This window comes from Chiloscyllium punctatum, chromosome 40 (genome assembly GCF_047496795.1).
Source record: "Chiloscyllium punctatum isolate Juve2018m chromosome 40, sChiPun1.3, whole genome shotgun sequence".
Lineage (NCBI taxonomy): Eukaryota > Metazoa > Chordata > Chondrichthyes > Orectolobiformes > Hemiscylliidae > Chiloscyllium > Chiloscyllium punctatum.
In genome coordinates, this window is record NC_092778.1 from 56,557,454 (window position 1) to 56,701,632 (window position 144,179).

The window sequence follows — 144,179 nt, forward strand, 5'->3', positions numbered from 1 at the left end:
TTGGTGGCCAGCATGATTTATTGCACACTTGGGTAGGGGTGAGTTTTGCAAGTCTATTTATCCTATCCATGCCTCTCAAATTTTGTAAACCTCTATAAGGTCACCCCTCGGCCTGCAACACGCCCAGGAAAACAGCCCCAGCCTATTCAGCCTCTCCCTATAGCTCAAAACCTCCAACCTTGGCAACATCCTTGTAAATCTTTTCTGAACCCTTTCATGTTTCACAACATCTGATATGGAGGAGACCGGAATCGCACACTATATTCCAACAGTGGCCTAACATGTCCTGTACAGCCACAACATGACCTCCCAACTCCTGTACTCAATACTCTGATCAATAAAAGGAAAGCATACCAAATGCCTTCTTTACTATCTTATCTACCTGTGACTCCACTTTCAAGGTCTCTTTGTTTAGCAACACTCCCAAAGTGTACAAGTCCTGCTAAGATTTACTTTTCCAAAATGCAGCACCTCACATTTATTGGAATTAAACTCTATTTGCCACTTCTCAGCCCATTGGCCCATCTGGTCAAGATTCTGTTGTAATCAGAGGTAACCTTCACTGCCCACTAAACCTCCAATTTTGGTGTAATCTGCAAATTTACTAATTGTACCTCTTATGCTCACATCCAAAATTGTTTATATAAATGACAAAGTAGTGGACCCAGCACCGATCCTGCGGCACTCCACTGGTCACAGGCCTCCAGTCTGAACATACCATACTATGTTCCAATACCATCTGTAATACATGATATCATGACAATCTAGACCCAGCACTGTGGCATTAATTTCCCAACTCACCAAGTGGAGTTCAGATTTACTAACAGCATGTACTCCTACAGTGTTGCCATGGAATCCCCACTAGATCCAGTTCGCTTTGTTCCTTGAATATTGCCAAGATGTTTTGAATCTACAACTTGGATTAGACTAATCCGACCCTCTGTAAAGTAACCCACCCAGACCCAATTCCCTCTAATGCACCTAACACTATAGGTAAACTGGCCATGCTAAATTGCCCAATCTGTACATCTTTGGACTGTGGGAGGGAACTGGAGTACCCAGAGAAAACCCATGGGGAATGTCTGTGTGGGGTTTGCACAGTTGCCCAAGGGTGGAATTGAATCCAGGTCCTTGGTGCTGTGAGGCAGCAGTGCTGACCACTGAGCCACCGTGCTGCCCCACACGTGAATTTTCTCCATGTTGAATTCACCTCCAAAATTTTAAACTCAACCAAGTTCCTTTGCATTGATCAGCCTGGTTCATATGTCCATATGTGGCATGGTGGCTCAGTGGTTAACATTGATGTCTCTCAGGGCCATTTGATTCCCGCCACACGTGACTGTCTGTGTGGAGTTTGTACATTCTCCCTGTGTCTGCGTGGGTTTCCTCCCACAATCCAAAGATGTGCAGGTCAAGTGAATTAGCCATGCTAAATTGCCCATAGTGGTATGTGCATTAGGAAAGGTTAAGTAGAAGGCAGTATTCCATTGTGGAAGGCTTTCGAATTCTCTTGTTGTGCACACAATGGAGATTACAGCATTCTAGATGAGACTTGAATTTGGGCATTCAACGCAGGAGATACAGATAAACAGGTAGAGCTATAAAAGTACATTTGCAACTGAGATTTTGTGAAAGTATTGCACATTTTGGCATTACCATCTAAAATAGGGCAGTAATCTCAAATAAAGGTAATCAAACTGATATAACATCCTTTCACAACCTCAGGGCATTTCAAAGTGCTTTACAGTGAATGCAGTATTTTTGTTCTAATTTATCAGTTGACATTTATATTAGCCGGGTAACTGTCCCCTCCTGTATATATTGCCTGGCAATTGGTATGGAATTTGCTTGCATTGCCTTAGGGCTGAGCACAAAGTGTGATGCAAAATCAACTCTTTCAAACATTAGGTTTTCAAATCTTGGTTTAGTAGTTACGGTCAGATCAATACATCGAGAAATAAAATGTCAAACAGCTTATATCCAAATCTCAGGGGAATATATGAAGTAACAGTAAAGCTGAACAGCAACAATGTATTACTGTCGCATTTAAAAAAAGCATGCATTAACTTCATAGTTGATGAATCATTTGCTGAGAATGTACTACAGAAATACCTTTCTTGCAGAGTTTGAGGCAGTGAATATATTGAAATCAAAAACAGGAAACACTCCTCCAACTCTGTATATATCCACTGTGCTGCTGACATGTTATGATCCCAGCTGATGACTATGCTTCACTTCAGAAAGAAACCTGGCTTGACAGACCCCAAGTTGAATTATTTTTGCATTCTGGTTAGTGTGGTGGTCACTCAACGTATTGCCATTAGGCTGTCAATGTATTTTTAGTAGAAAAACCATAAAGTTGTTACATAAAACTGACATGAGTTTGGAAATATCTGGTCATAAACAGCAAAATAAAAACTCAGCACATTTTTAGCCGAGCAATATCCTTTACAGCCAGTCAACCCCAGTGCAATATCATTGCTTTCTTTGCTCTTCAATTTCTTAGTCAACTAACAAGATCCTATTTCCTTTAGGTGAGTTTCTGTACAACATCCACATGCGTTTCTCTCAGTTTTTCTATCAGAAATATTAAATCATTGACTTTTTCCTGATATTGACTAGATTAGATTAGATTCCCTAGTGTTGAAACAGACCCTTTAGCCCAACCAGTCCACATCACCCCTCCGAAGAGTAACCCACCCAGACCCATTCCCCTCTGACTAATGCACCTAACACTATGGACAATTTAGCACAGCCAATTACTACTTTGTGACTGATCAGCAAAGTTGAAGGTGTGGATTTTTTCTTCTGAACTGAACTGGCTTTCAGCCTCTCTCTCGAAGTACAGAAAGTTCAACTCCGTGAACACTTCAGCAATTATCTCAACGGGTAGCTCGTCTACTTAGTCAGCTGTTCTTATTCTTTTTTTTAAACAAAAAGTTTGACCCTAAATCAAAAACAAGTTGCTTTCACAGAACTGAAAACAAAAATCCATTTACCTCTAATTTATAACTGAAGTTCCCACATGAAGATATTCTTATAAACCTTCACAGATCAAAATGTGGGTCAGAGTATTTTGATCTATTTCTGTTCTTCCATTCAAAGAAATATCTACATAATTTAGTAAAATATCGGGTATTGATGGATGAGGAAGAAACATTTTGAAGGCAATAATTACATGATAAGTGTTAGTACAGAAATCTGCTGTATCCTCTTTTGTGAGGATTTCTGGAGGCATTACAAATCTGATAAATGAACAATTGGAAAATTAATATAGTTGCAAAGCAGACAACTGGTATAACAGCAAGAGCAAGTATGCAAGCACTTGGCAAATAAAAAAAAAAGGGCATGTCTGCACAATTAGAACCAGAGACAAACAGCACAGAAACAGACCCTTCAGACCAATTCACCCAGGCCGACCAGATACCCTCAATAAATCTAGTTCCATTTGCCAGCACTTGGCCCGTGTCCCTCTAAATCCTTCCTATTCACATGTAATTACATCACTTAAAAGGCATCTGAACAGGTACTAGCCTCCACTACTTCCTGTGGAAGCTCATTCCATACACTCACCATGCATGAAAAAGTTGCCCTTTAGGTCCCCTTTTATATCTCTCCCCTCGCACCTTAAACCTACGCCTTCTAGTTCTGGACTCCCCCACCCCAGGGAAAAGACCTTGTCTATTTACCCCAACCATGCTCATGATTTTATAATCCTCTATAAGGTCACCCCTCAGCCTCCGACAGTACAGGGAAAACAGCCCGAGCCTCCACGTCAAATCTCCCACCCTGGCAACAACCTTGCAAATCTCCTCTGAACTACAAATTCAATTTGTTTATGCAGCTGATCATGTCAGTGCACTTTTGGGTTCACAAAGGTAACTGAAAGCAATGGTTTTCTCAGCATAAATGCACTTGACAAGTCTATACTGATTATGCATTTAAACAGTTACAGCCAGTAAGTACAAGCACAGTATTACAAGTATGCTACCAAGTGGCCAAACGCTGCGTAGCATGGGGATCAGTCAAAAAAAAAGAGTTGGAGAAAAATAAGCTGTAAAAGGAATGCAAAAAGATAAGACCAGGAGAGATAACTAGGGTTTGTACAAATAAAAAGGTAATTTGGTCATTATCCTGCTGCACCATAGATCTGCACTCTCAACAGAGAGATTACTGGCAGCAGTTTAACTTGAGGATCACCTGTGCCTCAGGCAAGGGGAGAGATTGAGGAGAAGCTTTCATGGTGTGTAATTTTAAACATGATAACCTCAGTTAGTGTAGGAATTTAACCCACGCTGTCAGCATCACAAACTGGCCATCCAGCTAACTGAGATAACTGACCACTTTCTGTAAGGGGATAGACAAAGGGACAATTGAAATGGAAATGATTAAGGTCATCCTGAGCTCTATAGGAATGACAAATGTATTTCCAAGTAATAATTGCTAATGAGCAAGTTACACAATAATAGTTGATTAATCTTAGTCATCAATTTAACACATTAAAAAACATCTCATACTCCATTTCACCTTAACACTGAAGAATTACACTTAATGGACGTTGCAACCTACTGGCTTAATATTAGTCCCAGATATTTGTGCCTAAGGAATGTAATGCTGGCATATAACAATTAGTTGTAATGAATGACTACTGGATTCTTCAATGGTATGAAATCCACACCCAGTTAACTAATGGGAGACAAAGCAAGTATTGCCATACTACATTTGATATAACATCCTTTTGGAAGCAACTTCGCACTACTAACTATTATTCATCTATATTGTCTATTTCAAAAGGTGGTGTGACAACTACTTAACCACTCCATTTATTTCCGGTATTAACAGCTGTGCTCAAGGATTCCTAAGGTTCATAATCCAGAGTGGGAAAAAAATCTCTTTGAATCTAAGTGGCATCCCTCTTATTTTAGAGATTGTGCCTCCTATCTTACTATCCACAACCAGGGGAAACATCTGACTTGTGCCTATCCTATCGATCCTTTTAATCATTTGTTAAATTTCAATGAGATTACTTAGAATCCCTAGTGCAGAGAGGGGCCAACCAGTCCAGCAGGTCTGAACTGACACTCTAAAGAGCATCCAATCCAGATCCCCAGCATCCACCACTACTCTCACTGCCCACCCCCCAAAAACATACTCCTGTAATCCCACATTTAGCATCACCAATTCACCTAACCTGCACATCCTTGGGCTGACAAAAGAAATGGGATCACCCAGAAGAAACCAAGCGAAGAGATGGGAACATGCAAACTCCACAGTTACCCAAAGCTGGAATTGAACCAGAGTCCTTGGTGCTGTGAGCCAGCAGTGGTAACCACTGAGCCACCATAGCATCCCTACTTTCATTTTTTTCAAAACACAGAATTGAGATTCAGCTTGCCCAATTTCTCCTCTTAGGACTGGGCTGCAATCTCAGGAATGAATCTGGTGAACCTTCCTTGTACTCAATTTATGCCAATAACACCTTTCCTTTTTGAGGATGTAACTCTGAAGATGGACGAGGGAGATCCAGTAAATGTAGTGTACCTGGACTTTCAGAAAGCTTTTGATAAAGTCCCACATATGAGGTTAGTGAGCAAAATTAGGGTGCATGGTATTAGGGGCAAAGTACTAACTTGGATTGAAAGTTGTTGGCTGACAGGAAAACAGTAGTGATAAACGGGCTCATTTTGGAATGGCAGTGACCAGTGGGGTACCGCAGGGATCAGTGCTGGGACCACAACTTTTTACTATATAGATGGTATTAGTAATAACATTAGCAAACTTGCTGATGATACTAAGCTGGGTGGCAGGGTGAAATGTGAGGAGGATGTTAGGAGATTACAGGGTGACCTGGGCAGGTTAGGTGAGTGGTCAGATGCAGTTTAATGTGGATAAACGTATGGTTATCCACTTTGGTGGCAAGAACAGGAAGGCAGATTACTACCTAAATTGAATCAATTTAGGTAAAGGGGCAGTACAAAGAGATCTGGGTGTTCTTGTACACCAGTCAATGAAGGTAAGCATGCAGGTACAGCAGGTAGTGAAGAAGGCTAATAGCATGCTGGCCCTCATAACAAGAGGGATTGAGTATAAAAGCAAAGAGGTTCTTCTGCAGCTGTACAGGGCTCTGGTGAGACCACACCTGGAGTAGTGTGCAGTTCTGGTCTCCAAATTTGAGGAAAGACATCCTGGCTATTGAGGGAGTGCAGCGTAGGTTCACGAGGTCAATTCCTGGAATGGCAGGACTACCTTACACTGAAAGACTGGAGCGACTGGGCTTGTATACCCTTGAGTTTAGAAGACTGAGAGGGGATCTGATTGAGACATAAGACTATTAAAGGATTGGACACTCTGGCAGCAGGAAATATGTTTCCGCTGATGGGTGAGGGCCGAACCAGAGGACACAGCTTAAAAATACAGGGTAGACCATTTAGGACAGAGATGAGGAGAAACTTCTTCACCCAGAGAGTGGTGGCTGTGTGGAATGCTCTGCCCCAGAGGGCAGTGGAGGCCCAGTCTCTGGATTCATTTAAGAAAGAGTTGGATAGAGCTCTCAAGGATAGTGGAATCAAGGGTTATGGAGATAAGGCTGGAACAGGATACTCTTTGAGGATGATCAGCCATGATCATATTGAATGGTGGTGCAGGCTCGAAGGGTAGAATAGCCTACTCCTGCACTTATTATCTATTGTCCGGATATAAGAGAGACTAAAACTGCACAGTACTCCATTTGTTGTCTAGCCAACCTCCTATATAATTGAAGCAAGACTTCACTACTACTCTTGTAATTAACGTTAATTTTCCATTAGCCTTGTGGCTTGCTCCACTTAGCTTTCAGTGACTTATTGACAAAAGGCACCCAAGCCCCTTTGCACATTCATTTGCCAAGCTTTCAGCACCTAATTTTTTTTTCCACACTCTCCCAAAGTGGATAACCTCTCAGGTGGTCCACAAGCACCTGAGGAAGGAGCAGCGCTCCAAAAGCTAGCGCTTCCACATAAACCTGTTGGACTACAACCTGGCGTTGTGATTTTTAAACTTCGTACACCCCAGCCCAACACTGGCACTTCCGAATCATGACCCATTTTCCTACATCATATTCTTCTACCCATGTTTTTGCCAAATCATTAAACCTATCCAATCATCCAGAAGCCACTTTATATCTTCCTCACAACGCACATTCCCACTTACCTTTGCATCTTCTGAGAATTTGGAAATGACATTGGGTCCCCACTTCTAAATTATTGATATAGCTGGTGAACAGCTGGGACCCAAGTACTGGTGCTTGCAGTACACCACTAGTCCCAGCCTGCCAAGGTGACAATGACCCATTCAATCCTTCACTAAACTTTGTCAGCCAATCCTTTATCCTACTCTGTATCTTTCCTCCTATCCTTTGCTTCAGTCTCAGGGAACCTTAAAAACATTCCGAAAACCAACTGTACTATGATCAATTTCACTTTAATCAACTTTGTTAGTAACATCTGCAAAAAACTCAATAGGTTTGTCAATTTTCCATTCACAAATCCATTCAATGTCAAATCAGATCACCCAAATCGGCACTTCCCAAGCCAGCTTTTCCTTGGTCTTTCTCAATTTCATTCTCTACGTGACCAATCTTCTGCAACATCATAACCCCATTGCAATGCTCAATAACCTTACATTGTCTCTCCCTTTAATAGTTATGTCTGTCTATCCAACTCTACACTGAAAACAGAACTTAAGCACCTTAATTTGACATTTTAAATCTAGCACTCTAAACCGCCAAACTTCTCCACTTCTGAAAATTAATTGAAACACATTCGTTAACAACTTTTGAACTGCCTTTTGTTAGTTTTCTTCACCCATGCCCAATCGCAACATATACTATGGCCTTTCCAGTTATAGGTGCTACACGAATAGACGTTGTTGGCTTCCCTGCAAGATGAGAGCTCCCAAATTCCTGAAGTCTGCCTTGGTGCCACTCAACGTTCAACATTGCTCAGCCTAGACAAAAAAACAAATCAGCTACCTTGCACACCTTTGCCCTCTGGTTTTACAGTTGAAACATTCCAGACAAATCTCAAGCCCAAGCTATCAAGATCAGTTGAGCTTCAAGGAATAGCAACAATAACTTGCGCCCAGCTGTGATAATCTATAATGCACTACTTCCACTTTAATAAATAAAAAGGGCTTTTTAAAAACAAAATCTGAATTATCTAGGCAAGACCAACTAGTTTGTTTGGCGAGTTCAAGACAGTTGTTGAGTTTCATACTGAAACAGCATTTTGAAATTTTGATCCTGGATTTTAAATACTCCTTTAACTTCCCAGTATTTCAAAAAGGTCCAAAGATGAAGCGCACAGTTTGAAAATTAGCCAAGACTAAATACCTACACATTCCTTTACTCCAGAGTGTTCCAACTTGTAGTACTTCCAAACGTTGTGTTTTTGCAGTTCATCCCCTTTGTCACTGCCCCAACGAAATTATATTTCTGAGAAAGACAATAAAATGAAACAACAGCCTTCCAGCAGTTTGAAATATGATTCACATCATATGAAACCGAAGCATCTCTTGCTGGAAAGAACACATACAATAAAGTCAATTTTGAAGCCACAGAATCATTAAATTTGTTGGAGGCTTGCTGGTCTGTTAGCCTAAGTAGGTCTTGATCCAAAATGTCAATGGCAGGCAAATTAATTTACAGATTTTGTCTTCTGAAAATCTGTATCATACACTAGGTAAAACCTTTTTTTTGTGCACAATGACAGAATATTTCTGCTGACAGAATATTTAGCAGGAAAAACAACAGGCAGTCCTCAAATTGCAAATGGGTTCCATTCCTCAGTACAGGAAGTGTTTCTAAGTTGATAACTAAAATTACACCTGTTTGGGATAGTCTTCGTAAGTACAGGTAATTCTAAGTCAGATGTTTGTAAATCAGGGACCCCCTGCACAGAATCAACATTATATTGTGATTCTGAGTAACAGTAAATGAATATCAAAATAATTCCTTTTAGTCCTCTGCAGTGTTTTCTACAAAGTGAAAACCTTTCAATGTATGGATGCACTGCATGAGAGAGATTTGTCAAGTTATCCACTTTTTCATTCATCTAGTGTTAAAAGCCTGCTGATCCATTGTAATCACTGTCAAATTGTGACCATCCTGTTCATCATACACGTCACAAAGAATTTACAGTTGACACTTGAAAATGGTTGAAATCAAAACAAATGCACTTTCAATGGAGCACATTGCACCATGTGGTGACAAGTAAACACATCTCAAATTAGTGAAGTCTTTGCCAGCTATCTCCTGCGAGAAGTATGGTTGAGCTTTACAATTTTTGAACTTTGAAATCATAACATGGGGACATAGAGAAATTAGATTGGCAAAACTCAAGAGCAAGGAATGTGCAGGTGAAAGATAAATCAACTATTCATGATTGGTTCCCAATCTGAACAGGATTGCCAGAGAGAGTGGACAGATGTTACAAACTCAAAATTTAAACTAGATGCTTGAAAATGGAATCGATACAATGAAATGTGCAAGAAAGTACATGCTAGATAAGCAGTACAGAACATAAAGACTTCTAAAACAATGAACAAACAGTACAGGATACGAAAAAAGGTCCTTTAGTACATTCTGTGCTGACCATGTGTTATTAGGGGCGGCACAATGGCCAGCACTGCTGCCTCTCAGCATCAGGGTCCCAGGTTCGATTCCAGCCTCGGGTGACTGTGTGTGGAGCTTGCACATTCTCCGAGTGTCTACATGGGTTTCCTCCCACAGTCCAAAGATGTGCAGGTCAGGTGAATTGGCTATGCTAAATTGTCCATAGTGCTAGGTGCATTAGTCACAGGGGAATGGGTCTGGGTGGGTTGCTCTTCGGAGGGTCGGTGCGGACTGGTTGCGAAGGGCCTTTCCACACTGTAGGGAATCTAATCTAAACTAACCCCATCTGCTTGCACACGGCCCACTTCCCTTAGTAATGAGTAAAGAAACTGCCTTTGATATCTATCACGCCTCAATATAAAGTTATGACTCCTCATGCTAGCCATCAGCAGAGGAAAAAGGCTCACTTTCTACCCCATCTAATTCTCTAATGATCTTGTGTGTTATCGAAGTCACTCCTCAACCTTCTCTCTAACAGCCTCAAGTGTCTCAGCCTTTCCTCACAAGACCTTCCCTTCATACCAGGCAACGTCCTGGTAAATCTTCTCTGCACCTTTTCCAATGTTTCCACATCCTTCCTATAATGTGGCAACCAGAACTGTATGCAATACTCCAAGTGTAGCTACACTAGTTTCGTACAGCTGCAACATGACCTCATAGCTCTGAAATGCAATCCCTCTACTGATAAAAGCTAACACGCTGTACATCTTGACAACCCTATCAATTTGGGTGGCAACTTTCACAGGTCTATGCACATGGATACAGATCTCACTGTTCATCTACACTACCAAGAACCTTACCATTAGGCCAGTAGTCTATATTCCTATTACTTCTTCCAAAATTATTAACCTCACACTTTTCTGCATTTAACTCCACTTGCTATCTCTGCAGCTTATCTATGTCTCTCTGTAACCTGCAACATCCTTCAGCACTATCTACAATTTCATGGACCTTGGTGTCATCCGCAAATTTACTAACTCATCCTTCTACAGGTCTTTTATAAAAAAAAAAGTGACAAACAGCAGTGGGCCAAAACAGATCCTTGTGGTACACCACTAGTGACTGAACTCTGGGATGGACATTTACCATCAACCACCACCCTCTAGCTTCTTGGAACTTGCCAATTTCTGATCCCAACTGCTAAGTCACCCTCAATCCCACACCATCGTTTTTGTGCAATTGCCTACAGTGGGGAACCTTATCAAACACCTTACTGAAATCCATATACACACCAACGGCTTTACCTTCAGCCACCAGTTTGGTCACCATCTCAAAGAACTAAATAAGGTTTGTGAGGCACGAGCTACCTTTCACCAAGCTATGTTAACTATTCCTAATCAAATTATATCCTCTCCTATAATATTTTCCAAAACTTTACCCACAAAGTAAGGCTCACCACTCTATAATAACCAAGGTAGTCTCTACTCCCCTTCTTGAACAAGGGGACAGTTGCTATCCTCCAGTCTTCTGACACTACTCCTGTAGACAACGATCAAAGTCAAAGGCCTTGCAATCTCCTCCCTAGCTTCCCTGATAATCCCAAAGATAAATCCCATCCAGTTTAGGGCATTTATCTATTTTCACACTTTCCAGAATTATGAACACCCTTGCGTTTGCCTGAAACGTTGATTTTCCAGCTCCTCGAATTCTGCCTACTTTTCCAGCACCACTCTAATCTAGGCCCTAATCTTACTTCAGTCATTCTTTTATTTCTGACATACCTATAGATAGCTTTAGGGTTTTCCTTGATCTTACCTGCCAAAGACTTCTGAGGTCTCCTCCTAGCTCTTCTTAGCTTTCTCTTTAGGTCTTTCCTGGCTAACTTGTAACTCTCAAGTGCCCTGAGCCTTTGCTTCTCATCTTTACCTAAGCCTCCTCCTTCCTCCTGACAAGAGATTCAACTTCTTCAGTAAACCACGGTTCCTTCGCTCAGTCACTTCCTCCCTGACAGATATACTTACTAAGGACATGCAGTAGCTGTTCCTTGAACAAGCTCCACGATTCAATTGTACTGATCCCGCTGCAGTCTCCCTCCCCATCCTAAATCGCATCACAATCGCCTTTCCCCCAGCTATAACTCCCGCCCTGCAGCATACATCTATCCATTGGTGAAGTAAACATAACCAAAGGGCTCACCTACCTCCAAATTCAACACCTGAGTTTATTGGACAAAAAGGGACCCATCTAAAGTACTTTAACTACAACCGTATCTCTTCTCCTACCCCAGCATCACATTCTGGGTAAGGAACTTGCCTCACTATCTTTAAACTTTTCCACCACCTCTCACCTTAAAATTATGCTCCTTGTATTTGACATCTCCACCTTGAGAAAAATACTGACTATACACACCTCAATTTGATGTAGTATTAGATCACCCCTTAAGCCTCCAATCCTTCATAAACAATGCAAATTTGTTCAACCTTTCCTCATTAGTTAATATACTTCAATCCAGGCACCACTCTGGTAAAACTCTTGCACCTTCTGCAAAGTCTCTTACAGTGTGGCAACCAGAACTGCACACAATACTCAAAGTTGAAGTCAAAGCTTTTTATGCTGAATTCATCAGGACTGAAATTTAAGAAATCCAACTTTAGAAAATACAAGTTATACAACATGAGAATAGTTGCTGATTGCTAACCCAAAGTCCAACCATCGATATTTAGCAGAAATTGTTAACTGCCTTAGCTGATAAAACCCAAATCAAACAAGTTGGATCAATGGCGAGGGTGTTGCCACAGGATGGAGCAGGGACTGGTTGTTTTCACTTCTGCTCTTGTAGGCTTGTTTTTGTCAAAGACAAAGGCTGGGAGAGTGAGAAATGCAGCTTCCAGCACATATGAATCAATCATACTGTGAACCTGACCGATAGAGTTATGGCAACACCCCAAGGAAGCAACATCGTAGTGATCTTGCCACTAGACTGAATCAAGATACCCAGATAATACTCTAGAAACCCAGGTTCAATTCTTACGGCAGATGGTGGAAGTTAATTTTATATACATCCTTCTGAAAAGGGACTGGTCATTTCTACATTGGCCTTCTGTGCGCACATGTGGTTGACTTGTAATTAGCTTAGCAAGGCACACAATTGTATCAAATCAATAATAAAGTCTCCAAGGAAGGAAACCAGACAGAAGATGAGGCATTAACCTGCCAGATAACAACAGCAAACAACCCCAACCACCTGTAAAGTTCTCATTAATAGCTCATGGCTAGTACTAAAATATGGACATCTGTCTAGTCAAGCAACAGCCTGGAGTCATATTCTTATTTTACAACGCCCCAAACACTATCACCATCCCTGGGCACACCTTGCTCCAACTGCAGGACAGACCCAAATGAAACATAGGCAGGAAGTTTTGCCAGAGAAGTAGTCAACATCGACTGAAAACCCATTGAAGTCTCATTGCATCTGGTCAAACATGGGCATGGAAATCTTGTCCGGTTGAGTATCACAGCTCTCCTCATCTTGGCTGATGAATCAGTATCCTGCCACTGAGGAAGTACAGATGTTGGGGAGGAAACAGACTGTACTGTGTGGTGTCTTGAACATGCATCACCAAGTGGTTTACCAGCACCACCACTGAGCTGGTTGAGTATGAAAGACTTAGCTGCTCGACTGAGTCTGTGGCAAGTAGTGACGTCAGCAACAAAACGGAAAGATTTCAAATTGACTGAAGATGCACTTGTCCATGTCAGAATCAGTATGAGTGACAATCACATGGTCCTTGGATTCTTACCTTCACATTGTGTGCGCCTTACATTTGCAGGCATTAGCTCACTGCCTGGGCAGTGAGGCACCCCAACAGAACTGCACCCCAAACACAAACTGCAAACTCAGATGCTACCATTTTCCCACTCTACCATTAAACAACAAAATAGGATAAATTCTACTTCAAATCAATAGTACAGATGAGGTATCAACTCAGGGAAGCGACAGGACTAATTGTGAACCAATTGCATAAGCAGCAAATGATAAGTCTTGCCTAAGTAATCCTACAACCAATGGATCAGAGCAAAGCTCTGCAATCCTGTCATACCCAGTCACAGATGGTGGTTGGACAAATACCTTAGAGTAGGATCCACAAGTACCCCCATCCACAACAGAGGAGCGGAGTACAAATAAGTCAGAAGCATTTGTAACCACCTCCAGCCAGAAGTGACAAGTTACTTTTTTATTTGAGAGGTCTCCAGAATCACAGAAGTGATCCTCCAGCCAATTTGATTCACGCCAGATGATCGCAAAAAAATGGCTGAAGGCATTGGACAGGTTACACTGTCAACAGTGCCTGTAATTGTATTCAAGATCTATGCACCTGGACTAGCTACAAGCCTAAGCAAGCACCAAATTGGAAACTTGCCCAAGTCAGCCCTTGTCCACAAAAGACAAACCAAATCAAACCAGGGCAAATACCACTATTTGCTTATTCATGATCAAAATGGAGTGTGTCATGGACAGTGCTACCAAAATACCACAAGCTTAGCAATAGCTTGTTCAGGGATGCTGTTTGGGTTCCACCAGGTTTACTCATCACCTTAGCTTTAAACATGGACAAGCAAAGAGCTCACCTTGAGGGAAACTGCCCTTGACATTAAAAGTAGCATACATCCAAGTGTGGAATCACTAAATACTGAAGTCAATGGAAACTAGGAGAAACCTTCTACTGGTTGGAATCATACCTAATGCATCGAAAAAATATTGCGGTTGAAGGTCAGTCATCTCAGCTCCAAGGCATCTCTGGAGAAGTTCCTTCTAGTTGTGTTCTCCACCCATTTCAACAATGTCTCCCTTCACCACAAGTTCAGGAGACAAATATTTTTGGCAATAACTGCATAATATTCAGCACTTTGATAACTGATCCTAAAATAGTCCATTGCCAAACTTAAAACTTGGGGGACTGACTAACGAGAAAATCTTGTGACAAAAGTATCACCTGAATTCCATTGCTTTCAAAATCCTTGAGGTTACCATTGATCAGAATATAATATTTATATGGCTCGCCCAAGTGAGTAATTCTCCTCCAGCTGCAAATTACAAGTAGAAATTGTGATGAAATATTCTGGATCTGCCTGGACGAGTGCAGCCTTAAGACCAGAACACTGACAGCATCCAGGAGAAAGCAGTTAGCTTGATTGGCACCACATCCACTCCATACTGACGCACAGTAGGAAGACACACTTTTCAAGTTCCTTAGACAGCACTTTCTAAATCCATCTCTGCTGCCATTGCGAGGGACAAAAGCAGATACATAAAAACAACGCTCTGCAAATTCCTCTCCAAGTCACTCATCCTGACTTGGAAGTCCATCACCATTCCTTCACTGTTGTTGCGTCAAAAATAGAACTTGTTCCCCTCAGCACTATAGTCTACGACAGTCATGAGACTTACAGCACAGAAACAGACCCTTTGGTCCAACTTGCCCATGCCGACCAGATATCCCAACACAATCTCACCCCACCTCCAGCACCTGGCCCATATTCATTCAAACCTTTCCTATTCATATACCCACCCAGATGCCTTTTAAATGTTACAACTGTACCAGCCTCCACCACTTCCTCTGGTAACCCATTCCAAAAACACACCACCCTCTGCATGAAAACTGTGCCCCTTAGGTTTTTTTTAAAAAATCTTTCCCCTCTCACACTAAATCTATGCCCTCTAGTTCTGACATAAATGGGAGCAGTTCAAAAATGTAGCTTCCAACCACCTCAAAGACAATTGGAGATGAGCAATTAATACCGGCCCAGCCAACTGGGTTCACATGCTCTAAATAGAACACTCAGAGTTAACTTGCCTGGTCTGAATTTTACTCAGTTAACTAAAACAACAAGCAGTTTCTGCTGCATTGCCAGATACCATCTGCAGTCCAACTTACCAGCAACCTCTCCCCACACAGCTGAAATTGCTCTTTCCTTTCTGAAGTTGATTTTCCCATGTTTCAGTCATTATGCGTTCTAGATAAAAAACTTTGACTCAATTTTTTTTTTAAAAAGCAGCAATGCTCAAGTTCAGTAAATAGAATCATCAAGAATGCGGAGTTTGGCCAGTAATGAGGAGCCAAAATGTGTAGAGAAAACAATTTAAGCATTGTGTGAGACAGTAACATCTATGATACTGTGCAATGAGAAACATAATTGGAGAAATAAAATGCTACTAGAGTCCATATTTTGGTCTAAATCTACTTTATAATGTTCAGCATTACAAAAAATCTGCAAATCTATCTGAACACACTTTTTCCAGATTGAAATGCTTAACCAAAAACAAAACCAACCAAAACCTTTGTGGATACACAAAGCAAATAAATACAACACAATTTTTATAGAAAATTTTATTCAACATACAACATTTTTCCAGCAAAAAGGCAATATACAGGAAAGATTTCATACACTGCTACGTGAATTAAAAAGATAGGAAGGAAGAGGAAAAAAAAAGTTGTGAATTGCAGATTCTATTTCACTGCACTGAACTAGACACGCTGCTGCAATTAGCTTAAAAAAAAACAAAACAGTCTGAAATAAAACTACACGCAATGAATATCAACATCAGTGACTTTACCTGCAGACTCCGCCATGGGAATTTATTCCTTCGAGTGTTAAATTGTACATGTTCATCATTAAATATACAATTTTTTTTGTATTTTTTAAAATTTTTACAAAGTCAACAGCTTACTACTTACGTTATTGAGCATGCCCTCTGTGCTAAAGGCTGTGTTTGTCATGTTATAATTTTCACATCTCACCATGACAAAAGAGAACACATTCAGATTTTTCAACTTTGCCCTTTCCAGCCACCATTGTGTTTCAGAACTGTTTCCCACCGGCAGCACAGTAAACCCCACCTACTCCAGCCAGTTACCATTAGAAAGTACTAATGGCCATAGCATCAAAATAAAACAAGCATAGCCAGACCTACAAACTCGCACCAGGCAGGATACAATGAGTACTGATTTATTATTATTATTGCCAAGGTGTTCTACAAAGAGTATGGGATGAACAAAAACCCAGATCATGTTTAAAAAAAACAAATCAAAGACCACATTCAGCTGGGAGAAAAAAATGCATCTCCTTAATATTAAGTGCCAACAACGTGCAAGATGTAGTACAGACACCATTTATTAATGCTGTGAAAGTTGGTGGTGTTTACAAATTCACAAAAATTTTGAATTCATCCAAACTACCTAAATAAAGAAAAACTATCCAAATGACTGTAAACATGAACATGCTAGCTGCTTCCAGTGTCGCAAAGTTTCACAACACCTTTAATGAGCAGCCAGCCAGAGATGTGAATCCTATGCCATCTGCTGTGGGTTATTCTAAAGGCATGGAACCATTTAGCAAATGACTAGCTGTTTCCTTACTACTTAGCTCCTTCGCTATGCTGCCACATTCCGGCCACAACATCTTTTTAACTTTAAATCAAGCAAGAATTCACATCCAACTGCATTGCTCTTTCAGAAGGTAAAATCATTTCATCTTTCCATCTGGAAAATAGGCAGTCAATAGATAGAGAAGCCAAACTGAACAGCCTCAACAAAATAAAATTAGCATCAGCAGCAAATCCTGTCGCTGAAGACTTCTGACGAGGTGCATGTGTACCAAAGTTCATTTTTACTGTTGAATGGGTGCACACACTGTCTTTTTAATTATTAACTTTTTTAAAGACACAATCCTGACTAGTCAGGTACTGATGTCAGTTGTGAATTTTGATCGCTTTTTCCAGGTATGCATAGCGACTTCTCTTTGGAGCTTTATTGAAGTGATCAAGCCCCAACCATGGCCTTGGCTGGGACATATTACCTATGAACAGAAATAGAAAAAGGTTATAGATATTGTTTCAGTAATTAATACTGTTAAGTATAACACTAATTTTAAAAAGGCATTGTAAGTTAAACTGCATTTCATTCTTGATGTGCAATTTAAGTGACAATATCTACAATATTTCTAGTCAACACATCCAAATCATTTCTATAAGTGACAAAAGGCAGTGAACCCAGCATTGATCCTTGTGGTCACAGGCCTCCCAGTCTGAAATGCAACCTTCTACCTTTGAGCCAGTTCTGTATCCAAATCCCTGTATTCCATGAGATCTAACCTTGCTAACCCATCTCTCATCGGGAACCTTCTCAAATGCCTTACTAAAAGTCCATATAGATGATGTCTACCACGCTGTCCTCAAAAGGATTCAGAAAAGAATTACAAGGATATTGTCAGGGTTGGAGGGCTTGAGCTATAGGGAGAGGCTGAATAGGCTGGGGCTGTTTTCCCTAGAGTGTTGGAGGCAGAGGGGTGATCTTAAAGAGGTCTGTAAAATCATGAGGGGCACGGATAGGGTAAATAGACCAGGTCTTTTCCCTGGGGTGGGCAAGTCCAGAACTAGTGGGCATAGGTTTAGGGTGAGAGGAGAAAAGATAAAAGGGACCTCAAGAGCAACATTTTCACAGAGTGGTGCATGTATGGAATGAGCGGTCAGAGGAAGTGGAGGAAAGTGGTACAATTACAGCATTTAAAGGGCATCTGGATGGGTATATGAATAAGAAGAGTTTAGATTAGATTAGATCACTTAGTGTGGAAACAGGCCCTTCGGCCCAACAAGTTCACACCGACCTGCCGAAGCGCAACCCATCCAGACGCATTCCCCTACATTTATCCCTTCACCTAACACTACGGGGAATTTAGCATGGCCAATTCACCTAACCTGCACATTTTTGGACTGTGGGAGGAAACCAGAGCACCCGGAGGAAACCCACACAGACACGCACCCATGCAGTTTAGAAGAACATGAGCCAAGTGCTAGCAAACGAGACTACATTAGGTTAGGAAAACTGGTCAGCATGGAAGAGTTGGACCAAAGGGTCTGTTTCTACGCTGTTTATCTCTATAGCTCTATGACCTTTATTGCACCCCCTACTAATTAGGGTATCAAAGTTCTTTGAACCACTAAAACCACTGGTGTGGAACCCTGTACATAATTAATAACACACCCAGACAGCTTCACATAGGGCTGGTATGCAAATTTCTCAGTCTGTAGTTTCTGCTTCAGTAGCTGAACAAACATTTGCAATACTTTCATGATGCACATTCCAGTTATGCACTTTTGCATGCTTCTTAAAAAAAGTTACTTCTTGGCTATTTTTCAAATAGGTAATTTGTACATTTCTCTTCCAGCTGTCAAAATTTGTTGAGGAACAATAGATATCAACAAAACCAATCAAAGCAGCTAATCATTCATACCATTTACTAGCAGGTCCTGGGACGACCTCCAAACTAAAATGCATCCAGCGGATATCCATTGAACTGAATGTTCTGCAAATACTTCCAATGCACACTGCTATATGCAAAAACTTGTAGTGATTTCAAACCAAACAGATGTGCAATGAACTAACAAAAGTTTCTCATCTATTCAGCAATTTGCAGCAGTTAGGTTAAAGCAAAGTGTTTGAATTGCAACGCTGTAGTGAAGGCAGTACAAATTTGGACGAATAATTATGGCAGTGGTATGCATCAGAACTATCAAATATGCTCTATTTTTAAAAAAAACAGCTGTCATTTCATACTAGTATAAATTGGTAGCCAAAATACAGCCTTTGTACTTTGTTACTACAATTTCCCACTCTGCAAGGGTGGCCGAGTATGAACCCAAAATTTCAGCAGTGCTCCTGTATAAAGTTGGGGCTCTTCAAACTGTAAACAAAAACGATATTTGCAGGTTACTCACCAGTTTGGTTGGGAAACTCCAAACATGGTATGAGTTTCTGGGTCAAGTCTCCTTGCTGATCAATTTAAAAATACTAATTTCATGATATCTGCTCTAAGAAACTTTTCAAAGTTGAATCAATATACTTTTCCAACATGCCACACAATTCAGTCTCATGGTACCTTTCTGTAATAGTCTCCCAAGCTTGAATTCAGTTTGTTACCTGTAGCTAATGTCAACTTGTGATGTGGTCAGAACTTAACACTGAAATAATGTCAGCATTCTTGGGAGTACAGTTCAGCATTTAATTTGGACATTACTTGATTCATAGATGGAATGTTTATTCAGTTCAATCAATTATTCATCTTGACTCAAGTAAATATGCTACTCTATTTCACTAAAGGCATCATATTTAGTTTCAAAGTGAGATTTGAACAGTCTCTATTAGCACCGTCCATTGTAAATTTCTATCACCACATTCATAATGGAAAGCATGCGCTATAATTATACTGTCCCATCAATGGTGGTGTTGTAGCAAAAATAAAATTTAAACTAGTTTTGCTTTATGTTCCAGCCAACATTCATTGACAATGAATCACCAGAATTTTGACTTAAAACTCCAACTGTTAATCCTGCGGACTGTCAACAGATCAGCACGGCCCACTTCTGCTCTATATCATGCCTCAAAATATCTACTCAAGGACAAGGCTTACTCAAATGTATTGTGGATAACTGCATCAATATCCCAGCCTTACCAGAAAGCTGGGTGGACAAATGATGATACCTTTCCATTTAATGATGCCTCCCATGTGGCTAAGCATTTCAGCACTTGCCCTGGGGTAGCAATACAACATGACGACTGGATCATACTTGGCGGCAACACTTAATCCTGACATTTTTGATGAAGGGCTTATGGCTGAAATGTTGACTCTCCTGCTCCTTGGATGCTGCCTGACCAGTTGTGCTTTTCTAGCGTCACACTTCAACTCTCAATACCTAATCTTCTCGATAAAAGAACTGTGGATGCTGGATATCTGAAACAAAGAAACAGTTGGCAGAACTCTGCAGGTCTGGCAACATTTGTGGAGAGAAAATCAGAGTTAACATTTCCGGTTCGGTGACTCATCAGAACCGAACTGTTCAGTTCTACCACTGAACTTGTTACATTAAGTCTGCTTTCTCCTCTCAGATGCTGCAGGACCTGCTGAGTTCCACCAATAATTTCTTTTTTCTGGTACTTACTCCTCCTGTCTTTTTCTCACCTGGTTCTGCTCCTTTTACAAAATCGTAATCCTCTACCACACTTCATCTCTCATGATCTTCCTTGTTCTATTTCAATGTAATTGATCTTTCATTACTTTGATCAGAACACCATCCACATATGCTCTCCATGCCTTAGCCCTGCCAACCTTTTTTATTAAAATATCAGCCCTTGGGCAAAGTGTCTCGCAATTCATTTACAATCCATCACTAACAAAAATGTCTGAACCTCAACTTCCTTAAGGTATTCAAGAACAAGCTTTTGATCAAATCTTTGGTCACCGGATCTAATGTCATGAGGAGTAACATTATATTTTAGATTAGATTTCCTACAGAACGGAAACAGGCCCTTCGGCGCAACAAGTCCACAGCAACCCTCCGAAGAGCAACCTACCCAGACTCATTCCCCTACATTTACCCCTGACTAATGTACTTAACACAATGGGCAATTTAGCATGGCCAATTCACCTACCTTGCACATCTTTTGGACTGTGGGAGGAAACCAGAGCACTCTGAGGAAACCCATGCAGACACGGGAAGAATGTCTGTGTGGAGTTTGCACAGTCGCCCAAGGTGGGAATTGAACCCGGGTCCCTGGTGCTGTGAGGCAGCAGTGCTAACCACTGAGCCACCAGGCCACCCCATTTTGCTTAGTGATACTGTGAAACACCAAGGTACAGAAATGTTAAAGGTGGTACAGAAATAGTGTTGCTTTAACATACAATGTGTTTCATTACAAAGTTAATCAGACAAAACAGGACATCAAGCCACTTAAGAGTTAGGACAGGGGACCAAAAGCTTCGTGAAAGTAGGCTTTTACAAGGAACCAGAGAGTTGAGACCCCCTATAAATTCAGAAGCAATATACTGAACTAGCAGCCATGAAATTCTATAATTATTTTCAAAGTTGCACGAGTGCAGAAAAGAGAATTCATAGCAATTTTCTTTATTGTAAGTACGGTCAGATTGATCTGATCTTGTGTTGATCAGTTTTGGCATTGACAATCCATGCCTAATTGCAAAATAGTGACCCCTCCTGGAAATTGTAGTTTTGTTTTAAATTGTTCATTTTCATTATCCCTTGAACAATCTGACATTAATAGTATCTTGCATTATGTCGGATCACATGTATACCCAGGGAAGGCATTAGCCAAACTGCAAATCTATATGCAGCATAACACTGCATAAGACACAAGGGTTTTGATATAAAAAAAAAGAGGAAAAAGTAACCTTGGTCTAAGCTCTTACATTATCTTATAGGATTTTATTCTTATCACATGGGTTACAGCTTACCCAAAATATCCTATGCCCAGACACCTGCCCCCATTTCTTTTTAAACGAATCACAAAAGAGAAACTGTTTCCTACAGTAAACAGCTCTATATGGTTTGCACAGCAAACAATTTACATATCAAACATCTTTAGAAGAAAACTTGCTTTACAGTAAAACATTCCAATTTCACAGAATAGGTATTACAGTACATGAGGCCAATCAGCTTAATGTGTCTGCACCATCTTGTTAAATGATTACCCAGTGCCAATCTCCTACTTTTTCCACATAACCTTGCCTATTATTTCTATACATATAATCAACCAATGCCCTTCTCAATGGTTCAATTGAACCTGCCTCCACCACACTTCCAGGTAGTGCATTCCAAAGTTTAACTACCTGCTGAATGCAAGTAGTTTCTCACTTCAGCCCTTGTTTCTTTTGCTGATCACTTCAAACCGGTCATATTGTTTGTTAATGGCAATGCCTAAAATTCTGAAACATACTGAGCAATTGGGTTTGTAATAGATCTTCATGATGAAGAGTCATCTCTAAAGTAATTTGCATTTTAGAGTCCCATGAAAATATCAGACCAAATGACTGGAACCATTACATTATTAAAATCTGATATCAGCAGTGTCCTGGCCCAGGATCACTTGACAGACTCAAAATTAGAGCATTTAATTTGAGTAGACACTCATGCACTCAGGTCACATGTTCACACGTACAAATGCAATTTCAATGAGCTTCGGTCTCACAAGAGCTTACCCGTTAACTGTAGAGAATCTGGAACTGGCCAGTCTTCTGCAAAAAAAGTTACGTATATAAAACTCCCACAAAAACGTAACCCTCACTGCTGTCTAGACTTTAAAATAAAAAAAACTTATATCCCCATAGGTTACTTTTGTAAACAAAAACTGAAATTTATTCATGAGCACAGTCAAAACAATTCCATCGGAATCAGCATTATGTAAACAAATTTGCAAATTATTTTCCTACTTACTGGGCTGTGGCTCAAAATCCTTCAGGTTGATTTCATATTCATCCTCATTTATGTACTGGTGCCGACCCATCATCACAATGGCAAATTTAAACTTGGAAAGAGAAATAAAGCTTCAACATCGAAGGTTTCCAAACACGACGAGTGAACGCCATACCAGAAGAATTCACAAACTAGCATTTACTATTTTTGCTCAATATTAACTTCCTGGGTTTTTACAATGGACTGATCATGAGCTAACTACAATGGATATTTTAGTGCATACTCAGCTCATTGAAAGCAATCTAATTCAAGCAAAAATGCTCTCAAAAATGGCCAAAATTAGTTGTTTTTACCTTTTCAAATTCCTTCTCTTGAACTTCCAGCATGGCCTGAATTCGTTTCATAATTTCCCTGAAGGGTTCGCTCTAATAATTTAGAGAACATAGTACATGAACGCTGATCAACCGCATGAACAAAAAACAAACAAAATACAAACATTCTCAAATCTTCCTGAACAACATAGGGTAGCTAATGTAATGCCTCTATTTAAAAAGGGAAGCAGAGAGAAAACTAGGAATTATACACCAGTCAGCTTGACGTAGTTAGTGGGAAAATTGCTACAGTCCATTATAAAAGATTTAATAGCTCAGCCCTTGGAAAACAGTGGTAGGATCAGACACAATCAGCATGGATTAATAACAGGGTAATCTTGCTTAACAAATCTACTAGAATTCTTTGAGGATGTAATGCACAGAGTTGATGGGCAGCCAGTTAGCGCTGTTTACTTTGACATTTCAGAAGTTTGTGGAAGTCCTACACAAAAGATTAGTATATAAAATTAAAAGCACACGAGATTGGGGGTTATGCATTTGGAATGGATAGAAAACTGGTTTGCAGTGACTACAGAGTGCATCAGTTATTCACAATATATTTATGATTTACATAAGGGAATAACATGTAACATGTCCAAATTTACAGGTGAGACAAAGCTGAATACGAAGATGAACTATGAACAGGATGCAGCGATGTTTTAAATGTGATCGGGACAAGCGCATTTTCCCTTGGGGAGTCAGATGAGGCATATTTTCTGGCTGCCCTTGTAAGCTAGCCACTGAAGGTAACCATGCAGGAGCAGCAGAGAGTCAAACAATTGGAATGTTGGTCTTCATAACAAGAGGGTAAGAGTACAGGAGCAGTAATACCTTGCTGCAGTTGTACAGGGTCTTGGCAAAACCATACCTACACTATTGTGTGCAGTTTTGGTTTCCTTATTTGAGAAAGGATATTCTTGTCACTGAAGTGCAACAACCCATTGAGTCCTGGGTTGGCAGGACTGACATGAGCAGCATTTGAAGCAGTGAGGACGAGAACTGCTGCGACATCAGGAATGAGTGGTGAGTTTTTCCGGGGAGGGGGGATGGGGGATGGGGAAGGAAAAAAAAAAGAGGAGAGTCCTCTCAGAAACCTATGAAATTCTGACAGGTTCAGACTGAATAGATGCAGGATGGATGTCCTTAACAGCAGGGGAATCCAGAACTAGGTGTCACAGTTTAAGGATATGAGGTGAATTATTTCAGACTGAGGAGGAAAAAAAAAAGTGATTTCTTCACCCAGAAAAGTGGAGAGCCTGTGGAATTCGCTACAAAAGAAAGCAGTCGGGACCAAAAACAATGGAAGGTTTCAACAAGGAAGTGGATATAACACTTGCAGCTAAAGGGAACAAAGAATACAGGTGGAAAAGCAGGAACAGGTTATACTGAGTTAGATGACCAATGATAAAAATGGTGGAGCAGGATCAAAGGGCTGAATGGCCTATTCCTCCCTTTGTCTAAGTTTCTGCACTTCAAATCTTGAATTAGGAGACTCCTAAAAACCAAATATTATGCAGAGAGTATAGAATTTAACACTTCACCTGGCATATTCGCAGCAAGAATGGAATTCCAAAAGTGCCAAAAACTTCTTTGTGAAAATGTGCCACTGGGATCAGCAATTCATTCTCTTTGTCCAGATCAACTTGATCTAATGGGACCTCCTAAAAATATTCGATACATGAAATTCCAGTTGGAAATTGATTGAAAAAGCATGGACTCACACGGAATAGTTGGTTATTTAACTTATGACATACCTCTATCCTAAATGTACGGCTTGTTGCTGGAGATAAACATTCTAACAGTTCATCTTCCTGATGGACTCCAATTATTTTGTAGCTTACAATTTCCAGTAGTCTAAAAACAAATGTATGCACGTTCAGAGTTTAAATTCTGAAACACAGTCAAGTTGTTAACATTTAATCCAAGCTACCTCTACATTCTAAAAAGACCACTCAGATGCAAGAGCCCATGATGCCCTATTTGCCAACCAACTGAAATAGGTTGCCAGATATCCAAGCTCCCATTTTAATCCCATGCACCAGAAATTTTCACATATGAAATCAAATTCAATTGGGTAGCAATTTAAGTACAAATCTACGCTTAATTCAAATACTTGCACTGCTCATTCCCCGACGTAATTACACTTCTCAGGAAATATCTTAAAAATTCTTAGTATCACCTCGATTTCTCTAAAGATGCCGATGTTATTCCTCAACCAGCCTGTACTTAATTTGTAGGATTGGTGATTGAAAAATCCCTTGATATACATAAAGGATAACAGTACATACCATTACAAAAAGCTTAACTCAAATGTAAAGCCTTTTTGTCGACCCGGACACAATATACGGTGGGTTTTTGCTGACAAGATTGTACTGGAGGAAACTTTAATAACTTTAAATTTAAAGTGTATGCAATCCTGAAGTACACGTTGGAATAAGCTTGCACACTACCACACATCTGCAAAACCTGCATTAACAGTGGAGTCATTCCAACAAAGCAGGCTCTGTAGAATAACTCAATACATGTTTTGTTACCTTAGTTTACTGGATCCTTTTTCTGACAATTCTACAGCTTTCTTACATTCTTCCAGCAAGTCACGCACACAGCCATGCTTATCTGGATATAGTGTTATTTCCTGTAATACAATAACTTGTCAAGTTAACTGAAAACATCTTACAATTTCATATCCAATTAGTGAACAAGTGGAGAATGATTTGAACTAGTTCCTCAGCACAACAATCAGATGTTCATCACTTAGTTACCAAAGTGAAAATAAAATAGTTCACTAGCTACTCTTTTGGGGCTTCACTTTGGTTGTCACCAAAAACTTTATTTAGAATATGGAAAAATGATTAAAAAGGAAACAAGCACAAAATGCTCACATTTCTAGGTTTGAAGTGAGGGTTTCCTCTACATGTGAAGATGATGCCTTGAGCTGTGTGTACACATGCTGCATAGTGTTCTGGTAAACAGGGGATACATTATGTACAGTCTCCGGTAAGGATCAGGAGCTGCTGGAGTATACAAGGTGCACTTGTGCATGTTGTTGATGGTCTGGGTAATGTAGATCTGGTCACTTGCATTTATAGTAATAAGTTGATACAGAAGACAAGCAGAGTCATGGAACCCAATAATCATAACATACATTTGTGATCGGTGCACTTAGCTGTCTCCTAAGCTATTATTCTACCTAACTTTTTACATATGATTTTTGCACTGTGACTTAGTGGCAACATGCTTGGAACAGAGATCAAAGGTAGAGCTTGTACAAAGCAAATGAAACATCTATATATTGCACTCATGCTTAAAATGACAAAAGAGCAAATTCTATATTGTTAAAACTGGCATATGTATATGCAGTGCTTAAATAGATGAGCAGAGACAGGAAACATCTCTCTCAAACCCTAATCCAATGATTTTCCTTCTGCTTTTATTACTGGTTGGTAGCAGCTACTATCCAGAGGACACTCAGGTCTGTTTTACCACGGTGGTCAAGAGACAGCATTATAAGCAGCATTTGTTTTCTGAACGGAGCACCGAGTGAGAGGCAACAGGTATGTTAAAATAAAAGGAGTGGGAAGTGGCATCATTTCAAACCCAGCACAGAGGCTACGCTTGAGATCCTCAGAGTTTTGGTAGTGTTTTTGGTGTGGCAATCTGAGGGGTAACCCAAATTTAAGTTGGTAAGAACGAACTGTGAGGGAGACTAGAAGACAGTATAAACAAAGGCAAACATATAATGCACCTTGAATGTATGCAGCATTCACAAGACAATCAAAATGAACACCGAGAGATAAATAGTTACGATATTCAAAGTTTGAGAGAAGATTTGTAGCTCGGGTGCTCGTTGTGGTTCTGTTCGCCGAGCTGGGAATTTGTGTTGCAGACGTTTCGTCCCTATCTAGGTGACATCCTCAGTGCTTGGAAGCCTCCTGTGAAGCGCTTCTGTGATCTTTCCTCCGACATTTGTAGTGGTTTGAATCTGCCACTCCCAGTTGTCAGTTCCAGCTGTCCGCTGCAGTGGTCGGTATATTGGGTCCAGGTCGATGTGCTTATTGATTTGAATCTGTGGATGAGTGCCATGCCTCTAGGAATTCCCTGGCTGTTCTGTTTGGCTTGTCCTATAATGGTAGTGTTGCCCCAGTCGAATTCATGTTGCTTGTCATTGGAGTGTGTGGCTACTAAGGATAGCTGGTTGTGTTGTTTCGTGGCTAGTTGGTGTTCATGGATGCGGATCGTTAGCTGTCTTCCTGTTTGTCCTATGTAGTGTTTTGTGCAGTCCTTGCATGGGATTTTGTACACTACATTGGTTTTGCTCATGTTGGGTATCAGGTCCTTTCGTTCTGGTGAGTTGTTGTCTGAGAGTGGCTGTTGGTTTGTGTGCTGTTATGAGTCCTAGTGGTCACAGTAGTCTGGCTGTCAGTTTGGAAATGCTCCTGATGTATGGTAGTGCGGCTAGTCCTTTGGGTTGCGGCATGTCCTCATTCCGTTGTCTTTCCCTTAGGCATCTGGTGATGAAATTGCGCGGGTATCCGCTTTGGCAAATACATTGTATAGGTGTTCTTCTTCCTCTTTTTGCAGTTCTGGTGTACTGCAGTGTGTTGTAGCCCTTTTGAACAAAGTCTTGATGCAACTTCTTTTGTGTGTGTTGGGGTGGTTGCTTTCATAGTTCAGGACTTGGTCTGTGTGTGGTTTTCCTGTGTACCTTTGTGGTGAATTCTCCATTCGGTGTTCTCTGTACCATCACGTCTAGGAATGGGAGTTGGTTGCCCTTTTCTTCCTCTCTAGTGAATCGGATTCCTGTGAGAGTGTGGCATTGATGATCCGGTGTGTGTTCTCTATTTGTGTTTTTAATGATTACAAAGGTGTCATCCACATATCTGACCCAGAGTTTGGGCTGAATTTGCGATAAGACTGGACTCATAGCAGAAGCAGTAATGCGAAGATTAGAACAAACAGTCTTATCGCAAATTCAACCCAAACTCTGGATCAGATAGGTTGATGACACCTTTGTAATCATTAAAAACACAGAAATAGAGAACACACACCGGATCATCAACGCCACACTCTAGGGAATTCCTAGAGGAATGGCACTCATCCACAGATTCAAATCAATAAGCACATCGACCTGGACCCAATATACCAACCACTGCAACAGACAGCTGGAACTGACAACTGGAAGCGGCAGAGACAAACCACTATAAATGCTGGAGGAAACAGCACAGAAGCGCTTCACGGGAGGCTCCCAAGCACTGAGGATGTCACCTAGACAGGGGATGAAACGTCTGCAACACAAATTCCCAGCTCGGTGAACAGAACCACAACAATAGTTAGGATATAACTGCCATTACAGAAACATGGTTACAGGACAACCAAAACTGAACATTCAAGGATACTCGACATTTACGAAGGATAGACAAGAAGAAAAAGGATGCGCACCTGCAAGGGTAATGAGAGATGGATTCAGTACAATAGTAAGAGGGGATTGCAAATCAGAAAAAACTTTGTGGAATCTGTTTGGATGGAACTACAAAATAGCCAGGGGTATCGGATACTGGTTGTAGTTACTTTTAGGCCAAATAATAGTAGTAGTGTGGGGCACAATATATATCAGGAGATGAGAGAAGCTTGTACCATACACAATGAAGTAATCATTGGTAACTTCAATCTGTATATAGACTTAATAAACCAAAGCAGCAGCAAAGCTAAGACGACTGTGCCTGGAATGCCTTAGACATAGTTTTCACATTTGGATCTTATTTAGTCATGAAAAAGGAATAACTAATAATCTTTCTGTAATAGAATCTTTATGGATGAGTGACTACAATCTTAGAATTTTACATTATCTTCGAAAATGAGTCATGCAATCTGAAGCAGTGGTCTTAAGTTTGAATAAGGGAAATAGTGAAACGTGAGCAAACTTGCTGAGCTGGATTAGACAAAGGCATGCCATAGGCAATGGAGAGTCTTTAAAAGGTCAGTTAACTATAGTTGACAAAGAAAGTTAAATATTGCATAACATGAAAGAAGAGCCCTATTAAGTTGCCAGAATTAAGATATGAAAGGATTGGGAAGTTTTTAGAATGCAAAGAAATTTTCCATAATTAGAAATCCAAGTGACTATGGAGATTGAGCAGATGAAGAAAGTTAGTATTAACAAAAAGTAGCAATAGATGCTGAAACATCGATTCTCCTGGTCCTTGAGTGCTGCCTGACCTGCTGTGCTTTTCCAGCACCACACTCTTGATTGATCTACAGTCTTCACTTTCTCCACAAAAGCATGAGTACAGGAGTAGTGAAGTCTTCCTTCAATTGTATAGAAACTTGGTTAGACAGTGTCTGGCACACCATGTAATGCTGCGGTCTCCTTACCTCAATAAGGATATTACGAGCATAGGAGTGCAAAGGTTTACCAGACTTGTTACCACGATGGTGAGATTGTCTCATGGAGACAGATTGGGCAAACTGGATCTGTATTCTCTGGAGTTCCAAAGACTGAAAAGTGGCCTAACTGCCTAATTCAGAGGGTGGCGAATCTTTGGCATTATGCCCCAAATGGTTGTGAAAGCTCACGTAGCCCATTATGCCATGGATAATTTACTTCAAACGTAATCTATGGGGATACAGTTGTTAAAAGACATACAAGTGTTCAATCATTAAATGGCAGAGCAGGATCTATTGCCTGAAAGGGGAGATGGTGAGGTCTGCAGATGCTGAAGATCACAGTTGACAGTGAGTTGCTGAAAAAAGCACAGCAGGTCAGGCAGCATCCAACAAACAGGAAAGTCAACGTTTCGGGCCAGAGTGAATAAAGGGCTCCAGCCCGAAACGTCCATTTTGCTGCTCCTCGGATGCTGCCTGACCTGCTGTGCTTTTCCAGCAGCACACACTCAACCCTCTTGTCCGAATGGCCCACTTCTGTTTCTATTTTCCTAATGACATTCACAGATGCATACGTCCAAGAGTTGACAAAAAAAACTTGTATTTATGTAACACCTTTAACAACAAAATATCCCAAAGACCTGTACTGTAGCAGGAGAAAAAGTGCAACAAAGCTACACAAGAAGGTACAGTAGATAGCCAAAAAACTTTGATCAAAGTTTAAGATGGGTCTTAAGAAAGAAAAGAATGGACAAAGGTGGAGAGATGCAGCTTGGAGTCTAAGCACGACCAGCAAAAATCAGGAATAATTTAAGGTCAGATCTAGAGGAACGCAGATATCAGGGCTGGAATAAATCAGAGCTTGAGGGACTTGAAAACAAGGGCAAGAACTTTAAAAATCAAATATCTATTTTAAATTCATTGCTTGATAGGCAAGCTGAGCAATGGAACTAATAGAGCCAGAAGCTCATTTAGGATTAAATGTGACACCAAGGTTGCAAATTGACTGGTTTAATTTTAGACACTGATTTGCAGCAGGGACAAAAATAACCTCTGCAGTTTTTCTGATATTTAATTCTATCCTATCAATTTATGAGAACTTCTTCCCTGGTCAACTGATTCTAACTATAGTTATTTAAGAATCACCCTATATTTTCTTTGAAAACAATGATAACTTCAAACATATTTAAGGGATTTGGACCGGAGTGTCTGCAGACACTTGTGAATGATCAATTATTTGGATTTTCAATCTGTTGGTGGAATGGAGTAGGGAAAGGGTAGCTAGACTTCCACAGGAGGGACCTTGTCAAAATGCTACTCCCCCAGTACTACAAGATCTAAATATCTTTATATGCACGCGCACAAAAGCAAAAGGATGGTATGAGGAATTGCAAATACAGGGGAAAAAATATTTTCATCTTCAGCTAAGCAGAGGATATTTATTTAAATAGCACACTCATTCTATCAAATTGTGAAAGTGAAAATAATTTATTTTAACATGAAAATGGATATTCACCTCTTCCCTATAATTGCTGTTGAGCCATATACACTTGAAACTTCGTCTATTTTCAAAGTCTGTGATCTTCATTTTCAGCTACACAAAATAAGTTTAGAAATGGTAAACAAGATTTTGTTTCATTGGCCTTTGCAGTGTAAAGTATATGGTACATCATACTTTAAAATTACCTTACAAAGAACATCTGTCACAGAAACTGACCATTCAACCTACCCAGTCAATCCAGCATTTGCGTTCCACTACAGCTTGCTCTATTAGATAGTCCTGCATTCCCTGCTGCCTCATTTGATTACCCAGCCTCCAAGTATTGATATTCTTCCTTACAACTGGTTACAGCAGAGCCAAACAGCTAATAAGTTTTTTAAAACCTTTTCTGAACACTTAAGATAGCCAAATTAAAAACAATACAAGAAACTGAGGTGCAACTTTAAACAATTGGAGTTTTTGCTCCCATTCTTTCCAGAGAGCACAAACCCCAAATATCTTAATTTAGGGTCTCTATAAGGTTTTAAATACAATTCTACATTTTCTGGGGTGGAGTCAGGAGTCAGTATTGAAAAAGTTGGCAATTTCATTGACTCATGTCAAGAATTGCAAACAAGACACTTAAGTATTGTTACAATCAGTTAACTCTGGAGAACTTAAGTAGTTTTAAAACTTTTAAACGGCAGAACAGCTTTTCTTCCTAGCTGATTGGGACAATTTAGGACAGCGTAATGGCTGAGTGGTGAGCACTGCAGCCTCTCAGTGCCAGGGATCCAGATTTGATTCCAGCCTTTAGCGATTGTTTGCGTGGAGTTTGTGCATTCTTCTTGTGTCTGTATGCGTTTCTTCCCAAAGATATGCAGGCTAAGAGGATTAGCCAATGAAAATGTAGAGGCCCAATGATAAGATAGGGGATTTGGTCAGAGTGGAATGCTCTTCAGATAGTCAGTGTGGACTCGATGGCTCAATGGCTTACTTCAACACAAAAGGATTTTATATGATTTAAGAAAGCAGATTCCTTTTGTTAACAGTTTCAATAAGAGGTCTGCAATTTGATGGTCAGGTCCTTAAAACTTTGAACCTACTTAAAACTAAATCTCAGCCCATTCTTATCAATGATGCTTGCAAACACAGCTTTTAATAGTGCATACCATTTCCTGATGACTGCCCTAAATCAAATTCCAATAAATGGTTACCAACACTTTTTGTAACTACAAAGAGAAGGCAAAATTGCTATTAACTCCAGAAACTTGAAGATTTAATTGTTCCATAAATTGACAGTTTTTTTAAACGGAAAAGAAAATGCAAAATTCTATCAAAAGCTCTAAAAACTGAAATTTAGATTATAACATGTTAATTCCAGAATTGGTACAAGTAAACATATTTAGATTTGTAAATTACAAGGCTCAGTCATTGTAGATTTATCTTCTGATCTTTACACTTGTAATAAAGGGTCAAGTATAAACATACTTACTTGCTGATAATAGAGTTTCTTTGGTTGCCTTGGCTTGAAAAACTGTAGCAAATCTCTAAGTGTGCCTTCATAATTATGCCTGAGAGGATTACCAGGCCCATCCCTGTAACTTTTAACAATAAATTTCTTTAATTTTAGGCATTCTTATTTGCACTCAATTTAATATCAATGATTTCTTTAAAAAATATTTCAGATTGCAATACCACTGGACAGAAGTTGGCATCAAGCATTCCAGATTAAATTTACCAAAAATACATCTGAATACAGCTCCTCCTCCTGTCCAATGATCTGTTTGACCACCACCTTTGGCAACTGTCCACAACTTTCCATTTCAGACATTATCTGGATTTAATCATTGATCCTTGGGTGTACAGGACAATTTCAAAATTTGCAACTGAAAACTGGGAAGCAAAGTAAATAAGGATGACAGTTTCGAATTTCAGAAGGATATGGAGAAGTTGATTAACATTGGAGAAGATGCAGAGGTGATTTGAGAGATTGGTTCCAGGTTTAAGAAATTCCAGTTCAAAAGATACATTAGAGAAGGGCTATTTTCCTTACAATAGGAAAGGCGGAGAGGAAAACCGACTGAAATATTGTAAAATCATGAAGGGTTCAGACAAGAGTAGAATAAAGAGAAAAAAATGCTCTTACTCTTGAAAAGGGTTTGAGAATAGGTCATATGAATTCAACTTTTTTTTTAACAGAATGAATCTTTACACATCAACTGAAAGATCTTAACAGTTGGGCTATAATCAACTTTGACTGAACTAAGTCAAATTTACTTGTTTAGTGGATAGTCTCATGTATGAAGTCTGAACATGAATGCTTTGGTGACACTGGTGAAACTGAAAAACAGATTTAAATTATACAAACTGCACAGATTTGATGTTATTTGTGTGCGCAAGATTTTATTTTCATTTAGTTCTATATTATGCCACTCAAATACACTGATAACACAAAGCCTTTATTTGAAATTACCAGAAAACAGTTGATTTCAAACAAAGGATTTTTATTATCCTATCAGGTGCTATTGCTAACAATGTGAAAATAATTATTTTTATTTTTCCACTGCTGTCAGTAATGATATATATTATATAATATATATTCATTGACAAAAGCTAAGAAATTTAAGCTCGACAGTTACGTAGTCTTACCCTTGAGACTTGAAGAACTGAAGCAACATTGGGTCAGTATTTAGTCGTTGTGCTACAGTCTTGGCAACCTATCAACAACAACAAAAAAATCAGTATTACAAGCCGCCTGCTTATGGTGGGGTTTATATTTAAAAAATTCAACTCAGTGCTCCAGAAAAGACACATGCATCATGGAACACAATTAATATTCAACTTCAAATCACTTGGTACTAACTTTTGTTTTGTACTACACAAATTTAATAACCTGTTAAAAACAAACAGGGAAAATTAATGAAATTATCTAAATGAAATGTCGTTGCTGCTTCAGGGTTACAAAATAAAATCACAATTTAAACAAGCCTAAAATCATACAGAAAACATTCATGATCAGACTCTCTTCAAAAACAAAGCCTTTGCAAGAACATTTGATTGGAAGAGTTTTGGATTTTTCTTTCACCGTCAACTGACCAAACTACATCAATACATACATTCAGCTTCACACAAAATATTAAAATTACTGATAGAATACCATATATTTGAGCTGAGTTGCCATAACAGGATTATCAATCCCCACTACTTTCTCAGCTATGGTCAGGCTGTGAAAGAATGATCATAACTTTGGAATTTGTTTGACCCAGAGATGAGCTTCAAATTCTTTAATCCACTCCATCACCAAGGTCATCAACTTTCACTTCCATATCACCAGCTATGTTGCTGCCTATATAAAAAAAAGTCAACCTATAATTTTATAAGTAAGTTTGACTATTCCGAAGCGACCATAGTGTCTCCCAACTTTCAACCTCTAATTTGACCATGTCCAAAGAAAGATTTTCCCCATGTCCCAACTTTCAGCAAGTCCCATTCAGTCACTGCTGACTTGTTTGCATGCAGCTCAAGAATAGAGATTTTAAAAACCTCATCCTCCTTAAATCCCCAACAGATTTGTCTCAGCTTTGCAACCTCATCAGCTCTACACACAACGCCACAATCTTTGATCAGAAGTTGTAATAACAGGAGTGATTTAAAAATTCTGGAACTTTCAGCAAATAAAAACCAAAAGAAAGAAAAGGGGTCTCTCCAGACTGAAATTAATTTCTAATTAAATAGGCATCACTTCACTTTCTAGTACTGGTTCAATATGCCCAAAAATCAATCAAATCAGGCAGTTCAGTAATCCAATTCTCAAATACACCAATAGTTTAAAATTTCATACCTGAAAGTAGTTCATTCTATTAGACAGAGTGACCACAAATCCCGGATCATTAGGAATAGTTTTATCACAGAAGATGACATCAACTCGATGGTAGAGATCTCTGAAATAATCTTTTGCTGTTGGTAACTCGCTTGAGTCATTTTCTGGGTCATCCCTGAAAATCAGACAATATTAGTGATTTCAAGTGCCCGAAAGATTTTGTCATTTCGAGACTGCACTTACGTTTTTCAGAGCAAAGTTTTGCAGCTGTGCCACACACCCAAAGATGTGCATTTTTTGATTACCTTAGATTAAAAGCATGGTAGACACTTTACATTGTTACTATTAAGAGCACTGCATTTGGATAGCAATTAGAGAGAACAAAAAAATATCGGTCATTACATTCAGATACTGTTCAAATGCAACGTGAAACATCAGAATTATTTTAAACAAATAATATGAAATTTGTGGTCCCTCTTAGACCCACCCAACCACGACATGGAAACAAGCTCCTTTATACAGAGCATCAATTTCAGTAACTGTAATTCTACACTTATCACTGGTTAAAATTTATTTCTGCACATTACACAGGTATCTTTGATAGGAAATAAAAGCTTGATAGTGCATTCTTAATACAAACATATATGCCCATTTAATACTTCAATTATTTCAGCCATTGAAAGGATTGATCAATACATTTAATTAAATAGATTGTCAAGACAAGAAGTAGATGTGCAGCTACTGTATGAAAATTAGAGCTAGTAAACTGGTTGTACTTGCAAGATGTTTATCCCTTGCATTACAGACTTTTAGTTTGTATTTATAGAATCTCTTATAAACAAGAACAGGAGCAGGAATAGGCCATTTGGGCTTTGAGCCCACTCCACCATGATGTCACAATCATAGCTAACCTATGTCCATACTCCACATATCTGCCTTTGGTCCATATCTAGTGATAGCTTATTGTTAAGCAAAGTTGTCAGAGTTTTAGATGAACAATTGATTCAGTGTCCACAGCTGTTGGCAGAAGACAGTTCCAAAGATATAGTGGGCGGCACAGTGGTTAGCACTGCTGCCTCACAGTGCCAGAGGCCCGGGTTTAATTCCCACCTTGGCCAAATGTCTGTGTGGAGTTTGCACATTCTCCCTGTGTCTGCATGGGTTTCCTCCAGGTGCTCTGGTTTCCTCCCACAATCCAAAAATGTGCAGGTTAGGTGAATTGGCCATGAGAAGTCCTTAGTTGGTAGGAGTAGGGAAAACCCAAAGGCTTTCTATAGGTATGTCAGGAATAAAAGAATGACTAAGGTAGAAATAGGTCCAGTCAAGGATAGTAGTGGGAAGTTGCGTGTGGAGGCTGAAGAGTTTGGGGAGATACTGAATGAATACTTTTCGTCAGTATTCACTCAGGAACAGGACATTGTTGCCGATGTGAATACTGAGTCACAAGTAATTAGAATGGACGGCTTTGAGGTATGTAGGGAAGAGGTGTTGGAAATTCTGGAAAGGGTGAAAATAGATAAGTCCCCTGGGCCTGATGGCATTTATCCTAGGATTCTCTGGGAAGCAAGGGAGGAGATTGCAGAGCCATTGGCCTTGATTTTTATGTCCTCGTTGTCTACAGGAACAGTGCCAGAAGACTGGAGGATAGCAAATGTGGTTCCCTTGTTCAAGAAGGGGAGTAGGGATAACCCTAGTAACTATAGGCCGGTGAGTCTCACTTCTGTTGTGGGCAAAGTCTTAGAGAGAATTGTAAGGGATAGGATTTATGAACATCTGGATAGGAATAATGTGATCAAGGATAGCCAGCATGGTTTTGTGAAGGGCAGATCGTGCCTCACAAACCTTACTGAATTCTTTGAGAAGGTGACTAAGGAGGTCGACGAGGGTAAAGCGGTAGATGTGGTGTATATGGATTTTAGTAAGGTGTTTGATAAGGTTCCCCATGGTAGGCTACTGCAAAAAATACGGAGGTATGGCATTGAGGGTGAGTTGGAGGTTTGGATTAGGAATTGGCTGGCTGGAAGAAAACAGAGGGTAGTAGTTGATGGTAAAGGTTCATCTTGGAGTGCAGTTACTAGCAGTGTTCCACAAGGATCTGTTTTGGGACCATTGCCATTTGGGACCGTTTGTCATTTTTCTAAATGACCTGGAGGAGTGGCTAGAAGGTTGGGTGAGCAAGTTTGCGGATGATACGAAAGTCGGTGGAGTTGTTGACAGTGAGGAAGGATGTGTCAGGTTACAGCAAGATATAGATAAGCCGCAGAGCTGGGCAGAAAGGTAGCAAATGGAGTTCAATGTGGGTAAGTGTGAAGTGATTCACTTTGGTATGAGTAACAAGAAGATGGGGTACTGGGCTAATGGTCGGATACTTGGTAGTGTGGACGAGCAGAGGGATCTTGGTGTCCATGTACACAGATCTTTGAAAGTTGCCACCCAGGTAAATAGTGCTGTGAAAGCGGCATATGGCGTACTGGCTTTTATTGGTAGAGGAATTGAGTTCCGGAGTCCTGAGGTCATGCTGCAGTTGTATAAGACTCTGGTGCGGCCGCATCTGGAGTATTGTGCGCAGTTTTGGTCGCCATACTATAGGAAGGATGTGGAGGCACTGGAACGGGTGCAGAGGAGGTTTACCAGGGTGTTGCCTGGTATGGTAGGAAGATCGTCTGAGGAAAGGCTGAGGCACTTGGGGCTGTTTTCATTGGAGAAAAGGAGGTTTAGGGGGTGACTTGATAGAGGTGTACAAGATGATTAGGGGTTTAGATAGGGTTGACCATGAGAACATTTTTCCACGTATGGAGTCAGCTATTATGAAGAGGCACAGCTTTAAATTAAGGGGTGGTAGGTATAGGACAGATGTTAGGGGTAGATTCTTTACTCAGTGAGTCGTGAGTTCGTGGAATGCCCTGCCAGTAGCAGTGGTGGACTCTCCCTCTTTATGGGCATTTAAACGGGCATTGGATAGGCATATGGAGGATAGTAGGCTAGTGTAGGTTAGGTGGGCTTGGATCGGCGCAACATCGAGGGCCAAAGGGCCTGTACTGCGCTGTATTTTTCTATGTTGTATGTTAAATTGCCCGTAGTGTTAAGTGAAGGGGTAAAACGTAGGGGAATGGGTCTGGGTGGGTTGCGCTTCGGCGGGTCGGTATGGACTTGTTGGGCCGAAGGGCCTGTTGCCATGCTAAGTAACCTAAATCTAATCGAAATATACTACCCTGCTTGTGCAGAACTGCTTCCAAACATCACTCCAGAATGGTTTTGTCCAATTCTCAGATTACTTCTAGAATCACCAACAAGTAGAAAAAGTTTATCGACCCTGTCTTTTTCTGTTAATATTGTGAAGACTTATAGACAGGGAGACATACTTGTGATACCAAATTAAGTGACATTAGCAAGTACCTGGAAAATTAGACTTTCTTTCAGTAATGTCACCGTGTAGCTGATGCCTATGAGAAATGGCATAGTGCGCAAGGAAACCAGAATAAGTTGTTCAGAACACCTGAACAAACAATGAGAACACAGGCAGGGAGGTTATTCCAGGTAATTTGCAGGCCCGGACTAATTAGCTAAAAATGAAACTGTATGAGTGCAGTCCCACTCAGCAAAGACCGGCGGAAAAGAATAATGTGGTCAAGTGTGCTAATGCCTACGGGCTGGTTAAAAAAAGGGGGGGAAAAAAACAAACTTAACTTGGGTACCATGGCAAGGAGCAGTTATTGGATGAGGAGGATTGCAATCTGTAGTCTGGGTAAGTTGGCAGCATTTGGAAGGCAAAAAAAAAAACACAGCTAAGACATAAGAAACAAAAAAGACAGTTGAAGCAAGGTATTAGTTTACAATGGTTAAAATAAAACAACATGATAGAATTCTGAAATTAAAAACAGAAAGCGCTGGATAAACCCAACAGGTCAGGCAACATCTGCAGACAGCCATGCAATCAACACAATCTGAAGTGAAAATGAAGCACAAACAGGACAAAATGCTACTATGCTGCATCAGGAGAGATGGTCAAATAGGGGTTCTAATTTGGACCAACAGGATATCATCACCAGCATAAGTAAAGTGTGGTGCCCAACATGGGGAGTTGCAAGTTGGCAATCACCACCTAGAACACAAGCCAAGAGTCACTCACTACATTCACCAAAAAAAGGATGACGTGCAATAATGAAGAAATAAAATATGACCCACATATAGGAAAATATATTTAAGACTGAAAGATGTATCTCATTACCCAAGTAACTGCACCACATATACAGGAGTTGCACATTAACCACAAAGAAATAATCTGAAAAGATGTTGATGATTTGGCAAACACAATACTGCCAAAATTATCTACTGATCTTTGGTATGTAGTCATGCATTCAGACCATTGAATGCTATTGACAGGTATCTCAAAGTTGTGGATGCTCCACTGAGCATATTAAAGACTGAGACTTCTAGCTCAGGAAACTGTGACATGGGAAATGGGCAAAGAAGTAAAGTTGGGATGGAAGATTAGTGATCTGTACTGAAAAGCACAGTGGGCTCAGTGGTCAAATGAACTTATCAAATTTCTTATGTCTGTATAAGCATGCAAGACTTGAACAAGATCCAACATTGAAATTCACATGAATCAAATTTCAAATTCAATACTGCACTATTGATTGCAAAGTGAAAATTTAAACCAGTTAGATAATAATTAAGACAGCACTGGATAGCACGATAGCCAATTGAATCTCTACGCAACAAATATACTTGATTTAGATAAACTAGCTCATTTTTGGGGTTTCATTTGTCCCTCCAACACTGAATAGCACATATTGCCAATTGTAAGGAGAAACATGCAAAGGCTAGGCAATTTCATTACCCAATGTGGAAGCAAGCTGTGGTCTGGAGCCTGTCACAAATGAGCAGTAACTCACACTGATGTTTTGTGCGTCTGCTGGATGGATTACATTTTGAGCTGGGGTAGCAATTTTGACACCTGCAAAATACTGGAAAAATAAGGTGGAATATGCTTTCAGCCACCAGATTGGCAAGAAATCAAATAGCTACAAGCATCCAGTGTCACTTTCTACAGTCGAATTTTCAATTTCTTGAAAATGCCCACTAGAAAGAAAACCAAACTGCAAGTAGTATCACTGCAAACTTCAACTTAAACTTTTTAAAAAATTGCATTTGTTGCAGATTTTGAGATGCTTCCCCCAGCTCAAACCATTACGCTGACCCATGGCAAAATAAATAGCAGTGACAACAGTAAATTAAGATGATTAGAGGGACTGGTTGAATTCTTGTCCACACCCAAGTTAACCGATGACTGTAGGACAGGGATTGGGCACTACAATTAACATCAAGGACCAGGAGTTTATGTAAGAAAGAAAGGAGGAACCCCATACCGAACACTATCTAATAACTTTGGCAAAGTGCACTTTGTCAGACTTGGATCAAGGACAATGTGTACCTTAGGTGAGATGCCTTCCACTGCTGAATAACCTTCCCAAGCAGTGGGCTATTTGGGCAACACACACCAAAATTAAGACTATTGGAACCAGTGGCATCTTACCCTGGCAAGTGACACTATCCTCCTCTGAATGGAAAAGGAAACTGGCAAGATAAAGGTCTCATGAAAATACTATTTACAACATAAAATTGTGAGTTGCTGTTCAACACTAAGTAGAATTAGAGATACAGACATTAATTCTGTTGCTCCAGTGGCAACATGCTTTCTGTATTCAAAAGTTCTTTCGAGGTTTTATTTAGGTCTTTCAGAATTAGAGTGACAATAAATAATAAATTACTGTGTGTACTGTGGGCCATTTGTATAATTGAAGGGTTTTAGCTCCCTAGAAAATAACAAAATGAGGGGATCGGAAGATTTCCCAGATCTGTTTCAAAAAGGAAAAAAAAAGCCAATTAAAACTTTCCAGGAAGAAATGCCTCTTTCAGAGGGCCTGTTTCCTTATCGTAGAAATTGTTCTGCAAGAACCTCTGCAACATCTCTAAAAGATTGATAATTCACTTGATTTAGTTGATCTGTCTGAACATTTTCAAAAAAATCGTTTAAATGTTACAATACAAAAAGTACACTCTCCTGGAACTTTACAATTACTTCTTCCCTAATGCAGACTAGAAAAGGTACAGGTCAGGATACCAAAATGATACACTGCTAAGATGAGATCCATTAATTTTCCAGTAAATCTTTACTTACTTTTGAAATACTATGATGTCGCCATCCATGAGCTCATCAAGTGCTTTATCAAGGGACACTTCATAATCCTGAATTCTCTCAGTTAAATTGGGTTTTACTTCCTAAAAGAAAATAATTTAACAGTTTTATAAAATTAAAATCACAAACCAATGGCACACGGTTGCTGCAGTGACTAGAAAAGCAAACAAAACCATTGTAGCTCGATACAAATGTAATTGATTACTCAAAATTTGAATTTTACAATAACTTCCATAGATGGAAACTGCAAATAACATTCCTGACCTTTTCAATACCAAGTGTGCTCTTCAGTGTTTTTACTTTCAATTCTGTCCAGCCCAACTATGTTGTGTTCAAGACTAAATAGCAATGGTGATCGTGTGGGTGTGGAGAATTTAAAATGTATCTTTCCTACACATGCAAGACTTTGGATACAAATGGAATCTACATCACCTCTGCAAGGTAAATGATTGTTCTTGTAGCATTTCAATAAGTTTGACCCATTATTTTATGAACGAGGGGTTGCATAAGCAACCCCAAATTTTCATGATTTGGATGTTTATAACGTTTTAAGTTCAGTTTTGGAAAGCTGTTCGAAACCCCGTCAAATCAACAACTTTTTTGTTGATTTCTCCAAAAAGAAACTCTTTGATATTAAATTTAAAACAGGTGTTGTATTTTAATGAAACTATATTACTGATATTTTGCAAAATACATCTGGATATCATGTTTTCATACCTCATAGAGGATAAGGCTAGTTCCTTGCGGAAACCCTGCTCTCTCACACATGATTGGCAGTAAATCACCTGTGCAGAATAAATGTAACAGTTAATTATTCCTGAATAATCTCAAATTTTTGTTTCCCCAAACATTCAGTTCTCAACTTACGTATTTTACACGATATAGGGGTGTAGATATGTCCACAGTAATTCAAGCTCCGTGTTTTTGGATCATACATCTTTAAAAATAACATTACATCATCTGAAGAAAAAGACAAAGCATTAATATACTGTACACGTGCAATCAATTTTCTTTATTATTAGGGTGCAGTAATGGAGCATTTTCATCTCATCCTTTAAAGCTATGTCCTCAAGCAAACAGGTACAAAAGAAATTAAAAACTGAAATAAACACTGCACAATGACACTGCAGTATACTTTTACAGAGACTTACGATCTTTATCAAATTTGGGCAGCGTTGCTCCACTTGCAGCTAACTCTGGATCGACCGTTTCTAGAAATATTGTCCATGGGTTATCATTATCACTCAATTCAATCATCTATGAGATAAAACAGATTTTAGGTTGTTAAATTGCAGTGATTTCAAGAGTTCAGTTAATGTTGTAAGAACATGATATTTGCTGACAACATTTCTGTATTAATATGTCCCTGAACATCCACAGATGGCTCACTGGTTCATTATTATAGTATTGCAGGGACTAATACAGCTAGATGCAGAAGTAAGACTGATCTCTTATGTTGCTTTGTCTGCTTATCCTCTGACAATTTTTAGCACAATTATTTCTAATTGGCATTATGGCGTTGCAAAGGAACAATTTTCTGCCTTAAGCATCTAAGCATTAAAATATGAAATCTGGCAAATCTAATCCTCAACTATACGGTGCAGATAAGCTTTGATTAACATCATTCAAACAAGCACACTAAGGCCAGAGTAAAATGAGCAAAGTTTGTTAGTATAAGTTAAACTATTTGTTCAACTATGATTCACTTTTATTATGAGTCAATCATATGAATATGACAGATTGTGGTACAACCCTAATTCATGAAATATACAAATGTTGTGACAGAGTAAATTTCCTATCCTTGCTTGCAATGTTACGTGATTACCATTCTGCAGAATAAAATATCAATTTCTCAAATGTAGAATTTGACTGCTAGTTCTCAGGTGATGTATTACCAAATGAAGACGAAGTTTGAGTGCAACTTCACATGATACTTGTCTAAATGTAGACTTTTCAAAAATGACCTGTCCTTTTGCTGCAAATTGCACAAAACTGTTACATAACAGCAAAATTGCTCAAAATGAGGAAGCATATTTGTCACGGTCTTTAAATAGCTTGGTTATGTTGTTGATATTTTGTTAGAAATGTCAAACAAATTTGAAATATGAATTATCTCGAAAAGGATGGTCCATCGAAAAGAGCCAGTTTCCTCATTCCTTTTAGAATTATAGCAATGGTGTTTTTAGTGCCTTCGATAAGAATGGTTTACCCCTAAACCTCATTGGAGAAGGCTCATTTAAGAGAACCATTCAACACCAGATCCATTCTTCTCTGCTTTGTCAAGTTGTGCAGAAGGCAGCCCGTGACACCACATTTGGCAGACAGCCTTGAGGATCTCAGTTGGATGGCTGCCTCAGCAGGTCCAAACAAATGAGTCATCATAAGACCAACTGCCTACTCAATGGTTGCCCATCTAGTTACATACTGTTGACATGCATATCCTAAGCCTCAATGTTGGCTACTCACACAAGTGAGAAACTCCAAAACTTATGGGAATATTCAGCGTAACCAGAGATCCACCCACAAAAGTGGTCTTATGAAATGAAAACTGAATTATCTAGGTTTAACTCCAAATCGAACTAACCTTGGAATTCAGTGCACTTTTGAAGGTTCTACACTGAAGAAGTGAAACCTTTCCTGTTGAAAGAACACAGCTAGTCCACCAAAATGGATTCAGTCTGTGATCCACAGACCTGGGAAAATCCAAACCATAGTATTGAAGCAGATGGTCTACTTGTCCAGCCCAATTATCTATTGGGCTGGAATCTTGTTACAAAGGAAGGGGAGTACACAAGTTACCCAACAAACCTGACGCAATGAAGTGGTAAAATCCTATATATAATCTTAGCCTATCCCCAAAACAGCCATGTTGTCAAGGCTAAGCATCACAGCCACAGGCAATATGTGCACAGCATATCCCGAAAACCTTAAACCCACCTACAGCATGACATCTAGGTCAGCAATTGTTTGCCTGAATAAGCACTGTCTTTAGAAACATCAGTGCTCCAAAATACCCCAAGAAGCTGTGGGATTCTCATGTGATGCCTCATTTTACTCTAATCTTGGTTAAAAGCAGCAAATTTCTGTATAGAATATCCATCCCTCTAAACTTCAACATCCTTTTCCTTGCAACATCCAACAAAGCCTCGTATTCTGTTTACTCCAGGAAAAACCACAACACTATTACAAAATCTACCCAAGGATTTAACCGGTTATTCACACACTTACAGTTTTGTTGCTGTCTGCTTCGAAGTCCAACATGGCCGGTCTCTTCGTCCCATTACTCCGGGCCTGCATTGGCCACAAGCGTATCTGTTCCTGTGGATAGCCCTATATTGAAGCAAAATCCATACATTAGACTGAAACACATAAAAGCATCATGTTACCTTAACTGAAGACCTGAGTACAGCATTTGAATTTCATAACAAATGTAAACAAACAGAAAGCTTGTCTTTAGTACTCAACATTTAGATGTGATTTGGAGATGCCTGTGTTGGACTGGGGTGTACAAAGTTACAGATCACAACAACAGGTTTATTTGGAAGCACTAGCTTTCAAAGCGCTGTTCCTTGATCAGGTGGTTACGAACCATCTGAAGGAGCAGCACTCTGAAAGCCAGCGCTTCCGAAGAAACCTGTTGAACTATAACCTGGTGTTCTGTGATTTGTAACATTTAAAAGAAAATTGAACATTAAATTTAGCAAAATGCACCATTTTATCTCAATATTTCAGAAAGTGAGGTGCAGGCCATGCGTGGTTCGTCACCACACTACATAAATAGCTTCAGGACAAAGCCATGGTAGTGCACTCAACAAGGGGATCATTTTTGGACTTTTCAAATTGGCCTTCTCTGGATTGGAGTAGGAGGAAGAAATGGCCATGGTTTCTAGTTGTGACCCCATTTAAAAAAATAGCAGAATTAGGCTATTTGGCTCATCAAGTCTGCTCTGCCATTTGATCATGGCTGATAACATTTCTTAACCCCATTGCCCTTCCACCTATCATTGATGTCATCTATAAAAGGGAGGCACAGTGGCTTAGTGGTTAGCACTGCTGCCTCATAGCACCAGGGACCCGGGTTAGATTCCAGCCTTGTGTGACCGTGTGTATGTATCCTGTGTGCACAATGGTTTCTACGCACAGTCCAAAGATGTGCAAGTTAGGTTAATTAGCAGTGCTAAATTGCCCAGACTGTTCAGAGACGTGTAGGTGCATGGCCTCTGTGGAAATCTAAGAGTCACCAGCTCCCACGCTGATAAACACTTCCCCCACTCTCTGCCTTCTGTCAGTCATCTGAATCCTCTATCCATGCCAACACTATCTAAAATGATGGGCTCTTATTGAGCAGTCTCCCACATGGCACCTTGTCTAAGGCTTACTGGAAAACCAAACCGATCATACCCAATGGCTTTTGTCTAACTTGGTCCTACCTTCTCAAAAGAATGCTAACATTTTTGAGGCATGACGTCACCTTGCCAAACCATGCTGACACAGCCTTATTTTATCACGCAATTCCAAGTACTCCGTGCACTCATCTGTAATCACAGACTAAAATCTTACCAATGGACAATTAGCCTACAACTTCCCATCTTCTGCATCCCTAATTTCTAATTTCAGAAAAGGTGTTAACATTAGCCATTTTCCAGTCTTCTGGATCCTCCCTGACTCCAGTGATCCAAAGTCTCCACAATGTCCTCAGCCATCTCCTTCAGACCCTGGGGTGCAGTCCATCTGGTCTGAGTGATTTATCCTGTCAGCTTCCTCAGCACCTTTTTAGTGATGGCCACTCCATCTACCTTTGCCCCTTGATGCAAGTAGTTCTGGTATGCTACTGGTATCTTTTACTGCAAAGACTGATGCAAGATACCTAATCAGTTTCTCCGACATTTCTAAGTTCCCTATTACAACTCCTCCAAGTGCATTCTGCAGCCCCCAATGACTTGCCCCGCTCACTTTTTGCATAGCTAAAGCACCTCTTGCAAGTCTTGTATATTACTAGTTAGCTTATCCTCATTTCATTTCTCCCCCTTTACTGTTTTCAGAGTTGCCCTCTGCTGGATTTTGAAATCTTACCAATCCTCTGGCTTCCCGCTAATTGTCACCACATTTCAGGCTTTAATGTTGTCCCCGATTTCCCTTATCGGACAGCCTGATCATCCCAACTGAAGCCATAAAGTGCTCTTAAATGAGAATTGAACAAAAGGTATCTAGGTTGGCTGTGATTCTTCCCAGTTCATAACATCAGCTAAAACTGGACATATGTACAGCAACTGGACATTAACATTCTTCATTCATGTCAAAATCAATAACTCATCTCCACAACAGGGTAGGCATCATTTTGGTTCCATGCCTTTTTACTCATTCTTTTGCAGTATCACTGACTAGGCCAGCATTTATTAACCATCCTAGAGAAGAGGGCAGTTATGTTTGGTGACTTTGGGATAGATTTGGAAAGCACGGCCCCACACTCCATACCATTTAAAAGGCACCAGTAGTCAATGACCAAGTATCATGCTTGCGATCATCATTTGGGTTTAAGGTAAAGGAAAAATACATTTCATTTCTGCATGCGCAGCTTGCTTCTTTTAATGAACGTTTAGTAAGTTTTGAACAGCATGTTCAAACAATTTCCAAGAAAGCAAGCAAGCAACTTAAGCCAAATAGTTAAGTTTCCTGGCCAGTTAGTTAATAAGATTCTTAGAGTAAAGACAGACCAAGGGCCAGAATCTACTTTCAGCTTTAGTTTAAGGAGACAGGGCTTTCCTTAAAATTCAGCTGGGAAAGTCAATTAAGTAGCTAGTGTCTGTCTCTCCAGGAAAAACGGAGAAAATCACATCTGGTGAACACTATCAAAAATCAATGAAAGAAACAATTGCAAAGTCATCAACTAAGTAAAAATTTAAAAAGAATTAAGATAGGACTGATACTTAACTGGAGTTGAAAGCTTTTGAAAGATATTGCTGGGAAGAGGACACATTTTTGGTGCTGATATGAAGATCTGAACCATCTAATCTATACACAGTTCCCCCATTTATGCAATGAAAGTTATTTTGTTAAAATGGACATGGGCAAACTTGTGCAGTTGTGTTTAGTGCCTATCTACCATTGCAACCAAACTGAAAATGAAACATGTGATTTATCAAGCAAGGATTAAGAATTCCAACTTGCTCAGTTTTACCGAAAGCTGTGATCATAACATTACTGTCATGCAGTGAAAAACTAATTTAGATTTCAAGTCTGAAGTGGACAATGAACACTACCTCAGACTCAAGAATGTTATTGCTGATCCAAGTCTGATGTCTCCAATGAAATAGGCTTACTTTCAATTATTTGTTTTCAATTGAGCAATACTGCTACTGGATGAATATTTCAGTTTGTTTTTAATTATACCACAATACCCAGTACCTTCAGTTGTAAACCTGCGAGTGATCCAAAATGAATTCAAGATCACCTTTCTGCTCTTCCACAGCCATTCTAATGATGTAGTCACTCGACAACATAATAGCCTTCCTCTGCAGCAATATCCTTCAAGTTGCGTAATGTCAAACATTGCACACTGAAATACTCACCATTGTTTGTGACAGATTTTGAACAAACTCTGCAAGTGTAGAGTTTTTCAGGACTTTGAACACTGTGTATTTCACTTTTTCTTCATCATACATGTCATTACCCTGATGTCCACAGAACTGGTCTTCTGTTACTATCTAAAGTAAACAAAGTGCAGAAATCAGCTGCCAAGTTTTACTTTTAAAACAAAAAGTTAACAATATTGAAATACAACTGTTGTGCTTTGTTTCTCAACCGCTTAAAGCTGCTCTAAGAGATTCATCTCACCCAAGAAAGCTATGAATCAAATTGTAAATTGGTGGCGGGGGGGACATATAATTAACAGTTGAAAACAAGCTCCTGATTTATTTAGTTCATTTATCAACCTTACCTATAGTCTCCAGTGTGCTTAGGGGCACCAATTGTGATCTTGCAATACAGTTTACTAGTCAAAAGCCTTCACAACTATTGAGCCCTTTTCAACAGATTCCCAATCAATTCAGTCTTGCTGCATTATCCCTCGATCCCCTTAAGTTCCTCAGTTAAATCTCTGACTAGTATGTAGTTGATGACCGAGTATCATCTTGCACTCTGAAGCAAACAACACACCCAATGATTCATAATTTGAGGGAATAAACTTTGTATCTAAGGTCATTCTAGCTTAAAAGTGAACTAAAATATCATGTGTAGCAAAACATCAAGCAATGCCACAGATGTGCTATGTTATGCTAAATTATCGATTAAGACAACTTCCCTCAACCTTTCAAATGAGGATGCAGTTTAAGAGCCTCCAAGGCATCAATAAACTTAATAAAACATGTTCAACTAAGGATTCACTCAGACATTCTAGTTTTCAAGTGGGCTATCCAGCTCCTAAACCCACAACAGGCAGCAAATTACATACAAATAAAGTTGACAGGCAACTACTGCAAGTCTGATTTAACAGAGTGCTGCAGTACCTGCACTTGCATGTAGAGGTGTGCTTCTTGTCTTTCCTTTCTTTTCTGAGCTTCCACCCTCTTCTCTTCTTGCAGGCGCTCCACCAGTTGCTGTGGAATGTTGTGGTCTGTAACAGCTTGTAAGACCTCACCTTTAAAAAGATTATTCAAATAGATTTATGTTCACTTAAAACTGCCCAACATACAAATCTAAAATAGAGGTATCATCGCAAAACTAGGGAAAATGAAGTCACCTTCATGTCCATAGGATGACATGAAGTACTTCAGATTAACTAATCTACATACGTCCTTTCTTTTATTGGCAAATGTGAAAATTTATAAAGAGGATTTTGCAAGTCACAGAAAAATAAGTTATCCTGTTTCATCAATCTTCAGGAAGGAACAGTGGCCAGGATACCTTAAGAAATTACTGGCCTTCAAAATCGCGCTGTGATCACTTCACATTAACTTGGTGAGGATCAACCTTAACAGATCAACATTTTTAAGAAAGAAGTGGTGCACATACATGTCAACGTATCAAGTTTGCTTTTGACAAGAAAATTCATTATTTTGGTTGGTTTATTAAATTTGTGGCAATGTGCATTTTTAGACAAATTTAAGGCAGACCTACAGTGTACAAAATGGAAGAAAATTACATAAACCCAATGACGTAGTTTCCATTAACCAATGCCCGACCAACATGCTCAGATTGACTTGGTTACTTGTTCTAGTTCTGCAATCACTCAAATACCACTACATATATTGAAGCAACTGTGTCTAATCTGACAATGGCTTATGAAGTCCTACGATAAATGAGAACCCCCTTATCAATGGTTAACCATCTTTCAAAAGATTGTATTAATAGGATAAAGGTACAGAAAAATCTTCAGTGGGCACAGAGCTCCCTATTCAGCATCGAAAACTTACTTAGTTTTGATTCTCTGACGTACACCATCATGTACGCATTCGTGCAGTGTCGCACAGATAAATCATCATCATGACCTCCATAGTTGTGTTCAATTGCCTCTTCTTTTGTACATCTTGATACAACGTCATCATCAAATTTACACCACTTGAACAGAGGAAATAAAATAGAATTAAGTCCTTCACTGCATCCCAAATATTTTGTATCAAACACAAAAAGCAAAGCAAACCAAATCTGGTTAGAAATATCATAACTATTTTGTTAAACTCAATTAACTGAAATGCTCGACAAAGTAGATGCCATGCTTCACAGAGTGGCACTAATAATGATCCAAAAACAAAATAACCCAACACCTTGAACTATCGAAAAACTTAAGATTGTTTTGCCATTAAGGTGTACTATTACACCAAATGTCTACATATCAACTTAAGCAACTACTCAGTGCTGCATATTGTTGGGACTTTAAAAGACATTTTTTTAAAAAAAGGAATAAAACACTAAGTGCAATTCAGAGGAACAATCCAAAGCACCACCCTTCTCATTAGAAAAGGGAATGAGTACACAACACAACTTTTTATCATAGTAAAAAGCATTAACTTGAGACATTCTAACTGTTGTAAAGTATGCTGGCCTCTAGTTAAAAGCAATTATGAAAAGTTACATCATTTTGCACTTCTAACTTAAAAACAAAACATTAGCTTTGTGGTAGGGTTTGAGTAGATGCAAAGTATTTGTTCAACTCTTACTGATATCAAGAACTTTTGTGCCACAAAATAAAGTGTACAGATAAGAAATATCCTATGCCAACATAAGATGGCATACACAAATTAAGTTGAAGAATCCCAGTATCAAAACATTCCTTGATTCTCCTCTCCTAGGCAGCAACCCTTGGACTTCACAAGTTGCTGTCAAGCTCCAGTTACTCTCCCAGAATGGTTATATTCCACCCAAATAGCTTTAAATTAAGGGGGGGTAGATATAGGACTGATGTTAGGGGTAGGTTCTTCACTCAGCGAGTCGTAAGTTCATGGAATGCCCTGCCAGTAGCAGTAGTGGACTCTCCCTCTTTATGGGTATTTAAGCGGGCATTGGATAGGTATATGGAGGATAGTGGGTTAGTGTAGGTTAGGTGGGCTTTGATCGGCGCAACATCGAGGGCTGAAGGGCCTGTACTGCACTGTATTCTTCTATGTTCTATGTTCTATGTTCTAAAGTCACTGCCACTAAGGAAGCATGGCTTAAAAAAAAAAGATATTCTTCTGGTTGTTGTACTTCAGTATCACGCAAGACAACTCCACGTAAACAGCAATGTGTAGTTACATTAAAAAATGCCAATCAAACCACTCTGGATCATTAGTTGCATTGTGTTAAGTCAGTATATTTATTCCACTGGCAAATCTGCCACTTGTATCTTATCAAAAATTATCTTGATGTTCTGTAATACATGCATTGGAAAAAAGGTAAAGAAAACAACTGAGCAAAATTTCACTGCTGCCTCGGAAGATATTTGTTAGACACATCAGTTTATCATTTCCTCTTAAATTTGGTTATTTTTAATTTGACAATGTAGAGTTTCAGTTGGCACAAAGACTGAAGTTACAGGTGCAATACAGTCTTTGGATTACAACAGGCGAGGTTACAATTTTTTAATCAATCATACACTGTAAAATGTTAACGGGGGATAGGGAAGGTTGTCTAAGACAAAAGCTTGTTGACCATTAAACATTCACACATTTGTTAAACAGGTAGTCAATAGATTACAACAGAACATTTTCTATCATGACGGTGTAGGATGCTGGAAAAGCACAGCTCAGGCAGCAGCAGTCAAGGATCAGGAGAGTCAACATTTTGGGCAAAAGCCCTTCATTGGGAATGAGGCTGTGAGCCAAGGGGGTGGTGAGATAAATGGGAGTGAGTAGGGCTGAAGGGAACCTTCCCCCAGCCCCATCCCCCCCTCCCATTTATCTCACCACCCTGTCTGCTCATAGCCTCATTCCTAATGAAGGGCTTTTGCCTGAAATGTCAATTCTCCTGCTCCTCGGATGCTGCCGAACTTGCTGTGCTATTACAGCACCCCACACACTAATGTCTAGCACCTGCAATCCTCACTTTCTCTCATTTTCTATCATAAGCCACTCATTGTTAAGCACCTGGTTAAGAAAGCGACATCAACTGCAAGCGTGAACAGCAACCTAAACTCTAGCTTAGGAGCAATCTTTTCCAGCAAGGATGTTTGTCACTTCTGCATAGTAGCCAAAAACTGAGTGTTCAAAAGGAACCTTGAATAACAAGCAGTACTCAAACATCTTGCTCTAGATACGACAAGCTCATGTCACGTTTTTACAAGGCCAGTTTTAAAAAGATTAAAAAATGCAAATTCATGTCTCTAAGTCTGAAAAGACAATTACTGAACTTTTGCTAAATTTAAATGTCAACAGAAAAACCACATCCTGACAATTCCATATTGAATATTTACTTCTTGAAAAGTTTTTCAAAATTATCCTTAAAGTTCAATTAAGCTAGACAATAAATAGATATTTTCCTTTGAATCAAGAACTTTCTCCAGCTGCAGAATTAGTAAAGCAAAAACTCAGACCCTGATCACAGACGTATTTATTATGTAGTTTTAAAATTGTTCCCAGCTGTAAAGTGAATAACTACACCATCTGAAAAATTAACTTTTTGCATAGAAGAAAAGGTAAGTGATTAACATCCCCTGCTCACTGCACTTGTTCCTGGAATTATTCAGTGAATCAACATATAAAAAAAACAAGTTACTTCTTTTCAAGGGGACAGTCTGAAATACAAAATATCCCAAGGTGTCCCTCCCACCCTTGTGTTTAAAAAAAACTGTGGTGCTTGTAAAATGGTCAGGAGTAAACTGTACTGGGCCAAAATGCTGCCAATCACCTGAAAGTTGATCTTCAATTGCCACACAAACTCAATGTTTTACTCAAGAACCGAATAGTAACTTTGTCTTGATCATTAATAACACGCACATCAAGTGTAACTACTTCACCAGTGGTTGATATACTCACTTTACCATCACCCTTAGGATTTAGGTAGACTACGTAATGTCCACCATGGTTATCTCCACTGTGCACCAACACTGCATGTAGTATGTAATTAGCAGAATCCTTGGGATCGGGTTTCTGCAGAAACTCGTCTAGGGGCAAATGCTCAGGAAATTCAAACCTTAAAAAATAAAATTAAATTTCCCTTAGAAAATACTCAAATGGGAGAAAACTGTACATTTTATTTCAGCAAAGTCTATGGGGGGGGGGGGGGGGTCAAATATTGGTTGTAATAATTTGGGTGCAATACCTAATGCTAGAACTTCAGTTTTACTGCATTGAGCACATTAACAGAAAATAGCTTGAAAATGTATGAACAAAAACAATTTTACTCGAGTACAAACCATGCAAAACCTCAACTGATTATTTTGAAGAGTTGATGTAAGTAAAGCTGACAAAAACAGTGGTCTTCATAATAAAAGTCTAGATCAAGGAGACTATGATTTGTACAAATGTTTGTGATTACCTATACTCATGTGTCTAAGATTCCTGAACATGAAATATGCAGAATATTTTGTACTCTCAGTTTCTTGGAGCCAGTCATAGTAACAGAACTGAGAAGAATTCTCCTCTATCGTGACTGACCGTAATGCTGCATTCCCAAAGATTTAGAATTTACATCAGCTATTTTAAACACACCATAAATAAAGCAAATAAATTGATATTTAGAACCTAGTCTGAAGAAGAAAAAAAATGACTGGTTCAGACAGTGGGTGAGGTTTGAAAAACTGGATAAACAGTACAGAAATCTGCTATTATCGATTAGAACGTATTATAGGAAACACTTCCTATTTCTAAACAGAGGATTACAAAAGGAAGAAACTGACTTTGTTTAAACATTTTACATTTAAAACAAAAGAGGAATAATGATTGAAGTCTACTTTGCATCTAACATTTTAGCAAATCGTACAGCAAGTTCACCAAGGTAATGCTTTCCAACTATTGGGTTGGTTTTCAAATTTAAGTAGTAACATGTCCAGTATAATGATCGATTTCCATTTTAAAATCAAATTTGCAACTCGTTTAAACATCTTTAAGCCAGATGCTTTATAAAGACTGTGTATGGAACATATGAGGGGAATCAAGTGAACGGAAATGGCAAATGAGAGTCAAACCTCTAAAATGTCTTAAATCGGTTGAAGATGAATTGTGCAGTGTGTACATCTTGCTTAGTATATGTTCTGTTCAGAATAAATTGTGCTTTGTCCAAATCATGTTTTGCTCATGTGTCTGCCCCTTGGCAAGTCAGAATACAAAATGTCAGCTGATTAAACGTGTAAAGAAACTGAACATTCAATAAGTCTCTACACTTTCTTACAATTAGTACCCAATATCAAGGATTAAATATTCAAAACACACAAAACATGTCTACGGCACATAGACTAACTGGAACAGTTAGGCATAACACACCTTTGACAAAGATGCAATGATTAAAAAACTACTCTTAAGAATATAGTTAGCGTTCAGTGCAATGTCCTGAAGTAATGAAATACATGCAACCGTTGACGATCCACAATATTAGGTTCTAAAATCTCTAGCACTCAAGCCTCCCAAACAAATTATTTTGGAAGTCAGCTGTTAGTCTTACCATGGTTTCTCTTCTACATCCATCAACTCGTTCCTTCTACATACCATAGATTCATAACAAACTTTGAGACCCATTTGACACCAAAATTGTGAAAAAACAACCTTTTATCAGATGCAAAGATCCAAATCAACCAACTATTGCACAGCATCACAATGGTCTGTAGCTTTAACATACAGTACCAAAGGGGTAAACACAATATCTAGTCATATTTCATACTGCTCTCAATCTTACAATGGGCATCAAGAACAGAAATGTTAGAGGGGAAATACCCAAGTTAATTCACATATCACTTTGCGGTCAGTGATCATGGTGAAGGATGGATGGTGATGGAGCTTGGGTACCAACCTTCTGCTTGTTCTCATGGATATAAATCCTAAGAGAAAGCCAAAAGGTCAATACAAAATAAAAATTGTTTTATCACTGCCTGTGTAACAGTTGACTGCATAAAGTCACTTTCAAAAAAGCAGTTTGAAAAAAGAGAGAATGCACAGCCAATTTAGAAAAAAAAAGAAGGACTGTAACAAGGTTATTTACATCAATTACATGTGCTGATGTAATTCACAGATGTTACTTTTTTTTAAACCACACGCATCAGAAGACAACGGCTATAACAAAAACATCAAGTTGATTGACAAGTCATTACGACATGATAACTATTCTTAAATCTTCCTTACATGAGATTAGGAGATGCTAATTAACAATTAAGATCTACCATCAGAATTCAGGCTTAGATTATCTTTTGGAAGGAGAAATATGTTACCTGTTTATTACACAAAGTATGTACTTTGTGCCAAAATAATATCAGTGCCTATTTGGACAAAAAAAAACAAGTTTGCTTACCGGTCATTTATCTTGATATTTTGATCAGTTTGTGGGTCATACATGAACCGCATGAGCTGAAGATGCAACACCGGTGGAAAGGTAAGAAACTTCACACCCTTTTCTGCATCCTGTGTGTAACATATACATTAGTTTCTTGGAGACCTTGACAATCATGAGTTTATCAGGTTTCTGACAAAGGAAATTTAGGCTCACTTATGAAGGCACTTTGCAATGCTTTTTGTATTTGTGCGTAGTACATTCATAGCAAGCAAAGCAGCGTGTGACAACTCATATCAGGTATTGTTTGGGAAAATCAAAACTTGAAATGACTACAAACTAGAGGTGTGGTCTTCATGCAGTGAACTTAAATGACTAATAGCTTGCACAGATTTTAAAAATGATTGAAATGTATTCATACATCAGTCTTGGGTAGTGACCAATAGAGATTTAATGGTTCAGGTACATAATGCTTCGAAGTTTGCATCACATCATTAGGGTGGTTCAGAAGGCATTCAGCACACTTGCCTTCATTGCTCATATCACTGAGTATAGAGTTAGTGTGTTGAGGTTGTACAGGACATTAGTGAGGTGTCTTTTTGAGTAGTGCGTCCGATTCTGGTTGGCCTGCTATAGGAAGGATATTATTAACCTGGCGAGAGTTCAGAAGAGATCTAACAGGGTGTTGGGCTTGGAGGATTTGGAGTTGTAAGAAGAGTTTGGACAAGTTGAGACTTATTTTTCCCACTGGAACATAGCAGTTTGAGGGGTGACCTTATAGAGGTTTATGAAATCATGAGGGGTGCAGATGAGGTGAGTAATAAAAGTCTTGCCCAGAGTGTGGACAGTTCAAAACTAGGGGACATATTTTTAAGGTGAGAGGAGAAAGATTAAAAAAAGGGACCTATGAGGGCATTTTTTCCACACAAAGGGTAGTTTGTTGAATGAACTGCCAAAGTAAGTGGCAGATGCAGGTACACAGTTACAACACTTAAGACAAATGGACAGGTACACGAATAAGAAAGGGTTCAGTGGGATATAGGCTAAATGTATGCAAATAAGACAGAGTTCAGTTTGGGAAATTTAGCTGGTGCGGATAAAATGGACCAAAGGGTCTGCGTCTGGGCAGTATCATTCTCTGACTAAACACCGGAACAGATGTGAGAGACTTTAAAAACAGGAAAGCTACTTGCACCTAGAATCAAATCATTCCAGGTGATTTGCAATACTTATCAAGTAACAAGCACAGTCAATGCCACCTGCCGTCCAACACAAAACTCACTCAAAATTACTTCATTTAACAATTAGTGGAGGAGGCTGGTACAATTGCAGCATTTGTAAAAAGGCATCTGGATGGGTCTGGAGGGATATGGGCCAGGTGCTGGCAGGTGGGACGAGATTGGGTTGGGATTTCTGGTCAGCATGGAGGAGTTGGACCAAAGGGTCTAATTCCATAATGTACAGCTCTGATTATAATGGTTTTGATTGGAACTCTCTGCCAGAAACTTAAAACACGCAAGCCCTGAATGCAGTCGTTTTCTTAAGGGGCAGGGAAAAGTTAAATTTTTTTTCAGAAAACCATTTCTGACCTAGTTGTTCAGCAACCAGAAATTTGAATTTTTATAATTTGACTTGTTTCTGTCCACATCTTAATTATCAGTTGACCATTTTAAAGTCTTAAATCAGAATTAGTCACATGTAAATCTTAATATTTCATTATTCAGCAGAATTCCACACCTGTAAACCATGCTCGCCAGCATCATATTTGTTGTCCCCATCCAGCTGCTCCACTGCTACATAATCTTTGAAAGACTCAAATACTGTAGAACAAAAGAAAATATCAGTTTGTTGCAATTCTGAATGCACATAGTATAACAATTTAATTTAGTTATACTCACTGTTCTTCTTTCCCTTTATACTGAGTTGAATATCATAATAATCCTCTATTCTCTCAGATCGATACTCCACATGTTTACACTGAATATATGACTTGAAAAGCAAGAAAATCAATGTTAACATACCAAAATTAACAACATCTCTTCAAATTCTGTAACTAATTAATTTTGTACATACCACCATCTTTCCCCTGAACAATTTCGGAATTGTGCCCTCCACACAGGTTCCTTTCATTTTATTTTCAACATTATCAAGTAGCTAGAAAAAGAAGAAATAATCCTAAAGGCAAATCAATTAAGAGAAGAGAACTTTGCAGAGTAATGCTCTTTAATAATACATCAAGTAAAAAAAACTACTCCAAGAGCTTAGGGCAGTTAGATGCTGCCAGTTGTTGCTAATCCATATCAAATATAGGCATGGGTTCAAAATTTCACAACCACAACATCTGAAAACTGTTTATGATAGATTCACGTACTTGGTATGAAATACTGGCAGGTGAAGATTTCCATGGACAATGCTGCTTTGCAAAATTACATTTTACACTGATAATTTATACGAGAAAAACAGTTCAGTTCAGAGAAAGTTTAAAAACACTCAATTCAGAAGAGCAGCTGCATAGACGCTCTGTTAATATAGTACAGGTACACAATCCTTCATCTGAAATCCCTAAGGCCAGTTGGTTTTTTGGATATCTGAATTTTTGATTTTCAGAATAGAGAAACCCTGATTATCTGAAAGCAATGAGCAGGCAGTTTTTCATTTGGATAATTGATTGTTTGTATAACTGATTTAATCTTAAAAGGAAGCCACACTGCGCATAATTGTGTGCCTTAAAAACTCAAACTTTTATTTCATTCAATCGTGAAAATTTGTACAAACACTGGATATTGCTTAAAAAAATCATGATATTTTACAAATCAAATCAATTTGTGAATAAAATTCCTTGGCGGAGGTCAATTATTAATTTTCAAAGTTTCTAACCTCTCCTGTTGCTTGAGGTGCTACTGCTGTCTATTTTTGCAAAAGATAACATTTGACGAAGAGGCACCAAGTTAATGACAGACTGTCTTGTGCTTCATACCATTCCATGAAAAGTCACAAACTGTTGATAGCTTCGTTAGTGGGGACTGGAGGAGTAAATATCTGATTTTCCTTACCGTCCGTGGTGTCTGAACTTTGCCACTGTTCTTTGGTGACTACGTTGATTATCAGATCATTACTGAGTGTCTGTTCCAACGTCATTGTTACAGCTTACCTAATGTCGATCTCAGCCTCTACAGAGTCTTCTAACCCCAGCTGTCTGCAGTTCTCAGTGATGTCAGTGGTGAGCCTTTGATCTGGACAGGTGCTGTCCTCTTCACTGTCATGGCTCCCAACACACAACCCAATGTACCAACACTCTACAACTGTCGATGTCTGGATGCGGGTCCCCAAGATTCAGCAATCATACACAAAGCATCCTTAACTGTGAATGCCTTCATTAATTTCCTGCACTCACCTGCATTGCCTTCACTGAGGACAGTACACATCATATTACGGCAATATTTTTTCATTATTTCGATGACTCCCTGATGGAGTGGCTGTAACCTTGAAGTGGTGTTTGGTGGTGAAAACAAACTCGATAGCTCCATCTGGCGATTCTCAATGACTGCCTTTCATAGTGTGCCACCGTGATGTCAACAAGCAGAAGGGCACATTGCTATTTGCTGAATCTAATCTGATGGCAGGTACATTCTTCAGCAAACCAGGATGAAAAAAGTGGACGTGTCATCTATGCCTTGTTGTGTGCTTTGTAAGTCATGGGAAATGAGTTTTTGTCAGTTCTTGAAACAACGTGGATTAGCATAACACCCACTGCAGACAAGCTGCAATTTACGAGTGCCGGTGGGAGTTGACACAAGGGAAAATCGTAACACAATCCTTCTGCACTTTATGTTCTGACACCTGCTTTTCTGTGGTGGATGCAAGTGTTTTGTCCTCCAAATCAATCCACTTTCATCAGCATTGTTCACGTGCTCAGGTTCATAATTTCCTTCATGATGGGTTGCAGTTTCTGTCGGTATCCTTCCACAGTGCTGTCATCCAAAGACATTTGCTTTCCAAGAATGTTAAAATTGCCTAATGCTGTGACAAAGCTTGAAACACTGTAACCAGCCCAATGATATGCTATGATCGGCATCACTGATGTGGAGTCACTCATGGAAACTGGCAGCTTTTCGTAGTATCATCTGGCTAGATATGGGAATGCCCTTTGCACGATGCTGTGAAAACCACAAAAATACAACTTGGTCGAGTTGCTCATCTTTTGTTGGCTTTAAGAATTTTCTTGTTAATGCACTTGTAGCGTCACTCTGGTTGATAGATTTCTCAGTCGCCAGTCTTGCTTTCAAGATGTGGGACACAGTTGCTATTCTAATATTGCACTCGTGAGCAATCTGATGCCTTTTCACCACAATCCAGACGCTGCAAAATCTCGCTTTTCTATTCAATTGTCACTGCTGTCTACTTTCACTCCAGACTCGATAAATACGTACAAAAAACTATCACTTATAACAGATATGTATTGTACTCAGAACAAAGTCAAAGTCAGAGGGAATGAAGATACTGATTTTGTCATGCATTTAAATCTTGTAGCAGGTCAGTCCTTTTTGTGTGTTAAAATTTTAACACTGCTACAACTGACTGACTTAGCAAGTTGCACCAGTGTCACTAACACCTCTTTGATGCGACATTTGCACATGATCTCCAGTGCAGGTAACCCTCATTTAAACAAAAGACGCAACCATCGCATCATTGTCAATAACATCTATGCTGCAACGGTTTTACAGGACCTTCAGACCTTATTCAGATAATCCAATTTTCAGACAAAAGATGTTCCAATAATCAAGGTTCCTCTGTAAATGACATTTGCACAGTGAAACTTAAGAAAACTTTACCGAACAGCAAACCCACGACTACAAGCGCTGAGACACAACTGACACCTGCCAATACTGGGCCACGTCACATCTGAGTGACATGGGCAGAGTTGGGTTCTCTGTGCGCATGCTAAGTCACCTTGTTGTAGAGATAAAAAACTTTGGAAAAAAAAACCTTTGGATTTCAGAGCTTTTTGAATTTTGGATATAGGATTGTGTACTCTATCACAATCTAAAGGCTTTAAAAGACCAGAGAATCCCACAACTACCACAATACTGGCGTAGTACCTAGTTTTGACACTAGTAGTCCCCAGAAAATAACAAATGGCTGCGACTGGTGTAGCTACAATTTACTTCCTGGTTCAAGCATTTCCACTGTTGGCTTGTAGCCCTGCTGCCAGACAGAAAATTTCAAACCTATTTCTAAACTTAAGTTCCAATAACTTTACATTAAATGTTAATATTTCTACAACAGCAAACAGTAAATCAACTTTATGGCTGTTCACAGTTTTAAAGTTTGAACGAATTTCCCTTCCGTAACTTACAGTTCTGCACAGCTGGGCTACTTACTAGAAGTTATGTAGGTGGGGAGTTCTTGGATGAAGGGGGAAAGATCAATGAGTTTGACACGCGGCTAGATATTGAGCATTGCTTCTGCTGCCTTAGCCTCCGAGCCTACTTCAAGGACTCTTGCCCACCCTCTGACGACCCCTTCTCCAACACACCCCATCCACCTGGATATCCCATGCTGGCCTCTTACCAGCCCTTGATCTCTTCATATCGAACTGCCGCTGTGACATTGACCGCCTCAACCTGTCCACTACCCCCCACCCACTCCAACCTCTCCCCCTCAATACGCAGCCCTCCACTCCAACCCCAGCCTCACCATCAAACCGGCAGACAAGGGAGGTGCAGTGGTAGTTTGGCACACCGATCTTTACACCGCTGAAGCTAGATGCCAACTCGCAGACACCTACTGCCCCCTTGACCATGACCCCACCTCCCACCACCAAACCATCATCTCCCAGGCCATCCATAACGTCATCACGTCAGGGGATCTCCCATCCAATGCCTCCAACTTCATAGTCCCACAACCCCGCACCGGCCGTTTCTACCTCCTGCCCAAAATCCACAAACCAGACTGCCCCGGCTGACCCACTGTCTCAGCCTGCTCCTGCCCCACCGAACTCATCTCTGCCTACCTCAACATGGTCCTGTCCCCCTTAGTCTATAAACTCCCCACCTACGTTCGGGACACCACCCACACCCTACACCTCCTCCACGATTTGCGCTTCCCCGGCCCCCAACACCTTATCTTCACCATGGACATCCAGTCCCTATACACTTCCATCTCCCATCACGAAGGCCTCCAAGCCCTCAGTTTCTTCCTTTCCCGCCGACCCAACCAGGACCCTTCCACTGACACCCTCCTTCGACTGACTGAACTGGTCCTCACTCTGAACAACTTCTCTTTCCAATCCTCCCACTTCCTCCAAACTAAAGGAGGTAGCCATGGGCACCCGCATGGGCCCCAGCTATGCCTGCCTCTTCGTTGGATATGTGGAACAGTCCATCTTCTGCAGCTACACTGGCACCACTCCTACCTTTTCCTCCACTACATTGATGATTGTATTGGCACTACCTTGTGCTCCCATGAGGTTGAACAGTTCATCCACTTTAACACCTTCCACCCTGACCTCAAATTTACATGGACCAACTCAGACTCCTCCCTTTCCTTCCTAGACCTCTCCATTTCTATCTTGGGCAACTGACTCAACAAGACATTTACTACAAACCGACCGACTCCCACAACTACCTAGATTACATCTTCTCCCACCCTGCCCCCTGTAAAAACACCTTCCCATATCCCCAATTCCTCCGCCTCCGCCGCATCTGCTCCCAGGAAGACCAATTCCACTACCGAACAACTCAAATGGCCTCCTTCTTCAAAGACCGCAATTTCCCCTCTGATGTGGTTGATGACGCTCTCCACTTCCCACACCTCTGCCCTTGAACCCTGCCCCTCCAATCGCCAGCAGGACAGAACCCCACTGGTCCTCACCTCCCATCCCACCAACCTCCAGATACATCGTATCATCCTCCTCCATCATTTCCGCCACCTCCAGACAGACCCCACCACCAGGGATATATTTCCCTCTCCACCCCTATCAGCATTCAGGAGAACACTCCCTCTGCAACTCCCTCGCCAGGTCCACAGCCCCCACCAACCCAACCTCCACTCCCAGCACCTTCCCCTGCAACCGCAAGCACAAAACTTACACCCACACCTCCCTCCAAGGCCCCAATGGATCCTTCAATATCCATCGCAAATTCACCTGCACCTCCACACATATCATTTACTGTATCCGCTGCACCCGATGTGGTCTCCTCTACATTGGGGAGACAGGCCGCCTACTTGCGGAACATTTCAGGGAACACCTCTGGAACACCCTCACCAACCAACCCAACGGCCCTGTGGCTGAACACTTGAACTCCCCCTCCACCAAGGACATGCAGGTCCTCGCCCTTCTCCATCACCAGACCCTGGCCACACGACGCCTGGAGGAAGAGCGCCTCATCTTCCACCTAGGAACCCTCCAACCACACGGGATGAATGTAGATTTCTCCAGCTTCCTCATTTCCCCTCCCTCACCTTATCTCAGTCCCAACCCTCTGATTCAGCAGCACTCTCTTGACCTGCAATCTTCTTCCTGAACTCTCCACCCTATCACTCTCACCTCCTTCCACCTATCGTATTCCCAGCACCCCTCCCCCAAATTCCCTCCGCCCTACCTTTTATCTCAGCCCACTTGGCACACCAGCCTCATTCCTGAAGGGCTTTTTCTCCTGCTCCTCGGATGCAACCTGTGTTTTTCCAGCACCACATTTTTCAACACTAGAAATTATGTAGCCCAACTATACAGAACCATAACTTTTTAGGAAAAACAATTTTTAAAAATAAATAAATAAATAAATAAAATAATGATTAAAAAAATTATTTTTACACTTCACACTACCTCCAAAAATTAAAAGATGTGACAAAGAGTAGGATAGTGATTCAGAAGGGGTGACAGTTAGTTAACAGGGTGGTGAATGACAATGAATTTTCATTCATAATATTGTGAAGTGTGGTAATTTTTAAAACTATAAATTAAGCTTTTCAGGTATTAGAAGAAATGGCTCTTCATAAATATTTAAACTGCCTTATAAGTCACTTAAGACGACAAGATGAACTGAGAACACCAATTTGAAAAATTAGTTTGCATATTCCCAATGATAACCTCAGATGAATTCTGCTGGAGAACTATCTTCCAAACAGTTTCCAAATATGTTAATTAAAATTCTTCAGAAAGATTACTGCAACATCTTTAGTAAAAACAGAAAGCCAAGGTGAACTGGCGAACACTTTACAGCAGTGAATATTTCTGCCTTCCTCAGTCAAATTAGAAATGTTTTATATACAATTAGTTTAAACCATACTTAAGTCTGGATAGCTTAATACAGGTTTGCACTTCAAAGAGATAGATTATTTAACACCGAGTTAACCTTTATAGTGGTTATTAGGTAAATGCAAATCAACAATTCATAAAATTACTTACCACCCTGCACAGTTCCTGAACATCATGCTGCATAAAACTATCTAGTGTTTCCCATCTAAAGGAGAAAGGTAACATCGCTTTAGTTTTTTTGAACAACACTAACCAATTTTCAAAGTTTGGCAGCTTGTAATAAACCAAAGAAGCACAAGACAAATTTGGTACAATGTGCACTTCATGGCAGTCAATAATGACAAAAGTAGTGCATTTTAAAATGACATCACCGTCAATGCTTCCACTAAGCTGATTAGTGCACACTGGCCTGACAGGTACTATACAGGCCTTGTTCTCTGATAAATAATACTTCTGCAAAAAATTAAATGCAAACTTTTTAATCAACTGGCATCCATGGGATCAAGAGTGTACTGGTTCAAAAATAGGCTAGTTGATCAAGAGTTCCACACAATGTAAAAACATATTAAATCACAAAAATGTAATGGAAGGGGTATGTACAGTGTTATACTTTATATAAAGCACAAATAATAACAAATCTGCCTTGTCAGAGAACCTTTCCACTCGCACCCTCAGCTAACTACTCAACCATTGTGGAGTTTGTGATAATACCGCAACCTTCTGGTAATTCAGGTGTATAATTTTTGCCCATTTATTGTGATTGCCAGTTAAAGCAAAGTTTACTCTCATAAGATATACACACCAACTAAAAATTTTTTCGAAAAAAAAAATCTTGACTTCTTTCAAATTAGAAAGTATATACAGCCACTCACTCACTGACTGAAGTACAATCTATAAGTAGAAAACAAATCATCGACTCAAGTTTGCCCCATTCTTATCCCCACACAAATAAGTGAAAAAATAGGCATTCAAGATCACATTTTTAAACTATCTGTTGATTAGGTTGAGTTAATCATATTACAAAACATTAGGGAACAGAATGACATACCATTGCACAATCCAAGACCTCAAAAAAAAGGCTAATCTTGTTTTCAATTCATTCAGCAATCTACATTCACAGTATTAAAACTTGTATGGAGGTGTAAAATGGCAGTGCTGACTACACAGTCTTTTAAAAAATATCTTCATTCATGGATGAAGGAAACCTTAGTCCGTGTGTAAATAAAACTACTTACCCAAAAGACTTTGTCAGTTTCTTAGTTCCAACTGGTTTGTCGCTGTGCTGCAATTCATAGAACACCCTTTGCAATGCTAAAGGAACACTTTTTGATGAATCATCTCCTTCTGTTGGCATCATATAAACAGCCTATGCATAAAAAAAACAAATCAGCAAAATAAACATTATACTAAGTAGCATGACAAAGCAAAAATTGAAGAATAATTCAGCCCTAGCATAGTCATAAGTTTTAGTTGAAGAAACAATTCCAAGTTCAGCATGTTAATACACAACTTGCACTGCCAGAAGTTTCTTTGGACACATTTTCTAATTCAGCAAAGGCAATCCTTTCCCTATTATGCTTCTGGTGATGCAAATTTAATATACTTCACCAGCAACTTCTCCCCACTACTCCATACCGCCAATATTCATACAATAATCTGGCCCAACAGCAACAACATTAGAGCAAAGATAAAAGTGAACCTGGAATCAATGCAAGAATATTGTGGGTCTAACTGCTAACTATACTATCATGGCTCATTTAAACATGAAGTCTTAACTCACATTTGCAACTCTGAGAAAAAGTAAGATTTCATAAGACTTATGCATAGAATTTAAATGCATATTATTCACAAGGGAGTTCAAATTATGTACATAAAAACATGCATTAAGTCTGTATTTTGATCTCCTTATCCATAGAAATATACACATACCAGAAAGGAAGCACAATAAAGTTTCACCAAACTAAATCCTAAGAGAAAGGAATTGCTCTATTAGATTTCTCTGATTAGAAAAATGGGAGGTGAGCTGGTTGTGACGTATGAAATTCTCACAAGATGAGAAGGATGCATCTGCAAGCCATTGTGCAGGCAGGTATTGGTGACTTCGGAACTAGGGGAAGTGTCTCAGAATAAAGCAGCAGGCTACTTATAACTCTGAGGGGGAAAATGAAGCTTTGGAGTTGTCAGAGAAAGCTGCGGCAGTTCAGTCATCGATATGTTAGAGACTGAGCTAGCAAGATTTCTACTGATTTTCTGCACCATGGGATACATTGGTTGTCAGGATAAGTGTGTTTAAGGCCAAATTAGGGTTCTACAACATTGAAAGAGGCCCTTTGGTTCACCGAGTCTGTGCTGGTCATCAAGAACCTATCTACTTTAGTCACACATTCTAGCATTTGGCCTGTGGCCATGTATGCCACAACAATTTGAGCATTCATCTAAATACACCTTACAATGTGCGTTCAGGCAGTGAGCTCCAGATATCTTTCAAACTCTGGGTGCAAAGATCTTGCTTGTCAAGGGGATCAAGGGTTACGGTAACAAAGTGGAAGAAGAGGGTTAAGAAACTCATCGGCCATGATTGAATGGCGGAGCAGACACAATGGGCTGAATAGCCTAACTTCTGCTCCTATGTCTTATGGCCTTACCTTCTTTAAATAATCTTTAAGCTTCCTACCCCATATGCTCCCTGGTTAGTGACCCCTATATGAAGGGGAAAGTTTCTTCCTATTTGCCCTTTAATTCTTTACACCTCAAATCAGGTCCTTCTCTCCTTAGTCCTGTCTACACGACAGAACCCAACACCAGCCATCGAGTTTCCCTTCATAGCTGAAACACTCTGGACCAGGCAACATCTGGTGAATCTGCTCCTCACCCACTCAAGGACAATCACATTCTTGCTGTAGTATGGTGACCAGAACTGCACTCAATTCTCCAGCTGTGGCCTAGTCAATACTTTCTACAGTTTCAAATTAACTCTCTGCCCTTGTATTCAATGTCTCAAATAAGAGGTACAAATATATGGGATATTACCTTATTAAATTTATCCACCTGTTGTGTTGCCTTCAAGGACCGAGGACACACAAAAGTCATTCCAATCTCTCGAACTTCCAGGTTCTTACTATTCAGAACACACTTCCTTTACCTTTCGTTTTTCCAGAACGTATCACATTTCCAGATTACATTAATGTGCCACCGTCCTATCCATCTGACCAGCCTATTATTCTGTAGTCTAAGGCTTTCTTCCTTGTTACTTACCACACCTTCAATTTTTGTACCATCTACGAATTTACTGATCAAACGTGCTACATCACGTAGAGATCATTAACAAACACTGCGTACAGCCGGGAACTCCCCACCAAATCCTGCGATGGGTCACCGGAGACAGGTTTCCAGTGACAAGAACAACCTTCAACTATTATTCACAGCCTCCTGTCATGAAGTTAATGTGGAATTAATTTTGTCAAAATGTCCTGTACCCCATGGCTTCTTACTTTCTTCACTAGCTGACAGCTTAGCAAAAGCCTGTTTAAATTGCCTAATTTTGCAAACTCTCACATTTAGGTTTCGGACAAGGGCACCCACAATGGAAAAGGTGCCTTTTCAAAGTAACCTTATTATGACCAATAATTGGGGAAGGGTGGGGCAGAATGATTCAGGAGTCAATTCATCCCTCCTCACCTGAGACCTTAATTTGGAGGACCAACACCTGAAACTGTAATAAATTGGGAAACATTCACCAGGGCATTACCAACAGCCAAACATTCTGCATCCAACACCTACATGTACAGAATGGAAAAGACTACAACCAGGAAAAGATCGGAACAATTTACTCTCAGCAAAGAATTTTATGGGTGGCATGGTGGCACAGTGGTTAGCACTGCTGCCTCACAGAGCCAGAGGCCTGGGTTCATTTCCTGCCTCAGGCGACTAACTGTGTGGAGTTTGCACGTCCTCCCAGTGTCTGCGTGGGTTTCCTCCGGGTGCTCCGGTTTCCTCCCACAGTCCAAAGATGTGCACGTCAGGTGAATTGGCCATGCTAAATTGCCCATAGTGTTAGGCAAGGGGTAAATATAGGGGTATGGGTGGGTTGCGCTTCGGCGGGGCGGTGTGGACTTGTTGGGCCGAAGGGCCTGTTTCCACACTAAGTAATCCAATCTAATTTAAGGTAGATCACATTGTTGTTCTTCCAAACATATAAAACAGAATTTACTGGAGCTGAAGAAAAAAGAAACCAAAACAATACTAGATATTTCAGTTTTCCAACTTAAAAAACCTGCTTCTGTTGTTAGTTCTCAGAGACATCTTCATTTGTCAATTTATGCCATTCATGTCTACAGCACACAACAACAAAAATCAGGAATATAGCATGCAATTATGTTCTTTCCTTGCAACTATGTATTTCCAGGGTTGACCAGAATACTAATGTTTACATTACCTTTCGCAGCTGATTTGTGAAGAACAATGTCTGCAATAAGCTGTTCATGTAACAGGTTGCTCCTTGGTTCTTCAAACCTACATAGCCTGTGTGCTTCTTGGAATCCCATCTAGAATTAGATTTTCAATAACATATGTAATTGAACCTTCTTTTCTACTTGTAGTTTCTCTTCAAATACTTGTAAATGAAAATAGCTTCACAGCAATTCATCACTCTGCAATCTTCAATACCTCATGCTTCGTAAGCAGCAAAGTACTGGTAGCAGATTTCATGGTCATCACACCAGCCATACAATGGACAAAAAGGTCCATTACACAGCCTGAAAGAAGTCATGACATGATATTTTGCTCACTGGAGAATCTTAACTATTTGTATATAAGTACAAACTCAGGCAACCTCCAAAGCACCCCCAAAATTTATGATTTTAAATACTATACTCACGCCACACCATGTGGTGCATCAGCCTGAACGAAGACTTCAAATGTAACCTTGTCATCTTCAATGAAACCCTTTTCAGCATCTGTTGCTTCCTAAACAGATTTGAAGTGTTTTAAAAGTTATTCAATGAACATACTATAGGTGCCAATATTCAATTTGACCCTAGAAGCTTCTAAAAAAACTTCCGATAATTAGTCAACATGGTTTTGTCAAGGGCATGTCATGTCTCACAAACCCCATTGGGTTTTTTGAGAAGGTGACTAAGCATGTAGATGAGGGTAGGGCAGTTGCTGAGGTCTATTTAGACTTCAGTAAAGCCTTTGATAAGGTTGCACATGGTAGGCTGATAGAGAAAATGCAGAGGCATGGAATTGAGGGTGATTCAGCAGTTTGGATTAGAAATTGGCTTTCTGGAAGGAGGCAGCGAGTGGTGGTTGATGGAAAATACTGAGCCTGGAGTCCGGTTACTAGTGGTGTGCCACAAGGATCCGTTTTGGGACCACTGCTGTTTGTCATTTTTATAAATGACTAAGACACAGGTATAGGTGTATGGATTAGTAAATTTTCAGATGACACTAAAGTCAGTGGAGTAGTGGACAGTTTGGAAGAAAGTTATAGGTTGCAGGGGGATTTGGATAAACTGCAGAATTGGGCTGAGAGGTGGCAAATGGCGTTCAATGCAGCTAAATGTGAGGCGATGGACTTTGGGAAGAATAACAAGGCAGCAGAGTACTGGGTCAATCGAAAGATTCTTGGTAGTGTGGATGTGCAAAGGGATCTTTAGAGTCCATGTGTATAGATCCCCGAAAGTTGCCACCCAGGTGGATAGTGCTGTTAAGGCGGCATACGGTGTGTTAGGTTTCATTGGTAGAGGGATCGAGTTCCAAAACAGCAATATTATGCTGCAACTACACAAAATGCTGGTGCGGCCACACTTGGAATATTGTGTATAGTTCTGGTCATCCCATTACAGGATGGATGTGGAAGCACTGGAAAGGGTGCAGAGGAGATTTACCAGGACGTTGCCTGGTCTGAAGGGCTTATGAGGAAAGGTTGAGAGATTTGGGTCTTTTCTCATTGGAAAGGCAGCGGCTAAGGGGGGATTTGATAGAGACATACAAGATGGTCAGAGGATTAGATAGGGTAGACAGAGAAAGACTTTCCTAGGATGATGACGTCAGCTTGTACCAGAGGGCATAACTCCAAATTGAGGGGTGATAAATTTAAGACTGGCCAACTCATTTGGCATGAACATTTTAATCTGATCCAATATCAAGCAACAGTCCAGGCAGGTTAAATACAAAACAACGTCTCATTTATGATACAGGATAGAACTTTATGCACCCTCTGTTCCATGGGACAATTTTTAAAAAAAGTATAAATCAGCTGATGCCCTTTTTTATGTTATGTGGATCAATTTTTGAATCTATCAAAATCCCTACAGCGTAGAAACAGGCCATTCAGCCTAACAGGTCCACACTAACACTCTGAAGAGCATCCCACCCAGACCCAACCCTATCCCTGTAACCCTGCATTTCTCACCGCTAGTCCACCTCGCCTACCCATCCACTGGACATTATGGGCAATTTAGCATGGCCAATCCACCTAATCTGCACATCTTTGGACTGTGTGAGGAAACCCATGCAGACAGGAGAGAATATGCAAACTCCACACAGACAGTCGCCCGAAGTTGGAAATGAACATGGATATCTGGTGCTGAGACGCAGCAGTGTCAACCACTTAGCCACTGTGCTGCCTATTATTCACAACCAGCCCAGCAGCTTTGAAGTGGAATCTAGAAGGGCAGAGCAAAGAAACACTGATAATTAAATGTATTAATGGCCATTTTTCAAGATTCGCGAACAGTTCTGGTGGCCAGCCCATCTTCCAAACCAATGTAACATCACTATTTTAAAAAAAAGAGCAGGGAATTGTAGACCAGTTCATCTGATATTGGAAGGAAAAATCGTTGAGCTCATTATAAAGACTTAATAGTGGAGTAATTGGAAAACAGTGACAGGACTGAAAAGAATCAACATGGATTGACAAAAAGGGAAACCATACTTGTCAAATCTACTGGAATCAAGATGATCTAATTAGTAGAGTTGGAAGAGGAGCCAGTGAATTGGGTTTTGGACTTACAGAAGTCTTTCACATAGGTCCACCTAAGGTATGAGTATGCAAAACAGAAACACATGGAGACTGGAGATTGTGTACTAACATGGATAGAAAATTCATTGCCAGACAGGAAACAATAGGAAAACACACGCTGTTTTCTCAGTGGCAGAGATTAATTATTAATTATTATTAACTAGTGGAGTACTGCAAGGTTCAGTGTTTGGACCCCAGATATGCACAATATACATTAATGATTTAGATGAGGAAATCTGATGTGATATCTCTAAATTTGCAGAAAAGCAACTTTGGTTGAGAGGGTGAGCTGAGGAGAATGTAGGGATATTTCAATGTGATTTCAACAAGCTGACTGAATGCGTAAATGAACTGCACATGAAGTAGAATGCCAATAAGTGAGGTTATCCACTTTGGCAGCAAAAACAAGACGGCAGATTATCTGAATGGTGAAGACTGGACAAGGGGAGAGGCAATGAGACTCGGGTGCCCTGGTACACCAGTGATGAAATTAAACATGCAGATGGTGATGGCGAATTACATGCTGGCCTTCTTAGAGAGGGGCTGTTCAGAGAGATCTGGGTGTTCTTGTCCACCAGTCAACGAAGGCAAGCATGCAGGTACAGCAGGTCGTGAAGGTGGCTAAAACCATGCTGGCCTTCATAACAAGAGGAATCGAGTATAGAAGCAAAGAGGTGCTTCTGCAGCTGTACAGGGCCCTGGTGAGACCACACCTGGAGTACTGTGTACAGTTCTGGTCTCCAAATTTGAGGAAAGACATTCTGGCTATTGAGGGAGAGTAGCGTAGGTTCACGAGGTCAATTCCTGGAATGGTAGGATTGCCTTACACTGAAAGACTGAAGCGACTGGGCTTGTATACCCTTGAGTTTAGAAGACTGAGAGGGGATCTGATTGAAACGTATAGGATTATGAAAGGATTGGACACTCTGGCAGGAGGAAACATATTTCCGCTGATGGGGGACTGCCGAACCAGAGGACACAGCTTAAAAATACGGGGTAGACCATTTAGGACAGAGATGAGGAGAAACTACTTCACCCAGAGAGTGGTGGCTGTGTGGAATGCTCTGCCCCAGAGGGCAGTGGAGGCCCAGTCTCTAGATTCATTTAAGAAAGAGTTGGATAGAGCTCTCAAGGATAGTGGAGTCAAGGGTTATGGAGATAAGGCTGGAACAGGATACTGATTGGGAATGATCAGCCATGATCATATTGAATGGCGGTGCAGGCTCGAAGGGCTGAATGGCCTACTCCTGCATCTATTGTCTATCTATTAAAGTACAGCAATAGGAATGCCTTAATGCAACTATACAGGGCCTTTGGGAGACCACACCTGGAGGAGTGTTACAGGCAGTTTTGATCTTTAGACTCAAAGAGAGATGTTCTAGCTATGGAAGAATGCAACAAACCTTTATCAGACGGATTCCTGGAATAGAAGGACTGAGTATGAAGAAAGACTGTACCAATTATGTCTATATTTGCTGCAGTTAAAAAATTTCAGGGTGGGGGTGGCATTATCACCTTTGTTTTACTAACAAAGTACAATTATGTCATTGTCATGAGCTGTGCAAAGATTGAAACATACAGATGCACATTTGCACAGGGACTGAGGGAAATGAGCAAATTTATTGTGCATCACTAAGCTTTTCTCAGCCAAATGAGTGAGAGTGATAGAGGGTGCAGTTTTACTGTTCAACATCTTAAAATTTGTAAGCTGAAACAAGACAGCACAAATGAGCAAGAACTGTAGGGGTAGAAAATTAGACGCCGAAGGAAGCAAAGAATTGACTCAGAAGCATAAATCACGAGATCATATCTAGCTCACACTTGCAACTAGTTATTCCAGCACTTGAAAAAGATAAGAGGTATAACATCACATGAAAGCACATTAGGTGTTTGGCTGGTGAGTACTGCTGATTGTAGACTATGACCCAACAAATGACAAACTAAAAACAAAATCACGTATTAAGAGCAAATGTCTAGTTGGTGAGCATTTCTTTTGAAATAAGGCTTGGTTCAACTAGCAAACTAAACTGACTTGGGTATTCATCAGTCCTAGCAAAGTTTTAATCATGGTTTAATGTGTTTCAGTATCGGTACAGTTGCAGTTTTACACAGTAACAGAGAGTCAATGAATAAATGAAGGAATGATAGGGTTGCTTCTGCATATCCTGTGCCACGGCAGCTCCACCATGCTTCCACAGTAGTAGACAATCACATGTACAACAAATGTCATCAGTTGCAGCAACATGAGCTCAAAGCTTCAGAGGTTGAACAGCAGGTTATATCACCATGGTGAACCACTGAGACTGACAGCTAAGTGGATAGCATGTTTATAGATTTGGAATAATGGTAATGGCTCACCTGGGACATGCAGCTACAGCAAATTATGCTGCCTCACCTACTGTGCTTTTACAGTGCCACACTTTTCGACTCTATCCTGATCAGACCACATATCCACTGCAAGTATTTGTTTGGTAACCATTCCTGGACTGCTTGCTAGGCATTTACACCCTGAAGTAAGTTATTAATAGCATACGCAGTATCGAAATGTGGTCTCATTAGCAGCCTTCATAATCAAAGCATAACCTTTCTACTTTTGCAGTTTACTCCCCTTGCAATAAGTGACACTATTAAACTCTCCCCATTACTTGTTATACCTGCAGTCTTTTCATTTCATGCTCTGGTATACTTTGATCCTTTTTATCTCAGGTCGCTATAATCTCTCACCATTTCAATCAATTTTTATTCGTCTAGCCAAAATGGACAATTCCAAACTTGACTTCATACTTATCTTTCTGCCATCAGCAAAGTTTGACAAACATGGCTTGGATTGGGAGACAGTTTAAAAAAGGTACTGACAAACTGCAGAGAGTTGAGATCCCAGAATCTCTCATTGCAATTGTCACCCTGCCAAGATGCACTGATACCAAGAATGGTCCGCTTTTGGCTAGCCAGCCAAACTTCTAACCATACCAACATGCTGCCCCTATATCATGACCTTCAATTGTCTACAGTAATCACTGATGTAGTACTTCATCAAATGCCTCTGGAAATCAAAGTACAAAACATTCACCCATTCACCTCATCCACAGCACTCTACTATCACAACAAACTGCAATAAATTGAGAGTTCTTTTTCTCACAGCCAAGTTGACTCTTCCTGACATCTTGAGTGCATCCAACAGCTTTGCCACAACATTTGAAATACCTCATCAACCTGATGACACATTAAGCTAAGCTGTAATATCCTACTTTCCACTCACCCCATTTGTAAAAAAAAAGTAGTAACATTTGCTAATTTTCAACCTTATGGGACTGCCCAAAGTCAAGGGAGCTTAGGAAAAGTGAAAACCAATACAACAACTATGTTACTCCTTTCAAAATCTATTTGGATCTACACTCTGATCAGCCTGCAGTTCCAACACTTTACTTAATAAATTTGTCTGGCAATGGTAATTCTACTCTTTTCTTACCCTGGTTTACAGCAGCAGTGGTCCACATTTTAACTATGGCATTGATTGCAAAAGGGAATGTAATTTTGCAGTCAGAATTTTGGAAGCTAGGCAAAAGTTAGCAAGGATAATCTCAAAAGTAGTGTTCTTCAGACTGATCCCAGTACCACTTGCAACTGAACAGAAACTGGAGGAGGACAAGATAGATTCATGTGTGCCTTCAAGGTTGGTGCAAGGAAGGCCTAAAGATTCTTGGGACAGATTCGGGGGGGGGGGGGGGGGGTGAGGAGGAGGAAAAGAGGAGAAGAAGAGAAGATGAGACCTGAACAGAGCAAAAGACTGAGCACCTTGAGGGGTATTCTGCTCATATAGAGGGAGAATCTAAACCGACTCTGATGTGGGAACGAAGAAAAATATTCAATTCTCCAAGTATTGAAAGCACTAGAATACAGAATACTAAATTAATAAGTGATGTCAGAATAAGGAAAAGTAATAAAATAAAATCAAATCACCATTACTATGAACACACAGTTTGGTAAATAAAAGATTGGGGAGTTGTAGGGGCAGATTACCAAGTCTGAGTAAGAAGCTGCAGCAACAGCAGATCACTGGCTCAAGGGAGGGTATGATCTGGTGCTAAACACTCTTGGATAGAAGGAATTCAGAAGGTTAAGGAAGGACACAAGAGGAGATAGATGGTTGCATTGCTTCAGTTGACCACTGCAGTGCTGGATAAAGAGTACACCCCAGAGGGGTCATGGACAGAATTTATCTGGCTTGAACTAAGAAACCAAAAAGATGCAATTATATTGCCAGGTGCATTCCAGAAGCCACCAACTAGCAAGAGATGCAGAGGAACAAATTTGCAAGAAAATTAGGTATTAGAGATCAGCAAAAATAATACAGTGCTTACAATAGGAGATTTAAATTATCTCAACACAGATTCGGATTATGGTAGTGTAAATGGCAAATATATCGAATGTTATGTTTCTACTCTAATGATCTAGAAAGCACTGGCAGGATTGGTTTTTAGCAATGACGTGGCCAGCTGGAGAAAGGGGTCAATGGGAGAATATTTGGGTGACACCGAACACTATTGTAACATTTAAGGATGACTGTGGAGAAGGACAATGAACAATTCAGATTAAAAATAATAAACTGAATGAAAGCCAACTTCAGTGGGCTCAGAATGGATCTGGACTGAACTAACTGCAATGACAGGCAGGCAGAAAACCAGTAATTGAATACTGAGTCATCTACAAAAAGATGGTTTAGGCTCAAAAAATTTGTCTAAAAAGGGAAAGGGGAGACATACAAATCCTCAAGTCCTCAGATGTCATACGAACCAGATTGAAAATACATTAGAATCCAAGCAGAATACAGAAGATTCACAGGGTAGTGAAAAGCAAATATAAGAAACAGTGGGAGAATGAAGAGAGACTGGCAAACAAAAGAGGGCATCTTAAAGTTGCCTTCACTATAAAAGCAGTATAAGGGTGGTAAAGAGGAAAGTGGCCCAAAAAGGAGATTTTTATACATGGAGGCAGAAACCATGGACCAATGATATCGATGTGATGTACATCAACTTTCAGAATGCATGTGATACAATGCAGCAGAACAGACTCGTAAACAAACTTTCATTCAGGAGTAAATGGGGTATAAACAATAGTTTCAGAATTGATAAGTGATAGGATAAAAAAAGGTAATCAAGCTTTATTCAGCTAGGAAAATACTCTTAATGGAGTATTCCAGCTATCAGCTCTAGGAACCTTGCCTTTCCCGATACCAGTTATTGATCTAGATGCTGATGTACAGTGTCCAATTTCCAAATCTGTAAACAAATCGAAACTTGGAAATATTGTAAGCTAAGGGGAATGCAGTGTAGAACTTTAACATGTGGACAAATTGGTTGACTGGGTTGAAAGGCGACAGATAGAAGTTCAATGCAGGGAAGTGGATGATGATTCATTTGGTCGGACCAACAGAAAAACAAGATAAAATAAAGGATACAACTTTAAAGGGGCTGCAAGATCTGGGTAAACGTGTGCATCAGTTATTAATGGCGGCTGGACAGGTTGAGAGAACAATTAAACAAACATACAGTGGGGCAGCACGGTGGCTCAGTAGTTAGCACAGCTGCCTCACAGCACCAGACACCCAGGTTTGATTCCAGCCTTGAGCTGGAGTGTAGAGTTTGCACATTCTCCCTGTGTCTGTATGCATTTCCTCCAGGTACTTCAGTTTCCTCCCACCACCCAAAGATGTGCAGGTTAGGTGGATTGGCCATACTAAATTGCCCAGTGTTAGAGATGCATTAGTTAGAGAGAAATGGATCTGGGTGAATTACTCTTTGGAGGGTGGGTGCAGACTTTTTGGGCCGATGGGCCTGTTCGCACACCGTAGGGAATCTAATCAATATTTCAAGTTTCATTAATATGAGCATTTATAGCACAAAAACAAAGAGGGTGTGTTGAATTTATACAAATCACTTGCTCAGCCTCAGTTGGAATACTGCACCAGTTCTGGGTGCCACACCTTAGGACTGATGTGAAGGCAGTGCAACAATGATTTAAGAGATTTACAATTATGGTTTCAAGGATGAGAAGCTTCATATATGAGGATGGACTACAGAAGCTAGATTCAGCTTTCCTTGCAGAACACAAAGAGGAGATATGAATCAGCTATATAAAATCATGAGTGGTCTGGACAAAGAAAATTCGGAAGAAATACTCTCACTCAAAGTGTTCAAGAACAAGACGACAAATTTGAAGTAAATCAGTAAAAGCAGCAAAGTGATGGGTGCAAAGAAATCTTGGGAATCGTTTGTCAAAAGGACAGTACATAGATGATCCTCAATGACACAGGAAGGTGCTAAACAAAGAGCAGCATGACAATATTCCAAGAAGGATAATTCATTGTTAAGGGCTGATGCAGGCACACTGTGCTTCTGCAGTAGTGTTATACTAGGCTAAGCTTGCTTACATTACTTCCCATATCTCCCCCTCAAGCAATCCTATTTTCTTATAGCAATTTTAAGAGACAAACAGAGCATACTTGCAACTTGACTTGGACGACAAAAAAAATTTGATCGCAGAACCAATTATATTTTGGGACTTACACTCCAAGTCATAAAATTAGAGAAACCCCAGTCATTCTCCTTGTGAAAGAAAAGGTGACTGATTCTTCTACTAAATGACTTTTCTTCATCTTTGTAGTTGATTATCTTCAAAACCGCTTGGGCATGACAGGACCATGACCTACAACAGGGAATATGAAGAATTTTTAATCAATAGAAGATTTATCTCTCGCCAAGAGTCACACATAACTAATCCAATATCAAGCCCAATCGTAAGTTACATAACTGGCTCAATACTCTTTGAAGTGACTCAGGAAGGCACTCAGTTTAGAAAGCAGATCTAATGTTTAAAAACTAATTTCTTGAAATTCAGAAGTTGTTTAACAAGTGTATGGCTAAGTTTAGAGTTGCCACTATGGATCTCTGGCACTCATTCAGCACAGAACTGCTGCTAATTTCATTTGAATCATTCAACTAGGACAAATATTTTGCTGTCTATATCCCTCCCAATCCGATTAAGTTCTAATGATTTGCTTAGTTTTGCAGAAATACACCCAAGTTGTAATTACTTGATCAACCACTAAGTCTCAAAGTGTTCAATAGTGTATTTCATATTTCTTGCATCATATTTAATGTATTAGTATCATTTACTTGAAATGAAGCCACAATCAGGCCCATTAAAAGGAGCCTGGAGGTTTCTGTAAATCAGGCAACTTTTTCAAACTATCCAAAATAATGCGCAATCATAATCCACAATCTTCAAGAAAAATATAAACTCTTACTTACGTGGAATCAGACTCGGCATTACATTGTAGGAAAAAGCCAACACTCTTTTGATGAGGCCGATCAGGATGGAAGCGAGGCATCACCATAATTTTCCACGGCAAGTTTCGCACAAAACACGGAGGACTCAGCACAGACTCACTGAGCCTACTAAACCGTTCCACAGTGAAACGAAATGTCGCCTCTGACCGCCAGCTGGTGTCTGTTAAAATAAAAACAACATTTTTTATATTTACATTAAAGCTGAAATCAATTTTAAGGTTAACACCTTACCTTGTTGAACAGCACCCAAATCTAATCTGTGGTTTCCACAGAGCTGGCAGAATTCCAAGTCAATCCTGTAACCATTTGACGGAGGTAAAAATATTTTCACTAGCAAAACACCAACATTCTTGCATGTTGTGAAAACTTTTTAGCAAACAATCTTAGTTACAAATGGACATGAACACCAATATACACATTTCTAATAAAATGTGTTAGTTTCAGCTTTTTAGATCACTGTATACCGATAGTGTGTTCTGGAAAGCAAGTTGAGACAGCTTCTCCACAACTCCAGACAATATTTTCTATTGACAACCGTGTGCTACAGACTGATTTAAACTGAAGGACCAAATTTGTCAACAAATAGAGGCAGCTTACAGGGAGGTAGCACACAGTAACACAGATCAATTAAGGATAAAACAGTCACGCACTCTCCACCAATTTTATGAAATATGCAAAACAAAACACCATCCAAAAGCAGCTACTTAAATCAACTGAGTACATGGCAGTGACATTCTTTGTTTGTCCACATTTTACTTACCATATATAAGCTTTCCTCATTCTTTGTAAACAGGAAACAAATGGAAGATTGGAACAAGAAAACTGGGATAGATTCTCTTGAAAACTTTTCACCGCGAGGTGTTAACTGGTCTTGCCTCATGCTTCTGCATGCAAGCATTTGCCCTTTTCTTCCAGGGGGCTGCTAAGAATGCCAAAACAACTGCAGGACAGTACTGTCAGTTTGGATCAGGCCCATCAAGTTTGGTGGATGTAAAGGTCAAAAAGTTTAAGTCAATGCCCACTGTTGATAATATTTTCCTCACGTCTTTAAGCCCAATATATAGTTACATATTGTAGCACAACACCGTTGCAGTGAAATGCTCAGGAAGTAAGCAACTCAGCTGCAATAAACGATTCATTGGCTCTCCTGAACAGAACCACAACTTGTGCCTATACAAATGGACACCTCTGAAATACCATCTAATGGTAGTACTCTATCAAAGCACCATACTACTAAAGGTTGATTGATGCTGCGCATGTACATCAAGGGAGGGAGGGATGCAGTTGGGCTTTTGTCAACATCAGATAAGAAAATTACACCCTTGATTTGCCGAAGAAAAAAAAATCCATATCTATTTATCCTTATTAGTATTCCATGGAAGTTACAGAAAAAAAGAGTAATTAGATCAATGGGAAATTAAGTTAATGGGGAAACTTCAGAACTTGTTTCATTGGCATATGTCCGCTTTAACTTTATTGAAAAAAAAGTAAATAATCACAGATTCATTGTGCAACAAGAATCATATGAAGTTCAGAAGGTAAAATAAGTGAATCCAGTGATCAAGGAAGGGAAAGCTTCGGCTTAGAGTCCGCACATATTTGGAGAGAGAAAAGATCAACGAATTAAGCAATTTCAGTTTGGAGTCCTGAAAAATGAACAGCGAACAGCACTATGGTGCCGGTGTTGGACACCTACATTTGGTCCCAGTTAACCACCTCAATACACTAATTTCCATCCTCATTAACAAATCTCTCTCCGGCCTTGCCCTTCCAATCTCTAATCTTATCCAACCTACTACATACCAAAATATGCACTTATCTGACTTTAGACTTGAGAAGCCCTCATTTTAACTACTAATGGCCATGCCCATGTTTAATCTTCCATCTCTGCGCCTCTCCACCGCGCTTTGCTACTTAAAAGTCAGCAAGTCATACAGCACAAACAGACTATTTGGTTTAACAGTCCATGCTGACTATAATCCCAAATTAAATTAGCTCCCACTTACCTGTGCTTGAGCCATATGCCTCCAAACCTTCCTGTTCATGTACTTATCTACTTATATGTAGTTTCAATATTTTAAACTCGATCTGCATCCACCACTTCTTCTAGCAGTTCATTGCATACACAAACCTCAAAAGAAAGAGTGCCCCATATGACTTGAAAATCTCTCCTCTCACCTTAAAAGTAATGCTCTCTAGTCTTGAAATCCCCCAATCAGACACACTATTCACCTTAGCTATATCCATGCTTTTATAAAGCTTTAAGGTCACCACTCAAAATCCTACACTCCAGTCAAAAACCTTCAAGCCTATCCAGCCTCTCCTTTTAACTCTAACTATCCATTCCTGCGAACATCCTAGTAAATGTCTTATGAACCCTTGCCAACTTAATATTATCCTTCCTCTAACAGGGTGACCAGAACTGGACACAGTATTCCTTAAGAGGCCTCAGCAACATCCTGTACAATCTAAATGGGACATTGCAAATCCTATACTCAAATGGGCTGAGCAATAAAGGCAAGTATGCTAAATGTTTTGTTAACCATCCTATATGTGCTGCAAACTTCGATGAATTATGCACCTGAACCCCAAGGTCTCCTGTTCTACCACACTACCCAAGGCCCTACTTTTAAGTTTTGAAGTCCTGCCCTTGTATTTATCAAGATATCTTGGTAATCTTAGGTTATCTGCTTCACTAGATGACCAACTTTGGTGTTGCCCGCAAGCTTATTAACTGTGCCTTTTATATTCTCATTTAAATCATTTTAATAAATGAAACAAAACTGGACCCATTCTGTCCCCTACCATTAAGACAATTTTGTGCCCAATTGACAAGCTCTCTCTGAATCCCATGTGATCTCACTTTACTAATTAGTCTACCACACATAACCTTAAGGGGAGACTTAGAGACGTACAAGATAATACATGGCTTGGAAAGATGGACGCTAGGAAATTGTTTCCGTTAGGTGAAGAGACTAGGACCCGTGGACACAGCCTTAGAATTAGAGGGGGTAAATTCAGAACAGAAATGCAGAGACATTTCTTCAGCTAGAGAGTGGTGGGCCTGTGGAATTCATTGCCGCAAAGTGCAGTGGAGGCCGAGACGGTAAATGTCTTCAAGGCAGAGATTGATAGATTCTTGTTGTCTCGAGGAATTAAAGGCTACGGGGAGAATGCGGGTAAGTGGAGTTGAAATGCCCATCAGCCATGATTGAATGGCGGAGTGGACTCGATGAACCAAATGGCCTTACTTCCACTCCTATGTCTTATGGTCTTAACCTTGTCAAGGGCTTTACTGAAGTCCAAGTAAACAATGTCTTACCCCTCTGCCCCCATTAATCTTTTTGGTTACTTGCTCAGACAAAAGACACTCCTTACTCTTGCCTCTTTGACCAAGCTCATGCTTATCTGCCCTCTGACATGGTATGATACCACAACTTTTCAGTAAGCTCCATTAAGAGTCTTAGGGTAAAAGGACTACAAATCCATGTTTCATTCTCCAAGTGAAATAAAGATTTGATCTAAGTTAAGGCAAGAATATACAAGTTAATTTAACATTGAAGTGGAAATAAAGGATCAATCCAGTGACAATGAACAAAGCTGGAAAGAGCTCAGTAAGACAGGAAATTGAGACACAAGGTACTGCTGAGAAAACAATCACAATAAAGGAGGTGCTCAAGCTTAGATTAAATCTTTCAAGGTGTTTGCTGATCATCCAACTCAGTCTCACATCCCTCAGCGTCATTCCAACAATTCAGTCAACTGAGTCAAGAACTTGCACATCTTAGTGCTAAACAAACCCCATTATACATACTTCTAATCATCCTGTTCAGACATTATGCATAGACTGAAGGCAGGTGGGATCTGAACCTGGACGTTCTGACACAGAGGTACAGGCACAAAACATCACCTCAAAAGCCCTCCTGCAGCTTCAACATCTCAGCATCAGGATTAGTGTGTCACAGACTTTTGGATATTGAGTTATGACCCTGCACTCCAGAATGGCCCCGTTAAGTCCCTGAAGAATTTTTACATTTAGATTTGATCTGTACAAACTCTAGGTAATTCATGCTTCATCATCTTGAACATTCCTCAAGTTAAATCTATTATCCTACAATAGAGTCTAATGGATATGGTGCACATTCTAAAGTGAAGGATCTTTAAGAGGAGAACAAGCCTCAATACAGTAAAACTTCAGATTTGGTCTCAAATGCTATGCATTATTTTATTAGTTACACTTATGCTCCAATTCCTTGGTAACAAATGCTAACATGCCATTTGCTTTCATTAACTGTTTACTCTACGTTAACATTGGCAATTACATCCAAGAGCCTCGCAACAAACATTTCCCAGGGTTTTTAAAAACAGGACGCTCTGCCATATTCTATTCTCTTTCATATTCTTGCCCATTCTCAATGTGTATCTTTTCTGTAGCCAGCCATTCACGTTTGAGTGTTAAATCAATGGTTTGGAAAATGAAGAATGGTTATAAAGCAACAGAACTTCTTTGTGGCAGTCTTAGCCAAGACAGACATCAGATGAAACCGGTCAAGGATATCAATAAATGAAAGTTTTGTAGACTAAAAATAATAGTTGAGCGAAATTTGTGAAGAAATGACAACATTTTCACTGCTCCAAAGGGCAAAACATCAATAAAGCCAATCGCCCAATGGAAATATAAACTAAGCATATATCATACAACATAGATCAAAATATCCTTGATGATGAGTATTCAGATTAGTCCCTTTTAGCATCAATTTATTAACTAATTAGAATAAATCAATTAACATGAAGGGTACACAGTGAACTGCGCTTTTCTGGTCTCAACTTCCAGTCAAGTAGCCACCAAAGAACAATTTTTCTGGTTATTAATATAGAAAGGCAAGTAACATTAAAAAATAAAGTGAACAGACTTGCTAACTTATTAGACAAACCTACACAATATGAAACACTGATTACACATCTTAAGGCATCTACCACATCTACCACATTCAGTGGTAGAATACAGCAATTCAATGACTGCATTTTTTTCTTTATATACAGGCCTTACATTTGAGTCAAAACCTAATTATAAAGAAAGGAATACTTTACACTGTCATAACTCACCATTTCTCCACAGAGAGTCTTCCACAGACACAAGCGTTAATCTGCACCAATCCAATTAACTGGAATATTGAAGATTGCATGCACCACTTGCAGGTAGATCTAAGAACAGCCGAGCTAAAATGAAATAGTTAGAGAACAGAAGAGGACGGTGGGTGGTTTATGTCTGTGTGGAAGATCCTCCTTTAGAGAAGTGGGAGTTATCACTACCATGTACTATATTCTTTAAATCAGATAATTTGCAGACATTTTAGCACCATAGATGTACCATTTACAAGACTACAGGCAAGTGTACATGGCGACAGCATCTTTTTCCAATAGGGAGAGAAGAGTCAATAGTTAAGTACACAAGGACAAAAAAAATTACAGAAACAAATGTCTGCAAGCTCCTATGATTTACTTACCAGCCAATTATTTGTACTGCCACAGCTTTTATTTTGCCCAATACTTTTGTTCTCCTTTTTATTGGCAGAGTATAAAGTCTCTTTAATTATTCTGCATTCTTCTAATACTCAGGTCACCTCAAAAAACACAATTTTCACCCCAGATTATTGAAATTATTTAGGGTCTTTCAGCACTCACTTGTCATTCTTCTTCTGTACATTCTGGTGACATCAAAATTGGGGCTTGAGGAGGAAAACATGGCAAAGCTTTGGTAGTGAGATACAATCTTCCTGACTTTTTTTAAATCTAATATGCTGAAATGTGGTCCTCATCAAGTTACTTGTTAAGGCCAAAAGAAAAATAAAACACATTCCTCCTACCCCGAGTGGATCATTTAGATCTTGATGAAAGCCCACGTCCAAAACAAAGGTTTGTTTTGCACAAGTAATCTTGTGCAGAAGGTAAATAAGCTCATTCAACATATGTTTGACTGGACCCCCAGTTATTGCAATTGAGCACAGTTTCAGAGGTCACAGATACTGATTGCCTCAGTTTTCCCAACGTTTTGTCCCTCAGGTTTTAACAATGGGTCTAGAACTGAACATTGCTTTGCCATGTTTATGTTGCATGCTGTGCCTCTACCAAGTTATTGAAGGCCAAAATACATTGACCAAAGACTGCAGATTTTCAAACAGCTGGAGGTAGCTTCCAATACGTGAGGCACTGACAGACTGGTTGAGACAGTTCAGCCACTGCACCCACAGCACAAATGAAAGAGACATCCACAGATACAGTGAAAAGACAGACCAATTTTGGAAAATGGAAACTGAAGAGAAACTACTCCCTCATGTGTTTTTTAGGTTTACATCTTTAGTTACTGAAGTTAGTAATCCAAAAGAAATGAGGGTCGGTGAAAAAGCAAGTTACTATGACAACTTACTCACTTTTACACATTCCCAACTACGTCTGGAAATAATTGTTCTGTGACTCAGCTCAAAAAGCAGCGTCTGTCAAAGGACAACACGAATGATACCCAAGTGTCAGAAGCTCTTACAAGAAATAGCAATACTCAATCATCAGTACCACTGATGGAAGGATGAGGAAGAAGTTATGAAGTTTCTTCAGGTTTGGAATTTTGAGAAGTATTGTGCAGAGCAGATTGCTGAATATAGTCAAGGCTGAGTTAGACAGATTATTGAGCAACAAGGGAGTCAATGATTTTATGGCTCTGGGGGAAAAAAAAAATACAAGCAGGAAAATAGAGTTTACTCCCAAATCAGAGCCACTTAAGAACAGCAAAGTAGGCTTTGCAGTCTGAATGTTCTGGTCTTGTGTTTCTTACAATCTTATTTCAGGAGACTTAGTCAGCAATGCATTGCAAGAAAATGAGGCAAGAAATATCACAGAAGAGTTGCATATATTTTCATAGAAGGACACTTGATTCAACAGTCGTCTTTTCGAGCAAGGGGAGCATTAGACTGACCTTAAATCACTCATTCTGCTCCAGGGGAATAATGAAAAGTGCTGCAAAACCTGGCTACATTGAAGTGACAAGAAACATTCATGTTTCAAAGCCTGGATACAATCTCCCACAAATGTTTAACCATGAATGAAATTGAAATTCTTTTCTCCATTCATGTGACATGAGCTTTTATTGCCCATCCCTAGTTGCCCTTGAGGTGATAATGAAGGGCCTCCTTGAACCACTGCAATCCAAGTGCTGTAGCTACATCCATAATGCCTTAAAAGGAGGGAATTCCATGACTTTTACCTAGTGACAGTGAGGGAACGGCAATATATTTCCTACTCAAGACAGTGAATGACTAGATGGGGAGCTTGCAGTTGGTGGCGTCCCCACATAAATGCAATTACTGCTTGCAGTTCAGGAACCAAATATTTGACAATAAGCTCACCTCCTGACTTCCCAAAGTTGCTGCATAATCTTTAAAACAGAAGTTGTAATTCCAATCAAGTCTTGCTCTCTTACTCAGACAGGTGCAGCAGCAACATCACAACAGCCTGACAAATCAATAGTCCTAGGGAGTGTTGTTGAATAAAGAGACCGTGGAGTGCAGGTTCATAGCTCCTTGAAAGTGGAGTCGCAGGTAGATAGGATAGTGAAGGCGGCGTTTGGTGTGCTTTCCTTTATTGGTCAGAGTATTGAGTACAGGAGTTGGGAGGTCACTTTGCAGCTGTACAGGACATTGGTTAGGCCACTGTTGGAATATTGCGTGCAGTTCTATCGGAAAGATGTTGTGAAACTTGAAAAAGGGTTCAGAAAAGATTTACAAGGATGTTGCCAGGGTTGAAGGATTTGAGCTATAGGGAGAGGCTGAACAGGCTGAGGCTGTTTTCCCTGGAGTGTCAGAGGCGGAGGGGTGACCTTATAGAGGTATACAAAATTATGAGGGGCTTGGATAGGATAAATAGACAAAGTCTTTTCCCTGGGGTCAGGGAGTCCAGAACTAGAGGGCATAGGTTTAGAGTGAGAGGGGAAAGGTATAAAAGAGACCTAAGAGGCAACTTTTTCACGCAGAGGGTGGTACGTATATGGAATGAGCTGCCAGAGGATGTGGTGGAGGCTGGTACAATTGCAATATTTAATAGGCATTTGGATGCGTATATGCATAGGAAGGGTTTGGAGGGATATGGGCTGGGTGCTGGCAGGTGGGACTAGATGGGTTGGGATATCTGGTCGGCATGGATGGGTTGGACCGAAGGGTCTGTTTCCATGCTGTACATCTCTATGATGACGACTTTATACACTCCCTCTATTGACATAGATCGCATCCATAGCCAAAGCTTCTTCAATAACTAGAGAACCAATTATACTTTCTACCCAAAAGGGACATGGCTCAATGTACTGAACATCCAAAACATGCACAACCAGTATTCCCACCACCTCCCTCCCCGCCAAGCTACAGCACAAACACTGCCTCCTCCACGTTTCACTCCAGCCCACGAAGAATCACCCAGACTCAAAACGTTAGCTTGCTCTCTCCATGGATGCTTCCTGACTCACTGTGACCTCCAGCATTTCATGTTTTCAGGCCTGACTTAAAACATATGGGTTAAAATACTGTAATGTTTGTCTAACATTAAAAACACTTCAATTACATGCTCAACAGCTATCCAAGACAACTCACCACATTTACAACAGCTATGAACAGAAAAATTAGATGATCACTCAGCCACTTGAGCCTGCTCTGCTAGTCAATAAAAGTTAGAGGTTAAGCAAATTACTCCACATTTTCATCTACCTCTTTCATTCCATCTTTTCATCTATAATTTACCTCTCACTTAAAAATATTCAAAAGATCCTACTTCAATCACCTTAAAAAAAAGTCCTAAGACATAACCCTTTGAGAAAAAAATGTTTCCTGATCCCAATCAATATCTCTTGTTTTGAAATTGAAGTTCCATATCCCATTACATCCAAAACTACTGCAATGCCTAAATGCAGACCAACAGCATTACTGCTTAATTGGAACAAAAACTGGACAATTGCCTGATGACAAAAAAAAAATTGCTGACTTGCTACATGACTGGATAAAGCAAGAAGGAACTCAATGTGCTCTTTAGTTAGCACCGCAGTAGGCCATATCATCTTTCAAAAGCACTCCCTGCTTTAAGCCAACTCCTTGCCTGACCTGGATTTGCAGATTTTCTTGTAACTGAACAATTCTGGCTTTCAAATTCAATGAATGACTACTACATTGAAAGCTTTCAAAAACATTAGCACAAGTTTGACAATTCTGAAACTGCACTGAAGATCGGCTGAAACATCAGTGACTTGAGGGGAAACCTCTACTTTACAAATTTCAAATTCAGCACTACAACCAAACCAACTAATGTAGCCCTTAGGGACCAATATTGAGAAGCATCAACTTAGGGAAAACATTCTTAAAAATATAGTTAAATTTGAAAAAAAAAACATTTTTGCAGATTTTCCATAATAAATCTCATCCTATAATGAAGAACTAAGCAAAACAAATCAACAGCAAGACAAATTCAAGGGAAGTACAGTCTTAAACCAGAGAAGGGAAGATCATCTGACCAAAATGCGAGTGCAATGGCGAATTTCTTAAAATGCTCATTCCCTTTTCCACCTCTATCAAATAACTGAAATTCCTATTTATATGCAGAAGTTGAATGAATGAGGAAGAATTGAGGAAACTCTCATAACATGCTCCAAGTAGGAAAATAATTCCTTGTGACCAGGATTTTTAATCAGAGAGCACCTACCCCACGGGGAGGCATCTTGCTAGAACTGTGTGCAATTCTCAATCTTCCGTTTAGCTGCGCAGGCATATAAAACCCACAAGTGTTCATTTGTAGAATATCTGATCTGGAGGAGAATGTGTATAATAAATCTGGTCTTTAAGAAAGATTTAGCAAAATATAACCAACAGCATTGTTATTAGTCCCATTTTCATCAAAACGGTTGTTCAACCTTAAAAGTTTCACAATAGGTATCAAAACATCCAAAGCTATTTTAATAATTACTGCTACATATCTAGAATTAAAGACAAAACAGTTCTGCCACCAAACAAAAACAACTTTAGTCACATTTACTATCTTGATTCAGAATATTAAGTTGGCATACGCATTTGAGATTGTCAATGTATGAAATATGCCTTCAAAATTTTTTTTTTTTTGCAAACCTTTACGTAATTCAAAGGAAGTGGAGCTAACTTCTTTGCTAGGTTTAAAAACTTACTAGTGGATCATCTAGTCTCCAAATTTTAGCGAGCTATTGGATACTGATTTCAACGAGTTTCAATGTTTCCAGTTATCCCACCTTTAGTATTATTCAGCTTAAAACAATTTAGGGGAAAAAAAATACTATCAAAACACCAGTTGCAGAGCCTCAGGTTACCTTCCCCAGCATTTTGCATTATGTAATAATAAACCAAACCTAGCACATTTGTAAATCAGTCACAATCTATTAATCGTCAAGTGGAATACTTCCATGTAACCCGTTTCAAGTACATTTCTTCTTGACTGATTTTCTCATTTGAAAAAGCAAGAACAATCAGAAAATAGACACGGAAAGGAGGTCAAAGTGGATGGTATGTCATCTTTTCACAGCCAATCACATGTTACGAAATTGTCCAATCAAATGAATTGGAGAAATCCACACCACGCTGTCAATATTCAGCACCAAATGTATGGGGGTCAAATCAATGGCTGCTGCTTAAGCAATCTATTGATGATATTAAAACATCCTGCAGAGGGGGAGGGAGAAAGGAAGTTTAGCTGTGTAACCGGACATTCAAATATCCTTAAAACAGATGTGACAAAATATTTTCAATTCCAGCACAGCCATCACTACTTTGCTATGCAAAAGAATTAGCCACCCAACATAAAACTTAAGCCATGAAGATAGAAAGTCATTGGTTGGATTTGAAGTCTTAAATAAAATAGTTTCAGTTTAATGTTAGAATAATTTTCCAGAAACATTTCTCAAGTTATGCCTTCTACCAGCAGACATTTGTGGAACAAATTTTTGAAAAATAGATGCTAGCCTAACTTAAGACTAGTATTCCCAACTATAAAGGATTTCTTCACTACTGAACAAATTAAAAAACAAAATGTTACCATCTTCCATGTCTTCCTCTGTGTTGTTGTGTCCATCTGCCATTGCTACGTTACCATTGATGACTGGGTTTGGTGTGATTCGTGGGGGATCATCTGCATCCCCAGCTGGAAAAAAAATGAATACATTACTGCTAAAGGCAACAGGTTTTCACCACAGAATTTGCGTTTTCTTAAGCATTACTCTAAATTAGGACATTTAACATTTACGCTTTCCCTAATAATCTGTCGATCACAACTGCATTGTATGTTTATACCACAAAATAAGGTTACAATTTAAGACTGGGGAATAGTAAAGACATCACAATCAAATTACAGGAAATGCAAAAGCCACATTTGAGGCTGTTTTAAAAAAGCAAAGACCATTCCAACACAAAAAATGACCATAACATTTAATTACCAAGAAGAAAGGACAGCAAGTTAGTCAGTGTGCCACTATTTGGTTTACACTGTGCACTAAAGTGTTTTATTCTCACTTCAATATTACTTCTAAAGAACAGCCGTGTAGCAAGGTAGCAGGATGGCACTAAAAATGCTGGATAGCAGTAATTTCCTATTGCAGTAACTTCTTCATATGTAATCAGAGGCCAGGCTAGAAGGAAAGGCAACTCTCTGAACTCACGTTACTAACAAACTAAGATTTGCAATACCATAACCCCATTGAAATCAGCTCTGAAATAAAAACAGTATCACTATCTCCTTTCCTCTCTACTAATTTAGGAAGAATTTATATGCATTGGAGGCAGATCAGAGGATGCTTACAAGAATCATAACTGAATGAGCAAGTTGCCTCAAAAAAGACTGGACAGGCTGAGCTCGTTTCCATTAGAGTTTAGAAGAGCAAGTGATTTGATTGAACTCCATGAGGTCTTGAGGGTGGACATGGAAAGAATGTTTCCTTATCAGGGCCAGTCGAGAACTAGGATGTACGATTTTAAAATTAGGGATTATCCTTTTAAGATAGTGATGAGATTATCCCTCCTCACAGCTTGCGCTACTTTGGTACTCTGACTCAGAAGGTCATGGGGTCAAGGTCACTTTTTTAAAAGACAGAGCTACATAAATTCTGGTTAGGCAAGGGAATCAAAAATCTTCAGGGATAAATGGTAATGTGGAATTTAGAACACAAAACAGATCAGCCAAGACCTCGAATGTCAGAGATTGCTCACGGGGTCAAATTGACTACTTGAGCCCCATAAAAAACAAATATGGGCGCAAAACTAGTACAGCAAAATATTTTCCAAATTGAGCTGGAAAACTTGTAATATGGAAAATAGTCACTTGAACAACTTTATCACTTGGGTTTGGTTTTCTCTTTAACACTGGGTTGTCAAGAAAATTATGGGAAAAAAAATCTTCCTACAAGACTACGGCTTACAATAGATACCATAAATACATGCACTAGATTTGTTAACACTATTAACCTAAAAGTCTTACTTGCCAGTATTTCCAAGGAGCAGAATCACATGCAACTTGGGAGTTGTATAGAATTGGCAACTACATAATTCTAGTCCCAAGTTTTTAAGACAGGGAAAAAATAAGCAGTCAACTGAAATATGTGGTAACAGCAGCCTAACTGCAGAAGATTCTGCCTTTTACTTGCAGACAGTTCTAAGCAAATCTGAAAGCAATAAACTCCTGTTTAACCCAGAACCTTACTCCACCTTCAAATAGAAGGAAGAGACTTCTGGGTCTGACTGCACTGTATTTCACTCAAAATCAAAAGACAGGTTTACTGAAAGTAGTTTCCTGAAAACTTATGGTTCACATTCATCCGACTGTAGACACCAACACTTCATGAGCTTTGTAGTAATCAAGTATGAAAAATGTGAATGCCATTTGTGACACTTTCACTGTGCATTTCATTACAAAGAGGTGGCTAGTAAAATACTGTGTTAGATCAATGATGCCCTTAAATGCATTTGTAGCAAAAATAGACCCAGTAACACAGGCAGAGGCAGCTCCACAGGGGAAGCTCTCAAGACATACCAAACCTGACTGTGAATGGTTGACAAGAGGTCTTCTATAGACCAGTTTATTCTTCCAAGCAAAATGATCCGGAAAGATTCTAGGCTCAGCATGGATGGTGTTGCCTGGTGAGAGCTTCCAAGCTTTTTTCCCTAGGGGGTGGTGAGCACAGCAAGATCCCACTTCAGCCCCAGCATCAACCTGGGCTAATGTACCTCTGCCATATCCGCTTCTCCCACTCTGCGCCCAGACATATTGGTTCGCCCCCAGGGAAGGAGGTTCCTCCTGAACCAATGCAACAGACACTTAATAGGGTTGCATTGCAAGACCTCAACTCAGACAGTGCTAAAAGCGGCCACGAAGGCTGATCAATTGCTTTTTGATGTGAAAACACCACCTCTTGACTTGCACAGAAGAGCAGAATAGGTCATTTGGGCATGCATGTTCACTCCACCATTCAGTATGATCATGGCTGATCATCCAATTTACCACCATACTGGAATTTCTATTCTGAACCACTCCAAGTGCAGTAAAGTGAGATTAGTTTAGTTTGGGATTAGGGTTGCCGTGTACTGGTTGGACCAAAGGGTCTATTTCCATGCTGTATGACTGTAAGAACTCTATCAGTAAACTAAGCCATTCCTGAACAACGTACCTAATTTGCACATAAAACTAACAGTAAATCAGATAATTATTCTTTGATTATTAAAGGGAGAATAATACAAAACATGAAATGGTGTAAGTGGATCTTTTACTTCAAGCAGCTCAGATATCACATCTGAATTGAATGACAGAACCATAGGGAGACAATGTAGCACTTGTCATTGATCTAGGTGTTAAGCCCAAACAGCAACTGCACTGTGTATTAGGGTTACATAACAGATCAAAAACAACTTTTCCTGATGGTTCCAAAGCAGCCAAAACAACAAAATATATTCTACAGCCTATTTAGTCGGATTGCTGTGTCATGGGCTTACAAATGCTTTTGTTGCCAAATGCAAACTGCCTATTTAGGCATATATCCTTACTTTGTTACATTGAACAGTAAAACAATGATCTAAGTGATGCTGCCCTTTCAGGAAAGTAATGTGTGAAGGACAAAATTCCAACACTAACTTCCAGAGGGAAATGAAACAATTTAAAACAGTTTAATCCCTAAACTGTCCTTAAAGAATGCCTTAACCATGCAAAAATCAATAAGGTATGTTAATCAACAAGTCAAATCATTAGCCTTTAAGCATACAATTACTGAAATTTAGTCTTTTACACCAATGCCATTACTTCAAATCCTCTGAGTCATTGTCCATTTTTTTTCAAGTATTTTATCTTTGAAGTATTATGGCTTCTAACACAAAGTTACTGCGGAGATATATTCTAATGTTTATGTGTCCAGCGACATTCGTTAAGAGACAATGCAGCTTCTTGTATGGCCCTCATTAAATATTTTTCTAAAATGTATGCAATTCCTTTTGGCTAATGATAAAGTCTGAAACTCCTTGTTATTAATTAAACAGGGGAAAGACTTGCATCACATTCATATAGAACATTGAACAAATTCCTTCTTAAAACTTCATATTCTTTCAAGGATATCCATAAGCATTTGTTTCCTTTACTTTTTATTTCTGCTGGAAGAAAATTGAACCTTGGTTCAGAAGTAAACCTCTGTTCTATTCAAAGATATAAAAGAGCAAAACGGATAGATGGAGCGGAGACAGATAATAATCAAAAACATATACAATATTAACAAGTCAAAGGTAATGTTCCCAAAATCCAGAAGGTATGCAAATAATTAACAGAACACATACATGGATAAAAGTTGAAGGCTTTTGCCTTGGATTCACCAGAAATATAAAGCAAGAAACCAGACTTCAGAGGAGCACAAATTAATGCAGCGCAAGGTAATGGTGCTGACTGGTTGGGCCAATGACATGGAGATGTAGCAGGAACAGGTGACATTAAAATCTTGGTCCATACGCTAGGTAGGTAGACAGACTGATCAGTGTGTTGTTATGGCACATGAGAGACTGGCAGTTCTCATAACCACTTCCCCAACGAAAAGAGCAGTGGACAAATTTCTTTTGCTGACTTCAAATAGTCAGAGCCCTGTGTTCACGCACACGCTTTCCTGCACACAAATGCAAGCATGCCAGATAACATTCAAATGGTTTCCATGCAATTCCTAGTACAGTACAGACTAGTCATCAGCACTATTACTGACATTATTGGCATAATTTGCAATCATTTACTCCCAATCCCATTAAGTTATGGACGTGGTGTCCAGAAGCTTACAAGAATGGCTAGTTCAGCATTATCAGTCCACTGCCAGCAGTCAATGGGACATGTTTGATACAGTCTGCCAGCTGCTGGGAAAAATGTGCCATGATAGAAACACAGCAGCCACAGGTCTTGAAACTAATATCACATCACCTATTTACACAGTACGCTGTTTGACAATTTGCAAGATACATGCAAGATACATGCACAGTGTGTAATGTCATTGTGTACTGGCTCTGATCTGAGAACTAAGGTTGGAAGATGCCTGTTCCTGCTCCCATCTCCATGCTAACAATCAACAGGCCAATCAACACCCTATTCTCAGGCTGTAGAAATTGGTGTTCCTACTCCAAAGTCTGTTTCTTGTGTCCGACCCCTGCTGACTGCAAGGTGAAAAGTTACAACTCTATCTCCTTTCAGCAAAGCTTCAAGTCTGCCAATGTCTTCAACAGCTTTCTTTCCTGTCTCGTGCTTCTCAAATTGTTCAAAATACAACACTGTCACCAAAATATATGTTCGTTATTTTTAATTTCACATTTTCAGCGTGTGCTTAGCTTGATTTTTTTAAAATCTAGAAATGCACTACTTGTGTTGCATGTTTTGAACCCAAAAAGAGATTTTTTTTTAGCCCTTCCTGAGTCTTAAACATGCAAACTGGAATACATCTAGAACTTGTATTCTCTATGTCCTTACCATTTAGTAAATTTTAGGTGAAAATGTCAATGATGAATATATCTGTCTTAACCTAATTATCCATTTCTGCGATGTTGCAGTTCACCTGTGGGGTTGTGGTACAGTTTGGAATTGCATCAGAAGCAATTACGAGAAGGTTCAGAAAACTCATTCCTGGGAGAATATTGTCAAAAAGTTAACCAACTTTGTTATGCTGGGCCTGTACCCATTATGGTTAAAATTGGTGACCTGGCGGAGATGGTGGTGTAATGATAATATCATTTGATACAAACCCAAGTGCCAGTTAATTCACTGGTGATATGGGTCAGACACCAACAGAGCACTTACAATCTAAATTCAATTAACATATCTGAAACATAAAGCTAGTCCAAGGAATGGTAAAAATGACAGTTTTCAATCTTAAAAATCCAGCCAGTTATTAACTTCCTTTTCACAAAACATATCTGACATCCTTAACTGCTCAATATCTGCCTCCTGATTTATAGCCATGTGGTGGACTCTTAACTGTCTGCCACAAAAGCTAGCAAGTAACTTATTTCAAAGGTAATTAGGGATAGGTAACTATCACCAGCCTTGCTCACTATGATTCTTGTAACTTCTTTTGAGGTCCACACATGTCAAAAGCTTCAATAAGTGGAAGCCATTCATTCGCATACTAATTGACATGTATGGAGCCCCAGAGTCACTGTGCAGCCACACCGCTCAATGTTGCCTGCTTGGAGGGTTGTTACCTGTGGAACAGTCTTCCCCAGAAAGTAGTCAAGTATGTTATTGAATTTCTAGAAGCCAGAATCAGCTTCTTGAAAGACAGGGGATTCACAACCTATTGGGAGCTGACAGTAATGCAGGGTTGAAACCACAATGAAATTAGTCATGATGTTATTGAATGGTGCAACAGTAGAGGATGGCTCAACCTGGCTCCAAAAGCCCACTTTCTCCCCGCAAAATCTGTAATTCATTTATAGTCAAAAATTCTGGCACCAAACTTCAATGCCATTCTCATACACAGGCACCAATTCATATTTTTAAATCTCTATAAAGCATTACCCAGATTCCATGTGATTAAAATGCACTCATCTACAGGGTCTTGTGACATAGATGTAGAACATAGAACATAAAACAGTACAGCACAGAACAGGCCCTTCAGCCCACGATGTTGTGCCGACCACTGATCCTCATGTATGCACCCTCAAATTTCTGTGACCATATGCATGTCCAGTAGTCTCTTAAATGTCCCCAATGACCTTGCTTCCACAACTGCTGCGGGCAACGCATTCCATGCTCTCTCAACTCTGTGTAAAGAACCTGCCTCTGACATCCCCTCTATACTTTCCCCCAACCAGCTTAAAACTATGACCCCTTGTGTTAGTCATCTCTGCTCTGGGAAATAGTCTCTGGCTATCGACTATCTATGCCTCTAATTATCTTGTATATCTCAATTAAGTCCCCTCTCCTCCTCCTTTTCTCCAATGAAAAGCTTCCGAGCTCAGTCAACCTCTCTTCATAAGATAAACCCTCCTGTCCAGGCAGCATCCTGGTAAACCTCCTCTGAACTCTCTCCAAAGCATCTACATCTTTCCTATAATAGGGCGACCAGAACTGTGCGCAGTATTCCAAGTGCGGTCTAACCAAAGTTTTATAGAGCTGCAACAAGATCTCATGACTCTTGAACTCAATCCCTCTGTTAATGAAAGCCAAAACACCATCTGCTTTCTTAACAACCCTGTCCACTTGGGTAGCTATTTTAAGGGATCTATGTACCTGCACCCCAAGATCCCTCTGTTCTTCCATACTGCCAAGAATCCAATCCTTAATCCTGTACTCAGCTTTCAAATTCGACCTTCCAAAATGCATCACCTCGTATTTATCCACGTTGAACTCCACCTGCCACCTCTCAGCCCATCTCTGTATCCTGTCAATGTCTCGCTGCAGCCTACAACAGCCCTCTATACTTTCAATGATACCTCCAACCTTTGTGCCGTCTGCAAACTTGCTGACCCATCCTTCAATCCCCTCATCTAAGTCATTAATAAAAATTACAAACAGTAGAGGCCCAAGGACAGAGCCCTGTGGAACACCACTCACCACAGACTTCCAGGCAGAATATTTTCCTTCTACTACCACTCGCTGTCTTCTGTTGGCCAGCCAATTCAGTATCCAGACAGCTAAGTTCCCCTGTATCCCATTCCTCCTGACCTTCTGAATGAGCCTACAATGGGGAACCTTATCAAATGCCTTGCTGAAGTCCACATACACAGCTCGACCCTCATCAACTTTTCTAGTCACATCCTCAAAGAACTCGATAAGGTTTGTGAGGCATGACCTGCCCCTCACAAAGCCGTGTTAACTGCATTTAATCAAGCCATGCTCTTCCAGATGGTCATAAATCCTATCCCTCAGAATCCTTTCTAACACCTTGCAGACAATAGACGTGAGACTTACTGGTCTGTAATTGCTGGGGATTTCCCTATTTCCTTTCTTGAAGAGAGGAATTACATTTGCCTCTCTCCAGTCCTCGGTTACGACTCAAGTGGAGCGCGAGGAGTGACGAAGCAATTGCATTTCTCGTTTCCCAAAGCAGCAGAGGACAAATCTGGTCCGGGCCTGGTGACTTGCCAATCTTAATGTTTCACAAAATTTTCAGCACATCAGCTTCCTCTATCTCTATCCATTCCAGCATGCACACCTGCTCTTTAAAGGTTTCATTCACTACAAAGTTTGTTTCTTTCGTAAAGACAGAAGCAAAAAACTCATTTAGGGCTTCCCCTACCTCCTCAGACTCCACACACAAATTCCCTATGCTATCCCTGATCGGCCCTACTCTTTCTTTGACCATTCTCATATACCTCACATAAGTATAAAATGCCTTTGTGTTCTCCCTAATCCGTTCTGCCAAGCCTTTCTTGTGCCCCCTCCTGGTTCTCCTCAGACCATTTTTGAGCTCCTTCCTCGCCTGCCTGTAATCCTCTAGAAATTTTCCCATTTCTGGAGCAGAATGTGTCAGATGTTATAACATGCCCAAACATGATGATTCAAAATAATTTACAGCATCTATCAGCCTCCTTGATTTCTAATCACCACTCCAATCCCAATCTTATTCATGCACCTTATCAAAGGACGACTGGAAATGTATGAACATCCAATACGTAGACCAAAAATCTTCCAAAACATTAGTCACAAAATGTTAGATCAATTGCTTGAGCATGTTCTGCAGACTATAGTCTATAGATGACACCTAGCTTAGACTGGGCAAAGAGTCTTATTTACTGAATGCCTGTTAAATTGGCTTCAACCACACAAAAAAGCATCCATCTTGAAACAGCGATGGAAAAATTGTTAACAGATCAATGGAAGTGGTACATAAATTTTCAAAGAGCTCCATCTGAGATGCTCTCCAAGCCTGCATAAGGTGAAATCACTTCATAGTTATATTGGAGTCCCATGGAATGACGCACAATGAACATCTATAAAACTGGCACAACCAAATAGAACACAAACAGATTTTTAGTTCCAGCTAGAATCTGAGATAAAACAACAAAAAGGATAGCAAGGTTAGAGGTTGGCAAGTTGACCTGAATTATTCAGATTAAGTGAACCACATAAATCACAATTAACTTGGGAATCACCCTGAAATTTGCATAAAAAGCGTAACCAAAAAGAGCAGCATTCTCAGTATTTGCAAGCACACAGTTTTATAGCTTAATACTATTTCAGGTAATTGCCTTTAGGTATAAAAAGCCTTTAAAGCACATATTGGTCTTACAGTTACCTGTACATTGCTAGAGATGTCTTCATAAACTACTTCAGTTTAAAGCTCAAGTACGTCAAGTAGTCTGTAATAAATTTCCCATTTCATGATGATCTCGGTAGCCCATTTCATGCTAAGTGAACTGGACAAAACAACTGGACATTTAAATATGATCCAGGTTCAGATGGAATATGATACTTTAAGAGCCACCAACAGTTGTCACTTAGCATGAAACTGCCATTGCTAAAAGCTCGCAAACTTCAGGATTTTCCATTACTAGTCTGACATAGCTAAGATCAGTTGCAACCCACAGTCTGACTCCTGATGCCAGAACCCAACACGATGGTTCTTCCATGCAAGACAAGGCATTTGGGTAACCTTGAACACAATCGCCAAAAACAGTGCTTCTGGATATTGACCCATTCTCCTAAAGTGAATGGTCAAAGGCAAGGCAAGCTATTTATGTACTACAGTTACACAACAGTTATCACAGTTTCAGGACTGAACTCAGTAATCTCCTTTCTCAGACATGGAAACTAGAACTTAGCATCCACGGTCTAAAGACATATAGCTTTGGACGGTAAGCCATCAACACTCAAGTATCCTGAAAAAGTTTTTGACTTGAGAGAAGGTGCGACATCCAGTCCCAAATGAAAGACAACATCTGAAATCTATCCTAATACTTGGGAGGACAATTATTGGGAAGGACGGGAAGGCTAAATCTACTATGTTTCTGGATCATTAGGTGATTGCTATACTGGCCTCAAGTTTTTGGAGGTTACTGATACAACAAATATTTAACCCATGCAGTTATTTTTCCCATGGAGTTTGAGAGAACAATGGTGGCCATTTGGCCCAATTTCATGTTTTGGCTCTTTCAAAACATTTTACGACTTATTCCAATCATTGAATAAAAGTGTCTCCAATAAAACACTTGGTTAGGTTATTTTTAATACAATACTGGATGTTTTCACACAAACCAATCAAGGTTCTAAAAACGGCTGATCAATTTGAATCAAGTTCTAGATCAGTTGAAATAGTAATGTAATATTCTGAGATCCTACTACATCACTCTCAATGGTCTAGCCTCAGACACAAGAAACTTAACAGCTCATTCAGCACCATATAATGTAACTAGCATTATTGTTTTACAAATCTCAACTGTAGCCAACAAGCCATAACTTATAATGCACAAGGATATACTCTATCACCCAAACACTTGAAATTGTTATTTGCTGTAGGTCCCAGAATCCCGGAACTAATAAATTTTGTGACCTGCTTTAAATGTATTCTTAAGCTGCTTCTTGAAGCACTGATTCGAAGTTGTAGATGGAAGCATGTTTTGCTTAGAATGCTGAGCTCCAGGACCGAAACGGATACAGGAATGAACCAACTATGAACATGTTTGACCACAAGACGGTTTTCCAGCAGACAAGATATTCTTGCAGTACGGTGCACAAGCTCTCCAGTGCTGGAAGTTACGCAATGAAAACAGGTTCTGGTGGCTACAAAGGATCTACAACATCCAGTACTGCCATCAAATGCTTACGGTCCATCCAAGGAAAGGTCACAGCAGGCTGCGAACATCTGGCAAACAGCAAAGGCAAAAGCATATCGGTCATGAAATAAAAATCAAAGATTGACAAAACATATCTTATTGGATCTAGGGACACCAGTTTCCCATTTTCATGGGAGAACGCATGCAAACCGGATGTTCCTGAACATGCGACCCACACACGGAAAAACTTGGATAATACAGAAATGGCAGATATGGTTGGTGAGTGAAAAATTAAATCAATTAATCACTGGTAATATTGCCACTGTGGTACTGAGCATTAAAACGCTGAAGGCTCTGGTTCAAATTCAGGTCTATGCTCAGATGTGGCAGAATTTGTTGTGCTTGAATTAGTCTCTGTGCTGGGGGAGAACAAGTATAAGAGGGACATCAGGAGGGCCAAGGGAGAACATGAGACAGCCTTGGCAAATAGGGTAAAAGGAGAATCCAAAGAGATTTTACGCATACATTAAAATGAAAAAAACTAGGGAGAGAATAGGACCCCTTAAAGATTAATAGGGCTGCCTCTGAATGAAACCACAGAACATGGGCAAGATACTAAATGAGTATTTTTGACCAGTGTTTGCTGCAGAAGGATATGGAAACTAGAGAACTTGGGAGAAAAAAAAACAGCGATATCATGAGAAGTGCCCATATTACAGAGGTGGTGGTGTTGGAAATCTTAAAATGCACAAATGGATAAAGCCTGGGGACCTGATCAGGTGCAACCCAGAATTTTGTGGGAAATTAGGTAAGGCTGGACCCCTTGCAGAGATAGTTGTATCATTGATAGCCATGGGCAAGGTGCTAGAAGACTGGAGGTTGGCTAAAGTGGTGCTTTAATTTCAGCAAGCTGGTAAGGAAAAGCCAGGCAACTACAGACCAGTGAGTCTGACATCAATGTTGGAGGCAATTCTAATTGATAAATTTACATGTATTTGGAAAGGCAAGTACTGATTAGGGATAATCAATACAGCTTTGTGCATGGGACATTGTCTAACTGGATTCATCTTTTTAAGTAACTAAGAAGATTGATGAAGACAGAGTAATGGACATGTGGACTTCAAGGCATTCAACAAGGTTCTGCACAGTAGACTGGTTATCAAGGTTGGAATCACATGGAATTCAGGAAGAAAAACCATTTGGGTGGAAAACTGGCTTGAAAGTAGGAAGAATGTGGTGCAGGATCCTTTTGGACTGGAGGCCTGTGACTAGTGGTATGCCATTAGGATCATTGCTTTTTGTCATTTAATAAATGAATTGGATGTGAGTATAGGAGGTATAGTTCTTAAGGTTGCAGAGGATACCAAAATTGGTGGTGCAGTGGACAGCAAAGAAAGTTACCTCAATATAGTGGGACCTTGATCAGATGGGTAAATGGGCCAGAGTGGCAGATGGAGTTTCACTTAGACAAATGAGATGCTGCCTTTTGGTAAGGCACATCAAGATAGGATTAATGAGTACACTTACTGAGTAATGTCCCTAGGTAGTGTTGCCAAATAAGAGACCTTGGGGTGCTGGTTCATTGTTCCTTGAAAGTGGACTTGCAGGGAGACAGGACAGTGTAGGCATCACTTGCCTTTATTGGTCAATGCATCGAGCACAGAGATGGAGGTCACAATGCAACTGTACAGGACCAGTTAGACCACTTTTGGAATACTGTATTCAGTTTTGGTCTCCCTGCTAGAGGAACAATGTTGCGCAAATTAAAAAGGCTCAGAAGAGATTTACGAGAATGTTGCCAGTGTTAGAAGATTTGAGTTATAGGGAAATGCTGACTAGGCTGGGGCTATTTTCTGTGGAATCTCGGAGGCTGAGGGGCAACCATATTGCAATTTATAAAATCATGTGGGGCATGGATAGGGTGAATAGTTAAAAGTCTTTTCCCCAGAACAGGGGAGCCCAAAACTAGAGGACATAGGTTTATGTTGAGAAGAAAGATTTAAAGAGAGAGACCCAAGGGGCAACTTTCTCATGCAAAGGGTAGTGTGTATGTAATGAGCTGCCAGAGGAAGTTGAGGCAGCTGGTACAATGACAACATTTAAAAAGACATCTGGATGGGTAAATGAACAAGGGTTTAGCAGGATATGGGCCTTCACCAGCTGGCAAATGGGACTAAATTAATTTTGGATATCTTGCCTGCATGGATGAGTTGGACTGAAGGGTCTGTTTCCATGCTGTACATATCTATTACTCTAACTTAAATCAGGGATTTCAAGCAACTGCAAAAGGTGTCAACACATTATCCTCCACAATCAATTAGAATCTTCATCAACTCAAACTATTAAATATTCAAAAAAACAGATATTTAAATCATAATTTTTTTATTTATAAAACAATGCAATTGACACAAACACAAGCAGTATACTCTCTCTGTACAAGACCCAAAATCCAAATGGACCACCTGAGTGTCAAAATCTACAAATGATGCAAATTTCAACTTATTAAAACCTCATTAAGTTAAGTTTATCAAATGGGTTAAGCTGTACAAGTTCAGGATCCTGACGTTCTCACTGTTCTCTCTAGTCTGTAGTGTTAGATTACTTCTGGATCAACACCTGACGTACTAAAACTATGTTCATTCCCTAAATTTGGAGGAGGGATAAACAGTTGGGAGTTGTTTGAAGATTGCGATCCAGCAACATCTGCTTTAGTTGGGTGCACAAGCATTTGGTAACATCAATAAAGATTTTGGCAGCAAAGCCTTTTACAGTTCAAATGCTTCTCAACACTCACTGAGGCTTGAGTCTGAAGTGCAGACAAACTGTACACGACTACATAGAAAGATGCACCTTCAAGAACCTCACTGCTTCAGGGGAGGCAGTTAACAAATAGAGAAGTTAAAAATTTATTTCCATTTACTCATAATAAAATTAATTTTTAAAACTAGGAACTTGGGGTTCTACTGTTGCACTGTGATTTGGTTAATCAAATTTCTTCAAACTTAACATCCTAGAACACCAAAGGACTACCTGGCAACAAATGTTTCTGCAGTCACTATTCGGCAGACCACTTGACTGGCACTCCATCCACCACAATGAGCAGTGTATGCCATCTCAAAGATCCACTGTAACAATTCACCAAAGCTCTTTTGACAGCATCTTCTAAATCCCCCCAACCTCTCCCATCTAAAAAGGAAAATGGCAACAAATGTGGGAACACCATCACCAGCAAGTTCACCTCTAAACCATGCACTATTGAGTGTTGGAATTGTACCACCTTTGCTTCACTGTTGCTGGGTCTAAACCCTGCAACTCACTTCCTAATAGCACGGTGGTTATAGCAACACAATTGACTGCATTAGTTCAACCACTTTTTTCTCAAGGACAATGGCAATTAAATGCTGGCAAAAGCTGCGAAACATCCCATGAACAAAATGTTTTTGAAATTCGTAATTTCCTGTAAGTACTGAGAAGAGAAGCTAATGTTTTGGTACTGTTAAACTCTTGAGTCCATTTACATTGGCAGTTCAGACATATTTTCCTCCCTTCAAAAAAAAAATCAATTCTAAACTGGCAATTTTGTTTTTACCTAGCTCTAAACAAGAATTAATAATGCAATTTGTTTTACTAGAAATGTACAATTAGAATGTACCTTGCACAAAATGTCAGTTAACTAGGTCCTTGTGCTGGAACTTATCTTGTAGCTAATGGAAAATGAGCAGGCCCAAATGAATGAGAGGTAGACATCTTCCCCAGTGCCCTTGCCCACATCATAATGGCTTCCCAACATGCCAATTGAGATTTTTAAAACTAAAATCCAGGTTTTGAAGCCTCAACGTTTGGAGGAAACAGTTCTGTATTATATCTATCCACTTACTTTTCATGGTCTCTTGTTTGCCTGCTGTTCTTCAGCTAACAGCCCAACAACTTTGAGCAGTAACAAACTTAAATATTGTATTGTGAAACAAATTTACTCAATGCTCCATCATTCTCATTCTAAACTATCTATAAAGAAAACAATTCTTTACACCACAGGAACAGGGGAGAGCTGAAGCACAAGACACCTGTATGTGTCGTAAATGATGTCACCTAATCTTTTCTTTCAGAAAATAAATATTGGCCTGTAAAATATATATCTAGTTAGGCTGTAAGTTCTTACTGTTGCGACATCTTCTGTGCCAGAAGAACTTTCTCATGATGTCATACAACAGCCCAACTGCCTTCAGCAGTCCACACATTCAAAAGTAATTAGATTCCATAAAAGTAACAAAGCTACGACTTCAGTGGTACTCATTGGAGGTAACAATTGTGAATTCTTTTATAAGGCCAAATGGCAGAGGGGAAATTCTCATTATGTTACAATCAAAATAATCTAGTTGCTTGCAAATACCAGAGTAGATTACCAGTCTGACCAACTCCTGTACATGTAACTTGATTTCCATCTAGGAAAGCCCTAGTTAAGACTGTTTGGCTGAAAACACAATGTGCTTCACCAAAGAGCTTAGTTCTAGTGTTACAGGGTCAAATTTGTTCCTAGCCAGCCGCAGAATGCATCCACCTTTAGTCAAATGTAATAACTAAAATCATTTTGGTTAATTCTAGACAGATGCCCATCATATGGTTAAAACTGCAATAATGCAGTCACAGATCAAGTAATTTGTGACACAATCTGAAATCTACCAAACAATCTACCAGTGATGAAGGTGCTCATGTGGCTGGTTCATAAATTGTTAAGACTTGCTAAATAAACAGTTAACTCACCTCTACAGATCAAAACTTGAACAAAATATAAAAATTACAGTTGAAGGCATCAGGAAAAAGTACAATGTACAAGCCCTGGCAATGGAGAAACCCAATTAGAGGGGTATGGATTTCTGTTCACCTGACATTAGCCAAAGTATTATTCTGTTACTGGTAACTGCAAACTTTGTTGATTTCTAGAGTATAGCAAAGTTATTTCAAATAGGGTGTCTTAGATTACTTAAAATAAGCATTTATATACATATGTCCTAGTTAAGAAAATTTTAATCCTGGCATGGAGAATAATCTTTTTCATGAGCACAACAGTAACAGAAAGGGACCAATAATTGACAAAGTAGGAAGCTTTGTGTTAGGAGAAATAGCGTTTGTGACGGAAAACAACTTGTGAACACAGAGTGCCTCTGAAGTCAGATTCTACGTTCAAGTAGCTTTCAGGGAACTGGAGCCTGACTGGTTAGTTCAATGTTGCAGAATGATCATAAGGATAACACAAAAGGTAGAAATCATTAACAAATAGGCTTTAAATATAAAACAAAAAAAAGTTAGGTTACTTTACCACTGAAGACAAAATGGGCTAAATGGCCTCCTTCGCTGCCATTTTTGGTAATGCTTTCAATTCACAGTTTAAAAGCACTTAATCCTCAGACAAACATCACTTGATGGAAAAGCCTACTTGGTTCACTCGTGTCCTTCAGGGAAGGAATTTGCCAACCTTACCTCGTCTGGTCTACATGCAACTCCAAACTCAGAAATGTGACTGTTCGACTGTCCTCAGACAATCAGGGATGGACAATACAATGTTGACCTAGCTAATGATGTTTAAATGCCATAAATGAACCAAAAGATTTAAGTCACCAAAGGAATCTGCCAGTAAAGAAACTTTAGTAATAATCACACAGGAATAAATAAAAGGGAAAGCAGTGTGCGCTCTGGAAACGTCTAAACAAATAGAATTATAGCACAAGACCATAGAAGGATTTGAGAAACTAATGAGAATCTGGCGGAGTTTCTTTCATGGGACACAAGAGGCAAAGCAGCAGATTTCTTATCTCACGAAGAAAACTCACTTGTTGGCTCAAAAATTCTAATCCCAACCCATGAAAATTATTCAAAGCAATCATAGCTGAGTAGGAAACCAAGGTTGCTTGCCTCTTGGTTCGACTGAGCAAGCATTCAAGGAAACTGAAGTCAATGCAAGATTGAAGATGGTAAGAGTCAAACATGGATAACAATTACTGGATTAGTAGTGCTGGAAGAGCACAGCAGTTCAGGCAGCATCCAACGAGCAGCGAAAATTGACATTTCGGACAAAAGACCTTCATTGGGAACAATTACCTTGACAACATTAAGACAGATTTAAAATGGGGGAGCTGAGGAGTAGTAGTTGGGAAATAATCCTAAAGTAGATTTAAATTAAGTGAGATGCCAAAAAGCACAGAATATTCTTGTGCATGGAACACAAAAGTTAGCATAAATTTGCAGCAGGTAATTCAGGAAAACTGAATTTTGGCTTTTCATGCTAAAGGATTCGAGTTAGTAGTTTTAAAACTGTACAGACTGTTAGTGAGTTGCACCTGGAGCAGCGTACAGGTTTGGTGTCATATTTTCAAAGCATATACTGGCATTAGAGGCAATTCAAAACAGATGCATTGGACTGATTCCTGTGATGAAAGGGTTGGATTACCAAGAACAGCTAGACATGGTTGAACTTATTCAGTACTTTAGAATAATGATGTGTGACCTTGTTGGAGTGTAGCAAATTCTGAGGGGGCTGAAGAGGACAAATAACGAAAGAAAAATGTCATTAGTCGGAAAATCTTGACCAAGGGGACATGGATTTAGAACACAGAACAGGACAGGCCCTTCACCCCTCTGTTATGCTGATCTCCAAGACCAAACTAACCTACATAACCTTAACTTTACTATCATCCATGCACCTTTCCCAAGAGTCACTTAAATATCCCAAATGTATCTGGCTATCGTCCCACTGCTGCCAGTGCATTCCACACAACCATGACTGTGTGAAGAACCTACCTCTAACAGTTCCCCTAAAACGTTCCTCCAATCACCTTAAAATTCTGATCCCTTATGACAGACACTTCTGCCCTGGGAAAAAATTTCTGGCTATCCACTTCATCTATGCCTCTCATCATGTACACCTCAACCAAGTCACCTCTCACCCTTCTTCATTCCAATGAGGAAAGCCTTAGTTCACTCAATCTTTCTTCAGAAGACATGCCCTCCAGTCCAGGCAGCACTCTGGTAAATTTCCTCTGCAGTCTCTGAAGCTTCCACATCGTTGCTATAATGAGGCAACCTGAACTGAACACTTACTCCAATTGTGGGCTAAACATGGCTCCATGGAGCTGCATAACCTCATAGCTCTTAAATTCAATCCCCCTGCTCATGAAAGCCAACACACCATACGCCTTCTTGATAACCCTATCAACTTGGGGTGCAACTTGGAGGGATCTATGATCTCAAGAACCCTCTGTTCCTCCATACTGTTTTTTGCAATGAATCACTTCACCAGTTTTCCTGGTTAAACTCCATCTGCCACTTCTCAGCCCAGCTGTGCATCCTCAACGTTCCAGTGCACCTTACAACAGCCCTCCACCCTATCCACAACTCCACCAACCTTTGTGTCATCTGTAAACTTACTAAAATCACCCTCCCACTTCCTCAACCAAGTCATGTACAAAATCACAGTAGAGGTCCCAGAACAGATCCCTGTGGAGTACCATTGATTACTGAGCTCCAGGCTGAATACTTTGCATCTACTACTACCCTGTCTTCTATGGAACAGCCAATTGTTTCTAGATAATCAAATTTGTCTGTATCGCATGTTTCCTTCCTAAATGAATGAGCCTACAATAGGGAACCTTTCAAGCGCCTTGCCCAAATCCATGTACACCACATCCACTGCTCTACCTTCAATGTGTTTTGCCACATCCTCAAAGAATTCAGCAAAGCTTTGGGACATGACCTTCCCCCTCAAAGCAATGCTGACTATCTCTAAACTATACTTTTCCAAATAATCAAAATCCAGTGTCTCAGGATATTTCCCAATAATTTGCCTACCACAGACATAAGATTGACTGTTCTGTAATTCCCAGGTTTATCCTTAAATCACTTTCTTGAACAAGGGAACAACATTTACCACCCTCCAATCATCTGGTACTAATCCAGTGGACAGTGAGGACACAAAAGACCATCACCATGGGTGCAGCAATCTCTCACATCGCCTCCCGTAGTAAACCGAGGCGTATTTTGTCTTGCCCATGGGACTTATCTATCCTGATGTTTTTCAAAATTTCCAACAAATTCTCCTCCTTCCATCACCCTGTTCAAAAGTATCAGCCTGTTTCACACTGTCCTCTCAGATGACAGCAGTCCCTCTTGTTAGTGAATATTGAAGCAAAGTATTCATTAAAGGATTTCCTCCACCTCTAGGCACAGGTTCTCTTCACTATCCTGGATTTGCCCTACTGTCACTCTGGCCATCCTCTTTCAGTGGCAATGCAAAATAATTCTCCTGTCATAAGGTAGTGAACATCAAAAATGTTCAAATCCAGTGTGTTAGCAAAGTCTTTGTCGTGGAACTAAGTAGATTTTAGAAATATCGGAGCTGAGGACAATGAAGAATATGTATCAAAGTTGAGGCCTGGGGGAGATCAGCCATGATCTTATTCAATGATGGATCAAACTTGAGGGGCCAAATGGCCTACTCCAATTTCTTATACTCTTTGAAGTATACAAGGATCGCTAGAGTTCATACATCAAAAGTTAATTAGAATCTTGGGTTTTTGTATAAGCCTAAGATTCTTAGTTTCAATTAATAGGATTCATAATACATGAGTAGGATTAATATGACTTCAAGTTTAATATATATTTTGAATGAAGCATTATGAAAGGGAAGGCATGAGTAGGTAATTGAGAGCTTGAAGCCATGATACTGGCATGTCAAGAGGATGTTTTTGGCATTCATGCTAACATTTCACATATCAACAAAACTGGTGTTGTCTTACAACCAGGGTCCAATGACAAGTGATAAAACAATCCAGCAAAGTCAGCAGTGTGGTGCATTCAGAATGAACAACTACTGGACACTGTTTAGGGAACTTCATTAATGCTGTTCTGAAGTTGAAGTCATGTTGAATTTGGGTTGTTTAGGTATCACAGAAACAAACAACAAATGAAGGGAAAAATCCTCCAGTAACCACAAAGAAATTTGCCAAAAGAAACTGATTACAACTAGTCCCACCTGAATCTGAGTCTGAACCAGGAGCTTTGGGATGGAAATAGTATAACTCCTGACAGAGGGTTTGGCGTTTGTAAGGATATTATTGAAAAAGGGTAGCGGGAGCATGAATCCTTGGAGGCCCAGGATGGAACTTTTATTTTGCCTAGTGTAATATAACTCTTATCATTTAAGAACTAAATTCTAACTATACTGGGCACCTCTTGTTAATGTACTTAAACTACCTCCATGATTTAAAAGAGACGAAGTTCAGATCTTACAAGCCATGTTTCAATCTGGAATCTGACTTGTCCAGTATTCCCATCAGTTAGGAATCATTACATTAAAAGAGATAAGATTTCACTGTTCTCATTGTATGCACTGATGGTGTAGTGACCTATCAGGAACAAAATAAGATAGAATTCTCAGCATATTTTCTTCAGATAAAGCATGCTTTCATCTCCACATTTCTCTCCACTACTCTCCCTCCTCCTCCCCGCTCCCCCCCCCCCCCTCAAAACCCTCCACCACTCCAACCCCACAGTGAAGACTACACACTTCACAACAAGTGGCCACAGGTGTACTCTGATATATTTGGTTCTTTGCCAATAACTTCACAAACTATCTGGGATAAGCATATGCAGTCATTGGTGTACGAAAACCAACAAGGTTTTTCACCAGTGGTTGGAAACATCAGTGTTTTCTACCAGTTCTTTACCAGGTTTCTTCAAAAACATGAAGAAATAGTCTGCTGCAACAATGGCTACTCACAGGTATAAAGTTGAAGTGCTACAAAGTGCAAAAATAAAGCTTGCACATTCTGATGCATAAACTTGAAGTTCTGAACAACTTGAGCACAAAATATGAACATGCATAAATTATATTGACAATTACAAGTACGGAAGTAATCTCTCCATGACTAATCCGTAATAAAGACAATTTAAAATAATGCCTAAACTACACTACCCTTTTTCAATGGAATACGTCCCTTTTGCTGAATTTGGCATAGACATTTAAAGAACAACTTCATAGCAAGATTGCCTCTCTTTCGCACTAACATGTTAAAATAGATTTGCATACATTGCAAGACACTAACATCTGAACATAAAGATTTATCATGGTTCACATGAAGATTCAAGCATTTAACAATACTAAAAGGTGTTTATAAAGTCAAAATTTCATTGCAACTATTACAAGGCGCAACATGAGCAGTCAGGGGAGGAGGGTGACAGCAATTAAAATCACATGGGCAAAAACTTGAAATATAGAAATTACATTCTCCCAATTAAAAGGAAAAGAAATCTGCACCAAATTCTCTTGTAACAAAAGTTCCAAACAGGTAAAGTTATCAAAATAAAGATTCAACTTTTTAAAGTAAATCTACATTTGACTTTCCATTGCTTCTATATTATCTTCTGGGGCATAAAGTATGGTCATAGGACCTGCAAATGGACTAGTCTATTGGCCTGTACCCATGAATAACCACCGCTGAAGCCGAACTTTCACAGTTATGGTATCAAGTGTGTATTAACTTTACCAAAAACCACAGATGATGCTTGTGTGAACATACACAAAATTATGGTACAAGTCCCAAAGCTCTGCAATTTTCATCAACATTGCCTGATAAATTATCTTGGATGGATCCATGAAAACTTCCATAATGCTATCTTTGAACTGCAAACATTAAATTTAAAAAGCAGTACACTTTAAAAATTGGAGACCATTAATATGCAATGCACATTCAAAACAGCACATTTAAGCCAGTAAGCAGATACTAATTTAATATCAATTTACTGTAAAACGAGGAGAACTATAATCTCTAGGTTGTGGCAACTTCATTTTAAAACAGAACTGCATCTTTAGATATGCACACAAAGGCTTCCTTTTTATACTTATAAAATGTTGGAATAAGCCTATAATATTACCTTTTGCTCCTAACAGCTTGTAGACCAATCAGCTTCCCAACAGTGATCCATGCTAACCACATGCAAAACCACAGACTACATCGTGGGAAAAAAAAACTTCCAACATTTCACTTGATTTTGCTCTGACTTAGACTACATATTCTATCTTGTCCCTCTCCCCAGCCTAGATGACTATGGCAATTTCAGAATCAAATATTGCCGCACAACTGGAGTTAGGCCTCCGAAACAGTAGGAAACAGCACATCTGGTAATCCTCTGCTCCAGGTGTTAGCTTGGTTTCCATCTGCAAGGATTATGATACTGTATCTTCTAGCCATGGTCCTTCACGTTAATGAAAGACATTTACCTCTACTCAAAGGCCAATATAAAATATATTCAATAAATCAGTGAAGTAACATGTATGAAGCCCAAAGTGGTAAACATGAAAAGTGACAAGAAAGGAAGATAGTGTATAAAAAGCATGGGAACAAAGGAAACATGCCAGGAAAACTTGAATAAAATGGTTATAGCACAAAAGGAGGCAGACAAAAAAGTTTTCCATCACATTTGACTTTCTATTACCTTCAAAGTAAAATGTATAATGCAAGCACAGTTCAGAGCACCTGCCATTTGGATTTGCTCTCCGACAATGAACGAATGTCCTCAGCGCCATCTAAACTTCAGCATTTTTCCTTGCATCCGCTTCAAAAATAATGTCCTCTGGTTATCTTCCCTTCCACCAATTAGAATAGCTTCTTTACCTACTGTTCAACACCTCTGACAAATCCTCTCCCAACCTTCTCTACAACCAGCTTGTCTAATGTGTACAAAGAGTCTATCATCTCAGGGTGACATGACCATTTTCTCTGCACAATCTCCAATGGCTTCACAACATTCCCAAAGTGTAGGATTTTTCCCAAGATTGAGCAGAGTATTGTAGCTTCTAAAGCAGTGCATATTAAAGATTAACCATAGCATCTTTGCTTAAATACTGTACGACTCCCATATAGTGACCAACAGACAAACAATTAACTGAAAACAAAACTAACAGTGAAAGCCTTTTTTGCTTGTCAGCAAAATCATAAATCAATTTGCTTGATAGCTTGAGTGGCTGCTCTCCTCAGTCTATTTTAACTCAGTTCCTCTACACTGCAATAATTAGCTGTGATTAAATTGACTTTAAGCCTGCCTCTAAAATGCCTTCTAACTTCATTGCAACAAATATATTAAACTAAAATCATGCTTTCTTAAATATATTTTAATAAATTATACATGCCTAAAAGGCAAGTTAAAGTAGTATGGTGGTATCTGCAAGATGTTTTCATTCCAATCACTTTAGCACCTTTTAAACTGTACTGGAAAGTTTTTTTAAAAAAAATAACGACGACTTGGGTATAAATCACAAGTCAGAACAGCCACAAGGGCTTTTACAGCCAGTGAAAAACTTGAAGATATTGGACAGTGGCAGTCAATTTGCATACCGTAAGGTCCCTAAAACAGCAAATCAATTATGACTGGATATCAGTTTTAGTGGTGATGGGATGATCAATACTGCCATGGTGTAATTTATATGCACCTGAGTGTAAACAGTACCTAGGTTTAACATTTCATGTGAAAGCCTGCATCTTTGAAAATGCAATACTGAGGGAGTGCTGGAATGAAATTTTAGCCTGTGCACAGTGGCTCAGTGGTTAGCACTGCTGCCTCAAAGCACCAGGTACCCTAGTTAGATTCCTGGCGCAGGTAACTCTGTGTGGAGTTTGCACATTCTCCCAGTGTCTGCGTGGGTTTCTCAAGATGTGCAGGTTAGGTGAATTGGCCATGCTAAATTGCCCGTATGAGGTGGATTAGTCAGGGGTAAATATAGGAGAATGCGTCTGGGTGGGTTGCTCTTTGGAGGGTCGGTGTGGACTTGTTGGGCCAAAGGGCCTGTTTCCACACTATAGGGAATCTAATTATATTTTCCAGGCTCTAGAATGAAGCTTGGACCCAAAAGGCAAGATTCTACATGATCAGTGAAATGCAACAGCTTACTAAAAAGGGGTGGGCAGGATCACAACAGAACACATGAGGTTTTATCAAAAAACTGTAGAAAACTCTGAAATGTTCTATCTACAACATTTTTTTTAGAAACAGACTGCACAATTTATAACTATTACCCATGGTCAAATTACTTTCAGGGAAATTCAATGATTCACATGGTGTGATTTTATAATTTCATGAACTGCCTGCCCAAAGATGACATAACGTGTCATCAGTCAGAGAAATAAGACTTCAAGTGATGAAACCTGTCACACAACCATTTCCTATCTTCAGTCAACATCAGCACCCAAGATCTTATTAAAAGTATGCTTGTGCTTTGGTTGAGAAGGCAAGTAATTTTATCTATCCGTGAACCTGTCATTTTAAAAAATAATTCTTTCTTCCTAAATCCCACATTCGGAGTACACTTAAACATTAGCGCTTCAGGACAAGTTGTACCTGTTATACAACTCATCCCCCCAAGTAACACTAAGAAAAATGTCCTCACCTTAAACATTTAGTGCATGTTATAATTCTATTAGATGTATCAAATTTATCGCATTGGAGGTTGAGCAATATTTTATTTTGATGCTCATCTCCCTTTCAACATGTTGGGATGTTAACAATCAAGGCAGACCAACAAAATTTGAATTGCAAGTCCCAATAAAACAAAGCCAAATTTTCATTGGCATAGCTTGGGTTTGGGGAACAGGAAGATAACATTGAATAGAACTTATACTTGAAACAAACAGTCAACAATTTAACTATTACTAACTATAACTATTCCCAAACTTCAATTTCAGCTCAGGACTTGGAGAACGTATCTCTGCCAAGGTGCGCTGCAAAGTACAATTCAAAATTTTAGATCTTAAAAAGAGCTAAATGAGGTATCTTTAAATTTCAAAAAAGTGCATGTAGGCATTGGAAAAAAGCATCATGCCACATTAGTTTTCTGGCAAATTAATGGTCGGTGCAACATGACTAGCAAAATTCCTACTGCACTTCAATACTCAAACGCAAAGATTGAGACTAGCAGTCCACTCCCGCTTGCATCCCGGCTTTAAAAGTTACTTTAATTGGTGTTAGGAATCATCTGGTGTCACAGCTGAAGATGTAATTCTGTGTATATGCATTCTAGCACGTTACTGCTAAAAATTGATCAAAAGGAAGCACGCAATTTTCTTTTTACCCCTCACTGAATAGAGGTGGAGACAAACTCCACACAGTAACTGAAGCCAAGTCTCAACTTGATCTTCCTGATCAATATGGCTCAGTATTCTACTTGGTCATATACTTAGATTGATACTACTGGAAAATCCAAAAGACATTAAGCTTGAGGTCATGAGAGCTTTATATCAAAACTCATGACTCAACATCACTAAGAACAGATTATCTGGTCATTATCATTTTGCCACTTGTGGAACCTCATTGCACACAAACCCTATATTTCAGGGCTTCAAGATTCCCTACAGTGTGGAAACAGGCCCATCGACCCTCTGAAGAGTCCCAGTCCCATTTCTCTTCAAATGATGCACCTAACAGTATGGGCAATTTAGCATAGCCAATTCACCTGACCTGTACATCTTTGGACTGTGGGAGGAAACCGGAACACCTGGAGGAAACCCACACAGACACGGGAAGAATGTGCAAACTCATACAGACAGTTGCCCGAGGCTGGAATCGAACCTGGGACCTTGGTGCTGTGAGGCTAACCACTGAACCACCGTGCCGCCCCATGTACAGTGCTTCAGGGTGTCCAAAAATTGTAGAAGTTGCTATTAAAATATCTATTATGACTGACATATTGCCAGTAACTACAAAATAATTAACATTATTACTTTGTCAATTATTTCTCAGCTGTGTAGATACAACCTGGGTCAGGGAAAAAAAAACAGTAAAACAATGACTGCAGATGCTGGAAACCAGATTCTGGATTAGTGGTGCTGGAAGAACACAGCAGGTCAGGCAGCATCCAAGTAGCTTTGAAATCGACGTTTCGGGCAAAAGCCCTTCATCAGGAATAAAGGCAGTGAGCCTGAAGTTTCAGGCTCACTGCCTTTATTCCTGATGAAGGGCTTTTGCCCGAAACGTCGATTTCAAAGCTACTTGGATGCTGCCTGAACAACTGTGCTCTTCCAGCACCACTAATCCAGAATCTGGGTCAGAAAAATACTGAGTCTTTCTCGGTAAGTAAATTCTGGGTCCTAATAGCAATTCACAGATGCACACAGTACCAAAGATCCATGCCATGTAAATTGTAAATCCCAAACTGTTTATTTTCACACACTTGTGCAACGGCTGAATACAATCAATTTTACAACAGCGGATGGATGTTTCAAATGGCCTGTGAAAAGGTGACAAAATGGCACAGATTACGGGTTAGCATTTGTATGACTGAAGGATGAAATAAACCATTTTCCCAGATAAGAGTACTTGTTAAGACAGTTACAAACAAACAAAAAGGAAAATTATAGAAAAAGGCTTGCAAATGAGAACTAAGACCACCTCCAATTCAAAAGTTATGACAATGGGACTGAATAGTTCCTTGAACTGTATTTTTGGATGCACGAAAAATTGAAGTGAAGAACTCATCAAAACATTTTTCTTGCACAGAAAACATTTCTTGGTGTTTATGACTCTTTCATTTAGTCTAATCCTTGGGAAATAGAATCCTACTATACTTGGTCTTGAAGAAGCTTGGAAAACTGCTTTTAAAACAGTCAAAACCATGATCTGAGAAACTTAAATACAGAACCTAGTTTTAAGACTTGCGATCAATGTTAATTTCCAAATATGAATAAATGTAAACTGCAGAAGGCAAAACTGAAATTACACAACAGGCTCAAAAATTCATACTTTACAATAAGGCAAAAATCAAGTCTTAACAGGCTTGAGCTTTCAATGAATTTAATGCAACATACAAAAAAAAACTAGAGCAAATATCCACTTTGATTGCTTTAAAACAGCTACTACACTTGAAGGGGCACTTGAGTAAAGGCTTATGAATATACTGTCGTTCCCAGATCTCGATGTTGGGGGGGGGGGGGGGGGGGGGCAGATGAAAGAAGATAGCTTTGAAATGCCAGCATGAGCTAGCAAATGCTGCAGGAAGAGACTTCTGAGAGCAGTCGTCTCCATCACCTCTCAAACCCCTCCACGAAAACGGGCCTTATTTGTGTTTGTTGCGTTTAGCAAATCGAGGGCGAGACAGACGAAGGGTAAACAAGGCTACAAACATAAATAAACGGGGGGGGGGGGGGGGGAAGAAGAGATGGAGAAGAGAGAAAAGAAGGAAAGAGAGATTGTCAAGCGTGGGAAATGCAAAGCTGTTCGGGCTTTCACATTCCACGTGAATTCGGATATCTCCCCCCCCCCCCCCCCCCCCCCCGCCGCAGTCAATGGGGCTGAAAGCAAAAGCGCACACACTGATGGGGAACGGCCAGGGGATTGAACACAGGGAAGGCTGCAGCATGGCGCCTGTGGCCTACGCGTGGTTCCCATTACGGGGGGGGGGGGGGGGGCAGGGAAAGCTGAGAAACCCCGCGCTCACTCGGCCCTGAGGCCTAACCGTCACTTCACATTTTGCTCACTCGACCGGGGGGGGAAAGGAGGGGAGAGAAGAGAGAGATAATTTTAAAAATTGAACCGGATTTCAAGGGATGAGATAGGACCGGGGGGGGGGGGGGGGTGAAGGGATTGGGAAGGGTGGGGGGGGTGAAGGGATTGGGAAGGGTGGGGGGGGTGAAGGGATTGGGAAGGGTGGGGGGGGTGAAGGGATTGGGAAGGGTGGGGGGGGTGAAGGGATTGGGAAGGGTGGGGGGTAGAGAATAACCCTCCCACCCAACACACAAACACCAGGCCTCGGTCTCGCCTACCTTCCATCTCCATCTCCTCGGGCTCGCTGAGGTGCTGCTCATTCTGCTCGCTCGGCTTGGTGCAGTGGTTCATGGTCTCGGAGAAGGCCTCGGCCCTCCTGGCGGCGGCGGCGGCTGCGGCGGTGGGGGCCGGCGGCGGCGGCGGCGGCTGGGACGACGTGAGGGACGGCTCGCGGCTGGCAGGAACGGAAACCCGGACGTATTTGCTCGCTATGCGCCCAATCTCGGCCGAGTGCTGCGCTCGAAGCTCCCTCCCCCCTCCCCGTTTGTCACGGCAAAGGGGGAACTCGCCTCGACCTGCCCCGAGAAAGGTGCGGGGAGAGCCAGCGCCTCTCCCCCTCCCCGGAGGAGTTTTTTTTTTAAACCTTCCCCCTGGTGAGGAGAGTGCAAGGGGATTGAGGGGGGGGGGCTTGGCGGTGCGGGAGGGAGAGGAGAAGGTACAACAGGGGGGGCCGCGGGAAATAAAATTAGCGGATTTTTATTCGGTGGAAAAGGGGAGGCGGGAGGGCGAGTTTTGTACTTTTAGAGCGAGGGGGGGGGTGGGGAAAACGTATGGGCTGTTTGTTTGTATGGGGTTTGGGAACGGGGGTGGGTAAAGGGATGGGATGGGGGTGGGAAAGGAGAGGTGGGAGGGAAGAGGAGGGGGTTTGGCTGATTGTGACTTGTTGTCGTCCCTGTGGCGGGGCAGACGGCCGCCGGGGCCCCCACCCCCCGGACAGTGGTTCTGGTCCTCCTCCTCTTTTCCTCAGGCTGCACAGTCCTCCTCTCTCTTTCTTTCTTTCTCTGTCTCTTTTTCTTTCTTTGACTCTCCCTCTCTTCTTCCTTTCTTCCTTCCTTCTTTCTCTCTCTCTGGCCTCCGCTCTCCTCGGCCCCGCTGGCTCCGCACGGTGGAGAAAATGGCGGCGCGACGCAGATGTCAACTCGACACCGCGCAGGCGCAGCTACGCGGCTCCGATGGGAAAGGGGGCGGAACCAAGCGGAGACGGGGGGTGGGCTTTTGTGGAAAATGGGCGGGGCCCGGTCGCAAGGGGGCGGAGCTTGGGAAGGGGTGGGCCGCGCCTGACGTCACGGACATCCTCCACAACACCAGTATTTTCAGGGTGTGTTGGGCAGCCAGGATGGGGTATTGGGCTTGACACTGGAACAGGCCTCTCCAACCAGTTCCACTGAGATCTTGACTGATTTGTGGCCTAACACCACCTAACCTTCCCCAGTGAAGAAGTGGACTGGAAATGTTAACTCTGCTTTGATACCACAGAAAATGTGATGTGGAGGTGCTGGGGTGGACAAAGCCAAAAATCTCATGACACCAGTTTATAGTCCAAACTCGCAGTTTCAAGTAAACTGTTGGACTATAACCCAGTGTGGTGTGAATTTTGACTTTAACATGGAAAAGAACCAATGCTGGAGATCACAGTGGGTCTGACGGCATTCATGAAGAGACAGCAAGCTAATGTGTTGAGTATAGATGACTCTTCAACAGAGCTGAAGTGAAGTGTCTTGCCACAGATACTGCTGGATCTAGCCATAGAGTCATACAGCATAGAAACATGCCCATGTCTATATTGAACAACAAATGCCAAACTATACTAATCGCATTGACCTGCACTTGGTCCACAGGCTACTATGTCCTGGCATCTTACATACTTATCCAGGTGTTTACTAAATGTTGTGAGAGTACCTTCCTCCAACAGCATCTCAGGCAGCATGTTCCATATTTTTACCACCCACTGTGTGAAAAGTTTAGGTCTCCTCTCAACCACCTTATTCCTTTCCTTCAGTTTATGTCAATTCTAAGGAAGGGTCACCTGACCCAAAATGTTAACTCTGATTTCTCTTCAAAGATGCTGCCAGACCTGCTGAACTTTTCCAGCAACTTCTGTTTTTGTTAAACTTATGCCCTGTGGTCTTAGATACATTTGCCATGGGGAAAAGATTCTTATGATCTACTTTGTCTATGCCTCTCATAATCTTGTATACCTCTGTCAGATCCTCCCTCAACCTCTCTTGCTCCAAGGAAAACTAATCCAGCCTGTCCAGTCTCTCCACATAACTGAGTCTTTTCATTCCAAGCAACATCCTGGTTCAACTCCTCTGCACTCTTTCGAGTGCAATTATGTCTCTCTAGTAGTGTGGCATCTGGAACTGCACACAGTTATGCTATCTGTGGCTTAATCAATGTTTTATAAGATTGTTGAGTTTCTCTAGCAATTTTTGTTTTTTCTTCCATATACCAACCTTTGGCCCATATCCCTTTCTGCCTTTGCTTCAGAAAAATCTGTCTTTCTCAAATTTAAAATTAATAACTGATCTGGCATCAACTATTGTTTGTGCAAGAGAGTTCCAAACCTCTTACCACCCTTTGTGTGTAAAAGTGTCTCTTGAATGGTCTGGCCCTAATTTTTAGATTCTGTTCTGGGTAGAAATCCAGAATCCCAGGCGAATGTTATGGAGACATAAATTTGATTGAATTCAATTTAAAATCTGCACTTAAATGCAAGCAATGGGCTATGCATATAAATTGAAAAATTGGAAATACAAGTGATTTAATGGTGATTTGTTAGTCGGACAAAAAGCTATTCAGTTGTTTGTGATAAAAGCTTCCAGATAAAGAAGCAAAAGTATTAAAAGCTAGTCTAATGAGACCATTGTCAACTGTCATAAAGAACCATGTGGTTCAATGACATTCTTCAAGGAAGACAATCCACTGTCATTATCCAGTCTGGCCTACATGTGATTCTACTCAGTTAGAAATCTGGAATTAAAAAGTAATCTAATGGCAGCCATCATCAATTCTTGTAAATACCTGTATGGTTCACAAACACCCTTCAATCTGCTGTCCTTATTCATTCCGGCCTACATTTGGCCCCAGACCCACAGTGATTCTTAACTGCCCTCCTTGGTGCTAAGAGATGGGCAATAAGTGACACTTATAGCCAGAGACACTTAAATGCCATGAGTGTATAACAAAAACAAATATGGAGCTGACACACTTCCCAATTACAATTGTCTGCCCGCTCAGAAATTATATTCTTTCGCCCCGCCCCACTTCTAGTCTTGTTTCTTCCTGAACAATTCCAGAAGTAAAACAAAATGAATTTCAAAGAAGAGTCGTACCAGACTCAAAACATTAACTCTTGTTTCTCTCTCCACAGATGCTGTTGGACTGACTGAGATACTCCAGCACTTTCTGTAAGACCTCCTCAGCAAATACTAAATCTTTCCAATTTGAAAAGTTATGATGTTTTTAAAATGACCCTCTCCAGCCAGGTGCACAAGTAGCTCCCAGAGACAAAAATCAGCAAAACATTAGAAATGATTCACACTGGTTCAACTCTCGTGTACCTCAAAATGTAATTGCAGTACATTACTTGTGTTTTTTACTGGTATTTCTCCAGAAGGTCATCCTTGGGCAGCATGGTAGCTTAATGGTTAGCACTGTTTCATCACAGTGACAGGGACCCGGGTTTGATTCCACCCTGGGGTGACTGTGTGGAGTTTGCACATTTCCTCCATGTCTGTGTGGATTTCCTCCAGGTGCGTGTGTTTTCCTCCCACAGTCCAAAGATTGCAGGTTAGACGGATTGGGCATGCTAAATTGCCATAATGTCCAGGGATGTGCAAGCTAGGCAGATCAGTCATGGGAATTACAGGATTATAGGGATAGAATAGGGAGGTGGATCTGGGTGAGATGCTCTTCAGAGTTTCGGTGTGGACTCTATGGGCTGAATGGCCTGCTTCCACACTGAAGGGATTCCATGATTTGTACCTGCTCCATTCTTAATAAGTGTTGTGACACAGTGACATTGAACACAGGGTGATATATGCCTGAGCTCAGTCATGATAATTTATGATCTGAAGGGGAACTTGGAGTTGATGGTTTTCTCATGCTGATGTCTGATTACTCCAAATTCCTACCATCCCGATAACCCTTGATCCCCTCACTCATCTATATTCTATTTACCTCAATGTTAAAAATATTCAAAGACTCTGTCCTCACTGAATTTCAAGGTCAAGAGTTCTAAAGTCTCACTGCCCCCTGTGAGAAAGGGATCCTCATCTCTGTCCAACATGGTCATGATACACACACCATCCTCCAATGGAACAATATGCCATTCCTTCACTGGCTCAACATCCTGGAACTCCCTCCCTACCAGCACCATTGGTGTATCTACTTACCCTTTCCCATGGACTACAACAACTCAATAAGTTATCTCACCACCACCATCTCAAATGCAACTAGAGTCAATAGAGATGTACAGCATGAAAACAGACCCTTCAGTCCAACCCATCCACGCCGACCAGATATCCTAAATGAATCTAGTCTCATTTGCCAGCATTTGGCCCATAATCCCTCTAAACCCTTCCTATGCATGTCTCTGTCCAGCTTCCTTTTAATCTGGCAGGTCATTCCATATGCACACCACCCTCGACATGAAAAAGTTGCCCCTTAAGTCCTTTTTAAATCTTTCCTCTCTCACCTTAAAGCTACGCTAGTTTTGTACTCCCTTACACTGGGGAAAAGACCTTGGCTGCTCATCCTATCCATGGCCCTCATGATCTTATAAACCTTAATCAGGTCTCCCCTCAACCTCCGACACTCCAGGGAAGATAATCCCACCTGTTCAGCCTCTCCCTATAGCTCAAATCCTCTGACCCAGACAACATCTTTGTAAATCTTTTCTGAACCTTTTCAAGTTTCACAACATATATCTTATAACAGGAAACCAGAAATGAACGCAAGTATTCTAAAAGTGGCCTAACCAATGTCCTGTACAGCCGCAACATGACATCACAACTCCTATACTCAATGCTGTGCCCAATAAAGGCAAATTAGGCAAACACAATACGTACTGGCCTAGCTAGTGATACTCACGTCACAAGAATGAATAAATTTTGTAAAAAGTTATCGTGTTATTGGAATCCCGGCCAACCTAGAGGAATGGATGAGTAATTCAGAGAATGATGAGTTCGGATTCCACCACAGCAGTTTGAGAATGTGATTTTAGAAAGGAAGGAAATGTCGCTGGAAATATTTTTTAAATGTTAGTATCTGTGGAAGTGGCCATGAAGTTGTATGAAAAATCAGATTTTCTTCATGTTCTGTTCTAAAAAAATCCAATGTGGACTGACTGTGACTCCAGCAAGGCCAACTGCCTTCTGAAGTGTCTCTGAAGCTGTCATTGAATTAAACTGTAGTGGAGAGTATTTAACATCAGTATCCAAAATGACTCAACCAAAAAAGCCCTGATCATTGAGCTCAGTATCCTAATCACACCTACCCCTCATATCATATAGTCATAGAGATGTACAGCATGGAAACAGACCCTTCGGTCCAACCCGTCCATGCTGACCCAATCTAGTCCCATCTCCCAGCACCCGGCCCATATCCCTCCAAACCCTTCTGATTCATGTACCCATCCAAATGCCTCTTAAATATTGCAATTGTACCAGCCTCCACCACTTCCTCTGGCAGCTTATTCCATATAAGTACCACCCTCTGCATGAAAACGTTGCCCCTTAGGTCTCTTTTACATCTTTCCCCTCTCACCCTAAACCTATGCCCTCTAGTTCTGGACTCCCCAACCTCAGGGAAAAGACTTTGCCTATTTATCCTATCCATGACCTTCATAATTTTGTAAACGTCTATGAGGTCGTCCCTCAGCATCCAACATTCCAGGGAAAACAGCCCCAGCCTGTTCAGCCTCTCCCCATAGTTCAAACCCTCCAACCCTGGCAACATCCTTGTAAATCTTTTCTGAACCCTTTTAAGTTTCACAACATCTTTCCGATAGGAAGGAGACCAGAATTGCACACCATATTCCAACAGTGGCCTAATTAATATCCTGTACAGCCACAACATGACCTCCCAACTCCTGTACTCAATACTGACAAATAAAGGAAAGCATACCAAATGCCTTCTTCACTATCCTATCTACCTGCAACTCCACTTTCAAGGACCTATGCACTCCAAGGTCTCTCTTTGTTCAGCCACACTCCCTAGGACCTTACCATTAAGTGTATAAGTCCTGCTAAGATTTGCTTTCCCAAAATGCAGCACCTTGCATTTATCTGTATTTGCCACTTCTCAGCCCATTGGTCCATCTGGTCCAGATCCTGTTGTAATCTGAGGTAACCCTCTTCGCTGTCCACTACACCTCCAATTTTGGTGTCATCTGCAAACTTACTAACTGTACCTCTTATGCTCGCATACAAATCATTTATGCAAATGACAAAAAGTAGAGGACCCAGCACCGATCCTTGTGGCACTCCACTGGTCACAGGCCTCCAGTCTGAAAAACAACCTCTACCACCACCCTCTGTCTTCTACCTTTGAGCCAGTTCTGTATCCAAATGGCTAGTTCTCCCTGTAGTCTGTGAGATCTAACCTTGCTAATCAGTCTCCCATGGGGAACCTTGTCAAACGCTTTACTGAAGTCCATATAGATCACATCTACCGCTCTGCCCTCATCAATCCGCTTTGTTACTTCTTCAAAAAACTCAATCAAGTTTGTGAGACATGATTTCCCATGCACAAAGCCATGTTGACTATCCCTAATCAGTCCTTGCCTTTCCAAATATACACACATCCTGTCCCTCAGGATTCCCTCCAACAACTTGCCCACCACTGAGGTCAGGCTCACCGGTCTATAGTTCCCTGGCTTGTCTTTACTCCCCTTCTGAAATAGTGGCACCTCGTTAGCCAACCTCCCAGTCTTCCGGCACCTCACCTGTGACTATTGATGATACAAATATCTCAGCAAGAGGCCCAGCAAAAACTTCCCACAGAGTTCTAGGGTACACCTGATCAGGTCCTGGGGATTTATCCACCTTTACCCGTTTCAAGACATCCCGCACTTCCTCCTCTTTAATCTGGACATTTTGCAAGATGTTACCATTTATTTCCCTACAATCTATATCTTCCATATCCTTTTCCACAGTAAATACTGATGCAAAATACTTGTTTAGTATCTCCCCCATTTTTTGTGGCTCCACACAAAGGCCGCCTTGCTGATCTTTGAGGGGCCCTATTCTCTCCCTAGTTGCCCTTTTGTCCTTAATGTATTTGTGAAAACTCTTTGGATTCTCCTTAATTCTATTTGCCAAAGCTATCTCATGTCCCCTTCTTGCCCTCCTGATTTCCCTCTTAATTATACTCCTACTTCCGTGATACTTTTCTAAGGATTCTCTCAATGTATCCTGTCTATACCTTACATACGCTTCCTTCTTTTTCTTAAACAAACCCTCATTCTTAATCTAATGTATTCCCATTTGCCAGCAGTTGGCCCATATCCCTCTAATCTCTTCATATTCAAGTACCCATCCTGATGCCTTTTAAATGTTGTAATTATACCAGCCTCCATAACTTCCTCTGGCAGCTCATTCCATACACACACAAAACTCTGCGGGAAAAAGTTGTCCCTTAGGTCCCTTTTAAATTCTTCCCCTTCACCCTAAACCTATGCCCTTTAGTTCTGGGCTCCCTTAACCCAGGGAATAAACCTTGTCTATTTACCCTATGCGTGCCCCTCATGATTTTATAAACCTCAAATTTCACAACATTCTTCCTATAGGAGGGAGACTAGAATTGCTCACAATATTCCAAAAGTGGCCTAACCAATGCCATTGATCCCTTTAGCCACAAGCTCTCAACCATTTTCTGTGGCAGTGAATTCCACAGGCTCACAACTCACTGAATGAAGAAAGTTCTCATGTCAGTTCTAAAAGGTTTGCTGCTATATCCTTAAACTATGACCCCTGCATCTGGACTCGCCGATCATCAAGAATGTCCTTCCTGCATCTGACCTGGCTCGTCTTCTTAGAATTTCATAGGTTTCTATGAAATCCTCCCTCATTTTTCCAAATCCCAGTGAATACAATTCTAACTGACTCAGTCTCTCCTCATACATCGGTCCTACCAATTTTGCTTCAATCCATCTAGAGCAAGAATATCCCTCCTCAGATAAGGAGACCAAACACTGCACACAATATTCCAGGTCTGGCCTCACCAATGCCTTTATAATTACACAAAGGCATTCTTATTCCTGTACTCTACTCCTCTCACTATGAAAGCCAACATACAGTTGGCCTTCTTTACCGCCCACTGCACCTACATACTTACCTTCAGTGACTGGTGCATGAGGAGACCTCAGTGTCATTGGACATTCCACTCTCTCAATTTACAGCCATTCCAATAATAATCTGCCCTCCTTTTTGCTACCAAGGTGGATAGTCTTATATTTATCCACATTAAACTGCATCTGCCATGCATTTTCCAACTCGGCCTGTTCAAATCACACTGCAACAACGCTTCATCCTCCTCACAGCTCACCCTTCCACCCAGCCTTGTGTCATCTGCAAATTCTGAAATGCTACATTTAGTTTCCTCATCTAAATTTTTAATGTGAATTGTGAATAACTTGTAATGCTAGGCCCAATTCCTGTAATACTCACTGGTCACTGTTTACCAATCAGAAAAAAAGCCCATTTATTCCTCCTCTTTATTTTCTGTTTGCTAATCAATTTTCTATCCATTTCAAAACACTAACTCCAATCAAGTCCAACAAGTCTGCACCACCATTAAGTGACTCCATGGCTAATCTAATAATCCTCAATTTCACTTCACTGCTTTATCCCCATAAACCTGACTCTTTTGATTAGAAATCTGTGTGTTTTCATAGAATTTTCATAGAATCAAAGAATCCCTACAGTGCAGAAGGAGGCTCTTCAGCCGGTTGAGTCTGCACTGACCCTCCAAAGAGCATCCCATCCATTCCTTGCTCCCTATCTTATTCTGTAATCCCACATTCCCCATGGCTGATCCAACTAGCCTACATATCCCTGAAGGCTAAGGACAACTTCAGCATGCCCAATCCACCTGGCACATCTCGCAACATTTAAGAGGCATCTGGATGGGTATATGAATAGGAAGGGTTTGGAGGGATGTGAGCCAGGTGCTGGCAGGTGGAATGAGATTGGGTTGGGATATCTGGTCAGCATGAACAAGTTGGATTGAAGGATCTGTTTCTGTGCTGTACATCTCTATGACTCTACGATTGTATCTCTGGACTGTGGCAGGAAACTGGAGGACCCAGAGGAAACCCACCCATACACAAGGTGGAAACTCCACACACAGTTGCCTGATGTTGGAATCAAACCCAGGTCTCTGGCTCTGCAAGATAGTTTTGAATAGACTTAAGCCAGCGTCAACAGTGGGTGTTGCTGGCTGGGCCAGCATTTATTGCCCATTCCAAAGAGTCAACCACATTGCTGTGGGTTGGAAGTTACATGGAGAGCACATCAGGTAAAGTCAGCAGTTTCCTTTCCTAAATGACATTAATGAACCAGATGAGTTTTTCCTAACAATCAACAATGATTTTATTGTCATCATTCGACTCTTAATTCCATATTTTTATTGAATTCAAATACAAATTTTATTGAAGTCCTCAGAACGTTATCTGGGTTAATAGTCTAATAGTGATTAATCTAATAGTGATAATATCATGAAACCATTACTTCCTATTTGTTGCTCATCCCTAACTGGACTTGAGAAGCTCCGCCTTCTTGAACTGGTACGGTCTAAGAGTTGTAAGTATACTTACATGCTGTTTAGACTGTTTAGAAAGAGGATGTGTTGGATACTTTCTTCAACCTAGAATTGCATTTGTCTTATTAATTTTTTTTCAAGAATATCTGTCTATCGGAAATGACCCCACAGGTAAGTTCACCATCATACCTTTTCTAATAAAGATCCTGAGTGTTGTCCAACTATGAGCAAAAATCATTTCCCTTCTTAGAGATGCAGAACTGATAAAGAACTAAACCATAAAATGTTTAGAATGCATAATTGAAGACCATTATTATCCAGTATATGCTCCAGCCTCTGCAGTGCTAACTGATTGTGCTGAAAACAATGTTTTTAATTAAAATGTTTCTGTAAATTTAGAATTCTACTTTAAAAACTACCGACATTCTTTCACTTATGGTGGCAGCATTTGGCTTGAGGCTGCATGTCCTAGATAAGTTGAATTGCTACCGTTTACATATGCTAGTATTAAAAAGTCCCCCACTGCAGCATTTACAAATGACAGCCAAATTTGAACTGCTTCTTAAAATGAGAATTCTATTTCTTTTCAGGAGAAATATGAATAACGTGCACAACTCACTGGAACTGTCAAATATCGAGTCTCCAATGTGGGAATCGCAGGACGGCATCTTCAATGACCTCTGTTCAAACATAGAAACTAAAGGTCAGCAGAATTATGGAGCAATAAACAAAAACTACATGTTCTTTTTAATGGACTTTTAAGAAAAAATAATGGTGAACATCTTAAAAGTCACAGTAAGACTCAGAAAACCTATCAAAACCAAAAGTCTAGAAAGCAATATTGATGACAGAGGGAATGATAGATTATTGGGATATGCAGAAATGTAGCGTTGATGGTAAATCAGATCAGCCATGATCTTATTGAATTGAAGCCCAATGGACTTACTCTTGTTTCTTGTTCATGTGTCTGTATATTCATAGAGGTGTTTTTTTAATGTACACAAGAGCAAACGTCAGCAGACAAAATAAATGAAGATAATTTCTCAAAGCATCTCAACTTGATTTGAAAAATACATAATGAACCTGCAAGTTGACGATGCACTTAAAAATATAAAGAAAAACCTAAAAACGAAACTATTATGCTCATAATATACGATGAAGAGAATACTTTTTGATATTCTATCAACCACAAGATACAACTCAGGATTTTCATGAAATACTTTAGGTGAGTGCAGATCCAAAAACACACAAAAAGCCTAAAACCATTCAAGGCAAAGCAGCCTGCTTGACTGGCAACCCATTCACCATCTTAAACATTCACTTCTTCCACGATCAGTGTACAGGGCAATAGAGTGTCCTTTTAACAAGTACAAGATGCACTGACACAGCTCATCAAGGCTCCTGTGGCAGCATCTTCCGAACACAGGAGCAGGAGCATTTGAAAGACCTCAGTTTCTCCTTCATGTTACACACCATTCTCATTGAGGTCAGGTAGGTATCACTCACTGTTCCTTCAATATCACTGAGTCGCAATGCTAGAGTTCCTTCACTAAACCACATGAGATGTAATGGGTCAAGAAGGATGCACTTGCTCTTGAAGAAGTGCAGCCAGGATTTACCAGGCTGATTCTGGGGATGGTGGGACTGATGTACGAGGGGAGATTGACTCGATTAGGATTGTTTTCAATGGAGTTCAGACGAGTGAGGGGGAACGCATAGAGATGTATAAAAGTCTAGCAAGACTAGACTGGTTAGATACAGGAAGGATGTTCCCAATGGTGGGTGTGTCCAGAACCGGGGTCACAGTCTGAGGATTTGGGGTGGACCTTTTAGGACAGAGATGAGGAGACATTTCTTTATCCAAAGAGCGGTGAGCCTGTGACATTCATTACCATAGGAAGTAGTTGGTGTTAAAACATTGAATGTATTCAAGAGGCAACTAGATATAGCACTTGGGGCAAATAGGATCAAAGGTTATGGAGAGAAAGCAGGAGTAGGCTATTGGGTTGGATGATCAGCCATGATCATGATGAATGGCAGAGCAGTCTTGAAGGGCTGAATGGCCTTCTCCTGCTCCTATCTTTTATGTTTCTATGATTCAGCACCAACTCTTAAGGGTAAATTAGAGAACGCAATAAAGGCAAGAGGTACTCACACCCTATGAATATATTAAAAATCAAAACAAATAGTAACATAAATCAAGATGGAATGGAATCAGTTTCGATAGCTTTCACAGTATGGGTACAATTGTCCAAAATGCCTCTTTCTGTGCTGTCTTATTGCATGATTTTACAATTGTTCAGAAACAGTTTCAGGAATAGTAATGGGAAAAATTAAACAAGAATGAGATTCTGTTTAAGATATACTGGAGTAAACATACATTAGGTATTTATCAGATGATAGCAGAGAATAATTCCTCTTACTGGTTGAATTGATGAGTGCAATGATTAGCATAGAAGTCAACCATGCACAAACAGATAAGAGGCTGGATTTTCAGACTTTGGTGAACATCAGCTCAGGTGGTCATGGAAACACTAAAAGTGCCATCATGGACTCCAGTCCATTATGGAGAAATGTCTGCTTCTCATTGCTGTGATTGGAAGTGCCATCACTGGCAATCAGATAAAGCCAGATTTGTCTAAGGTTCAATTTCCCCGGTGTTTGATCTTCACTGTTTACATTTTTGTATGAAAAATGATTTTGTTCACAAAATGTTGACTTCAAAAGATGTTAGCAGGTTTCCAGCAATTGGTAAGCTGAAGAATAAATGATGCACTCGGGTTTGAAGAGAAAGTAATGATTAACTGAAATTTAAGCATTTGAAGGTAATCATTGAATGAAACAAAGGTAATAAAATAAAGTACAACACGCACTAGTAAATGCTTTGGAGAATCAAATAGTTTCCCTCAGAATTTGAAGGCACAAAAAATGAATCCAACCTTTGACTTTGTGTGATCTTGACTTGCTTTCCCTATTTCCACATTCCCACAATCCAAAGGGTGGACACAGGTCTTATTACATTTCACTGGGATAACGCACTAGAAATCAAGCCCCATTATACCCAGAGTCAGTGAAGGATTTTAAAACATGTGCAGAATTCCCCAATTTACTTATCTTTCAGACTCATGTTGACAGAATGCATGGACAGATTTCTGTATTTAACAGGAATGACTCTTTAGTGCAAGTAACTAGATTCCAATTATAAATAAACAATTATGAATTATAGGCATTTAACTCCACTAGTTAATGCTCTAACTCAATTATACACACACACGCACAAATTAAGATAGGTATTATGGACGAAGAGAAAGACTGGGAAGACATGTCAGTTGTCCCAATTCTCAAAGTTTGCTTAAATGATCAGGACGTTGTTTCTCAATCTTCCTTCTCCAGGTACATTCACTTGTTTGAAGGAGGCGCAGGGTGACCTGTTCACAGTTCCAGTGGTCTCTAATCTATTAATTAAAAGTCACAATTTTTTGCAAATTGTAAGGGGAATCAACTGGCTATCTTCAGGCTTGAGATGCTTTTTACTACAGACCACAGACTGCTCTTTCATTGCTGGAAATCTGATGCTTCTGATCCAAACGTTTATACCCCAAAGTGTTCAGCAACCTGGGAACCAATTACACAGTTGTTAACAGGCAGAAAGCCTTTGTCATTGATGACTGTTCATCTTACCAAATCAGTTACTGATTGCCAGTCAAATCTCCACTCATACACAATCCCCCGACTCTAGCTGCTGTTGTCTCCAAGGTTAAATATCCTGTATGTTTTTCTCAATAAGGGAATCCCAGCCTTCCTTTGACCTGTAACAACCAAATTACCAGTCTATTTTCAGGTAAATATTTGAACATGTCACATAATTGCTTTCATTTACAAAACCATCCCAAAGCAAAATCATCTGATAATCAGTGAATTCAGAACATTAGGAAGGATTTGTTTGGCTTTGGACAGAGTATAGCATAGATTTACCAAAATGATGACTGGATTCAAGGGTCACGATCGACAATTTACAAGTTAGGCTTCTATTTCCAAGAATTTAAAAAATGAAGAAATCAGTTGATCCAATATTTCAAAGTAATTAAGGGGACCAGATGGACAGAGAGAGAAACTATTACTGCCAAATAGGGAGTGCAGGACAAGGGAATCTGACTTTTCAAGAATGAAATTGGGAAACATTTCTACCCACCAAGGATGAGTGATTTTTAAAAAATTTGAACAACAATTAATGTTAAATCAGTTGTTCATTTCAAATCTGACATTTATAGGTTATGACTTGACAAAGGTATTAACCAATAAAGGTTTGGAACAGAGGCAGGTCTCTAGAATTAAGTCACAGTTCAGCCATGAGCTCATTGATTGGATGCAGTAGCCCCTATAGATTAAATGATTCCTCAGTCTGCTCCCACTTTCTTATTTGAAATTCTCTGGGAATGTAGCAGAATTGGGAAATGAAAGTAAGGTATTCTGATGTTTTGTAAATGTTTTGATAAAATTTCTCACAGGAAAAGTAACACTTCACATGCAATTAAAGGAAGTTTGAGCATAAATGGACTATGATCCCTGTGAGAAAGTACTGGGGATAATGATGACCCTTGGAATTATTTTGTATCGGTTTTGATTAACATACTTGTATAATATACTAGTATTGAGACAAAGATCACAGTAAGGTGAAAACCTTTGAAACTCAAGGTTTTAACTTTTAAAGAGGAGAGAATGTGGCATTAAATAGAATGTTCACATATCTTTGTCTCTTTGTTGTTACAAAAGATGGAAAGGAGTCTGGATAGTATCCTTTAACTTTTTGATGTGAATTTGAATTCAGCCAGAATAGTGAGGTAAGGTATCAAGTATAAGGATTGAGTTTAGGCAAGTAGACATTCTCTTCCCTGGCATGATTTATAATTTTTTTGCGAGATTACTGTGATTTTCCAAAATTCCCCAGATTGAAGAATAGTCCCAATGGAAGATACACTTGCAAATGTAACAATCACGTTAAACAGGGAACGACAGGACAGTTAGCCTGACATCCGTTGTCATGGAAATTTAGGTATTATGGAAGTCTTAGAAAATCAGACAATGAGCAGATGGAATGAACACTGTTTTCTGAAAAGGAAATGGTCTTTGACAAATATGTTAAAGACTTCTGAGGATGTAACTAATAGGATCGATAAAGGGGAATCAGTTGATATATTATTCTTGGACATCCAAAAGGCATTCAATGGATGCTACACAAAAAGGATAATCTGCAAGATAAGGGCTTGTGGAGTAAAATATTAGTGTGGTTTTCTGATTGATTAACAGACTGCAAGCAGAGAGTGGGGAGCACAGCTGGAGTACTGTTCATATTTTGTATCTCCATATTTAAGGGAGGATAGCATTGAAGGAAAGACAGTGAAAGTCCACAAGTTTAGTTCCATGGATGAGACTCTTATCCTATGATGAGAAGCTGGGTAAATTGGCCCTCTACTTTCCAATGTTTAGAAGCATAAGAGGGGTTCATAGGCAAGCACTGAATGATTGTTTCCCAGAGCTGAGGAATTTGGTCACAGTCTCAGGATAAAAGGTTGATCATTTCAGAATGACATCAGATATTTTCTTAGCTTGGTGGGGGAGGGAGGTTGTTGTCAAGGGACATGGGGAACGGGTTGAAGTGACAGAGGGCAGCTTGCTCCAATGAGAGTCTCCTTAGGATGTGTGAGTTAGATCAACAACAAAATATCAACTGATGTTAGATCATCAGAGTGGGTGGAACTTTCACCCCAAACAAAGTGCATTGGTATTTGTCAAATTGGAAAATTCAGATCTATAAAGTTAGGGAATGTTGAAAGAAATCAATGAGGTTAGACTTATTTACACTGAAGAGAATGGGGGGGGGGGGGGGGAATTACGATTATTAAAGAAATCTTAAATTCAATGTGACTGAAAGACAAACTGCTTCAGATCAGCTTGTTCAGGCTGATTTTAATGTCTGTTGTCAGAACTGGTGGCATGTCCACAAGCATTGCCCACAAGTCTGCTATTTCTAGGTTCAGCCAAATTTCCATCATGTCAGCGAGCTGCAGTCATGAGTCATGCCTGGAACTGGGAGCTGGCCTGTTAGGGAACAGGAAATTGCATGCTGCTGGAGTTCTGCCAAGGAACTGGAGCAAATGCTTAAAAGGATAGTGGTGTTCTTGCTGCCAAAGAAGTCAATAGCCACCCTATGGGAAATAGACAGCGACCTTGGGGAGAGTGCACAGGCAGAGGCATGAAATGTAAGCAAACAAGAACAGTTAACAGTAGCGCAGGAAGAGAAAAGGGCCAACAACCAGAGCATATCCGTATTTTTCTCTGAAAGGGAATGCAGGCCACTCCAGTTTAGCTTTTCTTCAGATCATGAGGTTTTTTTTTTCTGAATATGATTGATTATTAGAGGCTTAACTGGAGAATGTTCCATGGAACTTTCAGCCCAATGTGCTGAATAATGTGGAAGAGACTATAAATCTCTGCATATGGAGTTTTATTGTTCAGCACCTCACCATGCAGCACCTCCTCGTGCTGAGCTAATCTGCAATAGTGTCGCTACGAGGGAGCCTGAAATGGAATAGGACCCTTGCGCAGGAGTAGAATCGCCATACAGTCCCTGGGGTCTACTACCTCATCTTCCGAGAGGCAGGCAGTCTCCAGTTAACTCATTGACTCTCATTGAATCTGTTCATTGTATGAGCATAGAATTAATTCTGTAATGACCACAGCACAGAAGAATGTCATTGGTTTTTGGCTATGCTGGATCTCTGTAGGAGCCGCTCAACAAGTACCAGTCCCTTGCCCTTTCCCCGGCGGGTGTGTTGGTGTGACAGTTCCCTGAGGCAGGGATGACATGGACTTGGTACATGTTATCACCTTTACAAATCGCAATACTCCAATGGCATTCCACTGCTGTTGTCTGGTCAGTATACAAACACCACAAGTCAGTCAATGCTAGACTGTTCCCACACTTGCTGAAATGAAGCAAAAACATCAACTTGAATTTACGTTGAATTGTTAACTGAATAAAATGTCCCAAGGTGCTTCATAGGCATGTTAGAAGACCAAAAAAACCTGACATTTAATCACATTTCACAATGTTAGGACAGATGAGCAAAAGCTTGGTCAAAAATGTAGGTTGGAGGGAGAGGATGTAGTCAATTGCTGAAGAGGTTCAGTGAGGGAATTTGAGGAATTTGGGATCAAGTACATGAAGGCATGGCCAACAGTGATCTAGCAATTGAAATTGGGATTCTTAGGAGATTTGAATTAAAGGAGCACAGAAATCTTAGAGCGTAATGAGGTTGGAGGACTTCAGGATTGAAAGACTGAAAAACAAGGACGTGAATTTGAAGATTGAATCATTGCTTAATTTAAAGCAAATGTGGGTCAATGAGACCATGAGTAAGTGAATGAGACTTGCTGCAACTTTGGACATGGACATCAGAGATTTGGGGTGACCTCAAATTTATGGAAATGAGAGTCTGGCCAGGAGTGACACGGTGGCTCTGTGATTAGCACTGCTGCCTCACAGCACCAGGGACTCAGGTTCAATTCCAGCCTTGGGCGGCTGTCTGTCTGGAGTTTGTTATGTGTGTAAGTTAGAAGAATGAGCTGTGGGAAATGCAGGGTTATAGGGTAGGGGTGGGTGTGGGTGGGATGCTCTTTGGATGATCGGTATGGACACGATGGGCCAAATGGCCTGTGTCCACACTGTAGGGATTCTACGTTCCGTGGAGTATTTAAGCATAAAGGCAACATGGTCATGGATGAAGCTTTCAGCAGCAGGTGAACTGAGTTCATGGAGGAAGTGAGCAATGTACTTGAGGAAAAAATATACAATCCGGATGATGTTGTGGTTATGTGGTCAGAAGTCAATTTCTGGTCAAAGTTGACATCAAAGTTAAGAGCAGTCTTGTTCAGCCTCAGATAATTGCCAGGGAGAGAGGGATGGAGTCAATAAGTGGGGAACTGATTTTATGGTAAGGTCATAATCTTTCCTGATATTTAACTGGAAGGAATTCTGTTCATCCAATATTGGATGTCAGACAGAGAGTGTTGGTGCAGGCTTGCTTTTACGACGTGAGACCTGTGACCAGTGGAGTGCCACAAGGATCTGTGCTGGGCCCACTGCTTTTCATCATTTATATAAATGATTTGGATGTGAATATAGGAACTATTGTTGGTAAGTCGCAGCTCACACCAAAATTGGAAGAGTAGTGAACAGTGAAGAAGGTTACCTCAGAGTACAACGGAATCTTGATCAGATGGGCCAATGGGTCGAGGAGTGGCAGATGGACTTTAATTTAGATAAATGTAAGATGCTGCATTTTGTAAAGCAAATCAGGGCAGGACTCATGGACTTAATAATGAGAGAGTGTTGCTGAAAAAAGAGACTTTGGAGTACAGGTTCATAATTCCTTGACAGTGGAGTCACAGGTAAATATCTTATACTTGCCTTTATTGGTCTGTGCATTGAATATCAGAGTTGGGAGGTCATGTTGCTGCTGCAGAGAACATTGATTAGGCCCCTGTTGGAATACTGCATGCAATTCTGGTCTCCCATATAGGAAGAATGTTGTGAAACTTGAAAGGATTCAGAAAAGATTTATGAGGATGTTGCCAGGCTTGAAGGGTATGAGCTATAGGGAGAGGGGACTGGATAGACTGGGATTATTTTTCCTGGACTGTTGGAGGTTGAGAGATGACCTTATAGAGGTTTATAAAATCATGAGGGACATGGATAGGGTAAATAGCCATGGTCTTTTCCCTGAGTTGGAGAGTCCAAAAATAGAGGGCGTAGATTTAATGTGAGAGGGGAAAGATTTAAATTTGACTTAAGGGGCAACTTAAGGATGGTGTGTGTATGGAAGGGAGTGGTGGAGGCTGGTGCAATTACAACATTTAGAAGGCATCTGGATGGGTTTATGAATAGGAAGGGTTTAAAGGGATATGGGCCAAATGCTGGAAAATAGGACTAGATTGATTTAGGATATCTGGTGGGCACAGACGAATTGACTGAAGGGTCTGTTTCCATGCTGTACATCTCCATTACTATAAGTGGTCTCCTAATTTAGAGCTGGGGAGAGGTTGCTGTTGAGTTGGAGCTAGGCATATGTGGAATCTGTTTGGATGATGTTGCTAAGGGACAGCACCCAGATGAAAAATACAATATTGGATCCTTGGTGGACATTTGAGGTAGTAGCATGGGAATGCAATGAGAAGCAATTGCAGGTGATTCCCTGGCTACAATTAACTAGGTAAGACTAAGATCAGGTGAGTGAAGGACCACCCTGTGGACAATGGAGAGGTGTTGGAGGAGGATAGCATTGACAACCATGTTACAGGCAGCACGCAGGCCTGGATGGAGGAAGGGATGATAATGTATTTTGTCACAATTACAGAGGGTGAAGTTGATAAGTGCAAACTAGATACTGCAACAGGGCTGGATATCTGACTGGCGGGAAACTGAAACTGGATTTCTGGGAAAGTTGGATTGGTTAAGGGAGATGGCAATACTTCCAAGAACATTTACAGGAAATGGAGGTTGGAAATGGTGATGTTTGACAAGGGTCAAGGGTTTCTTTTTGAGTAGGAAGATAGTGATGATAGATATGCAATGGTGGAGAACCATTGCTACAAAAAGCACTTACGACTGAAGCACCGAGCTAGCAAAATATCTCAAGCCCTGTGAATAGAATCCATTTAAATAAAGTAAGACAGATGAAATGTGGGTCAATTAAATTTGATGATGTTTTTGTTTTCTCTACAGCAAATTCTTGAGATGGTGTTGTGGATTTGAACCTGAGGTTAGTGGACTATTCAATGGCTGTGATTAGCTGTGGTAGTAAGGCCACCAGATTCAGAAAATGTGGAAGGCAAACACTTTGTTAGAGCTTTATTGGATGATGCTACGAGACCTGACAAAACGTGTGAATCCCTGCTTTGACAATTCATACAGAGCACTGGATGGTGGTTCAGATGTTTTAGGTTTATAATTCTGATAATGGTTAGGATAGTGGGGTGGGGGTGTGGGTTTACAAATTGGTCCTTGCCATTGGAATAACTCCATAAAGGCCAGTATCCCGACACCAAGTCACTCTTTATTTACATGTGCATAGTACATGACATCTCAGAGTGAACAGGATGTCTGGCACTCCTGTTTGTATCTGTCAGCCAGGACTCCCTGATTGGACCAGATTAACAGCCTGATCAGGGAACTCATATTCTGTGAGAACAATCACTACAGTTGCATTTATTTCAAGCTGAAGTTTCCATATCCAACTTGCACTGCATCATAGGTATTACTGAATTGGGAAGAGCAGTTTTGTAGGCATTGTGAACACCTGCCGAAAACATGTATAGTTTACACACGCACACAGAGATCTCACACCTGCTTGATCTCCTTTGCCAGAATATGACAGAGCAGGAGCAGGATCTGATCCACTTTGGATTTTTAAACTGTGTCCTAAGCAGTGGTAGATTATCAAAAGTTAATCTTTTGCAAAACTACTTTCAGTCCACCGCTTTCACAAGCACAGTTTTTACAGAACATAGAAAATTACAGCACAGTATAGGCCCTTCGGCCCTCACTGTTGCGCTGACCTGTGAAACCAATCTGAAGCCCATTTAACCTACACTATTCTATTTTCATCCACATGTTTATCCAATGACCATTTAAATGCCCTTAATGTTGCAGGCAGTGTGTTCCATGCTTCTACTACTCTCTGAATAAAGAAATTACCTCTGAAATCTGTCCTATATCTATCACCCCTCAATTTAAAGTTATGTCCCCTCATGCTAGCCATCACCATCCATGGAAAAAGGCTCTCACTGTCCACCCTATCTAACTCTCTGATTATCTTATATATCTCAATTAAGTCACCTCAACCTTCTCTCTAATAAAAACAACCTCAAGTCCCTCAGCCTTTCCTCATAAGACCTTCCCTCAATACCAGGCAACGTTCTAGTAAATCTCCGCTGAACCCTTTCCAAAGCTTCCACATCTTTCCTGTAATGCGGCGACCAGAACTGTACCTAATACTCCAAGTGTGGCTGCAGCAGAGTTTTGTACAGCTGCAGCATGACCTTGTGGCTCTGAAACACAATCCCTCTACCAATAAAAGCTAACACACCATATGCCTTCTTGTTATGAAGGTGTAGAAGTGTACTGTACCTTTAAGAGAGTGAAGGACTTGGCAAGCATACCGAGTGCTGGAGCATTTACAAAGTAACATTTGGTTCAGAACAGATAGCACTGCCTGAGGTGCTATGAGACAAAAAAAAATTTGAATTCAGCCAATCAGTTTAAATTATACCCCGAAAATACCAAATCCCAGTCAAGTTTGAATTTAGTATATTGACAATCTTAAAAGCCAATGACACAATCTGATACTTTGGGGGGGGGTATAAGACCGGGGAAAATTGAACAGTTGGGAGGAGAACTGCCAAGCCAGCATCTGCAAACTGCCCAGAGAATAGTTCTTTATCGATCAGTAATCAGTGAAGCAGAGTCCCCAAGAAGAAGAAAAGAAGACAGGAATACAGAGAAGAATCAAAAGCAGCGTGGTTTTGAGATAAGAAATTTTGTTTTGTCAATCTTAATTAGGAGTTTTATCAGACTAGTATTATGGAAGGAAAGGTAAAAGATAGGTTAGAGGAAGGAGTTTGTAAACAGTTGTTAGTTAATTATTCTCTGTTATACCTTAAGAAATAAAGTAGTTAATTTTTACTTTAACTAGTTCTTGACCTCATGAAGTATCACAGATTACTGCACAGGAAAAATCTGTTTTAAATTAGCAGATGGTTTACCCCATGCCAGAACACTTCTTAATAATCCTATCAACCCCTGGGTGGAGTGTGTGGTGCTGGAAAAGCACAGCAGATCAGGCAGCATCCGAGGCAGGAGAATTGATGTTTTGGACATAAACCCTTCATCAGGAAGAAGGGCTTATGCCCGTAACTTTGATTCTCCTGCTGCTTGGATGCTGCCTGACCTGCTGTGCTTTTCTAGCACCATACTCTCGACCCTGATCTCCAGCATCTGCAGTCCTCACTTTCTACTATCAACTCAGGTGGCATCTTTCAGGAATCTATGTACATGGACACCGAGATCTCTCTGCTCATCCACACTACGAAGAATCTTAACCATTAGTCCAGTACTCTTTATTCCTGTTACTTCTCCCAAAGTGAATCACCTCACACTTTTCTGCATTAATCTCCATTTGCCACCTCTCAGCCTAGCTCTGCAACTTATCTATATCCCTCTGTAACCTGCAAAATCCTTCAGCACTATCCACAATTCAATCGACCTTAGTGTCATCTATAAATTTACTAACCCATCCTTCTACACCCTCATCTAGGTCATTTATAAAAATGACAAACAGCAGTGGCCCCAAAACTGATCCTTGTAGTACACCACTGGTAACTGAAATCCAGGATGAACATTTCCCATCAACCACTACCCTCTGTTTTCTTTCAGCTCACCAACCTCTGATCGAAACCACTAAATCACCTTCAATCCAATGCCTCCATATTTTGTGCAATTGCTTACCGAGTGGAACCTTATAAAATGCCTTACTGAAATCCATATACACCAGATCAACTGCTTACCCTCATCCACCTGTTTGGTCACCATCTCAAAGAACTCAATAAAGTTTGTGAGGCATGACCCACTCTTCACAAATACTGGATTAGTGGTGCTGGAAGAGCACAGCAGTTCAGTCAGCATCCAACGAGCAGCGAAATCGACGTTTCGGGCAAAAGCCCTTACGTCAATTTCGCTGCTCGTTGGATGCTGCCTGAACTGCTGTGCTCTTCCAGCACCACTAATCCAGTGTTTGGTTTTCAGCATCTGCAGTCATTGTTTCTACTCTTCACAAAACTGTGTGACTGTCCCTAATCAGCTTATTCCTCTCCAGATGTTTACAAGTCCTATCTCTTATGAGCATTTCCTTTGTTCCTAACCTTTTGTTCCCACTCTTCTCCCCAGAATGACCTCTGAACCATTGTCAGCATCCCAGAAGGAAAAGGCAATAAAACTGGTGAATGAGACATACTGGTCTCACTCATCTTGTATATTTCCAAATGGAGGACCAGTACCAATATTACTGGTTTCTTACTGGTTTTCCCCTCTAGTAAGTCATCTGATAATTTATTTTATATCTGCACAAGATGCCCATGGATTTACAACAGCTGCTGACAGCATACACAAGAAATATTAATAAGGCCTGAGGACTGAGGGGAGCTTGGGACAGCTTAAGCCTTGTAGTTAGATATGGTTTTGTGAAGGGTAGGTCGTCCCTCACAAACTTTATTGAGTTCTTTGAGGTGGTGACCAAACAGATGGATGCGGGTAAAGCAGTTGATGTGATGTACATGGATTTCAGTAAAGCATTTGATAAGATTCCCCATGGTAGGCTATTGATATGTAGGGTGGTATTGTCGCTCAGTAGTTAGCACTGTTGCCTCACACTGCAAGGAGCCTGGTTCATTTTACCCTTGGGTGACTGTCCGTGTGGAATTTTCACGTTCCCCCTGTGTCTGTGTGGGTTTCCTGTAGGTGCTCCGGTTTCCTCCCACTGTCCCAGGAAGTGCAGGTTAGGTGGATTGTCCATGAGAGATTGCCCGGCGTGTCCAGTGATGCCAAGACTAGGTGGATTACCCATGGGAAATGCTGGATTACAAGGATAGGGTGGGGTGCGGGAGATGGGGGTCTGGGTGGGATGCTCTTCAGAGGGTTGATGTGAACTCGATGGGCCCAATGATCTGTTGGAATTCTATGATATTGCCGATTATCAACCCAAAATCAGGCTGCTACCCAACATCAGCACCTGGTCTCTAAGCAATCAATTTTTATTTTCCAGTATCAAGTTGTGCCGAATTATCATAAAATAAAGATGTTGTGGCTGTTGGTGGGAAAGAAGGAGTCTGCGTGTGGAAAATGATTGATTACCTGTGTATAGAAAAAATCCTTTGTGTTCACAGAATTTGACGTCTTGACAAGGACATGCAGAACAACATATGCAACTGATGACATCCTGCACAAATCTGGGCAATAACAAGGTCCTTTACTCTTCTCTGCTGTTGTCCACTGGGAAAATAGTGAAGTTGTTTTCGAAGAGAGACATCAGTGATTTGCTTCATCAAATGCCAACTCAAAACTGGCCAGTGTTACTGATGTCCCACTGACATCCTGGAAGGAGGGTGAGGTGTAAAAGTCATGACCTTTTATATCGAAAAGAAATGCAGCCCCTGCGCTGGAGATTGTTTGCATATTATCTGGCGACGCTGCATACAGCAGAGTTGTATTGCCTTTTCCATAAACCCACAAGCATATACCCTGGCCTGTATACTCAGTTGGAAAGGTAATTGGAGCCATCCTTTTACTAATCACCATCCCTTAAACTTCATCTTTATAGTCTTCCACCTCCACATCCTGCTATGCACTAAACAAAGAGGGCTTCCCATAAGTGGCAGGAAGTGTTGGAAGAGATGAAAAGCCTTTAAAAATGGAGTCACTTTCTCTAAAACAGCACCTCGCACAAAGTAAAGAATATTCATTCAGTCAGACAATCATAGCGCACGGAAACATTCCCTTTGGTCCAACTGGTCTACGCCGAACATAATCCCAAACTAAACTAGTCGCATCTGTCTGTTTCTGACTGATATGCCTCCAAACCTTAAAGAAGAAGCAAGTTCCAAATGGTGAACACTTGCACATCCCTCTAAGAAAATGTTAATTCGAACAAAATACTTCTGGATCTATGGATGCCCAAGTTATCCATCTGGGCAGGATAAAAGGTCAGGTTAATCACACTCTAAGCATCACAAAGTTGTGAAACTGTGAAAGTGGTGTAACATTTTTTTTCAAATTAAAATGATTTTGACTACTTATTTTTGACAGGAGTTTCTGCCCAGTCATGCCTCACCAGAAAATATCCTGCAGTGAACATTACCAAACTGTTGACTATTTCAGACATAATTTCATTGCTTCTAAGCTTGTAGCTGACACATTAAGATGAGTAATGTTTTCTCCATTAACCAAAAGAGCCATCCAGTGAAATAATTGCAGACTCATGGAAGCATTCAAGATAGGAACTGGACAGATTTCCATTTCTACTGAAGATTAAAGAAGGAGGACAATGACAATAGTCTGAAAGATGCAGTGGGTTGAGTGTTTCATTGACAGGTACCTCTAGGTTGATGAATGAGTTTTGTTTCAACAGGTCAACTCTCCTGTATGCAGGATTGAAGTGATTGAGAGTGGCTTGCGAGTCTGATGCAGACTGGGCAGCAACATTGCAGTCATTGCTTGAAGCCAACTCTAAAGCATTTTGGCAAAGCCTCTGCAAAATCAGCTGCGATGGACTGAACGGTGTTTGAAGAAATGCAGTTACTATTACTGTACAGACTGGCTTGCTGTAGTTCATTTCGGCTCCCCCCACCCTCCAACAAGTGCTGTAAGTGCTGTTGTGTGCAGTCCGTTGCAGCCATTAAACATATAACTGAAAGATGGTTTCAGGAATGATGCAGCTGAAAATGTGTGGATTTTCAGAACTGGAAGACAGCCAACTACTGAAAGAAGCAGAACGAAAGGTAAGCAGCTGTCTGTGAAGTTGAATTTCTGAGTAAATCAAAATTGCTGTGTATTTTCCACTCCCGACAAATGCGGAAATGAAAGGAATGATCTAGACTGGATTCAAATTTATCCATTCAGTACCAAATATATGAAATAGTCACAGGATTAATTTTAAAACCTGAGCATATTAGTGTAGGAACCCTTCACTAATAGGCTGGGGAAGGAGTGCTGGGGAAAGAGTGTTCTAAATTGTACTGCAGCAGGCGACACACCAAGGAGCAGGAAAGGCAGCAGGGAAAGATTTTGCAGACTTTGAAGACAATTTTGAACTTGCACTGATGTGACTCATGAATGGTATCAGCTTGAGTCTCTGAATGAGAACAGGTAAAACTTTGCATTATGCTCAGTGACATTCCAGGCTGAATGAAATTGACATTATTAAAAAAAGAAAAATTATGAGCAGAAAGATGAGGTAGGATGAAAAGATTGCACAAGACATCACACAAAGGAAATGGGAGATACAGAGGTCTAACTGTAAAGCATTAAATCAATTGACAGAAAGGATTTAGCTTGAAATAAGCAAAATGAGCCAATAAAGATGGCTGCTAGAGAGATGTCAGTGGATGAGTTCGACAAATCACTCTACACCATACAACAGTTTGGCATCAAGATCAAAAGATAATAAAAACAGCTGTTACAATGGAGGCCACAGAAGGAGAGTGTCAAGTAACTGTAAAGTGTAAGGTCGACATCGGTACTTTGTTCACAGACCAATTGGCTCAAGATGGTAACCAGGAATGAAGATCTTAAAAGTGACCTTTAAGTTATCTGATGAAGCCAAGAGGTCAAATGGAGTTGAGGTCCAATGCAATCGGAGGAAAGAAGGCCTCGAACTCCAGATAGCAGACATTAAGCAAAATCCTCTCAACCCAGCTGAAGCAAGTCTAAAACTTGGATTAGCAGCCCTGAACATGTCAGAAGAGATTTAGGAACAGAAACAGAAACAGGCGATTCAGCCCATTGAGCCTGCTCCAGCGTTCAGTATGCTCTTGGCTGATTGAATGCTTCAGTATTTTGGAAGCTGTTGGACTTCTCGATCGATTCCGTCACAAATTGCGACAAAGCCCATGTCACTCAGACCCTCAGATTTCACCCTATAAAGGTAAAGCTTATGCAGAGACTGATGAAACCTGACCAGAGTCAATCCTGTTAACTGTGTTCTGTTCATGGTGTCAAATGTAGATCATTGTGTGTTGGGTAACGTGTAAGATGTAACCGCAAATGATATTGCATGCAATGTTGTTTTGTTTTCTCATGTAAAGCGGGATGTTTGGAGAAATGCAGTTGCTCTTAAGGCTGGCTTGCTATTGTCATGTGACTTCTACCTTTGTTGGAAGTGCCAATGTATGTGGTTTTTGGCTGCCTTATACTCATATCATTTGAAATAGATAGTGTCTCGAAGGTTAAAATGCATCTTCCCTGGCAGATTCTATTTTCTGATCTATCAAAGCATCAACATTCCGGAGGAAGCCAAAGAAAATGTGACAAGGATGCTCTGAATCTTTCTTTGAAGAGCAGAAGCTATGACTCAGAGCAGCTTGGTAGCCTGTGTTCAAAATGGTGACAACTTGTCCGTCAAGCCACATTGCCCAGAGGAGGAAACTAAAGGAAACAAATCCTGGACTGTAGATACCCCTGCCCTGTAGGTTGTACTGCTCCATGTTCCAAAACATCTGCTTGAAAATCAGTCTCTTCAGTTCCATGAAGACCCATGACAGAAATTTGCAATCCTGAGTTAACATCATCATTCAATTGAGGGATGGCCAATGATATGGTTCAATCCTCCACACCTCATTCAATATACACACCTCTTCAATATCTGAAGATGGGTCACTGGACCCAAAACGTTAACTCTGATTTCTCACCATAGATGCTGCCAGACCTGCTGAGCTTTTCCAGCAATTCCTGTTTCTATGTTAATCCTAAGTGAATTTACGTTTTGACTGGTAGAGAAGTGAGACAATAGAGATCTAGTGCACTGTTCCCATTTCTGTCATAATATAAGATGCAGGGCTGGCTGGTACAAAAGGTTACCTGCACTGTTGCTGGAAACGAACACTTATTTCTGGAACATTTGAATACAGGTCGTTCTGCTATAATGCATGTTTTGTCAACACAAATTCACTGTAATGCGATTGATGAATTGGGGACACTGTTTCTCAACGCAAACTTTTAAAACATGCATTGGCTGCAACACGATTGCATCGCCAACGCTTTAATTGCTTTTCGAAAGCATGATTTTTCTATAATGCAGGGTAGCACAAGAGCACAACCATCGCATTATAGAAGAACTGACTGTACCACAATGCCTGCGATGAGTGCACCTGTACTGACTATCAGACATCAATACCCACCACCAGATAATTCATTATTCAGCAACCTTGGGTGGCATGGTGGCTCAGTGGTTAGCACTGCTGCCTCACAGCGCTGGGACCTGGGTTCAATTCCCATCTTGGGCAACTGTCTGTGTGGAGTTTGCACATTCTCTCCGTGTGTGTGTGTGGGTTTCCTCCGGGTGCTCCGGTTTCCTCCCACAATCCAAAGATGTGCAGGGTTAGGTCAATTAGCCATGCTAAATTGTCCATAGTGTTAGGTGTAGGGGAATTGGTCTGGGTGGGTTGCTCTTCGGAGGGTCGGTGTGAACTTGTTGGTTCCACACTGTAGGGAATCAGTACCGAATCAATATTGAGGGCTGGTCTGTGCATCTTAAGCTAAATTCTTGTTGGTTATTGTCAAAATTCTAACATATGCCTACAATGTCAGTTTGCAAAAGGTTTTCAGAACCCATCATGGAGCAGTATGAAAAGATACTATGTGGGTTTGTAGCTTTGATTTATTCTCCTACCTTGAGTTGCTAATTACAGCCAGATATGTGAGGAAGCAATTCTCCGTAGGGAAGCAGGGGAAACTTGAAGGTGATTCAGTCCGAGTTCTGGTGCATCTCCTAGCAACTGGTCACAAAGCAGCATCAGCATTGGCCCAGGAGCAGGTTGACACCTGCTCCCTCAGTCAGGGAATGGAGCATGGGGTGGAGGAACCTGCAGAGAAGCAAAACGTGTCTTCTCAAACAAATAATTAATGTATGATTAAGCGAGAGGCAAATTGTACTGATTTCAAACACAAGCATTAGAAGCAAAAACACCAACATAAAAGGACTAAAAATTAATATAAACTACACAAATTTCGCTTTACTCATGGCTACTACCATTTGCACATTCAGAGCAGTAATTCTGACTCCTAACACATGAATCTTCTGTAAATATTAGACTCTCAGCTGAT

The 144,179-nt window shown here is 40.3% G+C and overlaps 1 protein-coding gene across 4 annotated transcripts; it reads right to left on the reverse strand.

Annotated features, from left to right (window-relative positions):
* Positions 1-15,962: 15,962 nt before the first annotated feature.
* On the reverse strand, positions 15,963-116,614 carry usp7 (ubiquitin specific peptidase 7 (herpes virus-associated)). 4 transcript variants are annotated; one of them, XM_072559988.1, is made up of 32 exons: positions 115,702-116,614; positions 88,722-88,826; positions 77,595-77,793; positions 76,851-76,989; positions 68,137-68,225; positions 67,696-67,804; positions 64,496-64,626; positions 63,411-63,465; positions 57,074-57,154; positions 56,899-56,989; positions 56,738-56,820; positions 55,022-55,131; positions 52,558-52,714; positions 49,522-49,666; positions 48,616-48,746; positions 47,680-47,814; positions 44,339-44,440; positions 42,262-42,367; positions 41,978-42,070; positions 41,828-41,895; positions 41,093-41,193; positions 34,930-35,083; positions 33,738-33,805; positions 32,581-32,683; positions 31,122-31,199; positions 25,759-25,859; positions 24,979-25,078; positions 24,766-24,885; positions 23,207-23,278; positions 22,875-22,965; positions 22,640-22,675; positions 15,963-17,446 (listed from the first exon to the last, which is right to left on the reverse strand). In XM_072559988.1, the coding sequence occupies exons 1-32, from the start codon at positions 115,772-115,774 to the stop codon at positions 17,340-17,342; spliced, it is 3,333 nt and encodes a 1,110-aa protein (XP_072416089.1). In that variant the 5' UTR covers positions 115,775-116,614; the 3' UTR covers positions 15,963-17,339. The 4 variants fall into 4 exon arrangements, with proteins under 4 accessions (XP_072416089.1, XP_072416088.1, XP_072416091.1 ...); XM_072559987.1 differs by having other exon boundaries at positions 32,581-32,689; XM_072559990.1 differs by lacking the exon at positions 22,640-22,675.
* Positions 116,615-144,179: the final 27,565 nt, after the last annotated feature.

Excerpts from the sequence above, each read along its gene's own strand:
- usp7 (XM_072559987.1), bottom strand. The coding sequence starts at position 115,774 with ATGAACCACTGCACCAAGCCGAGCGAGCAGAATGAGCAGCACCTCAGC. Across the intron at positions 48,747-49,521 it reads CGTCAGAGAATCAAAACTAA|GTGAGGTCTTACAAGCTGTT; the intron begins GTAAGTTTTCGA and ends ATCTTTTTAAAG. Across the intron at positions 35,084-41,092 it reads GACATCATAGTATTTCAAAA|GGATGACCCAGAAAATGACT; the intron begins GTAAGTAAAGAT and ends TCTGATTTTCAG.